Here is a 144,179-nt window from a genome sequence, read left to right as displayed (position 1 = left end):
ATTTTCTCAACTACAGGGTTTCTCAAATACAGGATCAGCAAAAAAGGGGTGCAACCTGCCATTTATTTTATACTCTGCATTCTGCCTCCCACCCTTGATGAATTACCATAGGTCTTTGTGCTTTGTTCTAGAGAACAGAGACCTGCCGCTGCTTCCATGAGTACAGTGCTCCTGCATGCATGAGTGGCAGGTGGGGAAAGGTATTTAAATGTCCCTAACCTTGTCACTTAACTCCCTTCCTTTAGCTTCCTCTCCGTCCCTTAGACACACAAGTTAGGGAGCTGTGATGGACCTAGGCCACAATGAGGCATTTAGCTCTTGTCCTATGGCAGGAGATACGGACAGGGCTGGCCTGCACCTGCCAATACTACATTTTGCACCACATCCTGGATTGTTTAGCTGGCATGTTTAGCTGGCAGGAGGGACAGAGTGCAGCAAGTTCAAGAGGCACACTTTTGCACTTCTTTGCTTGGTTTTGGTAAATGACCCCCATTATATTTAGATATATATATATTTATTTATAATACATAAAAGCCATGAATATCCTGTAAATTATATCCTTATAAACGGTGAGTAGTGATGTCATCAGTTATAAACGGTGAGTTCTGATGTCATTTCTGTCACATGACTCATTGAAATGTGTGTATTATAATAAATAAAGAACCCCCACTTGCAAAATATGAGGATATTAGAAGTTACCTCGGAGTTCAATGACTTATATAAAAACGCTCGGCCTTCGGCCTTGTGTTTTTATATGGTCATGAAACTCCTTGGTAACTTATAATATCCTTATATTTTACAAGAGGGGGTACTTCATTCACTATATATTTCATAGAGCATTATGATCACCATTATATACTAACAACTTTTCACTTATGTTTTAATGTGTCGGTATTCCCTCTGGGTACATTCCAATGAATATATACTACCCAACAGAAGGCAATAAATCAATGTGCAGCACGCCATCCCACCCCATATTATCTGCAATTCAAAACAAAAATGAGATAAAAAATTATGCGAGGAAAATTCCAACTGAGCTGAAAGATTGCTGGGAACGTGAAATAAGAGGGCTGTAATCAACTGCAGATGCACTGCGACTTAGATGCGAACATTTGAAATGCCCACATCACAAACAATAACTTACATATTTAAACACTTGCAGCTGTACCAATGTAAATAGCACCGCACACCACAAACAAAAACAAGCAGAATTCAAGGCCATAGATCGGTTTGTTAACGTGTAACATTTGTAATACATTAACGGGACTGGTTCTATGTGTGATAAGTTATTGCAATGAATAATATGTGGTGTACAAAATGCGTAAATGGAGTAATACCACAGAAAGAAACTGAAATGCCTCTTGTTTACAAGCCCTGATCTAGATTCTGACGTAGTTCACCTCAAACAGATTGTGAAGCTTTGGTCTTATTGTTTTCATTATTTTACTAAATATTACTATATTTTACTTTTTGCCTTCAGGGATCATCTGTATATAAAGAGATAAACTGTCAGGGACATTTTTGGGCATTTTAACTCTATGGGAATTGCTTGAAAACACAAGCACCAAACTTGTCAGGAGATTTGCACCTGAAAACATGCACTGTCCAATAGAATATGTACAATATTCTAAATACAGGCATGGGACCTGTTTTCCGGATAACAGATCTTTCCATAATTTGGATCTCCATACCTTAGGTCTACAAAAAAAACATTTAAGGTGTTATTTATCAAAGGTCGAGTTGTTTTTTTTCCTGAAAAATTTGAGTTTTCAAGGATAGTTTCCTGAAAAACTTGAATTTTCAGGTTAAAAAAAACTAAATTTTTCTAGATTTATTTCCCCCCGAAGCTGAAAGTTGCTTGAATCGGAAAATACTCCATCTAAAACCTGTTTAGGTCATGTAGAAGTCAATGGCAGAGGTCCCTTCAATCATTTGAAGATGTTTGTAGCCTTCATGATGTTCAGGTTTTTTTCTGGGGTTTGTGCTCTAAAACTCGATAAATTCAAGGGATCCAAGTTTTTTTTCCCTCAAAAACTCGATAAATTCAAGTATTTGAGTTTTTCACCCGAATTACACTGATCAAGTTTTTTCATAAATAAGAAAACTTTTGATGAGTTTGTTCAAGGTATAAAAAAACCTCATAAAACCTCACAAACTCGACCTTTGATAAATAGTCCCCTAAATAAACCCAATATATAGGTTTTGCCTACAATACAATTTTATTATATCTTAGTTGGGATAAAGTACAGGTTACAGCTATGGGACCTGTTATCCAGAATGCTTGGGACCTGTGGTTTTACGGATAAAGGTTCTTTTCGTAATTTGGATCTTCATACCTTAAGGCTACTAGAAAATCATATAAACTTTAATTAAACCTATTAGGCTGGTTTTGCTTCCAATAAGGAATAATTAAACCTTAGTTTGGATCAAGTACAAGGTACTGTTTTATTATTATAGAGAAATTATTTTAAAAACTTGGATTATTTGGATAAAATGGAATCTATGGGAGATGGCCTGTCTGTAATACAGATCCAGATAACGGATACTATACCTGAACTGTTATTACATATATAACAGAGAAAAAGGAAAAAAAATATTTGATCAAAATAGAGTCTATGGGAGATGGCTTTCCCTTAATTAGGAATTTTCTGGATAATAGATCCCATGTTTGTAAAGTAGAGTTTTTCTCTTCATTTACTGTATGTCAGCTAACAGTCCATTACACATAGATAGTTAAGTGTTAAGAACAAAATGCCCCCATTAATCTACAATAGTGTATGAAACTCATTTTGCACCCATGGGAAAATAACATCCTTAATTAAAGCGAATGCTGCATTATTCCATTCAATGAACAAAGTTCGTACATAGGCCTCAATGATTTAAATAAGAAATCAGGCAGTACTGGTAAATGTTTTATTTTATCCTATAAATAAAGATTTATTCAAATTCCAAAGATAACTTAAAAATAAGTGAAAATAATTTTTAAAATAATGAGCGCTTTAATTAGCCCGTGACTGTAACAATTTGAACTCAAATCCCATTGATTCTTCTCACTGATTTATCGAAGGTATCATTTTATCACGTATGCATCATATTAAAAGCACAGAGACTTAATATAATAAGACTTTTCTCTTACCTCATTCTCCTAACCCAGGGACAAAACATTCATATGCATGTCAGTGAATATAAATACATATATCTGGCATCATATTGTCCAAAAGAACGGTGGCTAAAACTCTAGCAGAGTCTTTAAAAATATATTTTGCAGCATTCATAAATATAAAGTATGTAGAAAGTACACAGATTGGCAGAAATGGTACCTTATTTATAAGTATTGTTTATCTCCTATTTTCTTTTGCTTAAATTGATTGCAAACTATGGAGACATGGGTTATTATATGCATAGCATATTTCTGCTCAGTCAATTTTTAACTTCTCATATTTGTAAGTACTGTCATATTTATGGCCCTGGCTGAAGCATTTTACACAAAAAGCAAAAGCACCATTTATTAATGTCCACTGGGAATTGTTTTCCCTTAAGGCATTTGATATTTTATAAGACTGACCTTTGTACTTTGGATGCAGTAAATTAAAGTATTAAATGATTACATTGGCATACAGAATTCATGCAAAATATATTGTGTGTCAGCAGAAATAGTCTTTGGTCTGCAACATTTTTACACTGTTACACTGTTTTCTTGGTATTTCTTTTTCTGGTTTTTTTTTTTATTCATCCTCCTTTTAGCACTTGGGAAGCAAAACAAGATGGTGATTGGTGCAGTATGAGCCATGCAGACACAATTTGTGATGTGTTGCATGTCTCTGTGCCCAGTGCATTTCCAAGTGGGAACAATTAGGTTACTGGTTAAATTAAGGAATGTTGGCTTGGAACATAGTATTTGTACCTGGATAGAGAACTGGCTAAAAGATAGACTACAAAGAGTGGTGGTAAATGGAACATTTTCTAATTGGACCAGTGTTGTTAGTGAATGGCTTGGATGATTTTTTGGACAGACAGAATATCAAAGGCTATTGTGATACTAAACTCTATAGTATAGGTATGGGTATATATATAGGTATGTGAAAGTAGGGAGGCTGGGTTCATTTGGAGGGGTTGAACTTGATGGACTTTTTTCAACCCAATTTAACTATGTAATCATCAATTTCAAAGGGAAATTTTTTTTTACCATCAAGCATTCAAACATTTAGGGGGTTATTTACTAAACTCCGAATGCAAAAATCAAGAAAAATTTGTGATTAAAATAGGATTTTTAAAAAATTACAAATTTTTTTGAATTTATTAAACTCCGAGGATGGAAAGGTCTGAATCTGAAAATCTGACATCTCAGACCTGTTGCGGTTGCATATAAATCAATGGGAGAAGTCCCAATGATTTTTTGATGTGCACTTGGTTTCGTGCAATACCCCAGTGTTTTCTGAGTTTTTGGGTGAAAATTCTGAAAAAATTGTGAAATTTGTGAAAATCGGATGAAAAAATCTGAAATAAACCATGAAAATCAGATTTTTTTCCGCAAAGCAAATTTTGGGGAAAATGTAATAATAAAAAAGCATATAAAACCCCAAGTGGCTTTGATCAGAGTTTGTAGCAGAAAATATTGAGATAAATCAGACTTAAAATAAATAAATAACCCCCTTACTATAAGTGTAAAAACCACAAAAAGCACTAATACAAAAAGTTGCCAGGTAAAAGTTGTCAAGCTCTTATAGAAGTCAATGGGAGCTGTGGTGATCCTATTGGACCTTTTTAAATACATTCAGACTTTTAGAAGTTTTCGGATTTTTTTCTTCACTAGGAATTGTAAAAAAATTCTAACTGTTAGAGGTTTTAGAGGTATTAGTATTCTTAGTGCATTATTTTCCATTCATACTTTTTTTATTCAGATCTTTTAATAAATTCCATGACATTCATAGTTTTACGGGGTTACTTACTAAACATCCATGCAAAGTTTTATTATACCCCAAAGCTGCTAAAAGTCTGAATCTGAAAATCCACCATATCAAACCTGCTAAGGTCATGTAGAAGGCAATGGCATATGTGCCTTCTACAACTGGAAGATGTCTTGATCTGCGCTGTGTTTCGTCTGATTATCAAAAAATTTGGAGGAGTTTTCAGGCAATAACCACAAAAAATTAAGCAATTCGGGCATCAAATCTAAAAAATTCCTTTGATTCAAGCTTTTGCTTGATTTTATCAAGTCTCTTCCTGCACCAAATTTTTCATGTTATTTTATTGATAAATAAGTTAAAATGGGAGTTTGGTAGAGCTTGGTTTAATAAAAATGAAATTAATTTGAGTGGCCTTAAGCAGCTCTGGGTCATAATAAATACATTCAAGGTTTTTTTTATCCTAAAAATTTTAGTTTTTAGTAAAACTACCCTTGAAAAATTAAAATTTTTGGGAAAACACAACTCAACCTTTTATAAATAATTCCATAACTGTGTATGTATATATATATATATATATATATATATATATATATATATATATATATATATATATATATATATATATATGTGTGTGTGTGTGTGTATGTTTTATTTTTATCAAATTGATAAAAACCATTGCAACAAAAGTGTTGGCATTAAAAAATGGATTTAGGAAAAGGTTTCTAAGGAGTTGAAGTAGTTTCTTTATGGCCTTTCCTTAGCAAAGGCATCCAGAGAGTCGGTTATGTACATGCTGATTGTGCCAGCAAGGCACTTCCAAGAGGAAAATTTTGTACTGCCAGCTGTTAAGCTCCAAAATCTATTAATTTTAAGTATGGGTGGGACGTGCAATTGTTGAGCAAAGATCACGTTGTTTAAAAATGTGTCTCCAATATATGAAACTCTTATTATCAGAGGAGAGATCAAGGCCCTGCCTGGCACTCACAACGCTTTCTAACTGTTGGCAGACGGGATAGTAAATGCATTATTTATTACAAACAATAAACTTGCAGTAAACTAGTTCCCTGTCCAAAAATATGGATATTTCCAGAGCCCCTTTGCAATAAAACTCTAAAATGTGTCTGCCAAAATGTGAATTGAAAATTCCATTTTTTTTGTGCTTGGTTGTGATGAGAACTTGTTCTCATAAATCTTGGATAAATTAAAGTGAGAATTAAATGCTTTCTTCAGAGAAGCGTGCTCATATATTCGCATTTAGTAATGATATCCTTATTCTTCCCACCGTAAAAACAAATTGTGATGTGCCAAATAGAGTTCTGCCAACTGGAAAGTTGCTTTCAATTGGAGTGAGGCTGCAGGAAAAAAAGACATAGCTATACAACAGTCAAACCTGTTGTAGTGTTGGTGTAAATAAAAGACACTTTAAAGGGATATAATCATCGGAAAACATGTTTTTTTCAAAACGCATCAGTTAATAGTGCTACTCCAGCAGCAGTATTTGTCCCTGCTGATTTTGGTGCATTATTACATAGAACTAGAAGAGCACTCTAAAACCACTGACAGTTTGGCAAATGAGCCCAAGTTAGCCTAAGTTATTTTATCCATTGGGGTTACATAATAAAAGGTGCAAGGTTTCCTACAGGTCTAGTCTCCTACAGCCTCCAATTGGCATTTGCAGGTCACTTGTTTAAAAAAAAATCATCTTTTTGGTTGCAAAGAATTACTGCACCTGCCAAACTTTGTCCCTTTTAATACACATGGCTAACCTTTTTAAGCGTATTTAGCCGCCACTATATCAGTTTTAAAGTGTGTTTGCTCAAATGGCATGCTTAAGATAATGAGGAATTGGGGATAACATTTTCTAAAAATTTTCCCACCATGTGTTAACAGACCAGAATCCCAAGTTCTTTAAGATATTTGTTTTCTTTCCCCATGTAGAATGGCTTTCAGTGCTGGATAAAATCACTGAAAAATATGATAAAAAAAGATTAAGCATATTCTCACTGGTCCATACACGGACCAACAGACAAAGTTGTACATCATGTTAAAGTCTTATCAAACTGAAATGGATGAGCCAGATTACAGGGGAGGGGGGGGCATTTAGCAGCCATTGATTAAAACAGCCCTTTCTGATTTCACTTGTGTGCCTTGTGAGTCATTAATCTGGAAGGCCACATTTTCAAGGCTCCAATATTATAAATGGTAAACTTGGGTCTCTATAAAACCATATTCGCGCACAACAAACATGTTTTCTAAGGATCACAAGAAGATCATATCACATTTAATTTGTGCCTCTGGCTTCTTTTGTATCCAGGTTTTCCAGAAGAGAGAGGATTACTGTTCTGTCCCACCTTACTCCATAGAGGGATTTCATCATTCCTAATGCCTTTAGCAAAGATGCCTCTACTGCAACTGGACATTTTGTTAGTAGATTGTCAGCGCATTTACTAGGATTACCATGTGGCATGCTGATTTTTATCCTCATTCCAGTGGGGAGGAAGGGATGCTTGTTGCATCTTTATATTGTTAAGCCGTTAGTCTGGCCAGAAAAATTCAAAGAGAATAGCATTATTTTTAAGCCAGAGCCCTCTCTGGTTTCTGCCAACTGCATTAGTCACAGGGAAACAAATTACTGTACATCAGATGCTACAAACATGTGTGATTTTAATGTTTCCAACTGGGGGGGGGGGGTTTAAAAGCCCTACTGTGCCTAATGGTCTATAAGAAAACACATACAGAGAACCTTAGGGCTTTAATGGGCTGTACAGATAACCCAGACTGTTTCAGGCTATCTCTAGTACACAGGCGCTGTCTATCTCTTCCATTAGATTATGTTTCTTCATGCTATTCTAATAAACAAATCACTGGTCTGTTGGAATGGATGGAAGTAGAAGGCTATGGAGAGTATCTGTCTGCAAAGTCACTGTCCCCAGTTTAGAATATTCCCCAGTCTGCCATATAGTATTGGTGGAGGAAACATTGTCGCCACACCGGATAAAAAAGCAATGAAAAATAATTGCAGGATTGGTTAATATACATGATTTGGGATTATGACCAGAAGAACATAAATATTTTATCATTGAGAACTGAATGTTTCAGCCAATTTTAAAATCCGCAAACACAAATGTGCATCAGCTGCATCAGGAAGTAAATAGGAAAGAATGAATTTAAAACCTATTATTTCTAAGCATAATGAATGACCAGCGTTAGCATTAGGTGTATTTTTTATTATTCATTTTGCATCCTGATATATATTTAAGTTACAAAGCTGACAGGTTTACTTAGAACAAAGTGGTATTTTATTCCTTGCAAATTCTTTTCGCATTGCAGAGTTTTGCAAATACCCTCTGTTGATACTAAAGCAAAGCCATTTAATGTCCACTCAGAGATAGATCTCTCTTTCTGTTGGTAATTTATGCAGCCCTTCAAATGCCCCCTGACAGGCAGACAGGCTTTTTACACATTTTCACTGCTTTAATGGATATTATATGTTTTTGAACCACCTTTTAGCAAATTTGTCTCATGATTGAATTTAAAAATCTTATGTTGCAAATGTATAACAAATAATATTTAAGCTGCAGCTATTACATATTGTATCTCATGTCCTGCATTATATAGGTATAGGATTCGTTATCCAGAAACCTGTTCACCAGAAAACTCCGAATTATGGGAAGGACATCTCTCATAGGGGCAAATTCACTAAAGTGCGAAGCGCCTAACGCTAGCGCAAATTCACCAGCGTGACGTCATTTCGTTACTTTGCCGATTTACTATGGGTGCTGGCGTATGTTTGCTATCTAAGTGTACCTACTCTAGCGCTACTTCACACCCTTACGCCAGGCGAAGTTGCACTATGACGAAGGGATGTAACTATGGTAATTCACTAACTTGCGCATTTTACTGAACATTACTTCTTGCACCAGACTTGCCTTCACCACCTCAGACCAGGCGAAGTGCAATAGAGTAGATAGGATTGCTTCAAAAAAAGTTGAATTTTTTTTCTAAGTCCCAAAAAACGCTGGTGTCTTTTCTTTTTTTAAGGTTGATAGGCTGAAAAAGATCTTACATTTTTTGGGGTACCCTCCTTCCCCCCTACATTTCCTAACATATGGCACCTAAACTATACAGTGGGCACATGTGTATGGCAATATAACACCTCTATTTTATTTTATGAAGCTTTCGCAGGCTTTTGTAGTGTAATGTATTTGCTGCTACATATACGTCCATTGTACTTTAACTTGGTGCCGTATGCAAATTAGGCATCGCTAGTGTAACTGCCTTTCGCCTCCCTGAGCGCAACTTCGGATTTTAGTGAATTAGCGGTGCCCTGGTGAAGCCTGCGCTAGCGCAACTCCACAGCTTAGTGAATTTGCCCCATAGACTCCAATTTTCTCTAATCCCAATTAAGATATAATTAGGGATGCACCAAATCCACTATTTTGGATTCGGCCAAATCCCCAAACCCTTTGTGAAAGATTCGGCCCAGGGCCGGAACTAAGGGTAGGCAGAGTAGGCACATGCCTAGGGCACAAATCTGAGGGGGCGCCAGGCATGTACCTTTTCTGGCTCCTACCCCCTAGTCTAGTCTCCTCTCTCCTGTCTGAACTGTTCGCCCATGTTGATTTGTGCATGCGCTTCCGGGTCGATTGGCGCATATGCGCCAGCGGTGATTCACACATGCGTGCCAGCGTCGATTCGCACATGCGAGCTGCCCTTCGGTGCCACAGCCAGCCAGGTTGCCTAGGGCGCCTGCTGCCCTGGCCCTGCTATGATTTGGCCGAATACTGAACCAAATCCAAATGTGATTTCCCTCCCTGCTCCTAATTTGCATATGCAGGATTCAAATTCAGTTCGGCCCCGCACAAGGATTAGGCCGAAACCAAATCCTGGCCAAATGCCGAACCAAATCCTGGATTCAGTGCATCCATATACTGTATATAATTAATCCTTATTGAAGTCGAAACAATCCTATTGGATTTCATTCATGTTTTAATGATTTTTTTGTAGTATAAATGTATGGAGATCCAAATGATGAAAGTCATGTTATCCAGAAAACCCCATGTCCCGAGCATTTTGGATAATAGATCTCATAACTAGGGAGAAGGCTTTCTGAAATCCAGGGGATAGTCTAAATCATTATAGAAGTTAACAGTAATGGAAATGTCAATTTATTTTCTCATGTCACATTGTCTTAGATTTTCAATCCTATGTTTCTGAAATTATTTAGACTAAGGGGCCCCTTTTACTAACAATCAAATTAAACCCATGAAAATTTCTAATACAAAACGTTGCTAGGTAAAAGTTGTTGAGGTCCTATAGAAGTCAATGGGAGCTGTGCTGATCCTATTGGACTGTTTTAAATCAATTCAGACTTTTAGAAGTTTTCGTGTTTTTTTCAGCTAGGAATTGTCAGGAAAAAAAAGCGAATTTTTAGATGTATTTGTATTTATTAGCATAATTTTCTGTTCATATTGTAGTTTTAGAGTTTTTTGATTTTAGTTGTGGTTTCAACAAAAACTAAAATCTGACCTTTGATAAATAAGCCTCGCCAACACCAAAAGATAATTTGTAATTGATATTCATTTGTTTATTTATTAATTGAACATGTTTGTTCTCCAGTTCTTTAATTTAGAATACTGTATATGTATTGTCTATTTTCTGGTGGGTTTAATCCTTATGTCCAATGGAGTTTATTCTTAGGTAACAAAATAAGAGGTGTTAATTTTATACATTATTAATTGCTTTATGTTTCTGGTTACTAATTTGTAATCTCCCCATTTGCAGCTAAACAGAGATTTGCAACTTGAGGTGCTCCAGCTGTTGAAGAACTCCAGCTGCCATCCCTCTGCCTTCTAAGCTGGTGGGCAAGCTGCAAATTGCAATTCTGCAACAGCTGGGACTCCACATGTTGCTTGCCTCTGTAAGCAAAGATACTGTTTAATGTGCATGCACTAAACCACTTTCTTAGGGGCCTATCATAAAGCGCATTTCAAGAACATTCCCTATCAGTAAGAAAAGATTAAAGAGAGCTTCTTAAGATTGGTAAGGACTTAAAACAAGCTGGCAAGCTGCACAATTTATTACAACAAAGCACAGGAAAGCTATGAAATAGAGATGTTAGGCGTTTTTTAATGAAGTGATATTATTATGCAAAATTTTCATTTTTAGGAAAAATCTGATATTTTTCTTGGAGTGAGCAGAAAAAAATAAGCTTGGAGCAAAATTAACTATTCTTTGTGAATTTAATTACCATAACAGATTCCCCTGTAGCCCAACCATGAGACCTGCTTGTAAACACTGCAAATTTACATTGGGGGAAGACCTAACTTCAAGCTTAGATTTCATGAAACAGATAATATCGATAATATCTAAAGACTGGCTAGGTGAACAAGGTGATGCATGTATGCCTTACCCAACCTAGTAGCTTGAATTCAGTTGAACATCTCTTGCTCCTTGCAACCGAATCCCTAAAAAAATAGGCTAAAAATGGTGATTTTTGAGGGCTGCATTACAATCTTACATTCATTATATACTATATATTATATGTATATGAATGTTGTATTGTAAAGTCATCACATATTGTTCCCAATAGCTTCTTCCAATGTTACATAAATCTACATGGATTGGCATTTTTTTTTTCATAAACAGGGTGACAGATTGGGGCAAATACTGTGCCTGACACATTGACACATTTCAGACCCTACATGGATTATTTAGGCCCTACAAATGGAAATATTGATGTGGGGGATGTTATACTCTCACCACACACATTGCTTTGAAAGTTGACGGAAAAGTTCTACCTTGGTCTCATCTGTTCAGAAAACATTTTTACCACATTTCAGCAAGGTTATTTCCATGCTTTTTGACAAACTCTAGATTTCTTTGACATGGTTGTTTTTAATCAACGATTTCTTTTGTGCCACCCTCCCATGCAAGTTAGAGTTATGCACAGGTCTGTAAGGCAAAGTCTGCATGCTGTGGTGCTGCTTTTCAACAGGAGCCCTTGTAAATTAGAGGAGGAAAAGATGTTGGAAAATACTGCAAGAGAATATATTTCAGTCTACTAAAAAATGGAGCTTGAAGCAAAGTTCTCTTTAAATAGGACAAGGATCCCAGTCACAAGTCAAGGTAGCAATACTGTGGCTCAAGAACAATACCAGCATTGTCCTTGCATGGCCTAGTGAAGTCCTAGATCTAAATCCAATTGTAAATCTGTGGTACTATTTAAAAAAATAAGTCTGGGTGCCTGCCAAAATATTTTGGATAGTTGATCAGCCAAAAGTGCTGAGTGAAATGGCTCCCATCTGTGGATATGCAGCAGCCAACATAAAACTGGTTCGGGCTCTACTTCCACATAGGATCAGTTTGGATCACTGGATTATTGAAATATGGCTTTTGTTACAACTAAATTGAGAACAAGTATGCTCACCTTGACTGGATCTTAATTGGCAAAAAATTTCAAAAAGGTATGTTATTATAGGGAGCTCAAAGACAAGATACTAAATTTCACGTATAACAAAATGATGTCATTGTAGAGAGATTAAGGACAAATAAATTGGATTCCTCTGATTACTTAGGCTCAATACATTAGGAATGCACCAAGTCCAGGATTTGGGTCCAGATTTGCCCAATTGCCAGTACTATTTGCAAGATTCTGATTTGACCAGCGGAACTGAGTAGGAAACCATAAAGACATGTGATTCCAAAAGATTGGACAAAGAAAAACATTTTATTATACATGATGACATTTTTCAATTTTATTGCAATTCAAATATGTAATTGTTCAAATGTTTTTCAGCATTTGGCCACATCTTTTGTGGAGGATTCAGTATAAAACCGAATCTAAAAATTTATATTGGGTGCATCCCTATAGAAAGTGCAATATATGTAATGGTAGCTCAAGACATCCTGTATACGAAACCTTTAATAGATATTGTAGGAACATGGTTCAGGAACTCTGATTTATACATTGATTCAATGTTGCTCAGGGCTAGAGGGAAAACATATATATCAAGTTAAATACCATTAAATTGGGCCACTTTATTAATGCCACTTTTTATTATTTTGACCTTCTACTAATAATTAGCTTCTATGCGAATGGAATGCAGCACTGTATAAATTCAATCAAATCAGAAACCAGTGACTGTAGATTGTCCTTCTGATTTTAACAGAAGAGCAAATCCTCCAGCACAAGGAAATCATTTTTTTATGGGTATATTATCAAATAGTATTTTTGTCTTAATACTGTCTCCAAAACAGACAAAATCAGGTAAAACACCAATATTTGTAATGCCACAACTAATAAGATATCAAATAAGGTTTATGTGTTGCCCAGAGATTTATAGAAAAAAAATTGCACATTGAATATATGAAAAGAAAAAACGTTATAATGACACTGAAAGAAAGACTTAGACATCTGCAATGCAGGTATTATAAAAACAGGAATTGCTTAGAATGCTTAGCAAAGGATGGAGACTTGACCAAATGGGAGCACCCCTAAAATATATGCTTAAAGATATCTTTAAGATAATAACAAGGAGAAATCATGGTAACCAGAGACTCATAGCTGAGGTCAGTCCCTTCTTCCTACTATTTTTGGCAATAACACCTACTGTGTCCTATAAGCCGCATTATTCCTACTGTTAGTAAAGTGTCATACTGTAGGAGAGGAAAAGAATATAAAATATCCCAAATAAAACAAACTTTTGGCAAAGCCTTTAGATTATCAAGATGCAAGGCATATAAAGTAACTCATTTTAAATGTAACATGTAATGCCTATAATAAATCAAGTGCTACAAGAACTGTTTGTTCAGTGCTACAGTTTGGCATAACATGTAATTGAAACTGATTTTATTTAATCTTCTAAAAAACGTTGTCCTTGTTTCAAGAGTATACAAAAATACAAAAGGCAAAATACAGTTAAAAGAAAACTTCAAAATATGTCTTATTTTGGAGTCTTGTCTGGAAATAGTAGACAAAATACTTACAAAATCAAAATGTTCTCAGTGAATAGTGATGGGCGAATACATTCGCCAGGCATGGATTCGCTGCAAAAAATCTGACGTGGCAAGAAAAATTATTGTCGTGTGTCAAAATTTGGGCACGCATAAAAATTGTTGTCAAAATTATTCGGACGCCCATTGACTTTTCACTGTTTTCGCAAATTATTTGGCGAAGCGAAATGGGACAGATTCGTCCATCAACTTCAGTGAATACATCTTTGTGTGTTTTATGGAAAATCCCAACACAGACAAGAAAATATAACGCTTTTTTTAATATTTACTGCAATATAAAAGACATTTTACTTCTAACATGATTAAAACATAATTTAGACAGATATATATGTCCATGTTGCCAATTTACAAGAGATACAATACATAAAGTAAAACATTATCTGTATTTGAGCAGCTAATTTGTAAATGTAGATTACAGATTGGGGTGGGGGCAGACAAATGAATGCAAAGTATACAATGGTGTTACTAATACTGATACACCTTCACCCTGACAAATAAAAATGAAGCATTTGATTATCCAAAATCCATTACACAAACCAGGTGTGTTAATATTAAGTTGGGTGTCCCTATGACACATTTTATTTTTTGAGAGGACTTTCCACTAGATTTATAGATAATTTTTGTTGGGATATGCTGCAATTCAGCAGCAAAAACATTATTGAGGTTGGGCACTGAATCCTAACTGATGTTTGGTTGGACCCTGGCACGTTTGTATTCAGCCCACAGGCATTCAGTTGAAGTCTTGGCTCTTTGCATGTCAGTCAAGTTGATTCAGTCGCATCTCAGCACATTCATTCTATATGGACCTTACTTTGTGCTTGGTGTATTATTGGGCAGAAACAGTAAATGGCTTTTAACAAAGTGCCCGTTTAAGCACAAAATTGGTTAGGCCTTTTCATATCCAAATAAACTGTATATTATTATACAGCTACAATGCAATATTTGTGATACTGCATGTTGCCTTGTTATATATTTTTTAGTGTAACCCCAGAATAACACATAAAGAGTTCTGATTCTCTCTGGAAGTACCTGGAACAGCAGCACATGTGGGGAAAGGGTGTCCTCTGTAAACCCAAACTGTCTCTTTTTCCAAACTGTTTCTGAAATAAACATCAGCAGAAGATTACTGGGGTATCTGTTGCACACAGATCACCATCTGCAAGGGAAAGCTGTTGTTGGAGTTGCAATTTTGTTGTAAAAAATCTCAACACATAACTCTGGAGCAGTTGAAGTACTTTAAATTACATCTCATCATCTGGTAGTCTGACGGACACGGTGTGAGATAACCCAGGAGTATGCTTCCAACCTGAATGCATAATGGTGATTATAAATTTAAAAAGAAGTTATATTGGTCTAAGACTGTTTTGCATGTTTGGGTTAAAGGAGAACTAAACCCCCCAATAAGAAAAGCCCCTACCTACTACCTTAGAGTCCCTGCTTCCCCCCGCATAGTTGATTAACCCTGAAAGTGCCCCTAATACAGTACTCACGTATTGGTGCAGAGTAAGCGCACCAAAGCTCATGGGCACCATCTTCCGGGTCTTCGGGTCCTCTTTCTTCTTTTCAGCAATTTTCGTCACTTTTGGTGCATGCACAGTTGCTTCGAAGTAGAAGACTGCTCCGACTGTGCATGTGCCAATATGGTGTTCACCTAAGGAAGAATACCGAAGAGTCAGAAATGGCACCCATGAGCTCAGCTGTGCTTACTTTGCACTGATACTTGAGTACTGTGTTACGGGCACTTTCAAGGGTAATCAAATATGCAGGGGGGAAGCAGGGATGGGGACTATCTAGGGTAGTAGGTAGGGGTTTTTCCTATTCGGGGGTTAGTTTTCCTTTAAAAACACTGGGACAACCAATCAGAGGTTGGCTTTTCTCAGCCAGCTACAGGTAGAATAATGAAAGCAAACGTAGTTGACATAGAGTTACTACCCAGGTGTAAATATGTCCAATGTTTATAAATGACCCCTGCTGTTTCCAGCCAAAACAAACCTTATTTGTCAACTCTGTGCTTACTATTGTAGCAACAATTTGGAGAAGTTTCAGCATGATAATTTCCTATCCACCAAGCAAGATCTGTTCAGAGTTTGCTGAGACAGAGCCCCGGCCTCTAACACCCATAGGATATATTGGAAAACCAATTTAAAACCAGGCCCCATTGCCCTATATCATCTTATTGTGAATGAATTGAAGCTAACCCCATCAGCCATGTTCCAACATCTACTGAAAAGCCTTCTCAGAAGAGAAGAAGCTGTTATCAACAGAAGATGGCCAATCTTTATATTAATATCTTGTATTAATACCCTTAGTTTGGGAATGAGATGTTGGATAGGCTGGTGTCTGGATACTTTTTGCCATATGGTATATTTATAACCAAGTTAGGATTTAGAGGGCCCTAGCAGATATTGATATGACCAAGAAGATAATACCAGGCACCATACACAGGGCTGTACAAAACATAGATTTGGGGGGGTTACAATTAAAAAACTGGGGGGGACACCTTTGTAAAAATCCTTAGCTTTTTAATTTTGTAATTTTTTAAAACAGTTGCTTCTAAGCTTTCATTTGGAACATTTAACTTTAAATAGTAGCGATATATATCTCAATAATCAACTATTTATCTGGAGCCTCGTTATTCAAATTAACTACCCAAAAGTATGTGTAATAAGGACATTTTAATTTAACAAAATTCCTCAAATCAAGTGTCTTTGCTACTGGAAATCCAAGATAAAACGGTGTTCTGAATGTTCGGAAGTGAGCTGATTAAAGAAACTGCAACAAGCACAGCAGCAGAGGAAATAGGTTACATCAAACATTTTTATGGCTTTTAATCCTGCTATGTGTAAGATTTGCACAGTTTAAATGATGGAGAGCTTAGCTGTACTTTTACTAGTATTAAACCACACGTATTAAAAAAAATCAAATATGCTTCAAATTGTGCTCTGTTGTCAAATTGTACTAAAACAAAAATAAAATGTATTTTACAGTTGGGTAGGGAAATGTGAAATGCATACAAAGTTGCACTATACCAAGCTGAAAATGGCAGCAGTTATGTTGGAGGGTGTGACAAGTTCAGTTGAAAATACCCTGCACAGATACTCTGTCCCCTGCTAAAATATCCCGATCAATTAACTTTTCTCTGGATCAACAAAAAGCTAAGCAGGAATCTCCACCAAAAAAACATGTTTTGACCAATAAAAGAACATGTATAATTTCATTAAACATTTGCAATGTTTAAAGGGACTGTTCACCTTTAAATTAACTTTTAGTATGACGTTGAAAGTGACACTTTCTGAGACACTTTTTTCTTTTTTTATTATTTGTGTTTTTTTTATTTAATTAATTAGCTTTATACAGCAGCTCTCCAGTTTGCAATTTCAGCAATCTGGTTTCTAGGGTCCAAATTACCCTAGCAACCATTTACTGATTGAAATAAAAGACTTGAAAGGGCCTGAATAGAATGAAGAGTAATAAAAAGTAGCTATAAGCAAAAAAACTAGAAGCCTTACAGAGAATTTGTTTCTTTGATGGGGCCAGTGACCATCATTTGAAAGCTGAAAAGAGCAAAAAAAAAAAAATGAAGGCCAGTTGAATTAGCCCTTTTATAACAAAAGTTAACTTAAAGGGGATCACCCGTTTAATGCTATTTTTAAAGGTGATTTCTATTGATAGCGGCATCTGTCTGGCTATTATATTCACTCCAATGCTAGTTCTGAATACTTAAACAATGTTACAGATGCAGCGTAGAACTGACTTCTGCTACAATGTCTCAAGAGTTAGAGAACAAAAAGTGATAAGCAAATAAATGCAACCACATTTGAAAATAACTTTAAAACCACTAAATGTAGGAGAGCCATATGTTTTATAGGTATTCATATTTTTTGGCGCATTATTTTCTTTTTTTATTCTGATCTTTTAATAAATTCCATGGCCCATTCATAGTTTGTGAGTTTAGTCGTGGTTTCAAGAACCTCTCAAACCACTAAAATCTGACCTTTGATAAATAGGCCTCCACGTACCGTAACCAAATACTTTACTTTACTAATGTAATAATTTCGGCAGGAAATTTTTCCTTCAAAATATTGTGGTGTTTCTTTGTATGTTGTATAAGCTGCTTGTGTGTTTTGGGGTCTAATCCTTTACAAACTATATCTGTATAATTGGAATATCTGCCCTTCATGGATAGCCATATCTGTAGTGATACCAGCCCAGGTCCTCCTTACTGCTAGGCCATACTTCCAGTTGGTTTTTCTATAATGAAGTTATGAATCCCCAGGACAGCTTTGGGAAGCAAAAACTAAGGGCTTTGATACAAAAAGAATTTTGATTACCACTTCATAAGTGACAATAGGAAGCACATTTTTGGATGACAATGATACCTATCCATCAGTGTTTTTTTGTTGCTAGTGGAATTGCCATATAAAACTATTGTACCATATCCCTGAACTAATAAGTGACATATTCAGTGCTTCTTCAGGGCACCCAATGCTAAAATAGCAGGAACTATCTGTTTTAGATTTTAGGGCCATATATCTACTAACACATGTAGCCCCAGCCTACAACTTTCATTCAACAAATACATTGGGAAATGAAAAATGGAAGTAGAGTAACCTTTCAAAGTACTCAGGCCAATAAAGAGATTGTAAGCTCTCGCTCTTGTTTTTCCCTTGTTTGTTAAAGAGGTTGTAATTATATATACAGTACAACATATGTAATTATTGTAAGACCTCATGTTTATTGTAAATTAATGTAAAGTGCTACTTGATGGCACTATATAAATAAATAACGTTGATGATGATAATAAAGAGGTAATATCTGGTTCTGTGGTAAAGTCTTGATGATGTATTGTACCGATGGGTAAAACAAATATTCCCACTTTGTTTTAAGAACCAAATTAGATTACCAGATGTGTGGAATAGAGACTGGTTGTGACTCTGTATATCAGGGATCCCCAACCTTTAGAAGCCGTGAGCAACATTCAGAAGTAAAAGTAGTTGGGGAGCAACACTAGCATGAAAAATGTTCCTGGGTGCCAAAATAAGGGATGTGATTGGCCATTTAGTAGCCCCTATGTGGATTGTCAATCTATATTGAGACTCTGTTTGGCAGTGCACCTGGTTTTTATACAACTAAAACTTGCCTCCAAGCCTGGAATTTAAAAATTAGCACCTGCTTTAAGGCCACTGGGAGCAACATTCAAGGGGTTGGAGAGCAACATGTTGCTCGCGAGCTACTGGTTGGGGATCACTGCTGTATATCCTTATGTGATTGCATATAATTAGTAGTGCCTTGTACAAATATAGAATTAGTTTATGATGTATGGCAATGGATAACAAAGAACTTGCAACAATGAGGAATTTGCAGTAGCAATGGTATTTATAGAAACGAAATGGTATATATATATATATCACAGTCCAGTAAGTATCCACACTCCAAGGCAACCGTTATTTTGGCATATATAGCCGGGGTGCACGGTTAAAAAGAAAGGTTCTTACAAGGACGGAAACGTTGGACATTGGTACAACACAATAAATAATTGAAGTTTTATATAGGAGCGCTGGTTCCTTGAATACGTGGTTTTATATATATATATATATATATATATATATATATATATATATATATATATATATATATATATATATATATATATATATATATATATATATATATATATATACAGTATATATATATATATATATATATATATATATATATATTTATATATATATATATACATATATATAAAATAATACCTATGCACAGAGCTTTATACGGTAGTTATTAAACATTAGTTTGAGGCTGCAGCAGAAGCCATTTTGGTGAAACATTCATAATAAATAGAAATATACATGATGGCATAAGTCTGTCTGTTGACAGAACAGAAAAATGTTTGAAGTCACAAGATAATTGGTAGTCAGATGAATCCTGAATGTATTACTATACATTTACTGGCTTCTTCAGAACATGTGATTCTTTATTAGGTAATATTCTCTCTGCTTCTTTTTCTGGAATCCTTCTCAGTCTGCTGGAAACAAAGCTGGATAGAAAAGCCGTAGGATCACATGTATAATTCTATTAAAAAATATTCAAGGGTGAAAATCTTTGTTTTCAGAGCGAGTTGAGCTGAAGCCAGGGCAAACTACTAAAGTCAGTTGTGCCTTTGAGCTGCCTATAACAGCACCCTTTGGAGACCCATTTCATACAAAATTTGAAGCCTGTGTTTATTGCCCATTAAAGCAACCTTTATTTTATGGCAAATGTTGCAGTAATTGCCTTTTACGAAGAGCACTTTGTAACACACATGCACCATTGAAAGAAAACCACTCTGGTATTGTCTATCGGGACTTAATGGCGCAATTAATTTTACTCCATCTGTTCCTGGGACTTTAAAGGAAAATGGATTTTTTTTAGCGCACTTTAATGAAGAAGATAAAGCGGTCCTGCTGGTGTCCCACAGGCTCAGTGCAGTAAGTTCAGATTATTGCTCAGTCTGTCAGAATGGACTTCTTTCCTTAGCAGGCGCCTCTGCAAGCAGCCAGCTCCGGCCCCTCACAGTGCTATTCCTGATGACATACTGCCAGCCAGCTCCCTCAAAAGCACGATTAATATGTCAGCACAACATGACGAAAGGGCCAGGAGGGTCCTCAGAGACAGAGCTGTGTTCAGTGTGAGTTAATACTTCTCAGCAGTCTTGGGCAAGGCTGCTGTTCTGCGAAAATCCAATGCACACATTTTTGGCCTAGTTAAAAGGAAATAAGTATTTCCTATATTATGATTTGATCCTGACATCTGTTATTTCAGATGGGGTCAAAGATACATTTAAAGTGTAAATAACATATTCAGCGGTAGAGTGGGAATGCTGTATTTCCCACTAAGTTGAAAAAATGTGCTACTTTGAAGTTAAAGATCAAACAACTGCATCGCAGTGTAGCAAAATGGCTATGAAGGAGTTTGTGTACGAGACCAATGCCTAGCGCCTGCCTTTACTATATCTTCATCATATCTGGTATATGTCAGATTTCTGACCCGGCATGATGGGAATGGGGACTCCTGCGCGGAACGAGTTTTTGAAACCTAGACCTGCGTCCCCAGACCTGCAACTCACATTTTTACCCACTTAAACCCGTTATCTGACCCGCAACTGCCTCATCCACAACCCAATCCATAACCCGCTGACCACCATTATACAGCAAGTGCTGTTGCAGCAAACTGGAAGTGCCATCATCAGAAGTGGGCAAGGCAGAACACCATCTAAACATGTTTAAAAGAGTAAAATAAAGATTATATATATATATATATATATATATATATATATATATATATATATATATATATATATATATATATATATAAGCATGACCCAACCCGCATCTATAACTGAAAATCCTACGTGTGTATGTGTGTGTGTATGGGGCAAAGTTAAAACCCTTAAAGGAAAACTATACCCCCCCAAACAATGTAGGTCTCTATAAAAAGATATTGCATAAAACAGGTCATATGTAAAACCCTGCTTCATTTAAATAAACCATTTTCATAATAATATACTTTTCTAGTATTATGTGCCATTGGGTAATCATAAATAGAAAATTGCCATTTTAAAAAACAAGGGCAGCCCCCTTGGATCGTAAGATTCACTGTGCACACAAACATGCCAAACAAACTATACTTGTTAGGTCAAATGAGCCAATTAACAGACAGAGTTCTTTCTTTTGCTTCAACACTTCTTCCTGTTACAGTTAGAGCTGTAGTATTTCTGGTCAGGTGATCTCTGAGGCAGCACAAAATGGTGGCTCAAGGCAAGAGATTTAAAAGGACAATATTTACCAGTTTGGTAAGATTCTTTAATATGTCACTTAATATGATATAAACTATCTGTTGCTTAACTTTTCATTATGGGGGTATCGTTTTCCTTTAAACAAGATCTGGTAGCTGGATCAAGGCTGGATAACAATCAATAAACCATGCAAATTTAATTTATTGCTATCAATCCAGTCACATAAATATAACCACAACATACAGAAGGACTCATTAGCCAGTTGTATCTGAATGTTTTACATTATGAATGTTATAGACCATTAATTATTTGACTGTTCCGGCAAAGACTTAAGTACTCTAGGTACAGTATAATCAAAGTAAGTACAGTGGTCTAAAATACTTGATGGTTAACATTTAATTCTGTTTGAAATATAATAGCAAGAAACCACAAATGTTCCAAGATTTTTTAATGATCAGTCTTCATTTTATGTGAAATGTAAATGAATCTGATTATATGTAGTGATGGGCGAATTTGTCCTGTGAAACGCGAATTTTGATGCTTACGTCAATTTTGACGGCGGTGTTAAAGTCAATGGGCGTCTGAATAATATTGATGCGTGACGGTTTTGAGGCGAGTGACTTCTCCGACGCACGTCCAAATATTTTTGCCTCTGGTCGAATTTTCGTAGCAGTTTTGTGAATTCCAACTTAAATATAATTAATCTTTATTAGAAGCAGAACCAGTTTATTTAATGTTTAAATGATTTTCTAGTAGACTTAAGGTATGAAGAGCCAAATTATGAAAAGATCCACTGTCCGGAAAAGTATAGCACTACACAGGTCTTAAAGAAAAAATGTTAAAAAACTCCAATGTTTCAGTCACTAGTAGTTCCTGACATGCTGGGGTTTTGTATAAATTAGTTTGTTTTTTTTCTTTAAGAGTCTCTTCAGTATACTATAAGACTTATGTCCACTGGCAATAATGGGACAGGTTCAACCACAATCCAGGGTATCATACATTTTCCCCACTTTATGTTAATGCCAAAGTCATTATTGCCCTGCTTATTTAATGCAAGTTTCACATTTTTTGTTGATTTTTTTCTTCTTAGAACACAATAAACATAGCATACATCTGAAAAACTGGAACCAAATTATATGACATAAGGAAATGGCGATTATTCATCAGAATATAATTATCCAAATCAACCAGAGAAATATAAAATAAAAGCATTTGTTTTTATTCAGTGGCTCACTAGATGAATGGTTTATCTGGAGTTGTTGTAGACATGCATATATGGTGTAGTTTATTTCTGTCTCCCTTGAGTGCAAGCTGTTATCTGTGTTTGTATATGTGACACAAGCCTGCAGTGTAAGAGGAGATTTACTGCCACAACCCCTGCTGAGGCCCTATTCTATCCAGCTAGGCAGCAGGTGTGAGATCTTACCATTGTCCTTAATAGTTATTAGTGACTGATAAGAAGAACAAATGTGAGGTCACCTTCTCCTGCTGTGAGGTCAGCGGTTGCAGGATTGAAAGTCTCAAGTGAGCAGATCCTCATATAGTTTCTTTCACACAGTATATGTCCTCCTACTTTTTAAATACCTAATTATCATTTACTGTGGGAGGGTGACTCAGGCTTTGCTAAATTCAAAACATATTTCATACTTAATCAAATGCAATCAAAGTCATTCAGTGGTTTGATATAATGGCACTTGAATAATCAGCACTCAAGATATTGCAGGTTTTTCAACTATTTATAGGATAGAACGAAGCAGAGAAGAAAATTACCAAGAGACGGCAAGTTCAGCTTTCTTATTGTTATTTACATTTTTCCTGAAAAGTATAGAAAGGCAGAGTATTAGAGTGGCCCCTACTGTTTAATCGCTTTTATTCATATTTTACTATAAAAGGGATTTCAGTTTAGGCCCCTGTTCATGATCAAAACATAGCTAAGTAGTTTCTGCCATCTTTGGCAGCTATAATAGACAGATAAAAAGCGTTCCGCTTTTTTTAAAGAATATGGCTGTGAATTTGATAATGCCATGCAATAGCAGTGTAAGCATTCCCACCAAGGATACATGTGAACTCTTCTGTCTTACCTTAAGCCTATAGTGCTTTGGGGTGTTTACCCATTTTAGTAAGTTGAACAATGCCATATATTGCCCCTGTTGCTTCCCATGTTGTTAAATAGCCATTACCCAAAAACAGCAACATAGCTTGTCAGCCAATCGCAGTCTGACAATAAAGGCGAGAATTTGGCCTCTGGGAGGTGACTTTGAAATTAGGTGATATTTTCTCACTGGAATTCCTTAAAATATGACACATACCATTGGATTCAAACAAGAAAACAGTCATATATTACTTGTGTAAAAATAATATAGCACACAAGAGTAAGTCTAGTTGTATTCTACTACAGAAGTAGATATCTGATAACTAAAACTAGTGCAAGGACCCAAGTAGGTTCAGGCTCAGTTTCCTAGGTAAAAAGTCCAACATCCCATAACCAACTCTGGTACTTTAATGCAGTCGGTACTCCACTAATGCCTAAGTTTATATCACTAATGCCGAGTTGTTGGCCAACCAGTATAATAATTCGAGTTTTCCCCTTCAAAATAATTTGAGGTTTAATAAATGGGCCCCTAGATTTATTGAACATGGGATCATATCATACATTTGGATGAATTAACTTTGCTAGAAAACGCATAAAGGCACAAAGGATGACAAGCACCATAATACAATAATTCTATAGCATTAATCTTATAGTAAAAACAAATGTACAGTTTGGGACACATGTGGGTGGCTATTTATAACTAAAGCTGAACTTTATAGAACCTTGATTCAGTTGATTATGGCCCACAAATCATCATAATCCGCTTTACTTAATCATATTGGATTAGTTTTCCATTTTAAAATAAAGGGATTACATTCATGTTAAATTCATAAAAATTTCTACAATGATAGAAACAGACATGGACTTTGCTTTGCAGTTCATTTAACAGTGATGGTTACACATTCCAATTTCAGACTCTGCTGAAAGGTTAAATAAATGCAGTCCATTTCTAAAAAAAAAAATAGTCTCCATTAATGATGGGACATTAGTGTAATTTGATATGTATCATTAGATCTTTTTTTCCTTTAAGACTTTTTTTTTCTACAACTCTCCATAGAATTGACCTCTTGTAAAGAACTATAATGAACGTGATCAGGGTTTCCAAGAAACAGCCTTTACGCTCTGTCTCAAGGTGCACTCCATGTATCAAATCAAATAATATAATCCACAATGGATGTCAAATAAGTACTCCAGGCATTCTCATTGCACTTATGCACATGGTTTTCATGAACTAACAAAGAATTCCTTACAAAAGGCATGACATTTTAACATCAACAGGCAAAACACACTTAAGATGATGCTATTACTGTAAAACTTGCACTTGCTTTATAATATTTATAGGTCAGTGCAGGTTGATATTATTTATTTGGTAAGTGTATTAACTTTATAAATACCTTTGCAAAAATAAAGGGGGTAGGGCAGTTAGATAGTTGGTAACTCAACCATGTCAAGGCTGGGCTCTTGGGATACTTGAATGAAAGTAAAAGGGTTTATTTAGATAATGTAACACAGGGCACCCTCCCAGCTAAGATTAAAAACAGAGCAAAGTCACCCATGGTGTGACTTGATTCATCCTGTTAAGAGGGAGCAGGTGCTGCATCTGTTAGAGCCATACAGTGATCAACCCCCGCAGGGGTCATTTGTAATGTCCTGGCAGTCCTATAACATTTAATTGCTCCACAAGCAATTTTGTGCGTTATCCATTGTGTGATTCATGTACACACAGAGCAGGCCTAATCTTAAAGGCAAAAGGCAATAGTGGGCAATCAATTTTTTAGGCTCTAGCAAATACTGTTGGGTCTCAATATGTAATTAACCCTGTCCAATGCAAGATTAGCTTAACAGATGGAAAGAAAAATGGCAGCAACAAAATATTTACTTGAAACACAGTAAATAAAATTGCAATGTTTTTGAAAAAATATAATTTTATGATAATCCTTTGCCTAAGAGAAATGTTCTGAACATTGAAGTTAAATACCTAACAAAATAAATATATGAGGGTAAGATTTATGCATTTAGGGGCCCATTTACTTAGCTCGAGTGAAGGAATAGAAGAAAAAATACTTCGAATTTCGAATGGTCGAATATGGCTTCTTCGACCTTCGATTACGACTTCGACTTCGAATCGAATGATTCAAATTTAAAATCGTTCGACTATTCGACCATTCGATAGTCGAAGTACTGTCTCTTTAAAAAATACTTCGACCCCCCTACTTCGGCAAATAAAACCTACTGAGGCCAATGTTAGCCTATGGGGAAGGTCCCCATAGGCTTCCTAACAATTTTCTGATCAAAGGAAAATCCTTCGATCGATGGATTAAAATCCTTCGATCGATGGATTAAAATCCTTCGATCGATGGATTAAAATCCTTCGAATCGTTCGATCAAACGATTTTTCCTTTGATCGTTCGATCGTAGGAATTGCGGTAAATCCTTCGACTTCGATATTGGAAGTCGAAGGATTTATATTCGGCAATCGAATATCGAGGGTTAATTAATCTGCCCCTAAATATACAGGTTTATCATTTTATCAAATAAAGTAAAATGGTCTATTTCTTAAACGGTAATAAACTACAGGTTACTGTTTCTATGAGAATAATAATCTTACAAGCCAGATATCCATTACACATTAAGGACTATTTTACTTCCACCTTGTCTGTTCTCCCACTGCTTCATCTCTTGCTATAATGGGTTTTGTAAATAAGTCAAGCCTGTCTTATAGCCTGGACTGACAATCTGTGAAATCTGGCAAAAGCCAGACAAACTGCTATAAGATGCCATAGAAAGTCAGTATATAGTGGGCTAGGTGTTTGGGACTCTGTCTAGTGATGGGTGAATTTGTTCCGTTTCGCATCGGCAAAAATTTTGCGAAACACATTGAAGTCAATGGGCGTCAAAATTATTTTGACGCTCTTCAATTTTGACGTGCGCCTATTTTGCCCAAATGCATTAAAATCAGCGGTTGTCCGAATAATTTTGATGCGCAACAATTTTTATGTGTGTGACTATTCTCCCGAGTGCCAAAATTTTTTGGAGGCGGCGGACATTTTCACCGCCGGCGGATGAAATGCAGAAATTTGCTGAAAATTTGTGCCTGCCGAATTTATTCGCCCATCACTATCTCTATGTATTTGGAATATCAGGACCTATTTTGACAGGACCAGGTTGTGACAAGTCTTGGGACTCATTTTGGTTTTGTCTGTTCCCTTACTTTGTTTCCTGAAATTAATTTATAATTTTAAATCATGTTTTCATGCTCTAATGAATCATAAAGGCTATTAACATCTTCAAATGGTTCAACTGACCTCTGCCATTGACAGGTTTTAGCTGGAGTATTTTTGAATTTGAGCTATTTCTAGCTTCGTGGTATAATAAATGTTGAAAAATTGTCGTTTTTTTTTTTTTTTTAAATTTTTCGGGAAAATCAACTCAACCATTGATAAACCTGTCCATAAATGTTAACTTAGGTCAGTTAATAAATAAACAAATATGTTAATAAAAATATGCCTAGAGTTGAAGAACTCAACCCCCCCAAAAATACAAATTAAATATTAGTATTTCAAGTTAAAGTAATTCCAGACAGAGAATTTGAAAAGGAAATTAACTTCCTCATTCCTATGCCAAAATAATGAAAGCAAACTGAAACCACAGAATATGCAAAGCTCCATACATAATCAATCCAGAGATCACCCCCCCCCCACCGCCTCCCTCCACGCAAAAGATATCAGACACATGTTGGGGACAAAAAGACATAATAGCAAAGCAGGATGCATCTGAGTCACATTAAAGCAAATCCCGGAAGAGTCTACATAGAACAAAACAATAAGGAAACCTAATTCTGCTGCAAGCCATTGGATTTGTGCAACTGAACATTGGAAGAATTATGAAGTCGTTTGCATTACAGTATTAGACGCAGCCCTGTTCCTAATCACTTACTGGAACCTTATTTAGTAGTTAACCTCTATAAAAGATTGTAATCCTGAGCAAAGGCCTGTCACACGCACATTATTTAGAAGCCCTTGTTATTATTTTACTGCCAGTTCTTGACAGCCGAGGAAAAGAGAAAAAGCTTTAATCTTCCCTTGCCTTTATTTTACAGCATAAGAGCTGTATGTAAGATAGATTTGATTAATATGTAACAGAGATGCAATTCTCTGTAAAATGTGCTGTACTTTAGCACCCTGGAAAACAAACTGCATAACAATGGTTTAAATCTCAGTCCATTGTATTATATAGTCACCATAAATAATAGAGAGCAGGCAGATATTGCTGCAGGCTTCATCTACATAACACATCTGAGCTCTCTATAATGTGCTCAACTTGTCATTTTTAGTACAGAAGAGAAGCAATAAAGCTAACAGCTGACTAAAACACATCAGAACTACTTTCACTTCCAGGGTGGCAAATACTCATTAAGTAATCTTAGCTGTGACTTTTCAAACCCATAACTCTTAGAAATGTAAAAAAGTTGCCAGAAAAGATTAAACACATAATCTGTGGCAAAGCCATAAATTCTTTTGTGCACATTTAGAATCTGATCTGCTTTGTTTTGAATGCTGCTATGGAAAAGTGAACATTGGAGCATCAGTTTGTGGGGTTTTTTTTGCCACATTTCTGCAACGTGTCACCACTTAGTAGGTCAAGGGTTTTGTGTGCGTTTAAAAAATCATGGTGAATAAGGGTTTGGATTTTTGAGTAACATGCAACAAACTACAACCTAATTTCTGGTAATTTAAATATTAAAACATTAATGTATGATAACATGGATGGCTTCTACTATCTGATAGGGCAGTGATCCCCAACCAGTAGCTCGTGAGCCACATGTTGCTCACCAACCCCTTGGATGTTGCTCTCAGGGTCCTCAAACCAGGTGCTAATTTTTGAATTCCAGGCTTCGAATTAAGTTTTAATTGCATAAAAACTAAGTATTGTGCCAAGCAGAGCCTCATGCAGGCTGCCAATCCACATAGAGGCTACCATATAGCCAAACACAACCCTTATTTGGCATCCCAAGGAACTTTTTTATGCTTGTATTGCTCCCAAACTCTTTTTACATTTGAATGGGTAAAAAAGGTTGGGGACCCCTGTGATAGGGAGTTCCTGAAACTATGTTTAGGAAACATGACACAAAAGACAGCATGTTCCAGTATATACACTGTGTTATACTGTATATATTAGTCATATGTTCATTCCTTCTTGTGAGATGCTTTTTGGAGTAAGTGACCCTGACATTTTAATCTTCCAGTAGGTCAGTCAACCCACTAGCTGGTTGCTTGGGTCCAATGGACTGCTAAAACTGGAGGGCAGCTGACAAAAAAGCTATATAATTCAAAATCACCAAAAATAAAAAATGAAGACCAGCTGCAATATTGTACTAAAAGGTAATTTAAAGGTTAACTACCTCTTAAAATAAACCAAGAAGGTCCAAAGACAAACATTTTTATATATTTTACCCAGCAGCTTTCTTACTTTATATGAGTGCACAATATACTTTAGAAAGGACTTTGCTGGTTAAGCAAATTAAATATTGGAATAAACCGTAACACTGTCATGGGCTGTGTAATCGAGTCCAACTGTTTCTTTAAACTAGGCTTAGTTTTGAAAAAACAGAAACCATACTTAATTAAGTTTGGCCAGCAAAGTAAAAAAACATTGCTTCTTCACTGCTTCTGTACTTCTTCTGCATAGTAGAGTAGTTACACTGTGTTTTTACTCCTTCAAAGTGCAACTTTAATTGGTAAACACTTGCCTATTTAAATCAACAGCAACTACAAACAAGTGATCTATTACTTGTACAGCTTTATTCCACATTTAAATTGTATTTAAAACCAGTCACAAAATACATTTTTGTTAAATCTTGATGACAAAAATTGATTTTCTCCTGCTGATCAAGATTCGTTTTTTCTTGTCTTCGCATCTGAATTTTTTTTGGAGCCGAGATGCATTCAAATCAATGGGCACATCAGCTTTGCTTGAATGAAAAATTCAGGCTACAAATGTTATAGATAGGAACTCAGCAACATTTGTCATGCATGAGATGCTCTATCAGTGGTCCCCAACCTTTTTCACCCGTGAGCAACATTCAGATGTAAAAAGAGTTGGGGAGCAACACAAGCATAAGCTCCTGGGGGTGCACTGCCACATAAGGGCTGTGATTGGCTATTGGTAGCCCCTATGTGGATTGGCAGCCTACAATACTCTCTGTTTGGCAGTACACCTGGTTTTTATATAACCAAAACTTGCCTCCAAGCCAGTAATTCAAAAATAAGCAGCTGCTTTGTGGCCACTGGGAGCAACATCCATGGGGTTGGGGAGCAACATGTTGCTCACAAGCTACTGGTTGGGGATCACTGCTCTAAGATATATGCACTATATGTATATCGAAAATAATTCCACTTAAGGGGCTGATAACTTTTGTTTTTGCCTTGTTTATGTACAGTTCATATTTACAAATCATATTCTGTGATACTACTATCTGTTCACAGTAACACAGAAAATAATTTTTACTAAATCATATATTGCTAATAGAAAAGACCTGCAACTGCTGGGGGGAGGAGAAGACTGACTGTCTAAGATTCACCTTTAACATGTAAACAACTGTGCAGAGTGGAGTTTACTGTAGACATCAACATCATAGTCATCTGTACAGGTATAGGAGTTGCTAAGATGAAATCCTGGTGTTAATATCAAAGTCTGCAAATGGCTAGATAACCACAAAATAAAAATAGAAAAGTAGAGAATTCATCAAAAGTGTGCTTTGAGCTGGCCAATTTTTCATGGATGTCCTATCTGAAATGACATCCTCTTTAATAACATCTGAACTAAGCCTAAAGGCTTCATAAATGACTAGGCATTGGTCTCTACTGTACTTTACTGTATGGGCCAAATATGATGACCTCACTATGAATATCTAGCTGGGGCTAACTGAGATATCAATTGGGGAGGGCGGAACAACATACATCTGTGGATGATGTCTATGATTAGTGAGTGAGTGAATATGTCCCAAAAATAGGCAAAATGTATTAAAGTCAATGTGTATTTTTTTCTTGTGCCAAAATTCTATGGAGTCAATGGGAATTTTTCTCACAGCAAATCCATGTCTCTCTCATCACTATCTATGATGATCTGGCTGATCGAAATTGTGCAAAGATCTGTACGTTTGCTGGTTTGGTCAGATGAACTGATTATTCTGGGTACAGCCAGCTTTATTCCATTTGAAGGACCTTGGAAAGCTAGAGGAGCCTGAGAAAAAAAGAATAATATCACTTGAACTCAGTTACATTATAACTTTACAAATTGTATGCGAATATATATAATAGTATATGAGAATTGAGGCTGAGGCTATTAGCTGACTATATCTTAACGTATTGTTGTTTTGCATTATTCTTTTTCAACTATTGTTCCTGCATCCCAACAGTCCATTATTCTGTTAAGGTTATCCCTACTACAGTGGAAGAAATGTAATACGAAATAAAAAGAACTCTAAACAATGCAACCTTAAACTTAACAGAGCAAGTGACTACCAAGAAAAGCGCCTTGGTACAAACACTACAAAAAGTCAATTGAATTGATGCCAAACAGTCTGAGAATAATGGAGGCATGAGCAAGTCTGAAACTCCAGGATGAATCAGCAACAGCTTTACAGAGGCTAGGGAAAGCAACCATCTCGTTATATATCCATTAGATATGGCCCTTTAACATGGTTAAATGCTTGGTACAACAAACCAGCATGAACAAAATTCTGTATACTAGTAATGGTGGTTTAATGTTAACATTATCATGCCCAGAAAACAATGATTTACAGTTATCTTAGTACCATTCCATTAATGCACAATGAACGTCCATGATTAAAATCCATTGTAGTATCTGTCTACTCTACCCATCACCTCCAATTAATATGCCTTGACCTTTGTTGATGTTCACACACTGGCATTTGCTGACACCTCTTTCAAAGCAATCACAGTGCAAATTTCAAATCAGATTTACCAAATGATACCAAAGACTTCTACTATACCCACAAGAGAACTAGATAAAATTCCTTGAGGATATATGGCCTTATAGTTAAAATACACAAGGACTATTGCTTTAAATAACTGCAAATTACTTTTGTAATTCTGTATTATCCATGCATTTATGTAATAACATTTCTCTAGCTTATAGAAAATTTGTTTTACAAAAAAAAAATCCGATTTAACAGCTGAAGTGCAAACAAAAATTTATGGGAACTGTATCATAGCTACCGGCGATTCTGAGATGAGGGAGAGCCAATGTGAATCTTTGCTCATCAGCAGCCACTGAAGCCTTTAGAACAGAGCCAGATGGTCTGGTGCAACAGCAGCCTTTCAGAATTAATAAGTGGTTCTCTTGAGGAACGACTCATTCAATGACTGTTCCAAACTGGTTTGTGGTTTGTTTTTTTTCACCTTTCTTTCAGAACATTTTAGTTCATAATGTTAACAAAGCTTAGAAAGATTGTAGGTGCCTCTCAGTCTGCTCACCCAGGTTTTGCTTCTAATAGCGTGGCGTTTAATCTTGAAATTATGGCAACGTGTGTGCGCATTTGGACTATATCATTGCTGCAGTTAATTAACAGTTATTAGCATTAGCGTACTGTGCAGTATTATATGTCACAAATCATCGCTTCTCCCTGTGCAGTTATAGCAATTAAGAACTCCATCACACCTTCTCTATAGTCATTTGGTTCTTTTCCAGGTCTTTTCAAAAGTGGAAATTGCTAATCAAATCATTTCTGCTCTGCGCCTCTGTGTCGTTTATTCCATTCCTAATGATGTGCGACTTTTTTTTTTTTTTTTTGCTTTGGCCGTTAACAGAAGCATCCGTGCGTCCAACCCATTTCACACCATCGTCATGCTTTGGAGAGGCGATAATGAACTTCCAGGAGGATGGGGAGGTTTTTGGTTGTCTGAGAGCAATGCCTTCCCCCTCCTGCTGTTCCAAGATTGAATTTTGTTAACTGTAAAATGCAATGACAGACCCTCACCTCGGCTTGCCAAAGATGAGGCTATTTCATTTTTAGGTTCAAGTCAGAAGTTGGCGTGTCTGCTGTTTGATCAGTTTGTCATGCTTCTAAAAGTCTAAATGATAACTGTTTCACAGGAAAAGGAAATGTACAGATTGCTATCATTAGTTTGTTTATTGCAATTTATTATATTTTTTTCTTGATTTTTTTTGCATATGCAGGGGATTACCAGCAGTGAAGGCTGCATATTTATTTCATCAACTGAAATTAATGTGTCCCATTAAGATTGCTGTAGAGAGCAACGTCAGGCACAATTGTAGTGATACATGGTAAAACATATGCAAAGCATGACCACAAGCCACATGGTGCCACATTTATCACACTGGGATCATGGGAGAGATCTTGATGGAAACATGCATCACTTGGCTCCCAGTAGAGACATGATTACAATAGTAAATATGATTACAGAGATGGTGAATAAACCGCTATTTGTGTTATTTATTATTTAAGATCTTCACATAAAGGTTGAGACAGTTCTGCATATCATCTCCTTATGATTATGCTGAATGTATGCTTGATTCCTTTACTTCCGTACCCAGTTTGCAATAAACTAACTAACTAATTTTACTAACTAAGGAAAATTCTATCTAACTTCTTTGCCCTTCGGACCAGATATCGAACGATTTTAAGCCATCGATCGAAGGATTTTTTTAAAAGGTTAGAAAAGTGCTGGGGAAGGTCCCCATAGGTTAACATTGAACCTCGGTAGGTTTAAACTGCAGAAGTATGTCGTCAAAGTATTTTTTAAAGCGACAGTACTTCGACTATCGAATGGTCGAATAGTCGAACGATTTTTAGTTCAAATCAAAGTCGAAGGTTGTAGTGCCCTATTCGATGGTCGAAGTACACAAAAATTCATTTGAATCCTTCACTCGAGCTTAGTAAATGTGCCCCATACTGTTGCAGCAATAGTTGCTAGATTACCATTAGAAATGAACATACCTCATAAAATCTGCTTCACTGCAACCTTCTAAAACATTTGAAGTGCAAAGACTTTTAGATGAATTTAGTGCTACCTGTGTCTAGCAGGCCGATTTTGCATCCAGGGGATTTGCAAATGACCTACTATGTTTTAAAGAAAGAACTAAATATTTAATGTCTCAGCCTCAAATACATGACACTATAATCTCAGAGGCACATCAACAATGTAAGAGTGAAAAAGCAGAAGATTATATATGTATATTTTAACCTTTTACTTGATATTAAATTATATAAAGCAAATCTTTAGGCCACACAATGTCGATGTCTCTGCGGATTGGATTTCTGGCGAATTTTTGCTAACGACAGTCACTTCAGCCTTTAGTAAATCTGCCCCTTTGTCTTAGGAGTGATGTTGAAGCAGGACAACAACTGAGGCTATACACATATGAAAAACACTAGGAAGAACACTGGCCTCTCCAAAAATAACACAAGGCACATTTCACTTAGGATATATTGAGTATACATTACAGTTGAAAGGAATAAGGGTGGTACTGAGAAATAGATTTGTAGTTCCCTGGAAGGAAACTTATAATGGAAAAAAGAGGTCATACATTTGGAGTAAATTAAAAATTCAAACCTTGTCATTCCCATTTTATATTGAAATATCACTGAATATTACTAATTGTTTATTCTTTCTTTTTAATGACACATTGTTTTTATATTTGCACCATGGGGGAGCTTAGGTGGAACAAAATTTCAATACACATAACAAGTATATTGACAATAAAGTTTCTTGAATCTTTATCCAAAACTGAGTGTCATTTATTAAGTGCTAACTCATTCAGCAAAATTCTCCATTTATGTATAGACAATCCAAAAACAAGTGTACATGTAAAAGTGCAATTTACCCTTTGAGTAGCATCCCTTTCTCACTTAATATCACTAGCTGGCATTATTATATTAGCACATCAAACAGTGTGAATATGTTAATGCAAACCTCAATATAATTATAGTTAGCGATGAGCGAATTTTTTCTCGAGACATGGATTAACTGTGGCAAAAATGTCACAGCAACACAAAAGTTGTGAAGACAAAATTGTTGCCGATACCAAAAAGTGGCCATAAGAAAAAATGCCCCTTGACTTTAATGCATTTGGACTAAAAAGTTGCGGAGACAAAAAAATTACCTTAAAGGAGAACCATTAAATGAACCCCCTCTCTGCTCCCTCCCGCAGAGTCTATTTTAATAAACAGTGCCTCTCACATCAAAGCTGACCTCTACAATCTGAGCTAGAAGGTTCCATCTTCTGAAACTTCTTGTTCTTTTCTGATCATTTCACGACACGGAGCTTGCTGGCGCATGTGCAGTTGAAGGTAATGCCATCTTCAACTGTTCATTTGATGGCTGTGGATGGGGACTTTTGTCGGGGGGGTTTAGTTCTACTTTAATGCATTTGGATAAAAAAGTCACTGAGACAAAAAAGTTGCCAAGACAAAAACAATTGTTGCATGTAAAAAAATGTTGACTATTGAATTCAATGCATTCAATTTTTTCACGGGACAGATTTGCTCATCACTAATTATAGTACATAGTTGCATCATACCATGACCAATCAATTGTCAACTTAATATAAACAAAAATTTTAATACAACCACTTGAAAAAATCTGTTTTAAAATATGTATGACTGGGGCACTGCAGTGCATTGGATAATAATAAGGCTGAGGGTCCAAATGCTGCTAAACATAGGGGCTAGGCCTATGTATGTAATCATCCACGACATCTATTATACTCATTCCCTCATTCCTCATCAACACAAGCACCATAAACATATGTTATAGGGCAAACATCCCCATGTTTCACATGTGGGTATTCTACATGCTCAACACAACTAAATTACTGTTCACCAAACTCAAGCGCCTGATTAATCATATGTAATTACATATCACAACTACATTGCCGTTCACCAAAAGTCCATTGCTTAAATGCACACAGGGCCGAATTTACCCTGATGGTGCCTGGAGGCCGGCATCCTCCGACGTTCTCCGACGCCCCCTCCCTCGCGAAAGATAGCGAGCATGCACATCCTGTCGACTTCATGCTGGAGAACTAGCCATTCGGCGCTAGTGCTCCGGCAAGAGAATTGCTTATGTGGCTAGGTGGCAAGTCGCCCCTTAATTGATGCCGCCCTAGGCCCAGGCCTATGTGGCCTCGCCGCAAATCCGGGCCTGAATGTGCATGTATAGTAAATGTTGTGAGTAATGATGGGGCGATTTTGACTTGTTTCACTTCACAAAAAAATGGTGAAATAGTGAAAATTCATGAAAATTTGCTAAAATGCAATGAAGTCTAATGGCGACAACATTTTTTCCAACCATTGGAGTCTATAGGTGTCCTTTTTTTGGCAAAACTTGTGAAAAATTTGATCATGGGCACAATAGTAAAAACAAAGTCACAATACTATTTGCTAACAAGCTTCATTGGGATTATCAACACACAACTCTCTTTTCCTCCTGATATATGATGATATATGTATATGACCTGTTATCCAGAATGCTCAGGACCTGGGGTTTTCTGGATAATGGATCTTTCCGTAATTTTGATCTTCACACCTGATGTCTACTAGAAAATCATGTAAACATTAAATAAACCCAATAGTCTGGTTTTGCTTCCAGCAAGGATTAATTATATCTCAGTTTGATTAAAGTACAAGTTACTGTTTTATTACAGAGAAAACTCATGTTTAAAAATGTTACTTATTTAGATAACATGTAGTCTATGGGAGATGGCCTTTCTGTAATTCTGAGCTTTCTAGATAATGGGCTTCCAGATAACCAATCCCATACTACCATAATGCTTAGCTGTTTTAAAGAAATAAACACATGCTACTGAATCAATAATATTAAATACATCACTGCAAGCTTAAACATCGCAGGAATATTTTTCAAAGATCACATCAGTATGGAGGGTATCATAAAAAACTATTTACATGAAATATCTTCCTTCACACCATTTGGGTGGCAAAATCTCATAATAGTAATCTAGTTTCTCTTTGTAAATTATTTTATCCCAGTCACCATCCGTGGTAGGGTATTTAACTTGTTCAATTCCCCAAGGTTGTAATCCCACCAGGTTACCTTCCTGTACATTTCAAATATGTCTAGAAGGTGGAGCTCCTATCATCTTTAAAAATTATAGTACTTTCATGTTTAAGAATTTTATCTTCAATTTTACAGATTGTTTTACCAATGTATATTTCAGAGCAAGAACACAATCCATACACAACCCCCCCCTTACATTACAATTAATAAAGTCATGAGTAACTTTCCTTGTACCTCGATAATCAAGACACATCTTTGGCTCTCAACATTGCACTACAAGTTTCACAATTACCATGTGGATATGATCCCTTCATTTTACAATTATCCAGCCATGTTCTGAAGACACTCCTAGGAAATTCACTCCTTAACAAATGATAACTTAGATTGAGGGCCCATTTGTATTATACTGAAGGTTCTGTACTGACCAACATTTGTAAATTATCACTAGTATTTAGAATATTGCAATGGTTTATTTAGAATGGTCATAAAAATATGCCACTGGTTAGTATATAGCAGTGATCCCCAACCAGTAGCTCGTGAGCAACATGTTGCTCTCCAACTCCTTGGATGTTGCTCTCAGTGGCCTCAAAAGAGGTGCTTATTTTTGAATTCCTGGCTTGGAGGCAAGTTTTCGCTGCATAAAAACCAGGTGCACTGCCAAACAGAGCCTCAATGTAGTTTGAGAATCCACATAGGGGCTACTAAATGGACAATCACAGCCCTTATTTGGCACCCAAGGAACATTTTGCATGCTAGTGTTGCTCCCCAACTTCTTTTACTTCTAAATGTTGCTCACGGGTTCAAAAGGTTGGGGATCCCTGGTATATAGTATCAATAAACCCACCAACTCTTTTTTTCTGCTGCTGCCATATAGGAGATACTCTCTGCTTGTGACTTTCTTCCTTTTATAAGCCTCTCTGGTCAATTTTTATGGCATTTCCTCTCCAATAATCTCCCTTCTAAATTTTTTAAACCCACTGTTCAATGCCATTCTCAATGAAGACGTTCCTCCTCATCCAGAATAAGTGTCCCACCGGCACACCCCAAATCTGGTTTGTGGGTGCATATTTTCTGCAATAAAGTTAGTGGAGATAGGCCTAAATATTTCCATTTGAATAACCCCATTCACTATCTTGATTTTAATATATAGAAAAGTCATTTTTGTTTTGCCATAAGTGTAAGTAAAATTTAAATGATATTGATTGACATTTAAACAATTTGATGTAACTCCCCAAGGGAGAAAGTCTACTAAAGCAAGAATTCATCCACAAAATGTAGCCACGACAACTGATAGGCTGCAGGACAGATGTAACCAGTGCCCCCAAGCCCAATGTTAAATCTAAAGAAGAGCTGGAGCAAGCACTGTTGGGACAGACATAAATTGTTATGGGGGGGTGCAAAGAGGCAGGGAGTTCATCTTGCAGCATGAAATTAATAGCAGGTAGGTTTTCCAAGCCATACTAACATACAATCTGGAACTTGTCAGTATTACTTTAAATTGGTGCTTTACAAGCCTTTTAGTAAGACATGTGCCCAACTATAAGCCTACTCTTTTGTTGCACTTAAATTACCCTTAAGATGGCCATGGATGGAAAGATCTGATCATTCAAATCCTCGAACGATCAGACTTCCCCATCTCCCGACCTGCCACTAACCATTTCAATCACATAGATTAGTAAAAGAACAGACCAGCCGATGTTCTGCCCCTAACAGCAACCGTACGAAAGTTATGACAAAAGCTAGTCTCCCACTGAAAATCGTACGATCGGCAAGCCAACAGAAATCTTTTAACCTATCCAAATGACTGTTATCCGCCGGACAAAAAATGTTGGGACTCGCCACACACAGTCCGAAAATCGTACAAATCGAGGATTCGTACGTACAGATCTTTGCGTCTATGGGCAGCTTTAAGGTCAGGTAATTTAGTTAGAATGATTGGGAAACTACTGACTTAAATGTAGAGATTGCCTCATATATTCGAACCCTTTTCTACTAAGACTAAGACGGGCAACCGTGCTGTAAATCAAATCCCTTTGACAAGCTGAGCATTTACATTAAATATATGTGGCACAATAATATATTTCAAAATGTCATCTTAAATAACTATAATCCCATTTCAATTTATTTATGGCACTAGCAATTATGCCTCCTTATTTTATTCACCATTTTTCTATCATGCATTTTCAGAGATTTCTAATACTTTCTATAACATCAGGGTTGCTTTTTAATATTGACAGCAACAGTGGAAGTATAATAAGTTTAAACTCTGCACCATATGGCAAGCACTCTCATTTAGCAGAGATGTTGGGACCCACTGTGAAGTTACAACTGTAAAAAACCAGCAGGCTCTATTTCTCCCTGTACATGCTGTCAGCATTTGTAAACCCCATTATTTTGTCCAAAACACATATCTATTAAGCAACTTGCTTAAATTCCTTTTAAAAATAACTGTTTATACCATTTTTTTAAAAAAAATTTGAATATACCGTTTAGCATTAAAGGAAAATTATAAACTAAGATTTCTTGCCTCCTAAACAAAAGTGTGATAACACTTGCCCATGTTAAAAATATTTTCCATTTTTATTTACAGTAATATTAAAGAGATTAAACACGCATAAGGGCAGAAGGGAGAAATGTCTGTATAGTAGGCTACCTGCTCTGGAGTGGTCCTGGACACCATTTCTGGAAAATAGTTGGAAGTAAAACATTTTATGATAAACTGGTCCAGGTTGTAGGTGGTTCTATCTGTCCCTCTTTGTAGCCACAGTACAGGTTTTGTGATGGTCGAATCATGGCCACCAATGGGCAGTTCTAAGTTTATTGTGGCCAGTGGAAGGGGACAGTGCTTGAGGTTGCCAAGTACAGCATCAGTATAAATTGTTACAGAGCTGTTATTAGCTGGGAAACATATCTCTTAATATTAATCTTTGAGAAAGGCTAGATTGCTAGCCGAAACGTTAGGATTTTTTCATAATAAAAGCACAACTTTTTTGAATCTTAAGACCTGTGTGTGCTCGCCTAATTTTGGACTATTCACCACGTATTCTGCTGTTAGCACCCAGGCACCGTTCACTTTGTTACGTGATGTGCTGGCTACTTTCTGTTCCTTCTTAATATTAATGTGTATACATCACTGAGCAGGTATAGATGCAAAAGCAACTAATTTTAGTTGTATTAGAGCTTTTTGAAACCGCAATGAAACTATATTTCTCTAAAACCACGAATGCCATGATAGTTATTAAAAGATCCAAATATAAAAAAGCACAAATGTAAAAAAAAAACACTGAGCAATTTGAAAAAAGAATAGAATTTCTCTAACCTCTAAAAATGTTTTTTTGAATTTGAGAAAAAAAATCTAAAAACTTCTAACAGTCTGAATGGTTAAAAAAAAAGGTCCAGCACAGCTCCCGTTGACTTCTATGGGACCTGCTTTTACTTGCCATGTTATGTATTAGAGTTTTTGTGGTTTTTACACTGACTATATCTCAAATTTGTGGAAAAAAAGAAATCCGAATTTTAATAAATTGGCCACATAGCGATTTATTAATGTTAGAACTGTAGCTAGAACTATTATTGTGAGCAGTTATTTTCCATAAGCATTTACTGTAAATAGTAGGGTTTTTGTAGCTGTTTGGATCACTTTAATGGGGCTATTTACAAAAACTCAAATTTATCTCATATTTTTGTTAAACCAAGCTCAATGAAACTCCCATCCACGTCTTATTTATCAATAAAATAACTTGAAAAAAGTCAGGTCAGGAAAAAACGGGATAAAATCGAGTGAAAAACAGAATCGTACTAATTTTTCAGATTTGATCCCCAGATCACTTGATTTTTTTGGATTATTGCCCCAAAACCTGAATTTTTCAGATTATCAGACGAAACCCAGTGCCAGGCCCGGACTGAGAATTAAAATAGGCCCTGGCATTTCATGTACACATAGGCCCAATCAGCCCATACAGAGGCCCAAACAGACCCCACCAGCCCACTAAATACTGACTTTCTATGGCACCTTATAGCAGCCCCTCTGGCATTTGCCAGAACCCACAGATGGCCAGTCCGGGCCTGCCCAGTGCAGATCATGATATTTTTAAATTGTAAAAGGGATATCTGTCATTGACTTCTATAGGACTTTGGCAGGTTTTACATGGCATATTTTCAGATTCTGACTTTTTGCAGCTTCGAGGTATAAAAAATGTCGAAAAAATCATTTTTTCCTCTAAAAATTTGAGTAGACCAGAAAAAATTGAAGTTTAGTAAATAACCTCCTAAATGTACTTGGACTGACTGAATGTTTCTAGCAAATCGTTGTAAGACAAAAAAATCTAAAGACCCTTTCATCCTTACAGAGAGATATACAAGTGTTACCCAGACACTGTTAGCAATATAGAAACCTTTACCTGAAAATCAGATGTGTCTATCACATCCAAAAACTGTTTTACAGTCTGATGGAGGAAACAATTTCCTTTGCACTTCCTAGTTCCTATTTTGTCATAGAAGTCTTGCCCTTATCTTTTCTGATGCACTAAATGTGCATGATCACACCAAGGGCGAGACTCCACGGATGATTCCGCCGCGATCCGACGCAATGCGCAAAAACGCAGGCGTCATGTCGGATGCAACGGAAATAAGGTAAGTAATCGTCGGATCGTGTCACATAGTTGATGCAACGCGAAACGACTGTCGGATGCAGACGCTGCACGCTCACACGATCCGACAACAGCATTACTTACCTTGAGTCCGTCGCATCCGTGACGCCTGCGGTTTTGTGCAGCTCGTCGGATCACGGCGGAATCGTCCGTGGAGTCCTGCCCTTAGGGTAGGGCCTTGATGCGATGGGGTGGGCTGTGATGTCAGGGGCGTGGCTATGACGCAGTGTTCATCGATTGTCCAATCGCTGTGTCAATCATGGGGAATCCTGCCTGGTTTTCCTAATTTGGAAAACCTGGCAGGAAGTTTTGACCCGGACAGCCCTTCAAATTACTGGATTGTTCGGGTCAAAACCGGACAGGTGGCAACCCTAATCACACTGCACAGTGGCTGACACTATTACTTGCCAACAGATCCACTGAGTAATAGCTACTGGGGACTGGGCCAAACACAAAAACAAGCCATATTTTCTAATTCATTTCAAAAGGTTTTCTTCTAATTGATTGTGAAAGTTGGATATTACAGTCAACCGTGGGAATTAAAAATAGATTTTACATAGTAATTGCAATGCCCAGGATAGTTCAGTTCAGTGAATAAGTTAACGAATTTCGGGTAGGAGGAGAAAATTGGGGGTAAGAATAGCCAATGTAAAGTAAAGCAGTGAAAACTCTTTCTGTTGCTTTTAAAGGGGTGGTTCAGGTGGTTAGTATTTTGTAGAGTGGCCAATGGCACACATGTAAAAAAATATATTTTTACTTTATGACATTACTGGGTACAACAGGTTTCAAGAACAGAATTCTTTGCACACAGAAATGCCTTGCAGTAGCTATGCTATCAAATGTGCAACAGGGCACAATAGCTTTACCCCAGGACCAGGCGCAAATAGTATGTACATTGGGTGCTAAAGATTATACATAGCTCTTGCACCCAATATTAGTAAAAGGGCTTGTTATGTGCAATATGGAAGCTACACAATATGCCAATATGAAACTACCAGTTCTTTGTCTGGAAATTGTCAAACAGCTGGACATTTACATGGAGGGAATGGGTTGACCATCTTAATCTTATGTCCTGGGGAATAAGATCCCAGTCTCAAAAGAAAATCAATAATTCAGTTCACATTACCATAGAACTGCTGTTCCATTCTTGGGTTATTAAGGGAAATGTTGACAAGGTCTTAAAGAGAATTTGACATTGCCCCTGCCAAGTTGAATGTCATGCAGGGTAAACACTGCAGACACAGGATTCTATTTGACAAATTAGCAAGTGCACCCAAATTAGGCTTGTTCCAACTGTGCAAATTAATTTGCACACAAATCTTGAGAAGAGAGAACAAAGCAGAAAGAGAAAAAAGGCAGAAATATATACACATGCAGAGAAATGCAAGACTTACATAGACTGAAAAAGGCACAGATATATTAAACATAATAAAAGTATTATACAGAGGATGGTCTCATTAATAGGTATATTTCAAGTATTTCCCATTAAAGCATTTTTGCATTAATACATATGTGTTTTGACATTCTACATATGCTGTAAAAGTTTTTTTTCTGTTTTACTTTGTCTGCCTACAGAAACATTAAAATGTAATTTTTCAATGGAATGAGAATCCCTAAAATGAAGGTGGGGCACAGTCACAGTGACCACATGGAAGTGATATAATGTCATTGGGGGTCATTGGGGTTCTAGATGAAATAATTATGACCTTTCCTGGAAAAGATCTTTCCAAGAAAGATTGTTTATTTTAATACATGTGTAGAGCTGAATCTTTAGATATATAGGTAGAAACAATAGAATTCTACCGGTATCTGACAATTTTGCATTAGAAAAATTCACGTGTTTGAATGCCTTCTGAACATACTTTCTGCCAAGACAACATCTCTGTATCAGTAAAAAAAAAAAAAAAAAAAACTTTATTAACAGACTTTTAAAGCAGCAAACAGGCATCATCTTTTAGGGTAGAACTACATGGGTGATTACGGTCCAATCCGACGCTACGCGACGAAACGCTGGCGTCAAGTCGAATGCACTGGAAATAAGGGAAGAAATAGAAATGTTGGATGAAGTCGCAGCTTGCATCCGACACGACACCACTGTCAGACATCTGTCGTGTCGTGTTGGGTGCACGCTACGACTACATCAGAAATTCCTACAACTAATCTTATCTTCGTTGCATCCGACTTGAAGCCAGCGTTTTGTCGTGTGGCGTCCGATCAGACCTAAATCGCCCATGTAGTTCTACCTTTAGACACACCATGTGTCATGACTTAAAGGAGAAGGAAAGTTTAAAACTAAGTAAGCCTTATCAGAAAGGTCCATCTAAATATACCAGTAATCCCCCAAAGTAATGTTGCTCTGAGTCCCCTGTCAAAAGAAACACTGCATTTCTTTCCTTCTATTGTGTACACATGGGCTTCTGTATCAGACTTCCTGCCTTCAGCTTAAACCTCATTGCCCTGGGCAAGAGCATGCTCAGTTTGCTCCTCTCTCCCCCCCCTCCCTTCTCTGCTGTAATCTGAGCCCAGAGCAGGGAGAGACTAAGGCAGGAAGTGATGTCACACCACATTAATGCTGCAGCTCCTATCCTAAACAAATAGAGAGTTTCTAAAGCTTTTTACTCAGGTATGGTAAAGCATTCTACAGAATAAATATAGCATTCTAGCTTGCACTATTGTAGCTAATCTATTGGCAATAAAATGCCTCCGTAGCTTTCCTTCTTCTATAAGTAGTCACCTGACGCGTTTCATTTCTCGTTCTGGCACTTCATCAAAGGTGAAGTCTACACCCATTCTATGCCTTATATAGCAACATCAATTAAAAACAACTAGTTATTAAAAGGAAAAGCACATTTGATATGTCATAAATCCTATTTTCCAAAACAAGTGATATTGTGATCTAACATCATTGAAACATTAATACATTAACAGCAGGTTAGACAGCAGATTTAGAAAAAACAAGAAACTTCCCAATCGTTGTTTAATCCTTAAGGCAAATGTGTTTTAAAAGCAACGATCCAATATTAAAGTGCCTACAAAGGCGCCCAATCAAAATTTTCCAGCCAGCCCGATCGACGAGCCAACCAATATCCAAGCCTTCTGCTGATATCAGTCAGCTCATCTCCCACTATACATGCACCCAATATCGTACAAAACAAAATTTGTACGATATTATTGGAGCGTCTATGGCCACATGTACTGGAGAAATAACACATGTTCACCTGAAGATTGAACAGTAAAGTAAGGAGAAGCCAGTAGGGTATAGATAAAAGCTGATTGGTCAGGGGCAGGCAGTCCAGGTTCTATCTCCCATAGACTCCATTTTAATCAAATAATTCAAATATTTAAAATGATTTTCTTTTTCTCTGTAATAATTAACTAACTAAAATATAAGTAATCCTTAATGATGCAAAATAATCATATTGGGTTTACTTAATGTTTAAATAATTTTTAGTAGACCTAAAGGGGATGTTCATCTTTGAGTTAACTTTCAGTATGCTGTACAGAGTGATATTCTGAGACCATGTTGCAATTGGTTTTCATTTTTTATTATTTATTTTTGAGTTATTTAGCTTTATATTCAACAGCTCTCCATGTTGCTATTTTAGCAATCTGGTTGCTAGGGTTCAAAGTTCCCTAGCAACCATGCACTGATTTGAATAAGAGACTGCAGTATGAATAAGTGAGGGCCTCAATAGAAAGATGAGTAATAAAAAGTAGCAACAACAGTCGCTTTTTGCAGCTTTTCAGATGGGGTCAGTGACCCCCCCCATTTGAAAGTTGGCAAGAGTCAGAAGAAAAAGGCAAATAGTTTAAAAACTATAAAAGGTAAATAATGAAGACCAATTGAAAAGTTGCTTAGAATTGGCTATTCTATAACATATTAAAAGTTAACTGAAAGCTGACCCAACCTTTAAGGTAGTCCCAGGTCCCAAGCATTCTGGATAACAGGTGCCATACCTGCATTGTTATTGCTACTTTTCATTATTTATCTTAATCAGGCCTTCTCCTGTGAAAATTCCATTCCTTCAATCAAATCAATGCCTTGTTGCTAGGGTAATTTGGACACTAGCGACCAGATAGCTTTAGAAATTCTGAACTGGAGACTTGCTGAACAGCTAAATAACTCAAAAACCACAAATAATTAAAAAAAATTAAGCCAACTGCAGACTATCTCAGAATATCATTCTCTATATTATACTACAGGTATGGGAACAGTTATCCGGAAACTCTTTATCCAGAAAGCTCCAAATTACAGAAATAGACTCAATTTTATCCAAATAATCCATATTTTTAAAAATGATTCCCTTTTTCTCTGTAATAATAAAACAGTACCTTGTACAGGTATGGGACCTGTTATCAAGAATGCCGGGGACCTGGGGCTTTCCAGATAACAGATCTTTCCATAATATGGATCTTCATACCATAAGCCTACTAGAAAATCATGTTAGCATTAAATAAACCCAAAAAGCTGGTTGTGCATCCAATAAGGATTAATTATATCTTAGTTGGGATCAAGTACAAGATACTGTTTTGTTATTACAATTATAATGGAGTCTATGGGAGACAGCCTTTCCGTAATTCGGAGCTTTCTGGATAACGGGTTTCTGAATAACGGATCCATACCTGTACTTAATCCAAACTAAGATATAATTAATCCTTATTGGAAGCAAAACCAGCCTATTGTTTTTATTTAATGTTTACATGATTTTCTAGTAGACTATCCCAAGCGTTCTGGATACAAGTGAACCACCTTTCTAAGTGCTATCCAGTGGAATCAGACTCTATATGGATGCCTCATTGGGCACAGTGGTTAGTAAGAAAATGTTAAGAGGCGCTGCTTTAATAAATATGTTGCACAGTTTTTATTATACTTGGGGGCATATTTATCAAGGGTCAAATTTCTAATTGAAAAAACTTCGAAATTCGAATTCAAAAAGACCAACCGAAATTTAGTCAAAGTTTTTTTGGGTCAAAAAAGGTCAATTTTGATCGAATAGGTCCGTATTTGCCCGAATTCGAATCGTTCGAATTGAAGGAATATCGCATTTGATCGAATTTGATTCGAAGTTTTACTATAAAAAAACTTTGATTTTTGAAAGTCCACCAATTGACTCCAAATAGGTTTTAGGAGGTCCCCCATAGGTCGCCGTCTAATTTTTAAAGAGACAGTACATGATATATTTCGATATTCGAATTTATTAATTTTTTTCCAATACGAATTGAATTTGAACTACTCCCTAGTCGAAGTACACAAAAAATGAAAATTGACCTCGACCGTTGATAAATCTGCCCCTTGATGTTCATTTGAAAGACTGTGTTCCTTTACTTAATAATATCCCTATAACCCATGCAGCCCCACAGACAGTTAAGGGTGCGTAATATAATTATGCATTTGAAATGTGTTGCATTCAGGATGTCACTTTAAATTAGACTTGAATAATAGCATCTGCAAACCTCAACTGATCCTTATTAAAAGGAATGGCTATAAATGAAATGTTATCAGCAAATGCATTGATGCTTCTTTCCTTGTTAAAAAAAAAAAGTCGCAAGGGGGGATTTTCAAAGGTAGCCATTAATTCATTACAATAGGGAATGAATTTTCTCTTTGATGATAGGATATAGACAAATCCCAGTGCCTTTGACAGACTATACTTATTTGAGTGCTTTTAGATCACAAGATAATATCTGCCACTGAAAAGTGACTCGGTTGTTTATTATTGAATACATCAGAGAATGTCAGAAAAGGCCTTCTCATTAAAAAGGGCAATGTCGGACTTCCAGGATTCAGCTCCTGAAGCAAAAGAATGCTCTGTCTGACAGCAAACTCACAGCACCTCTCAGCTCATTGGCTGTGGCATGCATTTTCCACCTCAGTTGCTCCTCTCAGTAGGATAACCAGCTCTGCCTTTCTTTTTGACATTTCTGCTAATAATGACTTGAAAAATCATCCACTTCTATTTAAAAAATGTTCCATGAAATAGCAGCCAGTTGTCTCCAGTGTGACAGCCAGCAGCCAATGGAATAACGTGTGCTCAACCACATGAAGCTAACTTCATAAAGCATTGCCCAAGGTGCACTGCAGGACTGCTCGAAATAATTAGCCACTGGAGGTTGAAAACCTATGCTGTAAATCCCATATCCAAGCGTGATGAGACTTTTTAGCTCTTTTCTAGGTGAAAAATGGTACAACTGTGGTTAATTCCCTCCTTGACATTCTAAACTGTGCAGCAGACGTTAACGGGAGTAAGTCCAAGTTACAACTCAGCAGCTTCCTTTATCAAAAGCGACTTCTTTCCAGGATGATTTGGGGAAGTGGAATGAAAACCATTTTCTAAAAGGGTGAATTATTTTGTTAGCCATCATTACAAGCCAGCATTTTGTGCAATGACATTTTTAAAGCACAAAAACGAATATTTGGTTAAGAAACGTGTATGCTATTGTTGTGTTTGATTTTGGTTTTAAATGTAAAGCAGACACATTTATCATCATTTAGTTATGTAGCGCCAACATAATATGTGGTGCTTTTCAAAGACATCATTCACACTGGTCCCACTGGAGCTTACAATCTAATCACAGTCACACACACTTGATTCAATTTGATACAAGAGTCAATTAACTTGCCTGTTTGTTTTTGGAATTGAAAAAAAATACAGATATATGAAGACATTATTCAATCATAATCCTTTTGCTTTTACAAGAATATTTATTACTGCTAGCATATAATGCACAAGGCTCTGCTGGTTTGCCAAACCCAGGAACAATGGGTGGGACAGACTAGCAAACCTAGAATTTCTTTGCAATATGACTTCATCGGGTTCCAAGGGGTACTGACACACAGTTATAGTAATGACAGCAATGTTTTAATAGACCAAGGCTACTTTCCCCAGAGTACTTTTTCTCATCCATTATACAGCAGCTCCAATTTAGCATGCTCAGCAGATGTCCTGCTATTGTAGGATCTTCATCCATGGTGGCCCTAAGGGAGTTTACTCGCAAGGGTAATATAAGAAGATGTCTTACTGGAGATTACAGGGATACAGGGACAATCTCAGAGGATGTCTCGTGGGAGATTAAAGGCAGCATAGGGGTCTTGACAGTCACATAATCAATTCTGTTGCATGCTGTGGATTAGCTGTAAACAGCTTTGTCCAGCTGTAAAGCTCTAGGCCTTTGCTTCTGACTGAGCTTTCCTCTATAGATTCTCTATCCTGGGCATTGTTGCCACCTCCCTCTTGCAGGTTCTTCTCAACCTACCCTTATTCCCAGAGGTCCTCAAAGATTCCCAGCATCCTCCAGGCTGTAGTCTTCCCAAGCCAGTCACATGGCATATGTCATGATGACATCACTAGTGAGCAGGGCTGTCAGATAACCGTCCTGGCTACAAGTGATGTCATCATGACATCATTAGTGCGCACGGCTGTCACATCAGTTAAAGAGATTGCTAGATTTTAGTATTAATACTGTTGTGTATGCCTTATGCATCATGTGAGGTAAGGAAAATGGCACAGTGTTTTGGAATTGTATAGAATGAATAATTGTACAGAATGAATAATAAATTCGGAATTGTACAGAATGAATAATTTATGCATAGAATAAGATATGTTATTATTCTTTTGCATTTATTTCATATAGATCATAAATATTCTATTTTTGGAACTATAGACCTTTCTTCATATATTAATTAATATCTATTACCATATGCTAAGTAATTAAATAGGGGCAGATTTATCAAAGGTTGAAGTGAAAATTTTTTTTTTTTTGAGCTAATTTTTGTGTACTTTCAACTAGGGAATAGTCCAAATTAGATAAGAATTTGAAAACATTTGAAAATTCGAATATCATGTACTGTCTCTTTAAGAATTCGACGTCGATCGTTCACCATCTAAAACCTGCCGAATTGCTGTTTTAGCCTATGGGGAACCTCCTAGAACCCATATGGAGAGGAGTTTGAAAAATCAAAGGTTTTTTTTGGAAAAAGTTCTAATCAAATTCAATCGCTTGCGCTGTTACTTTGATTTCATACAATTTGAATTCGAATGAAAACAGCCTATTCACCTGGAAAAAAACTTAGATTTTTTATTTTTAATAAATTTCAGTTGGTCTTTTTTCATTCGAATTTCAACTTTTTTTAATTCAAAATTCGACCCTTGATAAATCTGCCCCTAAATGTGAGACTTCATTTCATATCGGCCAGTACATGAATGAAGAGGAAAATATATATATTAAATATATATATATATATATATATATATATATATATATATATATATATATATATATATATATATATATATATATATATAAAACACTCTTACCGGATTCAATGGAAGTGGGTGCTTTGATCAAAGGATTAATGATACATTATGACAAATGGATCCACACTCCGCTCGGAGTGCGGATCCATTTGTCATAATATATATATATTACTTTGAGAAAGGCCTCGGAGGAGGCTGAAATGTTAGTCATGCTTTCTACAATAAAACCTTTTTATTTTTACCTAAGACCTGTGAGTGCGGATCCTCTTCTTGTTGGGTATATATATATATATATATATATATATATATATATATATATATATATATATATATATATAAAGATATTACATACTTGATTGGTTTGATGATGTTTTATAGCTTGGACTAACTGCCGCCAAACAATTGCACTTCACAAGCTTTTTTATAGCAGTACTCCTAAGGATTTCTTGTAAATGCTGCACTGTGTATTTTGGTAATCACTAGCCTAAATAAATTCTTAATGACCAGCTATCAAAACAAAACAAGATTCATGGATTTAGATTTACGTTGGCAAGAATCATTTGAAAAGAGCTTCCCTCATTATTGATAGAAACATACAGAGACAATGTTCATTGGATAAAATGAAGACATAGGACCGTATTTATTTGTGTTTATTTATTTATTTTATAAAAACCTCAAACATTAAGACCTATGGTTTCCGAGCAAACAGGATAGGGTCCGTGATTGAAATGAGGCTTGAAAAAATAATTTTTTGTGAAAGGCACAGGCAGCAAGTTTGAGAAGAGAGAAGTGTATGCTCAAAGGTTTGAACATTCAACACAAGCCGCCCACTGTGTCCAATATCTTATCCGAAAATGACTTCTGAAAAGCTTTTTAAGGATTTAGCCATTGTAGCTTACTTCAAATGTGCAGTTAAGCCAAATTAAAAAGTCAGTAAGGCATTTTTTACAGCCAGGGCTACAGAATAAATCTGCTTCTTTTAAAGTCCCAAGGGAGATGCAGGATTTTATTCCAAAAATGTTATCCCCAGAATTATATGTGCATTGTGCTCAGCTATTTCTAATATTCTCAGAAATAATGTTGCTGTAGGCAGGTATGTATCAACATTTGTTCTAGTCTCTCCAGAAATGAATGATCAAAAATTCTGCTGATAAAGTGGTATTGATGAATATTTCATAAAACAACATTCCTCAGACAGATTTATGGTGTATATATGCATGGTGCCTCCAGAGAGATGCACCACACTCCATTGGAATTGATTTCTAATTTGTTACAGTGCTTTGTGGGATTAGGAACAGTTAAAAGGCATTGATGATCTCCAGCAAATACCTCATACATGTTGCTTTTATTGTGTCACCCATGTATCTTGGCCATAATACTAGGGCCAGTCTGAAAACTAGTTTACTAGATGTTGTTTCCTTCTTATGTTGGTTGCTATCCAGTACAATATGCTAAAATATTAGAGATAAGTACTGTTCTCTTTGGGCTATTGCTTTGTCAGGAGATTGTTTTTTATGTTTTTTTGCATGTAGAGAATGGAGTTGCCAGTTTTGGAGTAAAAGTTACTTGTGAGTGTTAAGGGGATAAGGATAAAGACAGATTAGGGACTGGATGGATCCATTAGCAAGTGGACTAGGCCCTAACTAGGTAAGCCACAATATGGGTTTCTTAATATACAAACAATAACACTGGTGGTACTTTGTTAATCCCAGCCTCCATTTTTAATACCAACCTTATAAATGCAGAAACACACACAGGTTCACTGAAAGGGTCTATTGTTATTGTTCTTCTTTGTAATTGCTTATCTGTCAATTAGCCCCTCAACTATTAATCTTAAAATAGCCATAGATGTAGAGATCCACTCGTTTGGCGATGTCGCCAAACCAGCGGATCTCTTCCCGATATGCCCACATTGAAGTGGGCGATATTGGGCTGACCCAATTGTGGGCCCTAGGGCCCAATGATCGCATCATAATGGATCCGATACGGCCGAAACCGACGGGATTTTTTAAACCTGTCCGATCGAGATCTGCCCGACTTTGGGCCAGATATCAATCAGGGAGGCCCGTCGGATGGACCCACATACGGGCCAATAAGCTGCTGACCCGGTCTGTTGGCAGCTTTTTTTGGCCTGTGTATGCCTTTAGAATCTGCTGCCTGCTTGCTAGGAAAAGTATGCCCTATCAACCAGACAGCAGTTTAATAAACCAAAAAAATAAATAAAAACAAATGAAGGCTAATTGCAAATTGTCTTGGAATGCTGCTGCCTACATCACACTTTGGGGCATAATTATAAAGTGGTGTAAAAAACAGCAAAATAGTTTGTCACATATCACCAGGCATCACCATGTAAAAAACAACGTAAAAATTTAATTTAATTTAAAAATTTAATTTTTTAAGTACTTTTTCTTTGAGCAACGGAAATACTTACAAAGGTCTGTAGCACTGTAAAATAACGGCGGAAAATTTGGCGTTCGCATGGTGTAAAAAAGCACGCAGCTTGATAAATTCGCAATTTATTTTACAGTTTTTACACCATTTTTTTCACTTATTTCATTTTACACAGTATAATAGATATGCCCCTTAAAGTTATCTTTAAGGTCAACTACCCTTTTAATAAAGCAATTTGCATTAAAATTAGCATTTTTACTATTACGTGCTGTATTCTTCACATACTGTAATTAGCTTTTACAAACCCTCATGCACATGGTGTATTTTCTTCTCTGATTTTTTTTTTATACTTATATTTTTCCATTAGCGCTGCGGGGTATCCAGAATGCAGTTGAAATGGCTTTAAATTAAGAGCCATCTGCTTCAGCTGACAAAACAGTTGCTAGATGGCTGATTGCTTTCAATGTACTGTAAATCAGAAGTGTGTGTGTTTTTCCCCAAATGGAATAATGTACAAGGCAAGAGCAGCTCTCAATATAACAAAGTAATTGTGTGTGTGTGTGTGGGGGGTTGAATATGTGACATGCAGAACAGAAACATTAGGTTATCATTTTAGAGCAATTATGTAACAAATTGTAACAGTGGGAATGATGGCTGTTGTGTAAAATTAGCAGATGCTATTAAATGATACAATTAGTCAAACTGCAAACAAGACCATAATTGTTTGGTACTGTGGTTATGAGTAACATGGCATCTCCAGATTATCCAGGAGGTACCATACACTTACTAGGCTCCCTGCCAATTCCCATCCCTGCAAATGCCAAAACAATGTGATGTAGGCATCCTTCATTTGCAAACTCTGGCAAAGAGAGTGCATAGTACATCAGACTGGCTTGATTTACAAGCCAAACAATGGCATTTTTACAGCTCAGCAGTTCAGACACAGATCTGCAGTACTTTGTAGTACTTTGGCTAGCTTGAGGGACTCATTCTGTTTATAGAGAATAGCTCAGCAGCACAGGAAAATAAACAACACATTTAAGAAGCCCCCTGAAGGAATAAAAATCACCCTGTAAATATTTAGGTGATACAAGTATGACAACTCTATTTGGTAGTGTATATATTCAGAAATACATATAACTTAATTCCTGCTTGATATCTGGTTGGTCCAAAAACATCTTTCCAATAAATGAATCGTTAAAGAGTCAATGCCAATACCACCCTTTGTGGTCCAGAACGAGACTGCGAGATAAGCGTAATAGGCTATCTGATTAATTCTGACCTCCTCCGATAACTTAATTCTGCAGTCAATGTAAAACATGTTTTGCAAGTTAAATAACCACACGAGCCTCTGAGGTTGTCACCTAATGTTTCCAAGTTGTCGAGCAGATTAAATTGCTCGTTTAACAGTTAACAATAAGTAATGGATTCAGGTCAATATTAACTATGGTCCTGTGTCATTAAGGCAATACTTGGCTTAACAGCTTTGTTGTGTGAATGTACTCTAAGGTTTCAGAAGGCATTTACAACATAAACCTATACAACTAATAAATGGGACTTGATTTTCTTTAACAGCAACATCTTGTGAATTAAAACCCACCTTTACTTAACTGTCAATTGACAATATGTTTTTGTTTTTGTTTGTTTTATTGAATGCTATGTAACTGCAGACATTTATTGGACAACTTTGCTGTTTTTACTGTTAATCAGCCCTGCTGTAGTCAGACACCAGATAAATGCTAAGCATTTTAATTTAGCATACATTGCAAACTCTGTACATGGTCAGTCCAATTCTGGCAAACAGTTTTACAGCATAACAAGTTTTCAGAGTTGTTATTGATTTGTAAATAACCATTTCTGGTGCAAGCATAACATGCTAGTTTCACATGGGATACTTGGTCCTAAACCATATTCCTATAGATGATATTTAATATACATATGTTAAGGGGCACATTTACTTAGGGTCGAATATCGAGGGTTAATTAACCCTCGATATTCGACTGTCGAAGTTAAATCCTTCGAATATCAAAGTCGAAGGATTTAGCGATATTCGATCGATCTAACGATCGAAGGAACGATTAAATCATTCGAATCTAGCGATTTGAACGAAATTCTTTCGATTACAAATTTGTTAGAAAGCCTATGGGGACCTTCCCCATAGGCTAACATAGAGGTTCGGTAGGTTTTAGGTGGCGAAGTAGGGGGTCAAAGTTTTTTATAAAGAGACAGTACTTCGACTATCGAATGATCGAATAGTCGAACGATTTTTAGTTTGAATCGTTCGATTCAAAGTCGAAGTCGAAGGTCGAAGTAGCCAAAAAACACTTCGAAATTCGAAGTTTTTTTTATTCTATTCCTTCACTCGAGTAAATGTGCCCCTAAGTGTCTCTTCATCCTACAGCTTAATGCTGAATTTGGCATATAGTTCATACATTTCTAGGTAGAGGACGTATCTTTGCTATAATTGTATTAATTGTATTTCAGCTCTTTTTTAGTTATTTTTATGTTTATTCAGGAAGGTCATGGATGACTGTGATAGCCTAGGGAGAGACTGTCATTAAAAAGATGCCCCCCCCCCTGCGCAGTGGATGCACATAGACCAATCTGAAAAACAAAGATAAGAAAACAAATGCTAATTTGAACTGTTGGGATACTATTTAATTGACCGAAATAGCAATAGCTCATTTGTTTCTAACCTTGTTAAATATTACAAGGTAGCTCAAATTAATGAGTGAAAACTAGCCTATGAAGAGCTGCTAGCTTTCGCCCTGGCAATTGGCTCCTATATCTGCCTACCTATATTTACATGTTTGCTAAAGACAGATAACAGCAGTTAACATTGGTTATATCAATACTGTTGAACCTTTATTACTTGTGCAGTGGAGCACAGACCCCCATTAAAAGTGCTAGCTTATAAATCATGGCTTGTGCCAAGCATACTTTGTTTCTGTTGTCCTTGTGAGGACATGTACTTAACTTGTTATTTCTGGCACTAAATAGGGTAATAGTAAACTGAAACTAAAGTCACATTCTACTTCCTTATCCCTGTGAGCACGGTTAAAACAAATCATCTGTATAAATAAACTGTTCCCCTAGATGCAGCCTGTTAGGCTTTTAGATAGCAAGCAGCTCATTATACAGAGGATTTTAGTAGATGTTGATCAGGGGTGCTGCACCAATGAGTCAAGTTGAAAAACCCACCTTAGGTGGAAGGCTGCTTTATATTTTCTTTTTTAATGTTAGGTGCCACTGAATAGATACAGTATGTAATGGGTTGCATTTTACTGTTAGGCCATTAGAAAATAACAGTTGGAAAGAACATTGACAGTGCCTATATGTACATTTATTTATTGTGTACATTGCATTATTACTACACTGCCAACAGGTATCACAACATTTGTGTCTTTGTTTTTAAAAATGCCATTGTATCCTTGCTTTTTTAAGGCAGGTTAAAAATTATGTAAAAACAGTCAACACCTTCACACTTTTCAATGACAGAGCCATTAACAGTTCAGTTCTATCAGAAAGAATGAAATGCTGTCTTCACTCCCACCTAGCTCTCCCCCACCATGTTCTGAACACATTTTTCAAACCTGACTCTGTGCAAACATGCTGTTGTGCTGCAAGCATTAAAAGGCAATTTAGTACTCAAAGGATTAAAAGCTCATGTTAAATTGAAGACTACACTTGGCATAAACATTAAAAATTGACAGAACTCCCTGCACATTAACTTCACCAGGACCCCATAATTAGCATTTAAAAGTGAAACATAATTTCCTTACCATGCTAATCTACTACCTACTTATTCATTCATAATGCATTTGTTGGAATACAAATGCAATTTTTTTTACATCATTTCCAGAATATAAAGGGGCATTTTATTTACAGGGAAACAAAGATTTTAGGATTAAATAATTGTACCATTTTCAATGAAAAAATGTATTGAATCTCTAAATGAGAACTAGAAAACAAAAAGATGATGTTCTGCATCCTCATATATTTTGATGCAGAATTTGTAACCTGAAAGTTACTTTATGAAAATCTCTTATTGAATTTGACTGATTTAGTTACCCTGTCCAATACATGGAGAAGAGCCATTAACTGTACATATAAAACACTTGGAAGGGGAGCCTAGATGGGATATTAATAGAGGAATACATGGAACAATAGTCAGTTGAGATTCTGCACCTTGGATCGACCTTCCTTAATGATGTCCACTCTATTGCAGAGAGTGCAACTGCACAAGAAAACTGAATTTCCTATTAAAAAAATATTTGGCTCTTAAAGATACAAGGGGTGGCTTTTTGGTGCCCCATGTAACCTGCTATTCACTGCTACCTGAAACAAGGTTTGCACCATGGCAGAAGCAGCCCTGACAATAGTGTGTATGGTCTTTGTACATGTAGCTATAGCTATTACCATAACTGTTCTTTTATTACCATACATTCTTGTTTGTTTGAATTGTTGTGCCAGGAATTTAATAGACAGATACAATATCAATGGAAAGAGAGGGCAGCCTTGTGTTGTTCCATTAAATAAGGAGAATGGGTCAGAGAATATGCAAGATCCGTTTATCATCGCAAGGAGAAGGATATATTGCTTTGATTTCATTTTGAAGTAGAAGGTCAAATTTAGATTTTTACATGGATTTTTCCTCCAAGTGGACACAGGCAAATGCATTTTAGGCATCTAAAATTACAGCAGCTTGTTTTATTACTTATAGCTGATATCAGTTTTATGATGCACATTGTGCTGTTGTGTATACCTTTTATTAAACCCACCTGATCTGGAGTCACTAGAGTTTGGAAAACCTACTGTGACCTAGTAGCTAGTAGTACAATTTATTCTCTGTTAAGGAGGGCTTTGGAGTGGAAAAGGATGGTCTGATCATGACTTTTGAGTTAACCGTCTAGAGATCCGTTAGAAATAAATCTATGCTGGAGTATGCTCTCAAAGTGTAAACTGTCTAAACCTTTACAAGATCATATAAAAAGCTAGAAGGGCTTCATATTTTCACAATTTAAAAACAATCAGTGCAGTCAAGCCATGTACATTTACTAGAAGTATCCCTGATTGTTCAATCTGTAAAATCCTCTATAATCGTATCCTAAATAGCTGGGTCAGTTGTTTGTCCATGGCCCTTATTCACTAGACTTTTAGAAGTACAGGTTTTTATATTGTTTACTATAGGCTTTTTGTGTCATGTATATTGCAGGGTCACACAGTAGGCTGAAATTGGTATAGATCCTTTCTCCTCCTGTTTACCCTGTGTTTAGACTGCTGACAAGGTGAATAAGTGATCTTAATTTGTGCAGGATTGGTATAATGGCTTTATTCTTCTGGATCCCACCAGTCTTCCGAGATTGTTAGGTTTAAATTGTCTTTGCCTACTTTGGCTTACTTGTTGTTGGAATATGACGTTATAATTTAGAGGTAAGTAGGAGTTTTGAAAATCCTATTGTCGCTTAAAAATCTCAAATGGGGTGTTTAGATCCCAAGGGGTATATTTATCAAGGAGTGAAAACCCCAAAGAAATGAATGGCGGAACTGTGGCTATCTCTAACTTCACTCTTTGATAATATACCCCCTAGCATCAACTGAAAGTCATTTCATGTTGTGATTGTAAGTGGCGACTGATTACAGTTTGAATGAGGTTCCCTTCTCAGATCCAATATCAAATATCTAGCATCTGTATACAGTCAAGATGGTGCTTACAAATGCTTTTAAAAGCCTTTTTAAAGGACCAGTAACATAAAATTTTTTTTTTAAAAAAATTAGTTTCTTTGTAATGATGAAAAACACCAAGACAGTTTTAACTTTTAAATCGAAAGCTTTTATTAAGAAATTACTTACCGACAGGGTGACGAACCATTGTGCGGTGCTCGATTTCTCCTCCCTGCCTTCTATAGTAGATAGCCAGGGAGGAGAAATCGAGTGGCCTCACGATGGATTGTCGCCCTGTCTGTGTTTCTGAAGAGGAGCGCATGCAGGGAATCGGTGAGTAATTTCTTAATAAAAACTTTGCTATTTCAAAGTTAAAACTGTCTTGGTGGGTTTTTTTTCGTTACAAAGAAATTAATTTTAACATTTTTTTTATGTTACTGGTTCTTTAAAGTATAGCATCTTCAGTCTGGTTTGCATCTTTTGACATTAAAAACATCATGCCTATTTACATATTTATTATGCCGTTTAAAAAAAATTCACTGAAAAAGCGTTGTAAAACGCTGTGTAAAATGAATGGCAAATTTATCAAGGTGGGTTTTATTTTACACCATGCAAACTCCAGATTTGCCGCCAATGGACGTCACAAAAAATGCGTAAAAAATGTAATAAATATGCCCCATAGACTACTTACCCAACCTGAAAAGGTTAACACATAGTTAAAGGGTGTTTGTTTAACTTGAATAATAATTTATGCATTTTCCAGGATTCTTTTGCAGACATTTGCTGCCTGCACATAATTTACGCACAAGTAAATACTGGATTTGTGCAACTCTCTTTGATATGCATCGGGATTTGGATGCATAATAGCTAGATAAAAGATGGTTTTTCATTTGTAAAAGATTGAAAGCCTTATGATATCCATTCGCAAGAAGACCAATATTTGTATAGACTTATGTAGGCTAGAGCAGGAACTAATTTGATCATCTGTATCCGTGAAGAACAAGAAAAAACTGGCTATAGTGGCAGGCTTAGGTCTTCATTACTATCTGACATCAAGAAAATATGATGCTACCTAATGATATATTCTTATTTTTGGTGTATATAAAAAAGTTTGTCTTAAGCTGACATAGTCAAAAGGCTTTTGGTATATCAGAACACAGAAGTTTGTCTTTCGGCTCATAGCAAAAAAATGTTTTTTGATTTTGCTTTGGTGTGATTGCACCAGATTGTTAGGATGGTAAGAGGTAGACTGCACTCCCTGGGGCTCCAGTAGTAGATGCCTTAGTGCACAGCACTTGGAGGGACCTGAAGGAAAAGTCACTGGCACACAAGAGTATATGCTTGACAAAGGGATCCAACGCCGAAACGTTGCACTTTCAAATGTTGCAGGGCTTTCCCTGCTAGCACTACTCTCACATGCCAGTGACTTCTCCTTTATACCAAAATGTTGGGAGCCAGAAACTGACCAACTCTGTGGAAAATTGGAATGTGTGTGGCCAGCTTAACTATATATAAGTTAAAGATGTTGCTTCAGCTATGGCAGTGCACATATTTCAGTAACATTAAAGTTAATAGCCTATTAGTAGAATATATATGCTAAAATATTAGTACACAGAAATCTCAGCCTAACTTTTTTATTGTTATTTTTTAATGCACTGAATAAAAGCATTTTCATGGGCCGATATAACCATTACTGCAAGCAGCTGAAGTTGAATTGCTATTCCTCTGCTCATTTATTTGCCTGCACGCTCTTACGGACAGCATAAAGCTCTAGTGCACCGCACGAAATGATTAAAGATGTTTATTTGGATGCACAATTCAAGGCTAGGAATTAGGAATCGGAGGCCTAAGGCAAAAAACATTTTTAACTCACAGACCAGCTGTGAGATATAAAAGGCCTTGCAGTATCTTTGACTGTAGCAGTGGGCCTCAGCAGTCAGTTTCTACTGAATTGTTTCCATTCATCAAGATAACTTACTCGTTTAAAATTATAAATTTCATACATCCTGTGTGAATGAAAGGATGCATATATGTGCTGTTTAAAAAATAATCAAGGCACTGATAGTTTCAGCTCCTGCTGCTAGGCAGAATTCACCTTACTCAGAAGGCCGAAGTCATTGTCGACTTAGGAACACTAAATCCAGACAGTTCTGTACTTTGACATGTCAGTACATGTTTATCCCTGATGTATCAAGGGTTTTTTTAAGCACAAGCTTTCATGACTTACTATAATCCTAATATAGATTTATTAATGCCTTGAGCTAAAATACCCAATAAACCAGAAGCTATGACCCATGGATGGATGGATGCTTATTTTGTTCATTTAAAGGTGACTTATCATGTGATGATCATGTGTGTAAGTGCAAGTAAGACTGCAGGGGATACAGGGTGTGACTTCTGGTGGTTAACAAGGTTAAGTGAGTAGTTCTTCTGAAGGCAGACTACTTCTGGTCAGAGCAAACTCAAACAGCCTGCATAGTGTTGGAATGATTTTGGTGCCTCCAGACACTTATATAATATTGTGCATCCCTGTTCAAAAAGTACATTTAATATGTAACCCTGCATCAGCCAGATATCATTTGAGCCAGCTTTAAATTTCATAGGGTCCGGCAAGTTTGCATTGGTCATTGCATTGTTGGCTAAAAAATCAGATCACCCTGATATAGTCCATCATCTGGGTATCCTGCATGCAAGGCAGAATGTTGAGCCACCTTCATAAAAGTAAGGGGATGTCTTGCCACAGTGAAATAGTATTTTTTCCTCTTAAAGGGGACAGGTAGCATTATTTAAAAGGCGCCTTGGTTCAATCTGAACTAAAAATAATTATTAACTTTAAGACTGACATCTTACCATATATCCTCTTTGTCTGTTAAAAATGAGTTGTGGGTCCTTTTCCAGAAGCACAGTAGGATGTGGGTTGCCAATCACAGCCCTGCATTCGCACAGGCAGGCCCGGACTGGCAGTCTGTGGGTTCTGGCAAATGCCAGAGGGGCTGCTGTAAGGTCCTATAGACAGACACTATTTAGTGGGCTGGTGGATGACTATTTGGGCCTCTGAGTACTTGGAATGCCAGGGCCAAATTTGACTCCCAGTCCAGACCTACCCACAGGAAATGATACACTTTAGCTATCTATCCGGTCGCCTAGCTGTTGATTGGCTGCCATCCTACAGTACAACATGCTGCCAACTCTCATGCACAGATTGGGAAAGCAGCCAGCAGAAAATGGAACAGATGGGCGGCTCTAGTAGGATTTTTAGGGAACATTTCAGTAAGGCAGCCCAAATGCAGTAAAAGCAAACTCCATCTATTTTTAAAGGCAGTGCATCTAATATGTGAGAAAATCTACATGCAGTAATATGTGTAGCAGTTCTACTTAGTATTAATAATAATAGTATTCTGAAGTACCTTAAAGGGATACTGTCATGGGGAAAAAAAAAAAATTTTTCAAAATGAATCAGTTAATAGCTGCTCCAGCAGAATTCTGCACTGAAATCCATTTCTCAAAAGAGCAAACAGATTTTTTTATATTCAATTTTGAAATCTGACATGGGGCTAGACATTTTGTCAATTACCCAGCTGCCCCATGTCATGTGACTTGTGCCTGCACTTCAGGAGAGAAATGCTTTCTGGCAGGCTGCTGTTTTTCCTTCTCAATGTAACTGAATGTGTCTCAGTGGGACATGGGTTTTTACTATTGAGTTTTGTTCTTAGATCTACCAGGCAGCTGTTATCTTGTGTTAGGGAGCTGCTATCTGGTTACCTTCCCATTGTTCTTTTGTTTGGCTGCTGGGGGGGGGAAAGGGAGGGGTGATATCACTCCAACTTGCAGTACAGCAGTAAAGAGTGATTGAAGTTTATCAGAGCACAAGTCACATGACTTGGGGCAGCTGGGAAATTGACAAAATGTCTAGCCCCATGTCAGATTTCAAAATTGAATATAAAAAATCTGTTTGCTCTTTTGAGAAATGGATTTCAGTGCAGAATTAATAGTTAGTGCACTATTAACTAATTCATTTTGAAAAAAATTTTTTTTTTCCCATGACACTATCCCTTTAACATTGGAACATTGTTTTTGACACTTTGCTAAATGCTAATGGAAAACTATGACCCTAACTACTGAAGGTCTCTATAAAAATATATCACATAACACAGACCATATGTAACACATACGTAAAAGTTACATTCTCAAGGTATAGTTTTGCTTTAACTTTGTTATATCTAAGTTATTTAAAGACATTAAACACAAGTTTCAAATAATTGTCAATAACCAGGCCTGCATTTGTGGAAAGGCCAGAATGGCCTGGGCTTGGCAGCAGGATTTTAAGGGCAGCATGCTGTCCAACTTCATCAGATTGGTTCCGAAGCACTGGCAATGTCCCCAGTGCTCCAGACCCAAAGAAGGAAACTTGCACATGCACACTGTGGGCCTTGGAGTGCCCACTATGTAAATCTGGCCCTGTCACTTTTCAGAAGGTTAACTAATACATTGTTTTGCTTGGTTTTACAGCTGCAAAGTACAATGGTAAATGGCTGGTGAATTAGGTTCAGATTAGGGACTTAATTCCTTGCATAAGCAAAAAGAAAAATACTTGCCACAGCACACTCATATTTCTTTACAAAGTGATAAATATTCTATACCACATTTTACATTACATATTTTTAGGAACACTAAATACTTGTCCTTCAATAAAATGAGTATAAAATCATTGTTTAACAGCCTAACAAAGAGAGGCTTTGGTTTCTGTTATTGCTTTTGCCCTATCATATATAAAACATACATGATTCTGTTTTGGTTTTCTGCAATTTGTTAATTCTATGCTTTTTATGTAGCTCTTTGCAAACACATTCACCATAAAAGTATTTTTAGTTTATTTCTCATATTACTTTATAGAGCACATCCTCCATTTTGAGATATCCCTAGAGATTTAATAGGGAATAAAAAAAATTCAGACTCTACACTAAACTTGAAAGACTTTTACCACCAAGTGACCCTAGAGCCCTTGTCATTTGAAAAATGAAAACACAGTTGGGGGCTTGTCCTCCTGCATGCCTCATGGATTACTCTCTGTGGGATATTTCCTCTAGTTCAGACATATTTTTAATACGTTGCCTACAGCTGGATTATTTGATCCAGAAATGAGAGAGCAGCTTTAAGGAAGAAATAATGTCAAGCGTAGGTTGGGGGAAGCTGGGTAAATAGAAGCTGATATGGTCTTGATAGTGCACTTTGCATATTAAAAGTAGAAGATAGAAACAGCAAACAGATTAATTAACTTAGTTTCTTTGTTAAACCAGTTCCACACACAATAAATTAATTTATATGTCATATCTGTATTACCTGAATTGGTTTGCAACTGAGCACAATATATACTGAAAGTTATTTCATTTGAAATCAAAAGGCAAGGGGAATAAACTGATTGTTCATATTGTATTAATACTGCAATTAAAAGGTAATGATAAATAGGAAGCATTTTATATAATGACCAACTGTGTGAACTTATTTCCTATTAATTGGATACTCACCATAAAGCTAAAGGTGACACTTCACAGTCCCTACAAGCCAAATCAGCCTCCCAGATTGGGGCTTTCTATCTGCCTGGCTGATTGATATCTGGTTGAAAATTAACCAGTTATCAGAAAGGTGTAAAAATCCTATGAAACAAGGACTGCATTGGCATTGTTGTCTTTTTCCAACAGGTCTCCATAGGCACTATCATTAGCCCACAGCTAAATTATCAGATAAGTCTGATGTGGCTTTGCACACTGATAGTCAAAGCAGACAAGCAATGATTTCTTTGAAGGCCCCAATAGCCTGAGCCAAGGAGGGCATGTTTTTATGGGTGCCATGCTGCCCTGTCATATTTGTATTTTCTCATTCCTACAAACACCCAGAGTGCTGGGGACTGTTATTTGAATCTCCTGCACCCAGGCCCCAGTGCTGTTGAGAGTAAAGGTGTTGACAAGTGGGAGCTGGAGGTGTATGGCCTTGGGTTGCATCAGGATTGTGTTTGGTAGGCCAAGACTAGCTTAGTTTATGATCATCTTAAAGGAACAGTTCAGTGTAAAAATAAAAACTGGATAAATAGATAGGCTGTGCAAAATAAAATATGTTTCTAATATAGTTAGTTAGCCAAAAATGTAATGTATAAAGGCTGGACTGACTGGAGGTCTAACATAATAGCCAGAACACTACTTCCTGCTTTTCAGCTCTTTAACTCTGAGTTAGTCAGCGTTTTGAAGGGGGGCCACATGGTATATATCTGTTCAGTGAGTTTGCAATTGATTCTCAGCATTCAGCTCAGATTCAAAAGCAACAGATATGACCCATGTGGCCCCCCTCAAGTCTGTGATTGGTTACTGCCTGGTCACCAATCAGTGGAAACCAAGAGCACGAAGTAGTGTTCTGGCTATTATGTTAGACATCCAGCCTTTATACATTACATTTTTGCCTAACTAACTACATTGGAAACATTTTTTTATTTTGCACAGTCTATCTATTTACCTAGTTTTTATTTTTACACTGAACAATTCCTTTAAGGTCACTTTGAAAATCATTCAAACTGTGGCGTAACTGTTAGCTTGTGCTAAGGGTAATGTTTCCTGTGGCACTACAGTCTTTATCAAGAATGTTGTTACGCTGTCAGAATGTTTATGTTATGCATTGATTTAGAACTATAGTGCAAAGGGCATTTTGGCCAAAGCCTTGAAGTTACTCAAAAAAAAAAAAAAAAACAAGTCATCAATAACTGTGAAACTGAGTATATACACGTGTTTTTATATGGTGATTTGTTGATGCTATCTTTCCAAAGATAAGCAGTTGTAAAAAATGTCCAAGTGAGTATGTATTTCTGTGCTGAAATCCACTGCATATGCCTGCACCAGGGACAATACAGTGGCTCCGGGTGCAGGCAAGAAAGAAGGGTCATGCCAATGTAGGGGCTAATTCTTGGCCTGTGTTTTTCTGCAGGCTGAGAATCAGATTCATGTGGCATTAGCCTTATACATATTCATGCTGCCTGCAAAATGCCTGCCATATATACAACAGTGTGACGATGCAGCACCTGGCCCCCACACTAGGGTTGCCACCTGGCCAGTATTTTACCAGCCTGGCCAGTAAAAATGATAGTTAAGCCCAATATTATTAATAGGGAAAAAAGATAAAAGATAAATATAAAGGAACAAAAATCTTCAGAGGGGCCCGGTGCTCAACAACCTACCCACCATCCTCTTCCTGCCCCTCCCCACCTCCTCCCAGTCCGCTCTGCAGATGCAGCGAGGCAGCGAGCATCATTGCACCCTATACAACAATGCAATCATACAAGCTTCACATTGATAGAGAATTGACATTTATGTCAACTCTAAAAGGCAACATCTAAATGTTACTGTTGATATATATACCAGTACAGGATTCTTCTGCACTAGGGCTAGTTAGAAATAATAAGTTCAAAGGACATATCCCAAGTGGACATTTTGCACCTTGTACTTTGTTGTCAACAAGGCTCAGTAGGGATATTTAGAATAACAGTTTTCATGTACTCAAAACCCTTAATCCGATTACAATAGAAAGATTCTGCTTAAGGTTTCCAAGGTATTTTACCATTAGATTTCCTAATATTTTTCCTTTACCATCCCCCAAATTTGCTAAGGAAGATGATTGACAGATTAATATATGTCTAGCTACGTGTCTTAGAAATCAAAAGGAAGGTGCTGTCAGAATCACTTGTCAGAAAATGAGATTAGGTGCACTTGTCATTTGCTGAGGATTGCAGTCTTTCTGAGATAAGGTTGCATTTAATGAGTGTAAAAAGCCTCCTTGTAAAAAATAAAAAAAAGGTGGGAGGGGGATTTGAGGGAGGAAAAGAATTATCATTTTTTTCCTGGTGTCAGCCGAGTGCTTTATCATCTAAGTTGATATCGTGGCACCCTGGTAGCCACTGATAATGGCTCCCTGGACTATTGCACCACTTCTGTATCTTTACAGCTTCAAATGTGATGACTTGTTACCTACTTTTAACTGTTTGGGGGATTAAAGGCAGTAATCCCAAAGGGATCAAGGCAAAGTATAAGCAAAACTGAACAAACCTGCTGAAGACAGATATTTTGAGATGCCCTGTAATAAAAACAATAATTTTAACAATGGATTAACAGCAGCACTTAGCCCATAGATAGAGCTAATGAGGCTCAAATCAATACTATTTTAGACAGCGCATTTAGTGAATGTGCTACTGCTGGCCTTTGCATGAATCATTAAAGGCAAATTTGTTCATCTTTAATTTCTTTATCCCTCCAAATTTACCTATTTTACCCTTTAGGGTAAGGCCACACTGGGCGTTTTGGGGATATGTGATCGCCTGGCGACCAATCTCCCCAAATGCTTTTCCTCACTCTGCGCCGGCTAAAATGAAAAAACGCTGACGCTAATCACATGCGGAGGTTCGTTTTCCAAAGTCGGCCGAAGTTAGGCATTAGCTTAACTCTGTGTGCCTGCACCCAGGCTTGTGCAGTGGCTTAAGATGCTGATTTTTGGCCTGTGTTTATCCACAGGCAAGGATCAATGTGCTGTGGCTTTAACCTTACTCTTCATTTCTTTTTCATTAACATTTTTTATACTCCTTCGACTTATGAGCCTCAGGGAGATTAGTTCCAGCACTTGTGTTTGTTATAAATTGAATTTACACACATTGGAAATTAAGGCTAAAGCCACATGGCGCTCTGGTTTCTGCATTAACAGGCACTGCCTCAGAAATGCTTGGGTAGGTATTTTTGTGCCAAAATCTGCTCTATGTGTCTACTTACAGGCCATAGTAGTACCTGTAACTGAGACTAGAATGAGTGAACAGTTTGTCTGTAGGCCGAGAAACAGCCCAGTGTGACCATAGGCTAAACGTTGTGCCCACCTTTACTATAAGCAGTCCCTGTAAGGCAGTGATCTCCAACCAGTAGCTCATGAGCAACATGTTGCTCTCCAACCCTTTAGATGGGCTCAAAGCAGATGCTTATTTTTAAATTCCTGGCTTGTAGGCAAGTTCTCCAATGCCAAACAGAGCCTTAATGTAGGTTGACAATCCACATAGGGGGTGCAAAATGGCCAATCACAACACTTATTTGGCACCCAATAAAAATTTTTATGTTAGTGTTGCTCCCCAACTCCTTTTACTTTTGAATGTTGCTCACAGGTTCTAAAGGTTGGGGATCCCTGCTATAGGGTTAATCCAACCAAGGGCTGGGCTTGTAACAGGAGCGGAAGACACCCGTATTGTTATTATAAGTTGTAGTAGTAGTATTAACTCATATTTATAAAACACCAACATATTCTGCAGTGTTGTACAATAAATGGATTTATACATTAAACATCCAAGAAAACTAACCAATACAAGAGGTAAAGAAAGCTCTTCCCAAAAATAAGCATAGTGTCACTTGCCAGCAGAGAAACTCAAGTGGTTAGGCTCAGGGATATAGAGATCATTTTAGGAATGGGGATTAGTTCACCTGTAAATGGGTACTACCTTGGTTTATAACAAATACTCTGCCTGTGCACAATACCTTCTAGAGAAGTAATTACCTGAAGTATTTGTGAAGTGATTGTATATTGTACTGTAAAGTAACATTACAAGGCTGTATCAGATTTAGCAAACACAGTGTTCATTATTTGTTTTAAGAACTACTTTCATTCCAGTTATTGAGAGATCTGTTCTGTGTGTGTGAAGTCTGTGTGAAGAGCATGATTCACTCTTCCTCCATCCAACAGGGGGCCACCCAGTAAGCCCTGCCTGAAAAAAGTGTCCCTTGTAATGAATGATTTATTGGCAGGGAATTGCAAATTGCCAAGTCTGAGTTGGGTAAGACTAAGGAGGTCCTTCTAATTGCCAAAAGGTGATCCATCTTCAAAATAGTATTACATCTATCTGCAAATGGAAGAGAACGGATGGAAAGCATATGAGGGACAACACACAATATGGCTGCCTTTCAAGTGATTTGATAATTTATACACTGCAACTTCTTTTCACTTCCTCTTCTGCTTATACACCCTGTACAGGCCAAAATGGTTCATTGCCAGATTAAATTTTCAGACCTGCTTGATTTCCAAACTAACCAATGTCCATAGTATATAGATATCAGTTGAGATTAGTGGGCACGCATCATACTAGATAATAATACTAGATATTATTGGCATGTTTATTGTCAGATTTAGACTGCCAAGAAAATGAAAAGGACAGATCAAAGGCTACTAGAGGCAAGGATAAGGCATGGCTCTTTAAATTGTATATTAATTTCTAGGTAAATGGGTGGTTCGCCTTTAAGGTTACTTTTGGTATGTCATTGAATGGCCAATTCTAAACAACTTTTCACTTGGTTTTCATTGTTTATTTTTTTATAGTTTTAGAATTATTTGCCTTTTTCTTCTGACTCTTTGCAGCTTTCAAATGGGCGTCGCTGACCCCTTCTAAAAAAGATGATGCTCTGTAAGGCTACAAATGTATAGTTATTGCTAATTTGTATTACTCATCTTTCTATTCAGGCCCTCTCCTATTCATATTCCAGTCTCTTGTTTAAATCAATTCATGATTGCTAGGGTAATTTGGACCCTAGCTACCCGTTTGCTTAAAATGCAAATTGAGCTGCAGAGTAAAAATCGAAATAAATTAAAAACCTTAAAGGGATACTGTCATGGGAAAAAAATTTTTTTTCAAAATGAATCAGTTAATAGTGCTGCTCCAGCAGAATTCTGCACTGAAATCCATTTCTCAAAAGAGCAAACAGATTTTTTTATATTCAATTTTGAAATCTTACATGGGGCTAGACATTTTGTCAATTTCCCAGCTGCCCCTGGTCATGTGACTTGTGCCTGCACTTTAGGAGAGAAATGCTTTCTGGCAGGCTGCTGTTTTTCCTTCTCAATGTAACTGAATGTGTCTCAGTGGGACGTGGGTTTTTACTATTGAGTGTTGTTCTTAGATCTATCAGGCAGCTGTTATCTTGTGTTAGGGAGCTGCTATCTGGTTACCTTCCCATTGTTCTTTTGTTTGGCTGCTGGGGGGAAAAGGAAGGGGGGGTGATATCACTCCAACTTGCAGTACAGCAGTAAAGAGTGATTGAAGTTTATCAGAGCACAAGTCACATGACTTTGGGCAGCTGGGAAATTGACAATATGTCTAGCCCCATGTCAGATTTCAAAATTGAATATAAAAAAATCTGTTTGCTCTTTTGAGAAATGGATTTCAGTGCAGAATTCTGCTGGAGCAGCACTATTAACTGATTCATTTTGGAAAAAACATTTTTCCCATGACAGTATCCCTTTAAATAATAACATTTGAAAACCATTTGCAAATTATCTCAGAATATCACTCTATACATAATACTAAAAGTTATCTCAAAGGTGAACAACCCCTTTTTAGTCCTGTCTATATAAGACCCCCCTTTACCCCAGTTCTGAGCCTCAGCTTGTGCATTGATGAGCACTGATGTCTAAACTGGTATTCCTGTCTCTCACTGCTCCCAGACAAGTGTAATAGTGCTTATACTCCATATTTCCATCCTGTAAATACATAAGGATTAGTTTATTCAAATAATTCATGTTGTAGTAGTACCTGAATGGTTCTATCTTTTTCCTACATTGTTTAGTAACCTATATATAATGAATCTTGTATGAGTTTTGCCATGGTCTCGTGGGTAACTTGTATGGCCCAGTGTTGCTCTTCTCTGTAAGAGATAATTTGCTTATCTTGTCATAATGTTTACTAACATTGGAGATAAATATCTGGAGAGATTTCTGGAGATGTTGCCCATGGCAACCAACCAGCAATTAGATTTAAACAACAAAGTATAAGTTAGAAAACAAAAGCAAATGGGCAATATCTCCAGAAATCTCTCCAGATATTTATCTTTAATGTTAGTAAACATGCCAGCAACTAGGTCTCAAAAAAAGGAAAATTTGGATAGCACACTCCATATAAAAAACAAGTTTTATTAGCCAAAAACAAAGTTGCATAATCAAAGCATTTGTCCAATGTGTTTTGACCGGAAACCGGTCTTCATCAGGGGAACAAAGTGAGAAAATAAATAAAAAGGCTGAACAAACTTAGTGTCAAGATCAGTTTTATACCTGTCTTTCTCTGTGTTACATGGTCGAAATGTGTCGGCAAATGCTTTGATTATGTAACTTTGTTTTTGGCTAATAAAACGTGTTTTTTTTATATGGAGTGTGCTATCCAGTTTTTAATTTTTCAGTATTTGAAAACTTTAATGGCAGCCTCTTGTTGGATGAGCAAACCTCACATTAGTTGTTATTAAAAAGAGTGTGTGCCTTCTATTTTTTTTTTTGTAGCTATCTATCCACCTATTGTTGCATATCCTTGTATTCCGGCTTTGGTACCTGGTGCCAAGGTCTACATAAAATATATACATATATATTAAAAGGCACCGAAAGCAAATTGATGCAGTCTTCTAATCACTTCATTATCAGCAAACGTAGTTGGCAAAGATTAAGTTTATGTACTCTGAAGATAAAATGTGACACCAGTGTAGAGATTCATAATTACATACTTCACACAATTCTTTTTTTTTCCTTGTAGACCAACAATCACCATACTATGCTCAGTTAAAAAAAATATTATTATAGTTTGAAACATAGCTGACAGTCAAATTTAAGAATTTCATCAAATGTCTTGATTAAATACAGTGATAATAACAACCCTGGAGCTTGTTCTTGCGGCAGTGTGGATGATAACATTCTTTAAGGTTCTTTCTTTCATGCATTATTGCTACTGGTTTACAGCTGTAACAACAGCAGGCCTATTGTCTGGAAACAGACCCATGCAGTCTCTATTCTTTATGTAAAAGTTAAGGAAAAAGAAACAAATGCCTTTGGACGTAATGAAAACACAACAACTAAAACTTTGGAATTTCTTGCTATTGATATTTCTGTATATGTGAAATGTAAAATTGTATCATTGGGGCTATTGTATATTAGCATCTATTTAATATATGTTTTGTAAACTTTCTGTTATTTATCATTTACTTATCTGCCAGTGGACAAAAAACTTGCTACTTTTATCATCCAGACAACTGTGCAGTATGTCATTATTTTGCTATCTATGCAGAGAAAGTGCTGCCTTCAAACTGGGGGGGAGGGTGCTGAACAGGGACATTTTTGGACATCATCACTGGCTGAGCCATTTAAAGGTGACCATACACTAACTGGCCTTACTGTTGTCAGCCCTTGGTCCTTTATGATTGGATATTGGATAGGCCCATGACAGTCATTGACAGTGAAAGTATGGAGAAGCTCAAACTCACTCACTTTAACGTTTTTGAGCAGTGCCAACATCACACCACATTTCATTTAGGTTATATAGAAAAGAAAGGAGGGTTAGAGCACCTCTGAACTAAAATACAATTCATACAGTACTTTTCCTGCCAATGGTTCATTAAAATGGCTTAAATTCTGCTTATTTCAGATATATCCGGTTTCAGTTCCTGAAGCAAAACTTGTACTAGTGCACTGCTCTCAATTCTAATTTTTGGTTCTGGCAATCAGGTTGACACAGCATTATAGCAAAATGAAGACTGGAAAAGTATAATTGAAGAACAGGTGTCCCTCATAATTCTATGTTCCACTGAGGATCCCTGTGAAATCAAAGTTGTAGGTCATGAAAAAATATTCTCAAATGGCCAAGGAAATAACTATGCATATATATACAGTGTATATATCTATACCCATTGCAGTACATATAAAGGGACCATATAGTATACAGTAGATGATATGGCTTCTTTGATCTTCAGCCATCATATCGTTTATGACACTTCTTCAGTTTTCATCTTTATGCTATATCATCCTGTCAGAACCAAGAATTAGAGTGCAAAGAGTTGTGGGGACTGGGAGCAATCTTCAGAGCTAAGTGTGAACGTGTATTTTGCACTTTGCACCTGCTACATTTTTCTAATGTAAGGGAATACAAACAACATTTCAAAATATAAGGCTACAGTTATAACTAATCAGGGTGTACAAGACTCACTTTTTGAAGGATTCTTAACTGTTCAACTTAACATAACCAGAACATGAGTTTACAGCTGATGTTCCAGGATACAATATATTTTAAAAAAATCAAAATTGTTTTAGTCTTTATTTTATTCTTGCCCCTCCCTCTTTCTCTCTACAATATTGTAACAAATGAACATTCCTCTCCCATGGGTCTCTAGTTACACCACTTTTCATGTGCTTATGCATAAATAAAATATTTAAAATTATATGAAATATAACATTACCATTATAATCTCATTACTTGAGCACAACAACCTGGGAAATTAAAGGCAGCAACAATTTTGTTTATGCTGCAGCAAAGATTCTGTATTAAAAGGGTTTTAGATTCATGGGAGAAGATGGTAAATCTTTCCTTTTGCAAAGTACTGGTAAGACGCCACTTCACTGCAGTGCAGAAAGCTGGTAATACACACTCATTTGAAGAGGTGGTGAGCTAGAAAAGTTAATCTGATCATTTGGCCTCTGTTATAATCATCTGATCTTTTACTGTGCTCAGGCATCAGAATAGGACTACATCCATAGCCAAATATGGTCCTTGCATTTTGGTCCCATAAATGGTCAATAAGATGTTAGCTATGAAGTTGCCAAACAATATAAGCCTACGTATGGCCACCTTAAACAATTAAAGTGTATGAGATTTATTAATCTGGCTATATTTGTACTAATAATATCATATGACACACAGTTTAGAAAGATTATTGGTACCAATGCCGACCTATATCCATGTACTTTAGATATTGGTTGGTTAATGGATTGGGCAGATTTGTACTGTCATCTGCCAATGCATGTAAGTCCAGTTCATGGTGCATCGGCAGATAAGAAAGTGAAAAGGAGCAACAGCTCTTCTTCACTTTCTGATCTGCTGTTCTTTTATGGTCTTTGCATGAAAGATCAAAACAATATGATAGCTGCCACACCATGGCCTTTTGTACACTCTCCATCTGCTCAGCTTATGGCTTAATCAAGTGGAGGGTGTACCAAATTGGCCCCACCTTTATAGTTTAAAGACAGGCCGACCCGGTTACATTGCTTCGACTGGAGTAGATAAACTTTAAAGGTGTAAAGTATGAACACTGTGTATACATATATAAAGGGACCAAGCATACAATAGGCATGGAAAGGGTTGTATATAGTAAATTTGTGGAGTTCTGCCTTTGAAGCAGTTGGGTGCTTTCTTAGGAAGTGAGAAAATACAAGGCTACTTTTATAACTAATCAGGGTGTACAAGACTCACTTTTTGAAGGATTCTTAACTGTTCAACTTAACATAACCAGAACACTTAAACATGAGTTTACAGCTCTGGTAATGCATGTTTTACAATTTTTCTCAAATTTAAATAAACTAATTCAGATGTGTATTTATTTGGTATTCAGTCTAAATGTTTGTGGAGGAATCGGTATTCAACAGAATCAAAGCCTTTGGTGCATCCCTGTATGTGTATATAATTTTATTTATGTAACACTCCTAGCATAGACATCACTGTACAATTTTATAATGTAGAATAGTACACACGGGGAGGACAAGTATTATAATAATTGCAGTGTGCTTAGATATACAGCTGCCCCATTGAGCTTACAGTCTAATTAGTGTTTGTTCTTAATGGATTAGCCTGATAAGAATTCAGCTACATGCCAAAGTGTCCCAAATTAAATGTGGGGCCCCTAATCACACCAGATTTTTTAATCCTGCAATCTCTGCATCCATGTATGTGCTTGCTTCTGGGCAATGTAGCCATATGCTAATTACTGTCTGCTTCTGTCTCAGCAGAGAAAGATTTTTTTTTCCTCAAGTGATTACTATATCCCTTTAATGTTTCATGATCCAGTCAAAGTATGTTTCATTAAATGTATTAGTACTTGTGTAAGTATAGGATTTATTATCCAAAAACAAATTATGCAGAAATGTACTGTTATTTCCTATAGTGTCCTATTTAAATAATCAGTTCTTTATTTTTGACTGATTTGGTTTTTTTTCTGCAATGATAATACAGCACTTTATGCATGACATTTACCAAGCTGGTATAAGTCCATGTTGCTGCAGAAGCAACCCTGTTGAGCTTTTTAATGTTTACATGTTTTAGTAGCATTCAGCCAAGGTGGAAAAGCCCACGATTAACATATCTCATACCTGCAATTGGTCTATATCTGTGCTTGACCCCTACCTCTTATTTGTCAAACATACAATACACTATTTTGGCTCCTCAAAGACGCTGAAAATTTTGTAAAGAAAACCAATTTGTTGGAGCTAGAAAATGCTTTGGTAAGTAGGACAATAATACTCGATTCAAACCCCTTTTTTAGAAAAACAAAACATGAATAAATCTAAAGTGATATACATTTAATTCATGTGATGCACATTTAACAGAAGAAAGATGGTACAGTGTGGTGCCACTGTTTTCCATGGTTCATTGTGTAGGTCAAGTGCTCCAGCTCCAATTTTGTTGCTTCTGCAGAAACATCAGACCCAACAGATAGATGATATGATCACTTACCACCCAGGGAGTGGTGTGGTTTCTGAGCTCATGTAGTTCTCAAAAGCTATTTCATCACCTGTCTGGGACCCATGATCCTAGCCATACACACTGACATTCCAGACATACAGTAAATAAATGTTCCACATCCTTTAATGAGCTATTTCTGTACCAAAGGGGTATGAAGGCCTTTAGAACATGAATGATTATTGGTATGGACCTACTATGCAGTGCATTTATTTTACATCTTATTTATAACATTCGGGGTAGACAAATTGATACATCATGGGGGAGACAGAAGACTGATTTGCCAAGGTCTTGAACCCCTACAATTGCCTTACTAGGCCATCTAACTCCTGTGCCAATGCTTGGTGACATCATCTGACTCAATTAATTACATGGAAGTGATTTGCCTGGCATGGGAGTGGAACAAGTGCCTGAAGGATTTTGAGAGCCCAGAGAACATCTGGGAAGGAAAGAAGACCTGGAAGAAGTTTGGCCTTGATGAACATCTTGGTGGCTATGATATATTTACCAGGTTTTGTGTAACTGAAAATGACAACAAAAGTTTAAAAACATGTGGGTGCCAGTTGCACCCACAAGTTACCATTCTAAAATCCTGTCTCAGTGCATACGTATGAAATACTCCAACTTGATCAATATGACTTAAAATGTGCAGGGTGTTATGTAATACTGTGCATCATAATAATTATTGTATTGTATGTACTATGTCTAGTGGCAATGGTGGCTGCAAGCTGAAATGTCCAAGGCTAGCCATTTTATGTGTTCTGTTGGGCATAATCTAGGTTTATTTGAGGTTCCCTATAGCTATAAATATGGCCATCCATCTGCCTCCATATTCAGTAACACCCCTCGTCAAATATAAGCCAGCAGGTATTGTGCATTAGCATTTCAGGTTTACATTTTTGTGAAATGTTTGGTTTGATTTTCCTATTGACATGTGACATGTGTTAGGTGCAGATTTGCCATTTATTTTTTCACACAATGCTACATTCTCTCCTGGCGCGCTAACCTAATTGTATGTGCCACAAAATTTGCTCCTGTTTTGTAAATAATGAAAGCAAAAGTTGCCTAGGAATTCATGGGGGGTGTCTACAGTGTATTTATGATCAATGAATATGCGGAGCACAAAACTGCTCACTCTGTGCTACATGCTCAGCGTCGGACTGGGATGCCAGGGGCCCACCAGAAAGCCTTAGACCTTGGGCCCACCAGACAACCTTAGACAGTGGAACTTTCCAAACTATTATTCCTTCTCTACTCAATCAACTTCTTTATTCTCCTACTCTTTTATAGTATAATACTTAGAATATTCTCCCATTATTAAGCATTTTTCTTCATAAAGAAATAGGGAATGACCATGAAAAAGGCCAAATGTTTAGAAGCAAGAGGCCCATTAACACCTGGGCCCATCGGGAGTTTTCCTGGTATCCAGGTGGGCCGGTCTGACACTGTACATGCTAAATCCCACTTGGCGTTAGCACTGAGAGAGTGGCGAGAAGCCACGAAACGCGTTAAGCATGGGTTCCATTTGTTTTATGATTGCTTTTGATAGGTAGATTAAAAGCTATTTTTTATGCAGCATTCACTACTGTGCTCTGTGGACTATTTTTCTCTGCAAGTTCTGTAGTGTGCAGCATCACAAAGGGTGTCATGCTGGGCAGGGCTGGTCCTATCAAATGTGAGGCCCAATTGGGACCATGTTGGCGGGGCCCCTAGAGTTGGGGGCAGGCCAGGCAGCATCATGTGCTGGGGGAAATATTACCTGTGCTGCCCTCTGGTGCGGGGCCCCCAGAGGTGCGGGGCCCAATTGGTCCCAATTGGTCCAATAGGCCTAAGGCCGGCCCTGATGCTGGGATTCAACTGGTGTTGTTGGGATGCGTTTATAGTCACAAAACATGCAAAAGGAGCTACCCTGATGCTTGAACACTTTGCATCTGTTTCCAACACTGCGCTTGGCTGTTTAGGCAAAATAGAAAAGCGGGCAGACATTGATACATGTACCCAGAGTAGTGTTGGCATGTGACCTCGGGACATTCAGTTGGGGCAGGCCAATGTGTGTCCAAATGGTTAGACAGTCTCATTTCAGCCCCATGGCATTGAATTTACAATCTAATTTTGGTGTCAGTGGCAGCCACAGAGACGGGGCCTTGGCCAAGGTTACAAGTATAGCTCTTCACACTGGCACCACATCCCTATAAAAACAGTGTATTTTCTATTGCAGCCTTTATTTACTGGAAGTCAAATCAATAGGTAGTCATAACGGTACCATATAATAGTACAGTAAGGAGCAAGAAATAGAAGAGATGCGTGTGGATTGAGTGGGTTTAGCTTATTATAGAAGTGTATTTTTATTTAAAGCCCGGAGAGCAGGAAGAAAGGTCAGAAAATGGGAAAGCGGCAGAGGAAAGGTGGCTAAATGATTGTCAGGTTGATGCAGGAAATAAGAGGAGTGGCTGACTCAGCCTGTGGGATGTCCCCAGCAGTTGGAATGCAGTCTCTGAATAAGGCACTTGTATTCAGCCTGGAAATCCAGAGAAACACACACACAGTCTGTGTCTCTCACACGGTGGCGAGCCAGAGAAAGAAGCCAGTGTGAGTGACTGTGAGTGACTATGTGAGTGACTGCTGCTGCTGCTGCTGATTCGCGGGGGCCATTACTGTACAAGGAACAGGAGCCGAGCGCCACTTCTACACACGAGTCTTCTCTCTCCTCCTGTCCGTTTGCTCTGAGGATTTTTGTTCTAACATTTATAATAAGAGAGAAATAAATCCCAAACTGCCCACGTTTCTTACTCTATGAAAGCTTATTGGATTTGAACCCGGGAGGAGGAGGATGGATACTATTTGGATGGAGCTGAAAGCCTTGTGTAAAGCAAAAGAGAAGAAGCTGGTGTCGGGGCAGCAGGGGAGACGTTATTGAAGTGACAGAGAGAGAGAGAGAGAGAGAACACACAGAGGAGTCGCACAGGGGGTGTCCCGGGATTGTGCGGAGCTGTAGGGTGAAGGAGCAGCGCTCGGGGCTGAGGCTGTGTGTGTGTCGGAGGAGGAGCAGCAGGCAGGGGAGGGGTGGAAGCTGCTGTTGCCGTCTGTCTGCTTCAAGGGGAATCGGGCTGGCGGGTAGGATCTGCCTTGGTGCACATGGTTTTCTTTGTCCTCCTCCTGCCGCCGTAGCTTTCATTCTCTTCTGCCTCCGCGCATCCCTTTAACCCTTGGACGAGGGATAATTGCAGCAGGAGCCCCTTGTTGCTTTACTCCTTTATCATTGCCGGTTCATATCTATCCGCTCCTTTATTCTCACTTTGGGATGTCTGGATTGCTTCTCCATGGATGGGAGACACCGACGTGCTTCCCTGGATTACTGTGAAGCTCCGGTCACATCGCGCTAAACTCCCGGGACCTACACCGACTCCAGCAGGTACAGTATCACCATGTGCCCCTTACTTTTCCTATGGACCCTCACTCCCCGCTCTTTAGCCATTTGAGCCTTTTATTAATGCTGCTCCCACCATTCTCCCTTTACGTTAAATATAGGCTCCCCTGTGTTATTATTGCTGCCCCTGCAGCCCCTATATGCCTTTATACACCTATATGCCTTTATACCTATATATGCCTTTATACCCCGTCTCTTGATTCTGTGGGGTCGCGGTTAAGTAAAGGGCATCGGGGGTGAAAGAGGCACATGTATTCCTGTTTGTACAATGAAGTGACAAATAGAAATGAATGGAGCTCTCACATCAGCAACCCCTTCCTTGGGTGTATTGGGTCATTAATTGGGAGATGACCAAAAGGAGATGATAAAAGGCACAGCGATATCAGTGTAATATATAGGCAAAGTGTTTATTATAATGTTCTTATTTAACCCCCCCCCCTATTTAAATGTAATGGTTGCTGCCACGTCCTTGTGTGGGTTCGCATTGTCATGCACTTCCCGGAAAACAATATGTTCAGATTTCCTTTGATCTGGCTCCCAAATGGGCTGCAGGCAAGTCTGTACAGAGGCAGCTGCCCTCCTCATCATCAGCATGGGGCCCCCACTGGCTATTTTTAGCCACTCATTGCTTGCCCCATATGGACTGGCCACTGTGTCTGCAAATGGAGCCCCACAACAGCAAAAGCCTGCCTACACAATGTCTACACGGTGCAAAAAAAAGGCAACTTGCAATGAACACAATAGACAAATAAACATAAACGATCCCCCGGTCTATAATGATCCTTTATCTGCCAACCCAGGCAACACACTAAAGTGAATAGGCACAGACAGATCTACAAGATTTATTGTATAAACACAGGCATAAATGTGTGTATAAATAATATATATATATATATATATATATATGTATATATATATTTATGTCAATGGTTATAGATATGCTTACCATTTATGTTATTTTTAAGCATATGTTGTTAAGAGCATTATTGCAGTCCAGTGTTTTTTTTTTTTTGTTGGCGCTAATTCTGTGATGATGTGGATTTATCATACTAGTAGCGACTTATTGTAATCTCTAAATCCACGAATGAGCCCCCTTCTGTATGCCACTGATTTCTACGTGGACAGACTTGTCGACGGTTGATTATTGGTTCCTACAAAGTGGCCCGATTGGTGTTTTGCGGTAAATCTCTTACAGTGATTTTGATTAAAAGTTCCGGAAGAACAATGCTGATTGATATGAGGCTGCCCTATTCCCTGATTGCTTTAAAGGAGCCTCATTTTGGCTATATGAATTTGCGATAGTTAATGTTGTCATTAATAACAACTGACAGCAAGAGAATAGTTACAATCAGTTTAACAACGGGGATTTAAATAGGCATGGGCCGCCGAAAGGATGAAGAGGAGAATAAGAAAATCCCTGGCATTTCATAAAAATGAAAGATAAAGCTCTTTAAAGAGCTATATTCAATTCAATTGCTCTACAAACATTTAAGAACGAATTAAGATGTTTGTCATTATTATTCATTATTATTATTCCATGGTTGTCGTTTTCCAGACTTGACTCAAAATCATCATCTCTTAAGATGTTTATCACAGTGCCTTTATGAAAGATGTGCAATCGATTCATTTTAATTTAAGGATACCTCATTACTAATATTTTTTCTATATCTTTCTCTTTGTGTGCAGGTCTGTGTATACATAATTTATATAATATTTGCATTATATTGACATGTCATTTGCTCTAAAATGTACAATACATGTATGACATATATAAATATATATATACAGAATAATGGTTTAAAGGTTTTGCCATTGCAGTTATTTGATGTGGAACAAAGTTTGACATTTCTTAAGCTTGGATACCCTGAATATTTGTAAAAAAAATATTGTAATTATAAGAGATTGTAGGATCCATTTGTTCAAGGGGGAAAATTATAATTTCTCGCTAGTGGAAAACACACTTGAACCTGAAAAAAATATATTGTTCACGAGTTTAAAAAAATTGTGAAACGTGAGGTGAGCGTAATTAGAAATTTGGCTAGACTGACAGCAATAATTTATATTACTTTAGTGTTTATACATTTTATACATATTGATACATTGTAGGAGAATATATCTTTTTACTGCTTTACTGAAGATGCACCACAGCATTGTTTACAATTAGTGTGGATTTTCTTCTTTTCTGTTAACTGAACTTTGGTTTGTATGCTGGTTGAAAATCTAAAAATGGGTAAATTTGCAGAGTTGGTAAGAGAATGTCTAATATGTGCATTGTGTGTCAGGAACTGATTGTAGTCTATGAATGTAAAGAAGGTCAAAGTGTGATTGAAGGAGAAGCTTGTTCACTGATTCACTTGCCCAAATATTTGTTAAGCCATATTAGAAAATGTTCCAAGTACTCTCACCCATTGCCGTTTTGTCTCTTATGTTTATATTTGTATTCAGCTCTTAATGCCAGTACACATGTCAAAGCCAAATTGGGCAACTGCTTTCATGCTAATGCTGTTTAATGTGTGGCTGAATTGATATATTGACATGATGTCTTGGAACAGCAGTTTCCAGCACACATTGGTGGTTTTTGCCATAGTCAAGTGGATTTGTGATTTTTTTTTTTTTTAGATCTTCTGATACTGGAAGACGCCACACAAGAGCATCATTTCTCTTTGTTGCTTAAGAAAGGCTGATTATAAAACCACCTTCCATCTTCCAAGTCTATATGTATACATCTTTTTCTAGGATGTTTGGGCTGTAGATACCAGCATCACATTTTCATAATCTGTCTGCTGTCACAGGCTAGGACTTTGTGGCTCGGCCACTGATCTCTAAGCTCTAAAGAGCACAACAAATCAATAATTTTGATAAAACCCCAAGTCACCATGTAACTGAGAGGTGAGAATGCTTACTCTGACAAGTGAACCTGCTTGTTCACTTGATCGAAACCCTGACCAGACCTGATTGCAAATGCATAAAAGGATACAGGTGTATGTGCATGGGGCATAAACCGAAAGGATATATGAAACAGAAATAAAATCATTTTATGATAAATATTCCTGTGCCTGGGATTTTCAACTCATTACTTTCAAGCTGTCAATTTATCTGAAGACATGCTGGGAATTGTAGTTCAGTCGGAAGCTGGAAGTGTAAGGGTCGAATATAGCATAGACCAAATGCAGTAGCAGGCCAATAAGTGTATAAAGCAATGACATGCAGTCTTTATTTCTGTCCCCCTTAGCCAGCAGATCTTACCCTTGCATAGTAAATCAGCCTGAATATTTGTTGCAGACAATTATAAACAATGTAACCAGTGTTGCCTCTCTACAATGAAAATAAATGAATAATACATTTCTTATTCAAAGGAAACTTTAAGTCATTGCTGCTGGTACAGGTTGTGGAGATACACATTAACATTTAAGTACACATTAACATTTTCTTTCCATAGATTTAAGACCTTCTTCATGTTCTGTTCTTCTTCATGTTCATGTACTGTTGTGTTATGCCTGGATATATTAGGGAAAGGTGTCTGTTAAAAAAAATGAAGCAGAAATATGCTAAGCCAAGAAGGACAAAGTGATTAAAATAATGTATCTATGAAACCACAACATCACTGCACTTCTTCAGCTGGATCATATTTGGTAACACAGCAAATCAAGTGCATGAGCTGGAATACAGCATTCGGTTTATCACAAAAATGTCCCCTTTTCAGGCGAGTTGCTGTAGGAAATCTACAGCTCAATAGCACCACCCTGTGGATTTTGTTCTTTTTGTGAATAAAGCATGCAAGATAAATTAGAGGGGGCATCTTGCTTTTCCTTGATAAAGTCTTTATATCACAGAGTGCCCTACAAATGACAAATCCGTGGGCTAAATATGGGTTTGATTAGCTTATATGTAGAATCATATGTTTTGATATAATCTCTCTGGTAAATTTCCAGGTAGCTTAGAAATATCACATGCCCTGATATAAAATAATTATTGATGCATTTATGTTTCTTTCTAGGTTTCGGATACCAGTTCAGAGAAATTATTTCACACCATCTCAAACAATGGTAAGGCCATTGGCACCCTTTATTTATTCTTGTAATTCTAATTGTCTAAACGATACCTGCTTAAGCTAAGTTCTTCGCATAAATCGTTGGCTGTTCTTCACAGTTTTTGGTCTCTTCAAATGCTGTGAGCATTATCACTTAAGTTTGCTGTATGTTTGAAAGACCAGGGGAAAAAAAGCATTTAAAAGCAGAAATAATTACCAGATTGTAGGAGACCCAAAGCATTGGTTAGGAGGGGGGTTAAGCTTGAGGGCAGGTTAGTTTGAGATTTGGGAAGAATATCATTGCTCACTTAGAATCCCAGCTTGATGGTCAGTTCTGGTCATATTTAGGGTGAACACTAAAAAGTTATCAATAATTATAGCCATATTTTCATATTGATGTAACTTTGTTTTCTGTTAAGGGGTCCTGGCATTAACAGAAAAAGACAGAAAACTTTATTAGACTATGTTAAGAAATATTCACTGCCTTTTCTCAATTGAGGGATATCAAACTTACTAGTTGTCATTCTTCCAGCATCCACACATACACTACAAAAGCCTCCCACTATACTTCACAAAACATTGATTCTTTGTGTGATTATTTTAGACAAAATTACAGTTGCCCTGAAAATAAATCTCCTTTTAGTTTCACTTGTGTCTGTGCTGAGCACTAGAATAAGATAGATTAAGTGTTCTCTCCACCTGGCCAATTTAGATTTTATTTCCTGCAAATGTATTAACCATTCAGAAGAGACAATTGAAATAATCCCTTTTAAATCCAGCATTTCCTATGGAGTTAATTTACTAAGAACTTTTGCTTGTGTATATGAGGTTTCAGTGGAATAACTGATTGTAGATTGTGGAGAAATCTTGGAAGTGTTTTCATTTTGATATATTTTAAGTCTTAATGCTTCATACTTAAGTCTTCATGTTGAATAATGATGGGATTCCTGGCATAAAAAAACTTGCTTCAGTGAAAAATGCTGCATTTCCTCACCAGTCTTAGGCCCTACTCCGCATCTATAGTTGGCCAAGGACACTGCAACAAGCAAGTTTGTTATGTGTGGGGATCTTTCATCACCATCAGCCTCACAATTTTATTGAAGTTTTATTGGAGTTTGTTACTAAGGACCAAAAACCCTATGTAAACGATAGGGTGCAATTCTGTGTGGGTCCGGTGATCTGTTGCACACAATCTGATAATTTGACCAAAAACTTTAAAAATAGATCAGGAATCAGTCTCTGGTTGACTCCATTCAGAAATATTTTTTTTTTCTGCAGCTTATGGTAGGGATTGCATTACCTAAACATAAGTCCCTAGGCTATTAAATGGAATATAATCCTTTTTTGTAGTAATTTTAATTGCCGAAAACTCAGACAATAGGTGGAAAACTAAATGTATTGCATCGGTGCACTAATGGATACATGAGGGACAAATTGTGTGACAAAGCAATGCAGATAATATAATATGATTAAATGTTTGTATTGTTGTGTCATTCATTACAATTTTTAATATTATTTGCTTGAAAATGTCAGCGAAATAAGTGTCAAGTGGGCAGCCCATAATCACTTGTAACTCAATCATGATTGCCTTATTAGGGAAACAGAAAACAATAAAGGAATATTAAGGACAGTCTTTACTAAGCATAAGAATAGTGACCAGTCAATCAACATTCCTGCCTGACAGCCTTATTTGTGGTTGATTGACTGAAGGGCTCATCTTCATGAAACACTTTTTACTTGTTTTGAAAAAGAAGTTGTCGTCTTGTTCCTTTGTTTTTTTCACAAACACATTTCCTATATTCGTATTTGTGTGTGTTTGCATGGTATGATTTGTTGCATTTATTTGGCTCTGAATAAGCATCCTTGACAGCAAGCCTTTCTTTTGAGGTGCACTTCTGATGTGATTTAGTTCCGTTGAAAGGATTAAGGTGTCTTTGTGTTGTCCAAAATCAACATCGGCACTTTAGAGCTTGGCTTGGGAATCCGCACACAAATAAGCTCTGTAGTAAATGGTAGATTATTCTTTTTGGCATGATTTCCATTAAAATGGATCCATTCTTTGCTTCTTGTGAGATTCCACTTCTGGCCTTATGCTAATTCTTCTGGGCGAGTCGAATGAGGGAAGAAGTCAGTGCATACCCAGGTGCTGAAAAAAATAAATACTAGGCTAACCGGTATTTTGCAATTGAAAAGCCATAAGGACTTTTTTCATGGGGATTAATTCTCTATACTTGAATTTTAAAATGGCTTGAAAGGAGATCTACTGTATTCTTACAGTGACAATATATATCTAAAAACAGGTGCTAGATCTGTTGCGTGTCCAATATGTATGCATACAAAGCAAGTTGATCTTTGGTAACAATGCCTTTAGTGATTGGCTGGATAGCTAGTTGACGGCGTTGTCACGAAGCTGTCAGATTGATGAACATCATGTTTAAATTCTTACACAAAGCTTGTCTGCCCATGTTGAAAAGTCAGGACTTTCCGCATTATGTAGTGTTACTTGCCAAGAGCAAGGAAAATGCTGAAAGGAAGGTCAATTTTCTCCTCTGTGAACCATATCTTTATTCTTAAGAGCCCCAATTCACATAGCAGTCTGAATGTACAAGGCTTGCTAATGGCATTTAGGCATCAATATCCAATTAGAACAATACATTATGTATGATTAATGAGATTTCCTAGATTAGTAGTTTAACACTCTTTAATCCCAAGAAATCTGTAGACTAGATAATTGTTGTATCAGCATTTCCTAATGTATTCTTCTAATCTTTATGTGAATCCATACAACACATATGCATGACTGTTTAGACCAGCAGCTAGCTACGAATATTATTTTAAGCGCTCAAACACACCATCAAGCTCACTATATTGTTCAGTAGTATAAGTGGCACATACAGTGGTGTGAAAAACTATTTGCCCCCTTCCTGATTTCTTATTCTTTTGCATGTTTGTCACACTTAAATGTTTCTGCTCATCAAAAACCGTTAACTATTAGTCAAAGATAACATAATTGAACACAAAATGCAGTTTTTAAATGAAGGTTTACGTTATTAAGGGAGAAAAAAAACTCCAAATCTACATGGGCCTGTGTGAAAAAGTGATTGCCCCCCTTGTTAAAAAATAACTTAACTGTGGTTTATCACACCTGAGTTCAATTTCAAAGGTTATAAAGCCATTTCTAAAGCTTTGGGACTCCAGCGAACCACAGTGAGAGACATTATCCACAAATGGCAAAAACATGGAACAGTGGTGAACCTTCCCAGGAGTGGCCGGCCGACCAAAATTACCCCAAGAGCGCAGAGACAACTCATCCGAGAGGCCACAAAAGACCCCAGGACAACATCTAAAGAACTGCAGGCCTCACTTGCCTCAATTAAGGTCAGTGTTCACGACTCCACCATAAGAAAGAGACTGGGCAAAAACGGCCTGCATGGCAGATTTCCAAGACGCAAACCACTTTTAAGCAAATAGAACATTAAGGCTCGTCTCAATTTTGCTAAAAAACATCTCAATGATTGCCAAGACTTTTGGGAAAATACCTTGTGGACCGACGAGACAAAAGTTGAACTTTTTGGAAGGTGCGCGTCCCGTTACATCTGGCGTAAAAGTAACACAGCATTTCAGAAAAAGAACATCATACCAACAGTAAAATATGGTGGTGGTAGTGTGATGGTCTGGGGTTGTTTTGCTGCTTCAGGACCTGGAAGACTTGCTGTGATAGATGGAACCATGAATTCTACTGTCTACCAAAAAATCCTGAAGGAGAATGTCCGGCCATCTGTTCGTCAACTCAAGCTGAAGCGATCTTGGGTGCTGCAGCAGGACAATGGCCCAAAACACACCAGCAAATCCACCTCTGAATGGCTGAAGAAAAACAAAATGAAGACTTTGGAGTGGCCTAGTCAAAGTCCTGACCTGAATCCTATTGAGATGTTGTGGCATGACCTTAAAAAGGCGGTTCATGCTAGAAAACCCTCAAATAAAGCTGAATTACAACAATTCTGCAAAGATGAGTGGGCCAAAATTCCTCCAGAGCGCTGTAAAAGACTCGTTGCAAGTTATCGCAAACGCTTGATTGCAGTTATTGCTGCTAAGGGTGGCCCAACCAGTTATTAGGTTCAGGGGGCAATTACTTTTTCACACAGGTTTGGATTTCTTTTCTCCCTAAATAATAAAAACCCTCATTTAAAAACTGCATTTTGTGTTTACTTGTGTTATCTTTGACTAATAGTTAAATGTGTTTGATGATCAGAAACATTTTGTGTGACAAACATACAAAAGAATAAGAAATCAGGAAGGGGGCAAATAGTTTTTCACACCACTGTACCTTTTATTGTAACGAACAGAATTTTATGTTGTGCAAGAGCATGTCTGTGCACAGCCTTTTTACTTTAAATAGGAATTAACAAAGGCCAGAACTGTGTTGTGCTTCTGTTCCATAGAAGGAGAGAGAGAGAGAGAGAGAGAGATGCAATTGTCCTTTTTTTTTGTAAAAAAATAACTATGCTGTTTACCTTTCTTGTGCTCTGGTTCAAAGACTGTTCATGAGTAACATCTTAAACAAGGTGTGTTAACGACTTCCTCAGGTCTGTAAAAAAAAATGGCACATAAAATTAAATTTTTCTGTATTTCATTCCTTTTTTTTATAATTAGGGGGCATTACAGGGTACATATTGAGATATAAGGAAGCCACTAAGGCGATATTGCATTGAAAACAATCTGTAAAATTCATAATATGTATTTGTATGTATGTTTATAGCAGATAGACGTCTTGCATTGAGGTACTTCTTTGTAGTCTAACATTTGGTTTCTTCTACTCTTGCTCGTACCAAGGTCAGGGAAACATGGAAGTAACAACACAAATCACCCTACTATAGCTGCAAATAAGCATGCAGCTTAATCTTGCTTAAAATGCTGGGCCAGCTATCCACTGCTTTGAATATTTTTAGTGGGGCACCCAGTAGACTTAAGCTAATATTGTCAGCCTCAGCTAGGTTGAGCTAAGATGATTGCAAGCTTTTGTAGCAATAGACCATGCATCATTTTAGGCATACCCTGCTGTTTTTCAATAGTAGCAATAACGGTGATGCCCAGATGGGTACATGGGTTCATTGCCATGCATTATTCATTCCACCAGGAGCTCATATTCCATAGAAAGATTAGCCAGTATATCTGGCCTGCTCCTTATTCATTGGAACTAGGACAGATCTGCTGGGGTTTTACATGTATTGGGAACTATGCAATTGCGAGATTCTGTTGGTTAGATGGTATATTAGATGCCCTGCGACATGCACTAAGTTTATCGTTACTTACAAAACTCCTTATATACACACAGCTCCCAAAGAGCTGGATTTAGTAACTTTGGTGACTTTATGTCAGCAGTAAGCCTCTGCATCTTTACAGAATAAAAATAAATCAGTTTTTTATTACCTCAAGAAAGTATATTTTTAAGAGGAATTATATAAATTCTGAGCATTTCTGAATTAATAGATTTATTCTGACAATCACTAAAGCTTTAGGATTGTATCACTCTTGTTAAACCGAGAATTTTTATCACTGTAATATCCCTTTCCTTTGAAAATATGTTTATCTAAAAATATTTATTTTTTTTGTTCTTTACAATCTGGATTCTTCAGCAGTTACCATTCCAATTAACTAACAATTATTTAACATTAACAGTAATTACAGACGCCAGTTAAGCGCCTACAGATGTCAACTGTTAGCTTTGTACCTAATCACTCAATGAAATGGAGAAAGTTCAACAAACATCCAATTAGCCAAGCAATTAGTATGAGTTAAGAAAGAACATGCTATCATGTGTGAGCTGATTCAATTTATTTTATTTTGGCAGTAAAGCACACAGTTACAGACAAGCAGTAATAAGTTGTACAGATAAGATAAAGCCGTATTGTCCTGCTGTTTACACAAGACTTCTCATTTTTTTAATCTTTAAACTAGGCAAATATGCTTTACTGCTTAGGTCTTCAGCTTTATAAAAGGTAATTGTGTTAGCTGATTTAAAACTGTGCTTTCGGGAGCAGGGTCCAAGTGTAACGGGGAGGGATTTTAGTGCAGATAAGGCTTTGTGGTATGACAATAAATTGTATGTATTACTGAATGTTCTAGCTTCCTGCAAAACATGGAATTGTATTTTTCTGGGGTTTTACGGATAACATATCTGTCTGTACTTTGGATCTTCATACCTTAAGTCCAGTAGAAAATCATGTAAACATTAAATAAACCCAACAGGCTGGTTATGCTTCCAATTAGGATTAATTATATTTAAGATTGGATCAGGTACAGGGTACTTTTTATTATTACAGAGAAAAAATGTAGATGTAGATTTGTTTCAGTGTATAGTGCCTACATTCATCCAACTTACACACTCCCAGTCAGTTGTTGAGTGACTGCCTGAGAATTCCTGTTTGAGGAAGGTGTGTTGGCGCTTAAAGAAGCTGTTTAAATGCTTAGTACAAACTTTTTGTGAAAGATAGCAGGACTTGGAGAGCAAGTGAATTGTTTTCAAGGGCTCTTTGGCCTTGAGAGTATGTACTAATTGACTGATTGCAGGAAGTGCACATATTTGGATTTCTTCAAGTGTCCATTGAAAAGCCAGTTCTTGCTTATCTCCCATATTGCACCTGTTGTGTCTCAGACACTTTGACTTTTTTTACCAGAGCAATGATTAAACTTTAATTGCGTTAATTATTTTATGTACTGCCTGAGATGCTCGCATTTCATGTTTAAAGCCTATTAAGTGAACCATCTCACTCTATCTCAGTATTTATCTATTTGCACAGTGATCATTTTATGTTAATATTTAGGTATCCTTTCTTTAATGAAGTAGTTCAGTGCCGTGTAAATATTTTACCACTTAGTGATATGTTGGCATTCAGATCTAAGATTAAAACAAACACTGCTATTTCTTTTCAAGTCTAGGGCAAGCAGGCAGCTACAGACAAGATTTCAAAAGCTTTTTTAAAGCCATTAATTGTCAATCTTGTTTTATATTGAAGTGGGTGCCAACTATGGAGGGTCTGTTTGGCATCCCATTTTTCCTCTCTTAGCAAACGATTAATCCCAGAGGATATGGCATTCTCTAGCCATCAACATCTTGTCAAATAAGAATAGGGGGCTGGTTCTACTCAGGTTACTTATTCTCTAAGGGCACAGTCTCCTTGGAAACAGGCACCAGAGGAACATTCAATGAAGAGTGACTAGCCTATTGACGATTAACAGGAGAAGATCTGTATATTCTGTATCTTGGTACCAGGACTGCTAGAGGGACAGGGTCACAAAATTAGACAATGTAAAGCATGGATTAAAGTAGCCTTCTACTGCTCCTGGTGTATGTGCTGAGAACCTTTCTGCTGACCACTTTTTTGACCATAGCAGATTTAAACATAAGCATCAGTGCTCTTTATCTTGTCAAATTTGATGGGGAAACAATCCTGTTCTATTTTCTGCTGCTACTCCAAAATGTGATTTGTAACCATTTTACCACAACCAATTAAAGCAACAGGTCAATAAAACAGACCATTATTTAGGATTACATTTAATGCTATGAAATTATTTTCATTTGTCAAAACTGGATCTGCATGAATGCTTACAGGAATCAAGTATGCATTTTATGTGTTACAATTCTCAGAACTTTAGCGGCATTATTTTCTGCTGAAGGAAATAGAATTTTCATTTAATCACAACATTAGTTACCATTTGGATCTCAATCTGTTATGAGAGATCAAGAAAAGGAAAAAACAACTTTTCAGAGTATATGTTGTGTGAAAGAGAAATGTATTCATAATTAATAGCATATGTCTATATGTTTTAAAGGGTGTGCACTGTGCAAGCCCCTACAACAGAAAATGCTTGAATAGATATTTTTGCATTTTTTAAAAGATGTTATTTGGTTACTTAGGCAACAACATCCTTGGCCTGTACCTAATAGAGGTCTCTTCTGCTAGCAGCCCAGGGCTTAAGAATGTGCAGGCAGCTTCTCCAATGAAAAGACGCTCTGCCTGACAGGCATTTTTGGGCTATGCTGACAGCCGCAGGGAATAAGCTGCTTCCCTCAAGACCAGTCTTGCCTCCTTCTTGCTTTTTATGTCCATTAGCCAGCATGGACTTTGGGAAAGCCTTCTTTTTAAGAGATAAATTAAGTTAGAGTAATGGACCAAGAATAGTAGTGGACCAATAGAAGGATATGCCAAATGGCTTCTTATTGGAAGTCACCAAAGTATTTGCCTAACCTCTAAGTTGCTGGCACAAAAGCACTGGGTGGCACTTCCATTGCATTTACTTCAATAATCTTATCGGAGAGATTAAATTTCACTTTAACATTATTCTGTCTTTTAATTAGGAAGTTTGTTTTGGCAAACAGTATGTTTCATACTAAAATAGCATGGCTCATGCAAACTGGAAATGTCTGTTTGTGTTTATCTCTTTTCTGTGCCTCTCATTCTCATGAATTGTCCCGTGTGGTTATGTCTATAAATGCACCTTTGGATGTGTGTGCATAGGAAATTACTTAGGAAATAGCTCTCCTGTTTTCAAAGACATAAATTATATTAATTGTTAAGTTGTGCTCTCTGGTGGCTTATTTGGCATATTTACATAGGGGAAAAGTCCCAATAGGAGCTCTGCCATGTTTCATAATGCCATACGTTGTGAAATGACATACATGCCCTGCTTGTGATTTATAGCAAAAGTTTTTTTTCTGCTACAAATTCATAAAAAATCCTTCTGGTGTCAGAATGTTGGCTGATATGTTGTGTATTGTCAGGGTATTTAGTGACCTCTGAACCAGCAAACAGATAATGGAGATCTCATAAATTATTTGGTAGTTGGAAGCACTGCAGATACAGGAGGATGGAGTAGTTCTTATGTCTGATTACCTAGTGAAGTAGCAGTTGGATAAGAAAGATTCCAACATACTCCCAACCCTAATCCTCTGTTTATATGGGATAGACTGATTTAGCTAAAAAAATAATAAATCATTTATAGCTATTTCATAAAATGTATTTTTCTTCATTTTCATTTAATATAATTTTTTCCACCTAGACTTATACAGGTACACTCTTTAAAAAGAGCAATTTCATCTGCCATCCCATAAATATTTGTTGTCAATATTTGTAGAGAGACTTTTATGATTTGCTAACTTTTCTGGCTCCCGCTATAGTCCTGAATAAGAGACTTGAGTTTTTTTGCAGAAAATAGCATGCCATTTCTTAAGCTGTCATTGCTATGTGTCACTGCTCTCTGCTGTTCAAAGATTTGCTCTGACGTTCACTAGTCACCACTCTGACTGTTATTGTGGCAGACTCCTTGCACACACCAATTTCTGGCAGCTGCTGTATGCTTTTGGGTTTGTTTAGCCCAATTATTTGCCTGTCAGTCAGAAGGCTGGGTGTTAAGCAGATATTGTTGAGGTATTTTTGTCCCACTGAGCTGCCATAATCTAATGAGGCCCTCAGGTAAATGCCTATCTTGTCAGCTAGGTGCTAAGAAGATGTGCCGTTAGAAGTTTGGGTTGCAATTAAATTGTTTGAATAAGATAAGATACATGACTAAGTAAATTGAAGGGCAGATTAACCATGTAAAATGTCAGACGAAGAGCAGGGTGTCTCGTGCATTTACAGAGTAGTATAAAATAAGCATAGCTGTTGGGTAAAGCATTATTTTCTGCTACTTGCAAGATCATTTGTCCACTAGTAAATCTATAGACTATATACCTTTCTGAATTGCTAGTCTTATTTTTACAAATACATTGGTTTCTTTAAAATGATCACTATTAGTTTTTGATCTGACAAAGTAAGACAGCAAATAATCAAAATTCTACAACAATTATATGTTTTTTGCCAGGTGATTGCTACTTCTTTTAATATGCTGCAAAATGGCTTAATTATGCTGTTTCAGTAGACTTCTCTTATAAGGGCTGTGTTTGACACTAGAGAGCAGTTGAATAGACTGTACAGCCTTTGGAAAATGAAATGTTAATTTTCAGTTAATGTTCTTTAAATAAACAGTAGAGAATTAGACTGAGATTACAGTTTATGGTGTACCTGCCCAGGCTTTCAGTGTATGGGTGGAGATGACTCTATTATAGCTCTCAAGATGGTGAATGCACTACTTTTGGAGCTTTATTGGGTTCTTACTTAAGTTTACCATACATGTAATGATCATGGGCTGATTTAATCTATTTTGGTCCCCAGGCCCCGCATACTTTAACACTTTAACACTGCTCTTGGACCCCCACATCAACCCCTGCTCCACCCAAACAACTACCCTGTTCCCACACCCTCTCCACCCAGGCCAATCCCCTTCCACCAATACCAGGCCACTAGGAATTTTAGGGCCTGGATATGCCTTATGGGGATACACCACTGGAACCAAAAAAATTGTTTTATAAATTTTAGTACATGTATTTTTTTAGGCTGTATATGCAGAAATTATCTGTTAATATTAAAAAAGTGTTCTTTTAAAAACTGGCTTGGGGAACTTGGTGGGTCAGAATAAGTACACATTGTGTATTTCTAAGCAAAATACTTTGTACACTAATATATGTTGTTTGCACTATACTAAAAGGTTCTTTAATATGCCACTTAATATGATGTAAATTATCTGTTGCTAAAGAATTCATTTTGAGAGGGGGTAAAGTTTTCCTTTAATGAATCACATGCAAGTTGCAATGCACAGTTTTAGAACTGAAGGTAGCTAGGATCATGTAAGGGTGCAAGAACCTTTTGTGAATTTGGCATCTATTCTAGTCCTTCACTCTTTTCCCTATGTTTATAAATGAGCCTTAAGATGTTTTCCTAATATTTTATCTTCTGTTATCTATGTTGTCACCCACTGTATTATAGGTATGCAATTATTTACAATTCTTGGGACCTGGTGTTTTCCAGATAAATGGTCTTTTGATATTGTGAAATGCTATTTTTTATAGCTAGTAAAAAAAGGATTTTGTTATCTATTTAAAAAGGAAATTATGGAAGGCTTCATTGCTGTATTTTAGAGCTTTCATGATAAGTGTGCATATAAGGGAATTATGTTGAGATGGTTTTACATTGGTAAATTGCAAAAAAGGCTTCCATAGGAACAGAAAAAATAAAGTATTATCTGCAGTAAACTAGACAGAGAAGTAAATTATATTAGCAAATAATAGGAAATTTGCATATGTAGGTAAATGGAGTAGGATATCATATTCAAGAGAAAGTTAATTATTGACTACTGAATGTATGGGTGTAATCTAATACTTTTCTCTCTTTGTGAGGCCTAGTGGATTTCTGCTCCACCTCTACATATCTTTTTAGCACCTCACAAAACAAAGAAATATTGACAAACCGCCACCAGTCAGATGTTCTATAGTAGACATTCCCATGGGAAAATACAACACAAGAAAGATAAGCTAAAATAAAGAAGCATTTGGCATAATTTCCCATCAGACTGTAAAGAACACTTGCAGGTTCAGCAAATATCACTAAACAATGTTAATGAGGTTTTATCTGGGAAAGGCTTTTTATGATAAAAAGAACCTGCCAGTTTGTTTTTGTATCTGCTACATCAATGAAGTTCACATCCACAATAGAAGGCGTGCATTCAAAATGGCTATAGTCAGAGATAAACCAGAGGACTCTGAAATCACTGTAAAGAGCCTTACAGTCTGTGAAATGGATACGGGTAAGTTGACGAGTTACTTGATGGAAATATATATGTATTTCCCAATATATATTTCTTAAAAATTCCTTTAGGTCTGCAAAATCATGATGGAACATGTGGTGGAAGAGACCAAAATAGGATTTTCAAATCAATACAGACACTGCCTTTGATCCTTAGCAGATAGATTTCATGGCAGTGTTAATGGTGTCAAATAGTGACAAAATCCTTGCAGGTCAATTGCTTAAAACTAAGTAATGCCTAGATGCAAGGGAATTAAATAAACATTGGCTTAATGCTCATCACATCAATCATGCAATCTTTTCATTGGCATAAAGCTGGCCAGAGATGTAAAGATTTTTAAAAGATCCGATCGTCATTGTGAGACCACGATTATCTCGAAATGATCGTACGAATTGTCCATCAACTAAAAAGACCAATTTGCCAGGAAATCAAAGGGTAGCTGCCTGCTTGGCCCTGCAAACATAGATAGATTGCACTGGGACCGATAAAGATTTTTTAACCTGGCGATCAATTTCCTGACAGATGTCGGCCGAAAAATCGTTAGATGTACGATCGTTCGAATCCCACTAACTTCATGATAATTTAGAAGGATTGGTCGGACTTCGGTAAAATCGGTTGTTCGGCAAGAAAAATCTTTGCGTCTATGGGGAGCTTAAGGAATGAACTTTGCATCTTCTGGAGAGCAAAGTGTTTGTACAAATAAAAAACTGTTCACATTTTTTTTCTTTGTAACCAATATTATAGTACTGTAAAGGTTCTCAAAGTCTTTTCATTAAAATGCAAGATTTGGGAGTTGGTAGGAGCAAGGTGGGGCCACTGAAGAGAAATAGAAGTTTCCATTGCTGTCGTTGACCAGACTGAATTATAGCAATAGCACTGAACACTACATTACAGTGAATGGAGTTTAGCTAAGACCACAACATGCCCAACAGCCAGAATGCAGCTCTTCCATCATATACTGAAGCTAACTTCTGCCCAAATTGGGAAATGTGCCCCATGGCAATTTGTGCTGAATACAGTAGATGTTTAGTCTTTACACTAAAAGCCACCACTTTAAAGGTTTCATATATTTTTGCAGCCTTAAATGGTATGTCAACCATCATCAACTGTTCTTAGTTCTGTATTTAATTTGTCATCCATATTATGGATTATTTTGGGCCCATTCAACCCATTTAAACAGACGCCCACAAGTAAACAGATACTGTATGTTTTGACAATCCAACCGAGCTAAAATAGTCTAGTAATAAGCTGGAAAATGTGTTTATTATGTTAGCTATTAAGGTTAAAATCCTACAGAACTACCATTAGATTTTTGTACAATATTGATAATCTGAAATTATGTAAAGAGAATAATTCTGTTGTTTCTGAGTAGCAGGTGGGAGGATAGGAAATGAAATTATCTGCAGCCATGTCTGTTTTCTTTCCCTTTGCTATACATTTGGGCCATTGCAGGCCCATTAGCAGGACCATTGATTTGTGTGTGGCAGTTTGAGATAAGTGTGTATTGATAGCACAGTTCAATACAGTGGCTGTTGATTTGTCAGATATCATGATGTGTTGGCAGTTTAACTGTAAGGGCACACGCTAAGATTTGGTGAGATTTAGTAGCACGGACAATTTGGCTCTTCTTCGGGCGACTAATCTCCCCGAAAAGCCTTCCCAATGGCCACAATCTAAATTGCCGGCAAGATGGCACTCAGAGCACTTTGTGTTTCGAGTGCCATTAAAAATTAAAGGTGTATTTATAAAGAGCTGTTGTTTTCCATAGTATTAAATTAGTACCTTGCATCACAATAGCAGAAAAATAGTACATTAAAAAGATGTGCCATTTGTAAAGGTGTACATTTTTTTATTCCAGGCTAGCGCTTTAAACTATGTTAGGATGCACCAAAAATTGTGGTGTAAACAGCACTGGCACCAAGTTCTTTTCAACATAATTTTACACTTTGCTACACATCGTCATAAAATAATTATGTAGCATTATAAATACAAGGGATTATACTAACTGTAAATGGTGGCACTAATGTGGTGACCTGTTACTTATTTCAGTGCCATTTTTTATATATATCTTTAAAAACATGCACCTAGATATATTTTCTTTTTGCATAATTCACAGTTTATTTCTAGTCAAAATATAGCCAAATCCCAGGAGAAAATTTCCTGATGGCAGACTGCTGGTCACTTGGTGTTTTCTTTTCCTAGGCTTGTGGCTAACAAACGCACATTACAGTATTAAAATTCAAACTGATTCATCAACTTTTACTTACAGCAGATTGTTTTCTTTAACAATCCACCATGATTAAAAACTGTTTTACATTTCCCAAAGGAGCCCAAGCTACTCCCGCAGCTGCCATTTCCCTATAAAAATGAACATGAAAGATAAATTTAGCCTGACCCAGGGGCAGGATTAACAGCCTGTGATGTGTCACATCAGAGTGTAAGGGGATGCTTTTAAGGCCTCTGTCATCTGTTATGACAACAAAGACTGAAAAAAATCTTAAATCCGAGTAGAAAACATTCCAGTCTGTTTTACTAGGAGATTAGAAAACTGAATGGCGGGATTAACTCTTTGGTTCTCAAGCTAGGATGCAGTTGTACGTACAGGTACATTCTCTGGCTTCATGTGTGGGATCTTTTATCTGGAAACCTGATATTCACAAAGCTCAGAATTACGGGAAGGTTGTTTTCCAATAGAATCCATTTTAAGCAAATAATATTTTTTAGTGCTTTCCTTTAATAATAAACCAGTACTTACAAACTAAGCTACATACATTCAGTTTATTCTAACCTTGCTTGTGAAAACCGAGTATGCCATGTGAGGATTCCATTTCCTTTCACTTTTATAAACCGTTGGTTGACTTGTTCCCTGATCCTACATCATACACATGGTTCATTCACAGTACGGGGGACATATTGCTCACTGAGGGGTTTTTCATGTCAAAAACCTGTTGTTTCTTTGATAAAGGCCCTACAAAGTCCCACCGAGATTGTGTAGCAAGTCCAAGTAAATATTTCTCTGTAGATTTATCTAATGTTTTATTGAAAAAGTGTCTGAAATATCTGTAAGGTGTCTAGAGACAAACCTTTTAGGGTAAGGTCACACTGGGCGTTTCGGGGAGATTTAGTCGCCTGGCGACTAATCGCCTCGTCTTTGCGGCGACCAATCTCCCGAATGCCTTCCCTCACTCTTGCGCTGGCTAAAATTAAAAATCGCCGGCGCAAAGCACACGCGGCGATTCGTTTTCCAAAGTCGTCCAAAGTTGCCTCACGAGGAAACGTCTGGCGACTTCGGAAAACAAATCGCCCAAATCTCCCCGAAACGTCCAGCGTGACCTTACCCTTAGAACACTGTGCATTTGTTTACAAAATTTGCTATTTTAAAATAAAACATAAACAGTTGCAGTTCAAGTGGCTTGAAAGCCCTAAAGTCTGTCTGGTAAAACAGGTGGAGTAAATCACAGATGTTCACACTTGTCTGTCCCCCTTGGCCTATAGAAAAGAGTGATTTCTAAAAAAAAAAACACATTCAAAAACATCAATTCAATAAGCCTGTAATATGAATTAATTAATTCATAGGCATAAATGCATGTTAAGAGAAAAGAGAATTAACAACTATTCAGACAACAAGGGGAAATACCTACATTCTGCTGAAAAAGAGACACATTTGGTCACATTATACTTTACAAACATGCAAAAGCCGACAAACATTTGCGCCAGTCCTAAACTAAATTTAAAGCGATGTATCCACATATGTGCTCCACTTTTTTTTTTAAAAGCATTTATACCACCTTATATCTTTGTAGTGCTAAAAAAGTTGAATTGTGTGTGTATATATATATATAGTATATATAGTAGCTGCACACACACTAAGGGCAATGGTACACACAAAGGGGCAAATTCACGAAGCGGCTAAAATATGCTATTGACGCCTTTGCCGCACTTCACCAGGCGAAGTTTCGCCAGGGTGCCGCTAATTCACTAAAATCCGAAGTTGCCTCAGGGAGGTGAAAGGTAGCGAAGTTGCGCTAGCGTTAATTCGTCAAGCAAAGCAAAGTTACGCTAGCGATGCCTAATTTGCAAACAGCGCCAAGTTAAAGTACAATGGACGTATATGTAGCAGCAAATATATTACACTACACAAGCCTGGGAAAGCTTCACAAAATGAAATAACGTTGTTATTTTGCCCTATACATGTGCCCACTGTATAGTTTAGGTGCCATATGTTAGGAAATGTAGGGGGGAAGGAGGGTACCCCAAAAAATGTACAATCTTTTTCCACAATTTTTTGAACTGTTAAAGCACAGGGGAAAACATGTCCGAAACTATCCCCACTGACTTGTTCTTGAATTGCTTTTGTCAGCTCACAAATGAAGCAGTCCATGTTTATAGGCAAGACCTGAAATTGCCATTTTTGCCATACCACTGTGTTGTGAAAATGTTTAGGCAAATCATTTGTGTATATATATATAAACACAGTATATATATATATATATATATATATATATATATATATATATATATATATATATATATATATATATATATATATATATATATAATATATATATCTATTCTGTAGATGTGTGCATAGCCACACCTCCTTTCTGGTTAGTATGGAGTAGTATTCTTTGGATTTGTTGTGCTAAATGTTAAGGTAGAGATGTGTACTTTCTTATTTTTCCCCATATTGAATTGCTAAACATGTCATTAAAGCTCAGGAGTTGGGTAATGAGATTACCTTGCTTTTATAAACTGAATCCTGTGTGGATGTTTATGTGGATTTCAGGTCATTGACATAAACCAAACATTGTCTAGGCATTGTCAACCTTAGTAACTGGATCCTTGTTTGAAAATCTGAGAGATATCAAATTCCCTCTAAAACCTGCTGGTTGTTTTAGCTGCTTTACCGTCCTAAGGAAACTATCTGATGTGCCTGTCTGTGACACTTTTACAGCTTGTTTTCCGTAGAGTAAATGATTGCTAGACAAGGATTTATTAGCGGTTGCGCTACACGAGGCAATTAGAGCAATTAGATAGTAAATGGAAAGGATTTGGATTGGTATCAGACACTCTTCCATTCACTCTTTATGCGTGCTTGGGACTCATTCCATGCATGCAAACAACACAAGCTGAAACATTATTGTTGGGAGGAACAAAAGAAAATGTATATGTGTGTATATATATAGATATATACACACATGAGAAAGGCCTCGGTGGAGGCCGAAACGTTAGTCTCGCATACAACAATAATTTTTTTTTTATATTTATATAAGACCTGTGAGTGCGGATCTTCTGTGCTAATTATATAGATATATATAGATATATATAGTTGTGTCATTAAATGGTTGAGAAATTGAGTTCTTTCTAGTTTCATGGTTGTTGACTGATGTGTCCATCTCCTTTTGTCATTTCTGACTTATATGCTCACAGATCGTGAAAACTTTATATAAACAGGCCTTGTTGCCACCATTGGTAATTTCTATTATGTATATTATGTTAGTTGTTACTTTTTGACTGGACATTATGTAAGTAAAAATGGTGTTCACCCATTGGTGCACATAGGGTTTGATTTTAAGATGCCCCTCTTTTCCTTACATTTTACGAGTAGTGTTTTTATCTTCCACAAATATAACAAGCTAAATATTAGACAGTAAAGGTTTGTTACATTATTTTTATGACTACATGGATTTGCTTGCTAATGCTGATTATCAGGGTGTTCAGTAATCATAAATGAAACACCTACTTCAAATAAGATAAGCAGACTGTTTCATCATATCACAAGTTGGCAAGCAGTTTTATCACAAAAGAAAGAAATGATTTATTACTCAGATGAGATAACTTTCTTTTAACCCCAAGGCAGCATTTAAAAAAAAAAAAAAAGCTTTCAGATTAAAAAATATATATAAAAAATATTGCCATTATGTAGAAAACACACACATGCATACACACACACATACATGAACAAAAGGGGCTTTAGTTAAACAACAGTAACAAAATTCTTATTTTATTGGTCAATTTAAAAATAATTGGAAAACACCTAGAAGTGCTCTTCGTTGTTGCGTACTGCAGCAAAATGAAGAGCATTTGGAGGTTCTTGCTATTTGGAGGTTCTTGCTGTTATCCATTGAAAACCTATCGGCAGTACTGAACATCAAACATCCAACTGGTAGACTGAACTGCTCTAATTGGTAATACAGTTTATTTTACCAAGCCATCTGGCAACAGCATCATTAGCATGAGGTAAGGGCTTTAATCACTAAACTTCTCTGCCAGTTGAAGCCTAATTCTTCTCTTATTCATTTTTTGGTAGCTTGACCCTCACTAGAGTTACTAGGTGGTTGAAAGATGGAAGCTCACTTTATCTTCTGCCTCAAACTAAATAACTATTCCAATGGTTTGCTAAGTGCCTTGCTTGAGTCCAGAAAATAAAGTGTACTCCATTTTTACTTGAGATAGAGTGACAATAGGTTTTTGGATCCGGTCCAATTAAAATAGGACGCTTAATTGTGAATGATGCTATTCTGACTCTGTTCACACTCTGTGCACTTTAAACATGACTGAAAATAAGCCAAATAAGTGGTGTTTTTCACAAACAAATCATTTGCCAAATTCAATTTAGATTATGTTGAACATTTTTGCTTTTTGATTTAAGGTTTTGGCATGTGAGAAAACAATTGTGAGCAGTGTATATCTAGAAGGCATTCATATGGAAGAATATTATTAGATGTATGAAATCATCATAATTGCATGTTAAGTGCAGTCAAGGCTATTTGTTGTCAAGTGAAACGCATAAATAATGACTGATGAGTTACTTTTATAACATTAGATACCTAAGAAAACAAAGTCCTGTCCTGAGGCAGATCTAAGCCTTATGACAAAGTGAGAGGTGTGCTGCAAGGCATTCTGGTAGATATGTCAGATCAAGCTGATGCTGCACTGATTGAGCCAAGTCAGTTATAAAATGCTTCAGGCGACAAAACCGATCAAGCAAGCAAAGCTCTAAGCTGGGGGAAGTGAAGGTTGTTGGAGAGAGAGAAGAAAGGAGGGGTGATATACTATGTTTTGTTACCTGATAGAAAAAGAGGACTGAAATAACCTTACAAAGAAGTTTTTGCCACTGTGTCTTCTACGCAAGAGTGTTTCACCTATCTTGGGCAGCTGTACCAATTTTAGATTTAGTTTATTTATGTAATCTAGGTAGCAAATAAAATATAATAAGGGGGCCTGTCACCCTAAGAAATTATTCCAGATTCAATGTTATTGTTTATTTACTTAAACTTTATAATTTATTTAATTTTGTTTTCTTCTTTTTTTTGGAAAACACACATTTTGTGGAGACAAAATCTCATGTATGCACCAGAACCTGATGCAGATGCCCATTCACAGGCTACACTTATATAGACAGTGAGGAGGGTAGGGGTGTGTGTCGGAGGTCAGTGACATCAAGGAAGTGCAGAAAAGCAAGTAAAAATGGCTGCTGTGCCTGAGGCATAGAGACCAGGAAGGCAATATATGATTGGCAACTGAGATTTTAAATGCATTTATAACACATATGGAAGTTTAAATAAAATTAAAACTAATTTAAAATATAAATATATTCAAAATGACTCCTGTTTTACAGATTTTTTATGTCTGGATGACAGGTCGCTTTAATGAAGCAGCTGCTAGTTTGCTACGTATTGCTACACTATAATTAAGCCCCAGTATGGCACCGTGAAAATAAGGGCTATTTCATTAAAAAGTAAATAGAGCTATTTGCTAAAGTGTAGCATTTTCTTGGCCTAGTTCCATATGAGGATCAGGATGTTTTCATCTTTTGCTGCTCTCTCTGAGGCTAACCCGCATACGGTGGGAAGTTAAAGTTGAATGGATGTTTAAGTTGCAGCAAATACATTTACATTACACAAGCCCAGGGATGCTTAATAAAAGAAAATGGAGTTGTTATATTACCCTACACATGAGCCTAGTGTATAGTTTATGTGCCATATGTTAGAAAATGTAGGGGGAAGCGGGTTACCCCCAAAAAAATTTACACTCTTTTGCAGCCTATCACCCTGAAAAAAAGGAAAAGACGCCACCATTTAGCTAAATTTTGAGGAAGTCCTGCACTTCTCCTGGTCTGAGGTGGCGAAGGCAAGTCTGGCGCAAGAGGTAACATTCAGTAAAATCGGCATCTTAGTGAATTTGTGCCGTTACGTCCCTTCGCCAGAGCACAACTTCGCCTGGCGATTGAGTGCGAATGAGCACCAGCGTCAATCTCTTTCACTAGCAAAGTTATGCCTGCACCCATTAGAAAATCGGCAAAGTTCCAAGATGAAGTCACGCTGGTGAATTTTCGCCAGCATTAGTCACTTCGCCTTTTAGTAAATTTGCCTCTAAGTGTGCTATCCTTTCTAGAGAGCTATACATTTGGAATAATCTAACTGGAGTGCTGGTGATAGAACATTTACTTATTCTCACTTTAATGTGGGTAGAACTTGTTTTTTTATTGCATGTCCATTGCATACACCAAGCTTTACCCAGTGAGTTAACATAATAGAAGGATATAGTCAATTAAGACCGTTTTTCATAACATAAAATGCGGTTATTTGGTTGAACACCTGGTTGTAACTTAAGAACACAAGCAATTATATTGCAGTAACATTGCATCATCTCACTATCAACAATAATAGTTCAAGTATTACCTTGAGAAGATGTAGTCACAGTGCAAACAAGGCATATTGCCATCTGGCTGGATTTGTAGTCTGTTTGCTTTTAATTATTCTATCACCTTTCCATTTTATCATAAACATTAATTGCCAAAGTGCAGGGACATACAGAGGAATATAGGCTCTCCCTCCTTTAAAAATGTACAGTGTATACAGAGGGGGATATAATATGAATGCAATAGTGAATGAATCCCAGGAACAGAGCAATAAGGACAAAAGGGGGCATAATGCAAAAAATCTCTGGTACGATTTGTATGTTTCTGGACCCTTTACTGATTATTTACAGTTAAATGGAGCTGCTGTCTACTTGTGTTTTGAAATGCTCCTTAAATCATCATCATTTATTTATATAGTACAAGCAAGATACGCAACTCTAGATTAAGAGGTTTTACAATAATTTAACAAACATAAGTTACTGTATAAAAATAGGATCAAAAAGCTCTGCAGACAAGAGTTTATAATCTAAAGGGTCTAGGGAATTTTTTTGGCACAGCTATTACTGAAGTTATGACTTTATGTTTCCTGTAGGGAGCAAGCATGGTTAGCACTAGGGATGGGTGAAATGTTTTGCCAGGATTCCAGGAAAAACCACCCATAGGGGGTTTTGTAGTAAAACATACTAAGTTTGCCCAGGAGCAGTAACCCATAGCAATCAACAGGAAGCATTTACTGGTCACCTGTTTAAAAGCAAACATCTTATCGGTTGCTACTGGTTACTGCCCCTCGGCAAAATTAGCACCTTTTATTACAAATGGGGGATAGACAAAAACACCCATTGACTTGCCAGTTTAGACTTACTTCTTAAGCTGGCCATAGACGCAAAGATTCGTTCATTGGAATCCTCGAACGATCGGACTTCCCCATCTCCCGACCTGCCACTAACTTTCAGTTTAAATAGAATAGTAAAAGAACAGATCAGGTGATGTTCTGCCCCTAACAGCATTGTACGAAAGTTTAAGTCCGACAAAGCTGGTGACAGTCTCCCACTGAAAATTGTCAGATTGGCAATACATGCAGAGATTATCGGCAGTCGACAGAAATCTTTTAACCTGGCAGATTGACCAAGTGACCGATCTCCGTCCGAAAATCGCACCAATCGAGGATTCGTAACGATTGGATCTTTGCAACTATGGCCAGCTTTTCTCTAATAGTGTCTCCTTCCCCAACAAAAAAAGGGGAAAGCAAAATCAAAGACAGCTACAAATAGCAGATAACAGTGCTGTTGAGTCTACAGCAAAATAAATGATAACCTTGCGAGAAAATAGGTTTTGGTATTTATTCACGCCTGGTCCTTTAAATTGGTAAAGAAGACTTACCGCTAAAGTTTGAATCTGGAACCAATTGAATGTGGTATGTTTTTGCATTCTTTCAACAAGGTTTCTAGCAAAGTTGAATGAGGGTAAACAGCCTGTGGTAATAAATCTACAAAGAAAATAAATGTATTGACTGCAGTAAACAACTTAAAAAATAGTTCAAGAAAAACAAAGTTCTAAAGTGGAAAATAAACAGTATTTATAAGTAGGGTATGTGTTTTGTTTTGCAAATCTTTTGTAATCCATAGTGGCATAAATTACTCTGCATGGTTCTAATTAAACATTTGCCTTTAGTTGCAAACGAGGGGCAATGAGAAAAGGGACCTTAAAAAAACAGGCACCATTTTATAAATCTGTAACTGGTCTGTATAATGTCTAATTAACCTGACTCTAGCTTTAGAATTATTTCATTCATTTCTTTCAAGCTTGTCTTCAAACATACAGGGGAGATGTTTATTTTGTCATAACAGAGAATGTTTTAGTATTATACAGCTGTTGGCATTACCCTTCATAAACCATCCATCTGTGAGCAGTTTATTGATCTGCCTTTGAAGTAAAGTTTTATGACCGCTTTATTACCTAATTAGCCTAAAATGAAATTGAAATTGTGAAAAACAGCATAGGCAGACATTGAAAGTTATTTAAATATTCATGTTTATGTATCAGCAGTGACCTACTGAGTACCAAGTCAATCTCAGGGCAGTTAAAACATCTACTCATTATGCATTAAAAGGAAATGAAATAAGCAGCTGCATAATGTAATAGAGCTATGTGTTCTAAAATATGCATTTAGTTGGCTAATTCCGGATTAGTTCAGTCATTTGCCTGAACCCTGAGAGTGCCACAAGCACTTTAACTAGTTAAAGGTATGGCAATTTTTAAACCAAAAACATGTGTTTAATGCTTTTTTTCCTGCTGAGCTTAAAAAACTCTAGCGGTGGGGATTATTGTAGGAAATTAAGCATGCTTCTAAAGAGGTTAATGAAGTGCTTTTCACAGCATTAACTTTGATGAAGCCCTTAATGGTTTGTTTGGAAACCAATGAAATAGTAGGGGTACTAAAATAAAATGTAAGGGGAACATAGAGTTGCCTCACGGTTGCCTCCCAAATGGCTATTATTAAATTTAGGCAGTCCTAATTTGTTTACCACGGTGGGGGTGTCACGGATTATATATGGGCATGGCCCAAGTCAATTAGAGGCATGCTCTAATTTATAAATCATGAATGCTGTGAGGTATGTGTCAAAACGTATGCAAGATTTTTTTGAGCAGAGTCATATAATTGTTTGTATGCCAATTTCCAGCTGTCTTAAAGAGACACTTTTCTTTAAAATGCTAGGCATTTTTAACCAATAGTTATTTTTCATCCAGTAGCATTCTAATTTTAAAGATTTCTACTCTAGCCCAGAGATTTGTAATGCCGCATTTTTGCCCTCCCTAGTTCCATTGAAATACTGGGAGCAGTAGCAGTACAACAGTTGAATGAATTTTTTTTAAATAAAATGTTTGATGTTGCAGAACTTTAGTTCTCAGGGCAAGTGGCTGTGCAACAGCTATAGTACTGAACGTTCCCTAACCTTGCCCTAACCCTCTCTTCATCAATTATTTCTTACTAGGCAGAAAACAGATACTAGTGATGTGGAAATCCATAATACTAAGGACAGATCAGATTAAAAGCGGGAAAGAATATATATAATAATATTTTTTTCCTAAAACAAGTGTAACATTATAGATATTTTTTTTTTCTCTGTTAAATAAATAAAGTGGCAGTCACCTAAGGGTTTCAGGACATTGCAATTTGTTCAATTTAATAAGGTGCATAGTGGATTTGGGTTACCATCAGATAAATATTCCATTAGAAGCCCAATGCATCTGGCAGTGCAAAGTACCTTATTACCAGTGTAACCATTACATAGCCACAGGATACCATGCCGACATGCGTTCTTATTCAGACATTTAAGCTATAATAGCAATATAATTCATCTCCAGAGCTGTGGCTTGAATTGTTATTGTAAAGTAAAAGCATTTCCTAAATAAGGAATATGATTTAGAAAAAACATGGAACATTTAAATGCAAGCAAAGTGGCTAGATTCTCCTTAAATTACACACTAACAAAACCACAGCTTTATTTTTTTTAGAAAGCTAAACTACTTTGCTCAATATAATATAGAGCTTCACCTCAATTTAATTCATATGTTCTGTTGTAGCAGGAAACAACTTATTAAAGGTAGCCTTTTTTTTGGTCATTTTTAATTTAGAACTGGGCTGTCAAGTGGAAGCCCCAAGAAAGAATATAGTCTTTCAGAATATCTTTTGGCCCAGCACCCTCTCAAGTGCTCCAAGTGATTTATTGCTGTGACAATACTACATTAATATGTGACTTAAAATTAGTAAAGTGGTATAATTGATAGTCCCACTTTGTATGCACTCCTTGTTATCAAGATTGCTACACTAGAGCATTGCTACAGTTTTCATTTTGCATCTATAACTAAATGCCCTGATTGTTGTTGTTGGTGTGTATAGGAAACTTATAGCAGGCATAAAGAATAAAGTACAGCAGAGAATAGTCTATATAATGTATATAATATATAGTTTAATAACAAAAAAGTTATAGCTAAGCAGCATATGATTGATTGATACCTCTTATATAGAGGACAGAATTGCAATGTGTAAAGCTTAAATAAGTATGTTTCCTTTATCTCAAACTAAAGCTGGTTGAAGGAATGAAAGAACACTTTCAATTTCTCAAAATATTTCTAGCAAAAAACTCCATACAAAGTGTTGTGGTTTTGCTTATATTTCTAAAATCAGCCCAGGGCCATACAGGTGATACTACTGCTTTGTTTGAATTTATAGTCAATATAATGGAATGCAAAATATTGTCCTTTAAATGTTTATACTTTGCAGGATCTAGCAGATATGCTAATCTAATGTTTGCAAGGACATGGCCAATGATTGAATGCGATTCATCTTAATTTCCTAAATTCCCTGCAGAGTATATTAACTCATAAGATCAGAGAAGTACAGCTCTTGAGTATTGTTAAAACCAAAAAATGGTTTAAAACAAATGGGATTCAAGTCATTTGTATGAATCTTGGATCAGACCATCGGGGATTAGAATCGTTCTTCATAATGTTGTCTGACAGAGTAAAGTTAAACTAGCCACAATCTTGGTGTGTTGTGTGTTGGGTGTGATGTGCATCACCTTCACTTGCTTATACATAATTAAAGACTATAGCATGTAAGTTTTCTGTTTAGAATCCTCATTATGTTATGTCTCATAGTAAAAGAAAATCATAGTTGCATATTGAATTCTGTATTTTTTTTTTACTGGTTAACTTAACTTCGTTCTATAGTATGTAAAAAACCAAACATAAAAGTTCAAAGAAGCTTGTTTGCTTCTAACCTTTACTTTCAGGCTCCTATATCTTTCCTTTATTATGTATATACAGCTATAAAATCTGAAAGACCATTTGACAGTATGTACATTGAGGTGAAAGGAGAAGCTTAACACAGGAAAATGCATGCATAGTGTTGCGTTACTGAACTTTACCTTTTGGTTTGATTGATATCTACATAACATTTGTGGCAGCTATTGACTAAATCTGCATCCTTTGGCCTCTGTATGGGATCCAAATCATTGCCTTTCTAAAAGATCTGATAGGGCCACTTTCAGTTATTGTTTAAGCCAGATAAAAAATCCTTTAAACGAGAGACAAATTACACTGTAAATGCAGTGCACTATTAGTGGCTCTGTTTGGGCTTCCAAAGCGATCCAGTTGTTGACTAGAGATTCAGATTAGCCCAAATGCCCGTTCTTTAGTAAACCTGCCGATAATCTACTGTAACTCCTTATCAAGAACGGATCCGTTTAGGAGAAGTCATCCTTAATTGCTTGGCAATTTCATACCTTCAATACAGCAACATTTACATGACTGATCATTATTATTATGTACATATGGACTTGCTCACACAGCTTAGTGAGCAGAACACACCTAAAAAGTAATAATTCACACTGTTTATTGCCCATTATTCTACTTGACTAACAGGTTTCCAAGTCACAACAGGCAATACTCATTCTGCTCTGCTTTTTTTCCCTAATGGGTGCTCTATGTAACAACGTTCTTTTAAACAAAACATAGATTAATGAGATCTGTCTGCACTTTATCAAAATAAATTCTCCATTCATGCATTCAAGAATGCCAGTTGGAAGCTGGCCTGCTACATTTGAAACCACTTAGCTAACTTCTTTTTTTTTTAATGTTGTTATTGTAATCTCACTCTTTACCAAAAATAGGGAGTGACATTTTGGAATTTACCTCACTGCCATGAGTCACCATCAGATAGACAAATGCCTTTAATCAATTGCCAAATGGAGATTGCAGATAGAAAATGGCAATTAGGAAAGTGTGCTTGTAACTGGTCAGAGCGGAATACTCCGTTGTTCCAAGCCTGACGGTTCTTAGTAAAAAGAGCCTTGTTTATTCTGTTGCCTGTAGAGAGTAATTGCAGATGTGCATCGTGATCCAACTGCATATTAAGCCACAAAATCTCTAGGTTATCTTAAAAACCTTGGCTTCGTCTTCCAGGTCTACTTTAGCTCTTTGTATTCCAGGTCTTCGTTAGCTCTTTCTCTTCTGTTTCTGTGCAGACATCAGAAAGTGTTTTGGTTCTTTTGCAAGATTAAGAGCTTCCTTTGGCAACATGACAAGGAGGAAATTTAAGAAACAAGAGTATTTAAGTAAAAGCTAATCTGTCTTTTGTATAATGTAGATGGATTAGACCATTACATTCTACATGCCTGGCAGGTTTATGTCATTCAGGGTGCTGAGGAAGAAACATTCAGATAACACCTTTCTGCTATTAACCCTTTATGGGGCCCCAACGAAAAGTAGAAGTTAATTGTGCCTGAATCCTTTTACGTTTGTATCACCTATTTGTCTCTCTCAGGCAGTAGTCCTGTGTGCAATACGGAATGGTTTTAAGTCCGTTACTTATATTTGTCATATTCTGATTGGACATGGGAGTTACTGAATGTGCATTCAATTTACAGTTATTGTGCTGCCTTAATCATTTAAGGCTAATATATAGCCTTACTAAGGGGCAATATTTGACTAAAAACACTGGGCATTCCAAGAAGTCCATTGCAGGGCTACACTAAAGGTGGACATAAAGGTTACAATTGCGATCTTTCCAGGAAAGATCGTTAGTTTCAATGCACATGTGTAGAGCTGAATCATCAGATATACACATAGAAACAATAGAATTCTACCTGTATCTGACAATTCAGCACTAACAATGTCCGATGTTCCTTGATGTGCCTTCAAAGACCGCCTAAATTTTATGGCCAGTCCGATCGACGAGGCGAATAATATCCAAGTCTTCTTTTGGTCAGCTCATCTACCACCATACACACACCGAATTGTTTCGTACAATATTATCGGTGCATCTATGGTCACATTTAGTCCCTTGCAGTTGGATACTATACCAGAGTCTTGTGTGCTCTTGTGTGAAATATGGGGTTTGTGTCCTCTGTATACCCAAACACCTGTTTTGCTGCTTCTTTTTCATCTTTTACTTTATCTTCTTTTTTAACAGATTAAAGATACATGGTATGGACAGTGTTCGCACTGTAGAATACATGGTTGTTTTCCTACCTATTTAGGTTAGACATTTTCTGTAGCATATTGCATTGGTGTCTGAGGGCTCTGTTATATGCGTAATTTCACAACAAATTTACTGTGCAGGTGGTGGCCTCCTTGGAAGAATCCTGTGAAGAGCATGCTGCGCTGTTACCTGTTAAACTAATGCCATGTTTCCACACAGTTAAACTACTGAATTCTCCAAGGGTTAAAAGAGCAAATCTTTCAGCAGCTGATAAAATTGATGTAAATGTTCTCTAAACCTCATTATAAACTCCTGCTGTTTTGCATTAGCTGAGACAGTTATTCGTCATTATACTTTTATACTGTGTGCTGGGTTATAATAAATGTCTAGTGGAAAAAAAATATAAAAATATAAATATCTATAAAACATGTAGTTTAAAAACAAGTTATTTGGTCTCTGGTCTGATAATGTCAGTTTGCAAACCCTATAAAATAATTTAGTGAAACTGTAAGAGCAGACAATTTATTTTAAAGAATGTACATAAATACTTTCTCTTATGTAACAAGGGACTCTGAGTTTATCTATAAATGTCATTGCTTTTGGCAAACATAAATAAATAAATAAATTACTAACAGTTCACCAGCAGCTATATGTCAGATGGTCAGAATTTCTTATTTCAGCCACTTACTGATCCACTGGTACTATCTGGGAGGATGCCATAAATATCGGCATTACTCTTGAGGCCTACCGGCTGAGTCTTAAGTTGGCCATAGACGCAAAGATTTGATCGTACGAATCAAGAATTCGTACGATATTCGGACCGTGAGTCCCGACATTTTTCATCCGGCGGAGATCGACGTTTGGTCGATCGGACAGGTTAGAAAATTTCTGTCGGCTGCCGATAATATCTCTGCGTGTATTGCCGATCGTACGATTTTCAGTGGGAGACTGTCACTAGCTTTGGTTGGACATAGATATCTTACGATTGCTGTCAGGGGCAGAACATTGCTGATCTGTTCTTTAACGAATCTGACTGGTATGACTTTGATCTGAATGGTTAGTGGTGGGTCGGGAGATGGGAAAGTCCAATCCTACGATGATTCGTACGATCGGATCTTTGCATCTATGGCCAGCTTTAGAGCCTAATGCAGTTGCACATACATATACCAGCACACCTAGCCTCTCGAAGGATATTAGTCTGGTCCGGTGCTCAGTAAAAAGGGGTCGGCATTTGGGCAAGGAAGAAAATTACATTAAGTCTTGAGGGCTGGTAATTTTCTTCCTTACAGATCCTAGGACATTATGACTTTTTTTTTGCAATGGGGCCACCCATTTGTTAGCCATACTACTGAGCTTTTTGGATAACAAGTTTCCTGATTATTGACTAGTAAGGTTATATTGAGCATGGTATGGCTTTTGATAGGTTAGCTTGCCGTGTAAAGGAATTGTGGAGGCGATTTTTATTTTCACAGGCTTTGTAAAACAAAGGAAATTCAACTTTTATACTATTCTATGTTCTGCTTCAATCGACTTAGTTAAAATGTACATTCCTTTTCCTGCATCTATGATTTTGTTAGAACACATTATTTTCCAGAAATAATAAGCTTTTTATAAAGCACTTTTACCTCTCCATGGTCTCAGTAAATCGAGAAGACCAATTCTGCAACCTTCCTGATTATAATTAATGTTTCCACACTATGACATGTTCATGATGCCATTTCTTTGAACTTTGCCAAGACCCAGTTCTCCCTTAAAAAGTGGAAATTAATTGTGACTTGGATAAACAGTGAGTTTGGCTACATTTATTTTTTTTTAGTTTCAATTGACTGGGTAGAAGCAGAAATTGGAATTCTGGATTGTGTTTATTTTAATTAAATTGTAAAATGAAACATAGGGAAGATTGTGCTTTTCAGAGGCGTTAAATAACAGAGACTAATGGCAGGACCTGGACTTGTGCAGGAATAGGTCTAGACATAATTGTCATAAACAATTGAATAGGCTGCCGAGTAAACTTCTAATTTTGAAATTTAAATTTTTTGGCTTTTTTAATTTTGTCATTAAGACATTGCTATAATTCAAGAGGGTGAGGTGGTGGTTTAGATGAATATATCATCTAAACTTATAACCTCGGCATGCACTACTCACACTCCTCATACTTAGTGTCTCAGAAATGATAGAACTATATTCATTTATTAGGTCTGTCTAGAACAACCAAGCATGTGCTATCATCATATCTTGTAGGGGTGATCAAAACAACATGGGTGTCTGCCCATGTTGAACATATCTGCACATTTGATATGAAAACGGTGGATGCAAGGTGCCTCTGATTTCTTAGTCAATGTGCTGTTGCTTTAAAAGAGCTTGGGTTACAAATCTGTTAGCAAACTGATATCTTTATTAATAATACTGAACATGGCAATATATGCAGTTGACTGGGTTCCTTTTGCTTATTGTTCTACACACCATCAAGTACAATTTTTTAGTGATAGAAATCAGCCTGTAGCCTTTACTCCTGTATGAAAGCAAACATCTGATTGGGAGCCAGTTACTGGATTTAAAGCAAATTTACACCTCTGATAATATATTTATTTTAACTGTTCTCAGCAGAGACAAGCATTATACATATTAATTTGTATGTGTATTTTATTGTAGTTGTGCTTGCATATAGTTAAATAGCCCCATATCATAACATTTCAGAAAAAGATATATTTGAGTGTATTTTTACTTAAATTTTAACTAGTTATCATTAGTTGAAAGTTTATTAAGCATAGGCTGTGCGAGCGTCAGCTTTAATGCATGTTTACCAACACAACTGATCTCGAGGAGCACATTCTCATTCTAAATTAAATTCCAAATGAACAAGGACTTTGAAGAGGCGCATATTGTTCAGGCCCTTTATTAACATTAAATGTCAGCATATTAATTTCCCTGCCTCGAGCCTCGGTGTTGGGAACACTGCCAGCCTATTTAATAACAAAGAAAGTCTGCTTTAATAAATACTCACAGCACAGTTACAGCTCAAAACAAAGTACTTTCCAATTGCAAAGCTGACAGCAAATTATAGTTGTTAAATGAATAGTTTAAGAAATCATAGAAAATGTATCTGTGCTAAAATGAATAGGATTCACGTGTTATCTGGCGAGTGTCAAGTGTTTTTTATTCTTGCATAAGTGATGTACACCTAATAAATAAACTGCACACTATTGGTCCTATGCACCATAAGTTATGGTCCCTCAGTACAGCTCAATGCAGTCTGGGACTGTTCTCTTTGTAGTCAGAGCTGTAATATGGGAAATATTTCATTGCATTACCTCTAACAAAACAAGTGAATATGGATGTAAAGCTTTATGCTCTAAGCAGTGCAGAAAAAGCAAAATCTCTTCAATGTCTCCCATATTGGCGACGCTTGTGCCTGCCGTCGCAATGGTCAACACAATGGCTTCCACAATTGCTGCCTAGGGTTCGGATTCTTGTTCTTGGCCTGCAATTTTCAGCAGGCTCCGATCAGCCCCTTATGACATCAGCCTAAGCGCTAAGGAGATAAGGACAATTCTTATTCTGGCTCATCGTCAAAGGCAGTGATATAAAGATAAGTTCCTCCCTCCCTACATTGCAACCCATTCTCTTGTGAATAGTGAATAATGTAGACCTCATTATGAAGGGGAATTCACTTTCCATCTAACTGGAGTTATTCTGGCAATGAAATGTCTCCCTGATTTTTTGTAAAATGGGTCCATGACCAATGTTCTATTTGAAACACATGGGGGTAAATTTACTTACCTCCGAAATTGCACCAGCGACGACTTTGCTGACATCACAACACTTCGCCAGGCGTAAATTCGACAGGACAACGCTAATTCACTAAAATCTGTTGTGTCCTAGCATTGCGCTAGCATTGCCTAATTAGCATACGGCTGGAAGTTAAAGTTGAATGGACGTATATGTTGCAGCCAATACATTACACTACACAAGCCCAAGAAACATAATAAAATAAACTAAAGTTGTCATATTGCCCTACACATGTGCCCACTGTACAGTTTATATGCCATATGTTAGGAAATGTAGGAGGGAAGCCGGGTACCCCCCAAAAAAATTATGATCTTTTGCAGCCTATCACCCTGTAAAAAATAAAAGACGCCAGCGTTTTTTGGGACTTAGAAAATTTTTAACTATTTTTTGACCAAGTCCTATCTACTCTATTGCACGCCTGGTCTGAGCTAGCGAAGGCAAGTCTGGCGCAAGAGGTAACGTTCAGTCAAATCTCAGTCTTAATGAATTAGCGTAGTTTCGTTTGTTCGCCAGAACGAAAACTTCGCCTGGCGTTAGGGTGCGAATTACTGCCAGAGTCTTCGCTAGCGAAGTTACGCCAGTGCCCATTAGTAAATGAAGTTACAAAATGATGTCATGCTGGCGAATTTAGGATTGCCCCTGGGCATAACTCACTGGGGTTTCACTCTTGGAGACAGTTGGGAGGAACATTTATTAAAGACATTATTGACTGTTGGTTTGAAAATGCTTTCATGTGTTTGTTTTTAACCCAGTTTTACTGTTCTGATGGACTTTATCACAAATTTCTCTCTATTGACTAATGTCACCACGTATTTGTAATATGTCACAGTAGATGTTTAAACAAAGGTCCGTAAATCAAAAGCAAAAATAACATTTGCTTAGTATATAAATGTGCGTAGTATATAAATGTTCAGCCCCCAACTGCTTGTAAGGCAGCATAGCCTTCAAGCATGCCCATTCACTGGCGTTCTAATTACATGCTCTGTCAAGTGACTGCTAAGCCTGTCTCTAACACACAGATATGAAGATACCTATTGTTGTCGCATAACGACAGAAGATTATGTGGTTTCCCCCTCCCCACCCCCAATTTTTCAAACAAGCTTATCATTACCATATTTTCTTTTTATGGAGATTAGGAAAACTGACAAATTAAATCCCACGAGACTCCACTTATGCACAGAATGCATTCATTCAGAAAGCCCTAGAGTCTTAATTAAGGCTAGGATATATATTTCATTATTCTTTACCTGTGTAAGCAGATTTAGATATAACCCATTGGGACGGTAAGAAAGGAGCTTTGGGAACGCAAAGGCTTCTTTTTGTATTAGGTTTTAGACATTCTCTTAATATTTGCTGTTATTTGATGGAAAGTATTTTGTTTCCATCCTTTGAAACAAAGCTGTTCTCCAACTTTCACAAATGAATACATTTAATTTGTGGTTCTTTCTTTTATAAGCCCAATATAGCCTGTGTGAGTTAATGATATGAGCTGAGGAAACACAATTTTCATGGACAGCTATGACAGCAGGAGGAAGTGACAGTGTTTTCCCTCAGGTGATGATAATATAGTTGGTTTCAGTTATTTTAAGCGATATGTGGTCTGTCCTAATGATAGAGCCATAGTTAGCTGAAGAAAGGGAAAAATCAGGTTTTAGCAAGTCGTATTGCGTTTTTGCTTAAATACAAGTAGATTAATTTGCCTCAATGGGAAAGTACCAGAGAACTACATTTTGTTTTATAGAATTAAAGGTAACTGGTTTTATGTGAGCATTTTCTTCATAGAATTTGTCGGTGTACAGTTTGTTATAGGTCTAGTATTATATAGCTATAAATCAGTGCATAGCAGTTGCTGTTCTTTTTAAATGTAATGGGTTTCTAAACGTGGACAAATTTTGGACATTTTTATTATGCAGAACTCAAAGGGATACTGTTTGTACAGTCTTCTTAAAGGAAAGCTTTTCTACCAAAAAGAATACTTAAGCAGCAGATATTTTATACCATGTTAAGTGGCATATTAAATAATCTTACCAAACTGGAATATATATTTAAGTAAATATTGCCCTTTTACATTGAACCACCATTTTGGGATGTGTGCTACCACAGTGATCACCTGACCAGAAATAATGCAATTCTAACTGTAACAGGAAGAGGCGTGGAAGGAAAAGACAGACCATTTATTGGCTCATGTAACCTAACATGTATGTGTACCCTTGGTTTGTTTGTGTGCACCATGAATTGTAGCATCCCAGGGGGCGGACATTTTTTCTTAAAATGGCTTATTTTCTATTTAGGATTACCCACTGGCACACACTACTAAAAAAGTTTATTATTATGAAAATGGATTAATTACATGAAGCGGGATTTTACATATGATGGTTTAATGCAATATATATTTATTAGAAACCATTAGGCTATTTGGGTTGCATTTGCAATGGTGAAAGCATTGTTACAAAGTGACACATGAAGCTGCAGCAAATGCTTTATATTTGGCTTCTGAGTAATGCATGTTTGGGAAACCATGCTTTCCATTATTTATATACTTGGAAATGATGTTGAAATACGCAACAAGTAATTTAGTTGTTTTGGAATATTCCTGCGCATGTATTCTGTGGAGACACTTCTGTTGCATGTAGCAATTTCTGTCATGGCTTGGTTGGCCTGCCATTGAATTAAATGGAGATTGACTGTTATCAGTAGATTGGTGATTGAAGTTTTTCTGCCAGTGGAAATGCACCGCTGGATAACACATTACATGTACTATTTGCCTTAGACTGAATTTTGGCAAATGCATTTTGCTTATGTAACAGTGGCTGAAATCTCTTGGCTGTGAGCTACGACATACATTCATGTGTTCATTTCCTGTTCAGCTCAATTTTCAAGTATGGTTGTTTGTCATTGGCAGCCCATGGCATTGTTGCTTCTGCCTAAAGAGCGACACAGAGTGCAAAGATTCTTTTCTACATCAAGATTTTTTAAAAATAGTACATTATGCATTCTCATGGGGCAACAAACAAAAAGAACTCTAAAAAAAACAAAGCTAACCACGTAGGAACGAAGGAGCATGAATGTGCCATATATATGGATTTTTGTACATAAGTTGGTTCATTGTAGGTCTGAGAAATTTGCATAAAGACGTATTTTCTTGTGCAATTGTAGTCACCCATCTTGTTTATGGTTTTTTTTTTTCATTCTGTACCTTTCATGGTGCATGTACAGTATGTACTTTTCATGGTTTATGACTGGTATAGTGGCTGTATGATTTGTTTATTTAACATGTTGTTAAGATGATTAATGAGCCTCTGTACATTAATTTTGAACTTTCAGTCTATATTTGTCTATAGTATTAAAGATCAATGTTATTTGTACCTTGCTTTGTTTTCTCTAAGTTCTATATAGGTCAGGTGCAGAATTGCATAATGTGCAGTTTCAGCATCATTGATCCCTATGTTTTTACTGGCTGTTTGGTCATTTCTTTCTGAGTGTCTCTCTCCTATAGAACCATAATCACTGTCTACTTTCAAAAGGTTTAAAGGGGTCAAAGTCTTTAAAGCCTCACCAGTCAAATATAGCAAAAAGTGGAACTATGAAGTCATAGGGGTAGATTCACTAAAGTGCGAATTGGCTGACAATAGCGACAATTTAGCAGAAATCCAATCCGCAGGGGCATTGCCAATTTACTGACAGGCATAGAGGAAAATTTGCAGTCATTACCCTGCAAATTCACTAAGATGTAAATTTTACTGAACGTTTCACCAGAGTTTACTTCGCCACCTCACTCCAAGCGGATTGATAAAACAAGGCTACATCTTCCTCAATCTTATGTCAGTGACATCATATCCTGTATGCCGGAAATTCATTAAAGTTGTAAAAAAACTATGGCGACTTTTCTTTTTTTTTAAACGGGATTGCTTTCAAAAGTACGAACTATTAAAGAAGTTTGTGTTAACCTTTTTTCCCAGACATTTGAGGGGCATGACACATTTGTTTTAGGGTGGGCGCGAAGTGTGGCAAAGTGGTCGCTGGCGAGAATTCGACCTTTAGTGAATCTGCCCCATAGTATTTGCAGGAACAATTGTGACAGCATATGTGTTACCTTGTATCAAGCTTTCTTCTACTGGTTTAGCAATATGTATAGTCATCCTTTAAGCTATGTACAATTGATTAAAAAGATAATAAAATATCCTTATTTCAACTATTTGTTTTTTCTAGATACAGAGCTGGGTGTCAGGTTACTGACAACACATGGCAACAAAAATGCAACAGGTCAAGTTGTGCCAAAAGTGTCAGGTTTAGAAAGGAGTCAAGAGAAGAGCCAAGACAGCAACAAGGAGCTGCAGCTTGATGTTTTAGTATCGAAGGAACCAAGCCTGCCATCTTTGCCTGTTGTCCAGGCTGATTTGGAATCCCAGCCTAACCTAGCTTCTCCTGGAGCCAGATTAGCTACTTACACGGAGATACCTTTACAGACGCAGTCTGAGTTTCCTCATGTTACTCTAGATCACGAAGCACCACCTAAACTACCGGTTCAGAAGGCACCAAAACCTCAGTCGCTGTCCCAGACCCCAGTTCTCCCTAGCCCCCCAACAGTGCAACCACGCCCTCCATCCCAGAATTTGCCTCAGTCTTTGTGCAGTTACAACAGCAGCAGCTTAAGTGTAAACAGTTTAAGGTGGGCTGAAATGTTTTTTGTTCAATAAACCTACATTATTCACAGCAATTTTAGAAATGCATGTTTTTATGGTAATATGAATTTAGAGAAGTGAACCCTGTCGAAATGCGTGCAGAAATCTCACTGTACATCTCTAACACCTGAAAAAATATTATGCTTAGAACCATTTTTTAAGTGAATGAACCATGGTAAACATTTCTCAGACAAGATTAATACATAATTATTTTGACATACCTCTGAAACTGATATATGATATGTAGCAAGCAACAGGGACAGAATAAATCAGCTATGTAAACCACTTTTTATTTGCAAATTGCTGTAAAAAAAGTAATTTCGCCTTAAAGAGTGGAAAAAATGATGACCACATTGTGCCTATTTACTATAGCTGTTATCACTTGTTCCTTTCTTGCATATTTGTGGTTTAAACAATACAAAGACTAATCAAGCATACAGCAGTGGAATTTTAAGTCATTAATTTTACAAATCCTTATTGACAGAGCACGTTATGATGGTGGAATTAAAACTGTTTGTCTTAGAATAATAGGCTGGAAAACTGTCAGGTGTGGTTTCTACGTCTGTTTGAATTCCACTAATGCGTGACATTTTTTGAAAGATATATAACTGTACTGATATAGGTCAAGCCTGTAGAATGTAAGCAAGAGAGATCACAGATTTATAATGACACGTAAGAACAGTGCCACATATTCTTTTTTCCGTGCACCTTCCATTTGGAAAGAAATTTGTAAATATAAGGCATATCTGTTTTACTGAGAAATTATCAAAATGATCACTATTTATTTAAAAAATCTGATTGTACACAAAGTTGTCCCTTAGTATATAAGCAGCAATATTTGATTCAAAGGCTGTTTTATTCAGCAAAGACCCACCATGCATTTATTGTTTTAAAAATCTATGACATGTCAGTGTAATAAATATAATAATTACATGTTAAACTTTTTCCACCAACAGTTGGTGTATTAGTAGAGGCAGTTTGACAAATTGCAGTTCGGGCACCTAATAGAGTTGTTCAAACTTCTGAATGTCTTAATTTACTAAGACTTATGATTTTGAAAAGGGAACTAAATTATTTGTGATATTTTTTCCACAGCAGCAGCAGAAGCAGCACACCAGCAAAAAGTCAAGCACCCTCTTCACTTCTGGGTCATCATCCTTCAACATCACCATATCCTCTGTCCTTACAAAACCACAGTCCATTGCATAGGTTTACACCCACTCTCCAACCTCCTGCTCACCAGCACCACCCAAATATGTTTGCCCCACCCTCTGCTTTACCTCCTCCACCACCACTCACTTCAGGGGCACTACAGGTTCCAGGACATCCTGCTAGCAGCACTTACTCAGGTATAAAACAGATTAATTGTATATTGCACTTATGCAGCCATCACATTTGTAAAAAAATAAATGCTCTTTAGTTATTAGGGGTCAGTGCAGAATGCAAATTTCAAGCTGCAATACACAGGCCGTTTTGAAATGATCTGATTATCTGTCATATCTGTTCCAATGTTTCTATCAACATGGCTAGGCAAATCACTGAGGTGAAAAGGAGGATCTGTTACTGACATATACATTTTTAGGTAGAGTGGATTTTCAGTCTGAACTATATACTGTAACTATATACCTGATGCAGCCAAACTTTAGGTACTTGCTGGACTAACAAGATATTTGTGAAAAAAGCAACAATAAAAGTAATTATTAAAATACATTGTAAGGGAAAGCATTGTTTGGTTTTATGAAATTTGATGATGTCTGCATAATATCTGTAAAGGAGCTGGCCTGGTGGTTAAATGACTTGCCTTTAATGTTAGATGAAACCTCCCTTCTAGCCAGATGAATGGCTGCATTATACACCTTCCACTGGATAGGGCAAGCGGTAAGAACAGGGTTCCATTGTGGCTAGTGTCCACTCCCTCAACTTTCGCAGGAGATGATGAGCTTCCCCCTGGCCACCCATCTTGAATAGAAAGCTGCTGAATGCAGGCAGCACTCTTTTCAAGGGGGAAACTGTAGGTCTCTGTGCACTGAAACAAAGTGTAGACACTTGCAGGTATACAGCAACAAAGGAACACATTGTACAAAGTGCAAAATATAGCCAACTATGGCACACCGCATCCCTTGCTGTAAATGAGCCCCTTTGTCTCATTGTAAAAAGAAATGCCATCTAAATAACTCCCCATATTGTTATCTTTTGTCATGCTGTAAGCCTTTATGTCAGTCATGGCCCATAAACATATTTATATCCTCAGTTTGCCCAAATGCTCCACATCACGTTTTTATTTAGTTTTTGGTACTCATAACTGGTTCACCAAATGGAAAACGTTAGATTAGAACACTGTTGAGCCAGTATGCAATTTTATTCCTCCTTGTTACCAGGAGCCCTTGCCAATAATAATGTTTATTTATTTCAGAGCAAGACCTTCTCAGACAAGAGCTGAATACACGCTTTTTGGCTTCTCAGAGTGCCGACCGTGGTGCATCGTTAGGCCCACCTCCATATCTGAGGACTGAGTTTCACCAGCACCAACATCAACACCAGCACACGCATCAGCATACACACCAGCACACCTTTACGCCTTTCCCACACGCCATCCCACCTACTGCAATTATGCCGACTCCAGCACCACCCATGGTGCGTACCCCAGCCAGAAATGTGAGGATAAGTAGAACACAACTCTTTTATTATTTCAAATTTGGTTGGAGCCCAAATAAGGGCTTCTTTATTAATTAATGTGTATTATTTCATGTGTTATTTTTTTTTAAACACCATATTCATATTATTCAAGGATTATTTTATAATCTGTAAAAAATATGATAGGATTTTGTAAAGGTAAAGACAATAAATATGCGTGATATCCCAGTTACAAGTTGTAGTCATTGGGACAGAAGTCATATCTTTATTGTCTTGGAACTAAGGTATCTTAATGGTCATAAAGCAGCTCTTTGGCAACACCATTTTAGCACTGTGTAAAACCCAAATTCTTTTATAATTATGTGTTGGTGTTAATTTCACTGCAAAGGGCTGTCCCACAGTAACATTTTATACAGAACTAAAATGGTGTTGACAGAGAACTGATTTAATGGACAGTTGAAATCCACAATGATTAACTAGAACTGATGGATGAGTTTAACTGCTCTGTAGACAAGATAATTTTAATTTGGATGTTTAGCACCCAGTCTTCTTTATTGCTGCATGGAGAAAAAGAATATTATTGATGAAACCTAGTCAGTAAAACAATATAGCTTTAAAAGTATGTAAACAAATTGCTGAGTTAGTTAACATTTATGAAGGTGCAGTATGCAGGATTGTCTGCAAGGGCTCAAACATAAATTTGTTATATATGAATGACGTCAATGTTGAAAAAAATTAGTGGTACATTAATGGCTAGAGTTACCAACTTTGATGTTAAAAAATACTGCCTATTTTCATATTTCTTCCCTAATACTGGCATCAAGCATAATTTTTAACACCCAGCCACGAGCCATCAAAATGCCAGCCAGGTGGGAACACTGCCAATAGATTTACTGTATAATGAGTGCAAGCAAAGGGAGTGCCTGGGACCCTACCTAGATTAAACAAGGAGAAATTCATTTTTCACAACATTTGCTCTGCCTGAATTAGAATTCATTTAGTTACTGTCTTAGTATAGTGGTCCAAAGATAAACCCCCAAAGCACCTAAAGTATTTTGGCCATTGGATTAAAATGGGTGTGTTTGCATTAAACAAGAATACTAATAAGAATACTTGCATTTGGAAATTGACCAGACATACCAGATTTAATTTCTAAGGGACAGAAAATGACACCAACACCAAGGGGCACATTTACTTAGCTCGAGTGAAGGATTAGGAGGAAAAATACTTCGACCATCGAATTGGCTACTTCGACCTTCGACTACGACTTCGAATCAAATGATTCAAACTAAAAATCGGTCGACTATTCTATCATTCAATAGTCGAAGTACTGTCTCTTTAAAAAAAACTTTGACCACCTAAAACCTACCGAGCACTAATGTTAGCCTATGGGGAACGTCCCCATAGGCTTTCTAGGCAATTTGTGATCGAAGGAAAATCGTTCGATCGATTGATTAAAATCCTTCAATTCGTTTTCCTTTGATCGCTCGATCAAACGAATTGCGGTAAATTCTCGACTTCGACTACTTTTCCACGTAGTTTGCCAAATATCCAGCTTACCAAATATTTGAGGACCATACACATTAAAATGATTAAAAATCCATTTCATTGCCTTCAGAAAGTCCTGGGGACAGTAAAAAATCCTTTGGATTGTTGCTTCTGCTTCATGGGAATTGTGTTTTGTCTTAGAACAGAACACAAATTATTTGTTTAGTTTAGAAGTCTTGAAGTTTTCCATTCTGCTGATTGTGCTACTAGGAGATTAATTCCTTTTAAAGCTGCCATCTTGTAAACATTGTAGTGTTTCTCAGTGTCAGTATTGTTGGCAGACGTGAGAAGCAGGTTTCCAAAGCTATAAAGGCAGGCCCCAGAGACTTTCGAGCAAAGCATAAAACCTATGCTAAGCTTATAAGCCTTGCACAGGTTACCACAGCTACATTTTACTTAGATCTCCATTGCTAGATTTTAAGCAGACTGGTGGATTTAAAGGGCCAGTATAAATGTAATTGCCTGTATGTCTTCTGCTTGAGCCGGAAACCAATGCAACAAACCTGTGATCCATTTAGTCTCTTTGATTTATAAAATTACATATTAAAGCACATTTCTGACTTGGGTCTTGTGGGAATATAATTACAGCATTGTAAAAATAACAGTCCATTGCCAAACAAAACACTAATCATTTGCAAAACTTGAATTTTTCATTCTTTCTTTTCACCTAGAACTGTCCGACCTTCCACAAGTGTGCATTTCCTCACCTTGTGAATAGCCCTGTCCTTAGGTTTATGAATCAGGAACGCCAGTAGTCACTGGATTATTATAATTAAAGCACTGTATGTGTGTATATATATGTATGTATATATATGTGTGAGTGTGGGCATTATCGGCACTCACCACTCACATAGTCACTTGCTGGGTGCTATCCAAAAATATTCAAAGCAGTCCATGAAAGCACTCACAGAGGTCACCATCCAATGTGTATGAAAAAATCATTTATTGGTGCATGGTGTATAAACGCGTTTCGGCTCACCTGGAGCCTGACGACTTTGATACACCATGCACCAATAAATGATTTTTAGATACACATTGGATGGTGACCGCTGTGAGTGCTTTCATGGACTGCTTTTTTTATATATATATATATATATATATATATATATATATATATATATATATATATATATATATATATATATATATATAGTGAATAAAGTACCCCCTTTTGTAAAATATAGGGATATTATAAGTTACAGAGGAGTTTCATGACCATATAAAAACACGAGGCCGAAGGCCGAGTGTTTTTATACAGGTCATGGAACTCCGAGGTAACTTCTAATATCCTCATATTTTACAACTGGGGGTACTTTATTTATTATAATACACAAATTTCAATGAGTCATGTGACAGAAATGACATCAGAACTCACCGTTTATAACTGATGACATCAGAACTCACCGTTTATAAGGATATAATTTACAGGATATTCATGGCTTTTGTGTATTATATATATATATATATATATATATATATATATTATTTCAACAACAAGTTTGTCACATAAAGGGCCAAACATCACATTGGCTCTCCATATTACAATAGATATATGTCACTTTTGGACAATGTGTGTGTGTATATATATATATATATACAGTATATAAGAGCCATACTTTAATTCCAGCCTTTGTAACAAGGTATTGGGACTTATGCACCAGTGCCCATATACTGCCTATAACAACGTAATAGGTCGAAAGTATATGAGCCCAATATAATTTTATTTTCCCTTTACCAGAGTTTCTTTTGTTCTCCACCAGTGAGCAGATTGTGATAAAAGAGATGCTTACTTCGAAATCTAATCATATATTTCTTTATGGAATACCCCTTGGGTGACTGCGTCTGACTCAGTTCAGTATTATTACGCTATAGTAGGAAAAAAATGTATTTATAGGGATCATCTTTTATCGTAAAAGTAAAATACATAGCTGCTATAAAAATGTCTTTGTGTGCACAACATTCATAGGCAAGTTTTATTCACATCATAAAACCATCAGGATGAATTGATAATAGATTCAGTGTTCGCTTGGTAGAGGTTAAACTTTGTGGTTGCTAACAATGAACTGTATGTGGTCCTGCAGTTTGTGTTGTAGGTTGTTCAACAATGTGATCAAAGTGTGGCCTTTATGAGTGCCTTACAGAGACTCGGTAATAACTATTTGCTTAAATCCCTTTGCAGTTTGACAAATACCCTACCAAAGTTGACCCCTTCTACCGCCACAGTGTGAGTTTAAAACCGCTCCATGCAATGTTGGCTTATTGCTTGTCTGTAGCATGCTGCAAACATCACTCCTCAATAACCCGCCAAAGTTTCAATGCATTGCTTAATCGTTTGTCTTTGAATTCTCATTCTTTTGTCTGGCTTCAGCATAGGCAATTTAGACTATATATATATATATATATATATATATATATATATATATATATATATATATATATATATATATATATATATATGTTCATGTAATTTGTTTCAGCTTTAGAGGTTATGTCCTGTTTTTAATAAAAAAAAAATGTGTCAGTGCTCATAAACTTTACCACAAGTCAAGATGATGTACGATTTGTCAGCTAGTTATTTTAAATAGTGATCTCATGGGGGTTAAAAATTCCTCTTAAAATCAGTTTATGTTTTTGGTACTGAAAGATAATTTAAGATGGCCAAGATTTACAATGGTACTTTATTTCATTATGCTTTTTGTAAGGGAGCTACCAAAGACATTGCATTATACAAGCTTTATTTTTGCATAATGCATTTATGTTTCAAAATATATCCAAGAAAGTAAATGGACATCATTACATTGTTCATGAATCTCTAACTTACATTACCACAGTGTACATTGTACAGTATGTTGTGATAAACAAACTGGTTTGGAACCATAGAAATGAAAACACGATTAAAACATGTTACGCATAACAGCAGAACTAGAGTCCTAGGAATGGGGACTTGATATATAGATATCCACCACAAAAAAGCGCAATTTCTCTTATTTGACCCTTCATTGCTCTAAATGGTAATCACCTGCATCCCTTTCATTTTGGAGTCCACCAGCAGGTTTCAGGTTACCATTCATTTAGTCAATGGACATAAGTATTTTTTCACTATTCATGAGATGTAGAAATAGGAATATACAATGGCTAAAAGAGTTTTCAAAACAGCAACATTTTCTTCTCTTAATACAACACTATTTGTGTATAGAGATGGGGGTATGTGAGTGTCTTATATAGTTATTTAGATTTGTCTATGTAAATATAAAATAAATATCAAACCTAGGCACCAAATTTGACACCACCTGGAATGAGGTATCTAACTATTAATGCAAGTTTATTTAGCTGATTTTCACGCACAAGAATCACTGAAAATGATTTCAAGGTTAAACAAGGACTCTTAAGACTTCTAAATTCTCAGGTTAAGATTGATGGTAAATAACTATGGGCTCCTCCAATCATATGTCTGAATAATTGAAAATATAGATTAAAATGAATAAAATACAAAGAAACATGAATGCAATGGAAATATTCAGGTCTAGCAAGAACACTGGTTATACATAGCCAGTTGCTGAAAGGTCCTACAAACTCATCACATTGGTTAAAGTGAAGAAATTGCCTGGCATTTCGGCAAGGCACTGATCCAAAGCATACCCCAAAAATCAACCCTGAAGGTCTTGAAAGACTTTCATGGTCCCCAGACTTTAATTGTTGATTTCACTTAGATTTGATAATAATATGTAATATTTTTCATACTAAGAAATATGTGTGGAAACCTCTCACTTTTAAAGAGACCTAGGAGTAAGTTCTCTTCAAGGAGAAAAATTCTAAACACAAAGACAGAAAAACTTTTTCCCGGCCACAAAAATATTTGGAAGCTTTTATGTTGTCCAGAGAAGGCCTCCAAACAAGACATACCTGCCAAACATTTGTACATGCTATATTAAATATGTTCTCAGTCTATTAAAATCCTTAGTAATTTACACTGGGCTTTTCTAGAAAATGCAGTGGAGGTTTTGTAAACATCTTTCCACCTTGCAATATATAAACTACAAAATGTGAACACACATAATATTACTTCCATGGTTCAGCATTACATGGCAACAGACAGGTTAAAGATCTATCCAGGGATGATTAATTTTTCTTTTTTTTTTCGTTATTTTTAATTTTTTTCTTGGACAATGTTTTCCAAGATATGCTTTTTGGAAGTACTAATTTCTGCATTATATAAGTTAAAGTATAATATGGAGACTGACTTCCAGCTTTGCTATTTCCGTGCCAGCTGTAAAAGCTATAACTCTTACTCTACACACTTAAGAGGCAGTTTGGGAGGCGTGCATTGGTAATATGTGTGAGGAGGCATGCTATCCCAAGCTTAACATTACTTTGCAATTTTTACTGCTGCTTGGAGTCTACACTGCAGGCTTAAAATTGCTCCCAGTAAAGCACATGAACTCCGTTTGAATCTCAGAATAGACTCTCCTTGTGGCCATTACCTTGTTTTTGCTTAGCTTGAAGATTTTACTGTGTTCTAGCGAGAGAAGCCAGGGAACCGGTAATTTATTAAAGAGGATTGCATGAAAACAACATGTTTTCTTATAACATGGCAAGGGTTTCTGAAAAGAAGTAATCGATGAATAACATTTGAAAAGTACAATTCCCTTGTATTCCTATTTTTAATTGAGCACATTGTAGTAAGCACGAGCATTTTTATGTGACGTTTTAATGTAGGGATGCACCAAATCCAGGATTTGGTCTTTTTCAGCAGGATTCGGATTCATCTGAATCCTCATGCCTGTCTGAACCAAATCCTAATTTGCATATGCAAATTATGGGCAAGAAGAAAAATCAAGTAACTTTTTGTCACAAAACAAGGAAGTAAAAATGTTTTTTCCACTTTTTCCCTTCCTGTCACTAATTTGCATATGCAAATTAGAATTCAGATTTGGTTCGTGTTGGGCCAAATTTTTCGTGAAGGATTCTGGGATTCGGCCGAATCCCAAATAGTGGATTAGGTGCATCCCCAAATTCTACACACATTTTTGAATCTGGCATTAGTGCCCTGATGATTTATTTTACAGTGACATTATGATTTCTCTGGAAGAGAGACCATTTTATATTTTACACCATTTGATACTTTAGATATTATTATGACTGGTTCTATCAATTCTGGCAGGTTTTTGAGGAGTTTGGGGGTGGCCTCAGCTTGTCTAAGAACTCCTTGACATGACATCATTTATAATGAGCCCAGTAGAGCCCGTTGCGGGGTAGACACAGTACTGCAACACAGAGAATCATCCTATCAATCACATATCCATTTCCTTTGAAGGCAGACCATACCCTAACAGCTTGAATACTTTGGCATACTTTTCCCAGTGTTTCCTGAGAGTGAGACCGCGCAACTACTTCTGCAGATTAAATGGCCCTTAGATTGGCATTAACAGTGACAGAAAAACCGCTAAAATAGACTAATGAAGTCATAATTGTGCATATTCTTTAATTTCTTACCAAACACCATTAAACCTTTAACAAAGTAATTGAGTTTTAATGGAGTGAAATCCTGGCTCTCTTTAAGCTTTATTTTTTAATTAGCTTGCTATTTCCCTTGGTATTATTTGGCTTAAACATCCACTCTGTTTTGTTGTGCGCTAATTCTGAAAGCCACTTAGGCAATAAGACCAATTGAATAATTCATATTTACAAAATCACCTTTTATTTTAGAATAATGGAATTCATCAAGGGTATCATTTCTCTTCTAATTGATGTTGAATGTCTTTAAAGTTTTCCTGTTTACATATACATGAATCTGGCTTCATTTCTGTGAACGCACAATCCCCGAATTCGACATGCATCAATGTTTGCTTGCTATTTAGCTGCTCATCTGTATTTGTGTACCAATGCTTTTCTTAGAAGCTTCTTATTTAGGCTAAGATACAACTTTCTTAATTATTTTTTTTATGTCTTTGCAGTTATTTCACTCATATCCTCCAGCTGTTTCTGGAATTCCTCCCATGATTCCTCCAAATGGTCCATTCGGCTCACTTCAAGGGGCATTTCAGCCTAAGGTAGGTACTGGATGTACATTATGCTGCCACTTTTTCCATATGACATTATTAATAGATTTATGGGGTAATACAATAACTGCTTCAGGTGTAGTAACCCTTAGCCACCAATTGGACGGTTATAGAACATGCTCTCTGATTCCAAAGCAAATATCTGATTGCTTGGTGTGGGTTACTGACCTTGCACAAAGTTACACCCATACAGTAATACTAGAAAACATTATGACACCCGATTTCAGCTTGAACATAATTATGCATACAATTATTGCCTTAGCAATCAGACCTAGAAGAAGTTAACTCACTCAAAACACAGCTATTACATTAGTCATGCACATTCGCTATACATGTGATTGAAAGAAAAAACATTACCTAAGGTTTGGGAGCAGGAGATTAAAAATAAATTCCACCGGGCCTTTGTGTTATATAACTGATTTAGTTACTCTGTCACCATTGTTGCACTAATGAAAGAACCTGTACAGATGCTGTCTTTCTTCTTTCGCTGGTGTTCAATACATTTTTAAACACCCTCTCTTGTTTTTATTTCAACTATACCTCCCTGTTCTTGTTTGTTATCTTTCCTCCACGCCATCTTAACATGAATGGCTGTTTATTAAAAGACATTCATGCATTTTCTAAAAGCTTCTTGTCTGAATGGTCAGGCATTCTTTTGGGGAAATGGTTTTGCCTTTTAAAATATTTATAACTTTTCTTTTGTGCTATAGATTTTTTTTTACCTTGCAAACAGTTTTTTTTTACACACACAAGTACTCTATTTTTATTTCATTTTCAGAAAAAAAGGAAGCTTTTTGTGGTAATTTTTAAAAGAAGTAAAATTGCAAATGGGTTTGGAATGCTGTATAAGGCTGTTTACTAATTGGCCAACAATGGCAACCAAAGCTTCAGTTTCTAGTCTTGATTGCAGCGTAATTATGAATATATGAATATATATATATATACATAAAGTAGTGGTACAGTAGACAGGTTGGTCATTTTCTCTATCCACTTAGATTGTGGCGGTCATATAAACCATTGCTTCATTTGCAATTAGTAAGAAAACAAAATGGACTGTTTGCACATAAGGAATATGTTGCAATAGCGCTGAGTTTGCATTTGTGCATAATTGCCAGTATATTGCAGCATTCAGTCTCAAGAGACACATCAGTTCAATGGATAACTTTGTGGTCTTGCTAAGAATCCATTTGAAATTCCATCTGTGTTAGGGATGGGAGCTTTTCTCATTATCAGTATGCCCAGAGGAATATTTTTTTGTCTAGGACATTCAGCCTATTGACACTTGAAATAAAGGATTGTACATCTACACTGCTATTTAACCTTAAGAGCGGTAACATAAAACTTACTGCAACCTACTAAATAGATAACCAGGGCTTTCAGTTACAACTTAAAAGGTTGACAAAAGGGTGAACAGAGAAACAATTCATGTTAATATTGCCCCTCATTTCTACTGCCATAACTGATAATGTTTAGTTTCACTTATCAAAGAAAGTCACAGACCATTAGGCCGGAACTGTCTGAATATGAAAAAAAAAAATAACTGCCAGGAAAGGGCCAAATCAAGGAATAAAGATGAAGAGACATGAAGTATCATGTGGGGGGAATATTTGTCTTTTCTAGTTAACATCAGCTGTTGTCTCTTTCTTAGACTTCCAATCCTATTGATGTCGCAGCCAGACCTGGAACTGTCCCACACACGCTCCTGCAAAAGGACCCCAGGGTAAGCAGAAGGCAGATATTCAAAGCGGAATGTCACCATTATGTCAACATGTTTATTGAGGGAGATGTGTCCTTATAAAAAGAAGTCAGTCATCCTAACGCCTTGTGTACTCAGGGCCTCCATTTGACCATTTATTAATTCTAATACCAAAAATGTACCCAAAAAAATAAAAAAGTGTAAGCATGACAGTCTGTTGTAAACATAATCAATAGATTTAGATTATACTGTGAATTTCATTGGATTAATAGTGCCACAGAGATTCAGCAGATGGGAAAATTGACCTGTTAAGAATCAAGCAGATAATTTTCACATATCTAATTAGTGCCCATCAGTATCAGCTCTGTACCAGGAGTGATTAGTGTAATGTGTCTTACAGAATTTGAGTCCTTTAGGTCTTTGACCAGATAGATGATAACAATCTCTATTTATTCAATTTTTTTTCAAAATACAAACCTTGTCATATTATTGCTTTAGATTTTATCACTACTGAATACAAAGTCAGAATAAGCAATCAGGGAACAGAATCAGCACTGTCCATTCCATATGCAAACACTCCTAACCTAGGTAAAATCTGTTGATTGTCATTTCCTTTCAAGGGAAAATACACCTCATTAAGATCCTCAGAGCTCAACAAACATGAAATATATTAAGATTGTGAATAACATAAGCGCTACTGTATTTAGTATGCAAAAGGCAAACTCTGTCTGTCCCCAAATCCTTTTTGTCTGCTATTGGCCCACTCTGCGTGTTGCTTTCTGACACACACAATAATCCCGTGTGGCGCATGAGTGGAAAGAGTTTGTGCATGAAATGCAGTATTTGTTGTTGTTGTAACGATACAGGCCTGTATTCCCAAAGCTGCTGTATTATTGAGTGTGCTGATGAAATATTGATGTAATTGGTGGACTGGAGGCTCTTGATTTTCAAGCCTGAGCTGTGTAAACAAGGGCATGCTTTTAAAGCCTTTAACTTTATGCACATTAAAAATAAGTTACACGCCCCATATATATAATGCTTTTTTTTGTTTGTTTGTTTTTACTGAATTGAAAAATACATTGGAGTTTTTTTTTTAAATTCACAAAGAAAATAAATTATTTTCAGTTGATTTTAATAATTTTAAAGATGTCAAGGCAACCCTGGATTTGTGTCATATTTAGAATGCATTTTCCACAACACGTACATTATTATGTGTAGTTTAGTGCAAAAGAAGACACCCATGCACCATCCTATGGTGGGTGTACTCCAGCATGAATACATATTCATCTTGTTGAGTCAGGGCTCATCAAGACACCTTAGAGGACCCTTCTGTACACTTCAGTTTTTATTCCCTATAAAAAAAAATAGAAGGATGAATAAAGAAATTTAAAAAATTTGCTTAAAATGGAAGGAAGGAAGAACAGAGAGAGAGAAATAGTAAGAGGAAAGAAGAGCTGTGAAGAGACAATGCAAGATAGAAATAAAAGGGAAAAACAAGGTTTGGTGGTCTAATATTTCTGACACAGTTGGGTTAGGAGGCGAGCAGAGCAAAGTGAGGACAAATTAAAGTGACTGATTTGCCAGCACAGGAACAATTACAATGGGCATTTAAAGAGCGTAGAAGAGAGATTTACAGAACACCAAATCAAGTCTATGCTTACACTAGTATATTCTAAATATTCCATAAAACATTTTTGGTTTGCAAATGAAGAGATATTTATAATATTGCAGTTGATGTGGCCAAATGGTTCTAAACTAAGTGGTTGTATTTTATTCGAATATTTTATTTTTTCCATTTTACTCCCTGGACTATGGTTGCCTGCTTGCAGCCAACTAATTAGTATTTTGTCTCAAACAAGCCAGCCTTGTCTTGTCTGATGCGTAGAACAGTTGATGCCTATTAAAATAATTTTTCTGTATCAAAACAGCAGCTGGCAAATGCTGGCAATGTTGCGTTGCCATTTTAGTCCATGCCAAAAGTTTCCACTGAATGTTTTAGAAGCAACTGGCACTGTTTAGGAAAACAAATAAATGGATGAAAATGAGGTGGGGCAGTTTTCTAACAGGAAAGGGCAAAAGGTAAAGCAGCACTGTTATTAGCAGCTGGGAGACAATGGGTGTTGATGTTTAACACCGAAGGTCTTGAGTTGGGCTCTGCTATGTTTTAATATAAACTGGGTATGCTGGAGCCATATTAGTAGAAGAATGCTTCCAGAAACGTCAAGATATTTCTCTACATGCTCAATAGGTTGTCAGATTTAATGGGGCATTGTCACAAGAGGAGCTAAGATTGGCTCTTACTCTACACAATTTGACTAATTATTCTCTCAAAGGTCTTCATTTAAAAGTAAAATCCTAACATCTTAATTTCTCTTCATTATGAACCAATAACCATTTGTTAATTAAAGCAATTGTCTGAGTGACAGGCATGTAACCAAGTTGTCATTTTCTCTTCACAGTTGACAGATCCTTTCAGGCCCATGTTGCGGGTGAGTTTTTTTCTTTTTCTTTTTTTTTTTAAACAATTCTTGACATGTCAAAGCGAAAAAAAAAGTAGAGAACACATAGTAGTACTCATCAACTGAGCTAGCCATATTCATTATCAAGGCTTATTTTGTGCATAAGAGAGTTGATTGCTGCTATATATATATATATATATATATATATATATATATATATATATATATATATATATATATATATATATATATATATATATATATATATATATATATATATTGGCCACCCTAACATTTAGCATTAAAATAATTGGACATTATTGGTGAAAACAAATATGTGGTAAGTCAAATATGAATGATGCTTATTAGCTAGAAGACCAGTTGTAGTATGTATTGTTTAATACTTTTCACTAAAAGATTGCTGAACAATTTTTTGTATGGGGTCAGTTTTCCACAGGCACATACTGTGAGCAGTTTGACATACAGCTAAAAATAAAACAGAACCCTCAGTAATTTGATCTGACAAAGTATGTTATCTTTATTTAAAATGTCTGAATGCGTTAAGTGTACACAGCAGTCTCCTGAGTGCATTCATTTATTTGTGCTTTGTACAGACTGAAAACCAATTTAATTTGCCTAAACCAGGGACCTTCAACTTGAGGTTTCACAGCTGTTGTCAATTTGGCCATTCACATTCACTGGCTGTCAGGGGATGCTGGGATTTTTAGTTTAGCCACAGGTCAGCCTTCCCTGACCTAAACACATATCTGCTGTAGGTCTGTTCAAAATAAACACCGTAATATCTATCTTTTTTTTCCCCTTTTTTAGTTATTTTTCTTTCATGATGATGGATCTTTGATATCTTTGTTTACTGTTGCACTTTTTCCCCTTCAGAAACCTGGGAAATGGTGTGCCATGCATGTTCACATCGCCTGGCAAATATATCATCACCAACAAAAAGTAAAGGTATGTTTTGTACATCTTTATACATCATTAGAACAGGACAAGACTGAATATCTAATATGGGAGAAACCACATTCTGCTTGAATACACAATTTTAAATCCAGACAAACTATGAGTAAACATATGTTTAATCTACTTCAAGAAATTTCAAGGGCTATTTCTTTAATTCTCGTAATAATAAATATGCTACATAGTACTGTGCTACTATATGCACCTTTCCAGGATCTCCTATATTCTAGACTTATTCTAAAATTCTATTTCTAGTTCTATTATTATTATTGCTTTTCTTCCCTCACAACATATCAGGGCTCATTTACAATGCCCCATGCAGTGTGTTGTTTGCACTTTGTCCACTGCGTGGGGCATTGTCCAAGTAGCTGCAGACCTCTGCGCTCTGATTCAGAGCTCATAGACCTGGGGACTGTGCCTAGAATACTGCCTGCATTATGCAATGCTTAATTCAAATGAGGTGGGTGGTGGGGCATGTAGGCGTTCCACCTGTACACAAGGTACAGAGCAGCAGACCTCATTGGGGCCCTGTCCATACTACCTGGTCTAAGGCAGGTATTAAGGAGAGGGCTGGGATGATTTCCTGATTGTTCTGAGTGTCTTGTTGTAGAGCTTAACTCAATGTTGTTACACAATGATTGCTAAGTCTTGCAGTGGTGACATAGCATTACTTATGATGCTCCTGGGAAATGCATAGTGAATAGTGCCTGCAGCCTTCTAGCAGGTGGTAATGCTCAGTGGGAAAACGAAGGAGCTAGCATTAGTCTCAGCTGAATTTCACACATCTCTCTGGCCCCATAAGGATCAATTCCGTGTCTAATTCATGGGCTAAATCAGACAAGTCATGTCATTTGGCTCCCAGCCCAACTATTGGATCCCTTGGGAGGACCATGTCCATAGCCCATCCCAGTCCTCACTTGACAGAAATTCTCTGCCATATATATAGAGAGAGAGAGAGAGAGAGAGAGAGAGAGAGAGAGAGAGAGAGAGAGAGAGAGAGAGAGAGAGACTTGAAGGTCCCCAGGTGCGACCAAAACATTGAATTAAGATGTAAATCTCTTGAAAATAAAAATCAAATTTTCTTCACCTTAATACAGTGAGTGCTGATCCTTCTTACTCTGTCTATGAATTTTGTGCACCACGGACAACATAACAATTTGAGTGCTGGTACTGTGGGACAACATTTATATGAACCTTAAGACTTTAATGACATGGGTACCCTGGAATTACCACCAGCCTGTACATGGGTATATGTTGTATCAATAGGTGCTACTGATTTGCAGAAAAACTTGGCCATTGACATTCTGCAAATCTTGGCCCAACTCATGAGGGATGCATGAAACACACACTCTAATTAGTATATTAAGTTTTAATTTGAGATAATTCAAAGGAAGCAAATGTATTGCAGCATTTTGATTCAGCCCAGTTGATTTGAATTTTAGGAACTTACCCGTATTGCATTTCTTTTGCTTTTACTCTGGGAAATTGTTTTGCTTTATGTTCCATCACACAGTACCACAATGCTAGATGTTTTTTTATTGTAGCAAAGAGGATTTTCCCTAAGAGACCATGGTTACCCAAATGAGAAAAACCATTAAAAAAACTTAATCCGCACAGGAGTAAATAGACTCAATTTACCACTATCATGTATTCCCTAAAGTGATGGAAGCAAGATATCTAAATCTAAGTTTAGTCATTTAAATAAACACAGTTTTTCAAATGACTCCTAACTATTACTGGGGCTTTATACTTAATATCACTGTGAGTCGTATTTGTTACTGAGCAGTGCCATGTAAAGGACAACTAAAGCTTGACAAAGACTTAGTCTAGACATGCTAGTCCTTAGGTTGGGCTTTTGCTTTCCCCAAGGCCCCCACATACCTTTAGCTGATTCGTATCTCTGGGTTTGTAGCAGTCACATGCACTTAGAAACCAACACAATATGCAGTGTATACACAATATAAACTACACAATGATTAGTAGATTAGTTGGTTTGTTTGTAGCCCAATGCGTAACTAACTCGGCTGGCTTTGAGATAGAATGTCTCTAAATCTAAACATTTCTGAACACAATACACAGTTGTAAAATCAGACCAATATATTTTCTTCATAGTATGAAGATTAATTATCAAGCTGACAACTGGTGTATGCACATGTATACGTTACTACCGTTTTAATTTCCTGTATGGTTTCTCTAGTATACTTAATTGCTGTATGAATAATAATATTACTGTCCTGTCACTTCTGATAACATCAGATTTCTGGAAAAATGTAATTTCAATTATAGCATACACAGAGATCAGCTCTGCAATTCCAAGTTGTGAATGTGGCATTTTGCATGGTCTATGAAGTCTCTTATTTCTCAAGTGCCATGAGGGAATTCTAAGTTTGTGCATGTTTTCCATTTTAGAAACAGATGCAGACAGACCCACACAAGCTGGATTTTGGCCTCAAGCCTGAGTTTCTGAGTAGGCCTCCAGGCCCCAGCCTCTTTGGTGCGATCCATCCCCATCCACATGACTTGGCACGCCCTTCAACGCTCTTCTCTGCTGCCGGTAGGTAGAAGCAACCTAGAAGTCATTGTGCCTAGTAGGGACTGAACGCCTTGAACCTCAAGATGCTTCCTAAACAGTCGCTTATGTTTAATAAAAATATCAAATTAATTTGATTTTCAATTAAGCTTGATCTACTATTCCAGGCAGCAAAAAAACAAACAAATTTTACAAGAATTAAACAATAACTGGTCATCGATTTCGTTGAGTACAAACAGACCATGATAATTTAAGTGCTTTTGTTTATAAAGGTAGAATTTGTCCAGAAAAATAAAGGACCAGAACCATCAAATTATTGTAAATTTTCTTTGCATGAAAAGAATGTACATCGATCAACATTGCTAACTGCATTCTTTTACACCTTCCAAAGCAAACCTTACACGTTACTGAAGTTTCTCATGTATTTCTGTTGAAGAAATATAAAAAACATAAAATCCTCTTCTCTTTTCTATATACCTTTTATTATCTGGTAACACACCCACTATTGGTCCTTTCCTTCAGCTCAGCTATTGTCCTGTGCATTTCTGTCAGTGGTGCCAAATGCAAAACCCTTTTTGATTATCTCTTTGATACCTCTAGAAATCCATTTAAGCAGCATTCTGTGCCCTTGCTTTTTTATCCTGGTGTTTTACTACGTCTCTTCTTTTTTGTATTGTAAGCACTTTAGTGCAGAAATGCCATGGATTCTTGGCACGTCTGTTACTTTTTGAACCCTGTTGAGTGAATTATCTATCTGATGTCTTTACACAGCCCTATGTACAATAAAAAAAAAAATTCAATAGCAATACATAATTAAATGCCTTTCAGTTATTCCTTTTTTTTCTGTGGAGTACAGACGCCTTTCCCTTTAGAATGCAGATATGCTGGTGCAAATGGGCAATAAACACCTCCAACATGAGCCAGATACATGGGGATTGTGTTTTGCCTTATTGATTTAATTTAAAGGAACAGTAATATCAAAAAAGTTTTTTAAGGCAATAAAAATATAATGCAGTGTTGCCCTGCACTGGTAAAACTGCCATGTTTGCTTCAGAAACACTACTATTGTTTATACAAATAAGCTTTTGTGTAGCAATGGGGGCAGCCATTCAAAGGAGAAAAGGCTCAGTTTACAGATCAGATAGCAGATAAGCTCTGTAGAACATAATGGTGTTATCTGTTATCCACTATTTAACCTGTGCCAGCAGCTTGTTTATATAAACTATAATAGTATAGCAAACAGATCAGATTTATTTTCATGACTTTAAAACACTTTCATTTTTTGGTGCTACCGTTCCTTTAAAAAAGTACAAATGGTTCTCTGTTTTGCTCTTGTCTTTACTCTTCCCCCTTATTCAGATAATTAGGTTTTAAAAGACAAGAAAACCCATATTAACTGTGGGATGACAATGTGTTAGCCCCCCCCCCCGATTCAAATTGCTACCCAATGTTGTCCCTTTAATATATTATCTCAATACTATCTCGGTATCTTAATATAGATGTTCCTTTCCCTAGAGCAAACATAAATATATACCTTAGTATTAATGATCTATGCTGCTACAGTTAACTGCACTTTGGGGCACAAGTAATTCTAACCATGTGACATTAGATTCTATGGCAGTAATGTAAATGGCCTTCATTTTAATTGTTCAGTACTGTTTAGCGATGTTACTTTCAGAAAAGCATGCAAAGGGTACACAAACAAAGTTGTAATTAATATCATTTTGTTACTACAGTTTTTGAATTTCTCTTGTTGTAGGTGGCGCACACCCTGCAGCTGCTCCATTTGGTCCACCACCTCATCACGGCAATTTCCTCAACCCATCAGCTCACCTTGGTAAGTAATGATAAAGAATATTGGGGATGCACCAAATCGAATCCTAATTTGCTTATACAAATTAGGGGTGGGAAGGGGAAACCATTTTTTACTTCCTTGTTTTGTGACTTAGTCACGTGATTTTCCTCCCCACCCCTAATTTGCATATGCAAATTAGGATTCGGTTCGGCCGTGCAGAAGGATTCAGCCGAACCCGAATCCTGCTGAAAAAGGCAGAATCCTGGATTCGGTGCATCCCTAAAGAATATTATATATTGGAATTGTCCAAGTCACAAATGACTTGAAAGGCGTTTTACATAGCCTTTGGCAAGTTGTATGGCCATAAACCACCCTGGATTTCACAGCTTTAGAAGTACATGCACAGATTTCCATATTACCAGATTTTACATTTAAATATGCATTAGTTAACTTTGTAAAAATAGTACATTTATTGCCAAATCTATGACTGCTACTCTGTGACTATACCAGTAAGTCATAAGAATAACAGGAGAAAGTAATGCATGATATAATAGGTCACTCATACTATTAGAAGGAAAATGATTTAGTCTACCTCCTGGATGTTCATAGAGTATTCAAAAGCCACCTGTCACCCTAAAATAGTTTCCCCCACCTACAAAGTGAAAGTGTATTTCATTTTTAAACCGTTCTCTAAACAAGTCTACTAAAACATTTATCCCCATTGTCTAAACAATGCTGTTTTTATGTCTAAATGAATCTTTTTTTGTTTCATATTTTTTTTTTAAATAGAACCGTTTAACCGTCCAGCCACATTTACTGGTCTGGCTTCTGTTGGTGGAAGTGCCTTTGGTGGACTAGGAAACCCCTCAGTTAGTAAGTATATTCTTTTGCTTTTTCATAACTGTAAAGAATATATAGATAGATAGATAGATAGATAGATAGATAGATAGATAGATAGATAGATAGATAGATAGATGATAGATAGATATTTATATATAGAGATATATATATTTTTTTAAGCAGTACTGGTGTATAATGTCATCTGTGTCTGTTGGGGATGCCTAATCCAAAGAAAGAAAATAAAGCAGTTTCAGAATAGATGGATAATTTCAAATAACCAAACAAAGGTGTTATGTTTATACAAAAGCTGCACCTAGTGTAACTTACAAATACATTAATTTCCCCCTTTCTTAGCACAGTTAATCAAAAAATCATATTATCAAATGTGGCAGATTTGGACCTGTGGGTGGCACTGCTGCTTTATTTATATACATGAGCAGATACATAATCTGCCGACAGATCAAGTCGGCAGTTTATTGGGCAGTGTATGTGCCCTCAGACGGGAAGTCGGCCAGATATCGATCAGGCAGGTTTAAAAATCCCATCGGATCTTGGACTGCATTGGTTCGTTGATGAGGTCCTCAATCTGACCACCCATAGTTTCCTCTTTGTGATCCGATGGGCATATTAAGGAGTATGGGCAGCTTTGGACATAATTTTCCCACAGCATCTTGGTTCAAAGGAGTGCTTGTTGATCTTACCCTCTACTTGTATATAATATGTAATTTATTTTATACCAGTTTGCAATTTTTTCAGTAAAGAATATAAAAGTATGTACCTTACTTTGTAAATGTAAGATGTCCTTTTGATGTTAGCACTGCCAGTAGAAAGCTTTTGTCTAATGCTTTATGTATTGCCTTTTCTAGCATCCAACTCAATGTTTAGCCATAAGGATGGGCCTAACATGCAGGGCTTTAACAACCCTCATGAACAATGGAATCGGTTGCATCGAACTCCACCTTCATTTCCTACCCCACCACCATGGCTTAAACCTGGGGAGTCTGAACGAAGTTCCTCTGTAGCATCCCATGATCGAGATGCAGACAAAAGAGATACAGCAACTAAGGAAGATAAAGAAAGGTGTGTAAGGTACTGTCTCATGTTTTTCTTACTTAAATGTACATTGTATGTATGTAGAAGAGTTAAATCGTCTGTATTGGCAGACCAGTGTTTTTATATTCATATATTTGAGGTGGCAATACTGCTCTAGGACAAATGCACTAGACATCTGAATAATTTGTTCTCACTGCGATTAGCACAGATTGAGGTGACATTAATCTTAGTCCCTGGATTTTGGCAGTTAATCAGATTAAAATTTTAATGCACAATGACAGCTATTGGACACAGTAATCCCTACCAATGCAATCAGTACTCCTGAGCTCCCGGGAGTATTTTGACTGGTCTAAGCAGCAGCTTTGTACAACCACTTTTATTTTCATATTGACGTAAATATTGTACTAATATATAATTTACTTTATCTTTCCTAGGGAAAATATTGAGAAGAGACATTCAAGTCATCCTTCTCCAGCACCTGTTAATCAGGTGAATTCTACAGGACATAACCGCAGTTTATCAGAACAAAACAGAAATCATTTAAACAATGATGTTCGGGAGAAAGAGAAGCCAAAGGAAAGAGAAAGAGAGCACTCTGATTCATGGAAAGAAGCAAATATTGAGGAACACAAAACAAAAGACAACCATATTTCAGAGAAAGATAGTCTTGTTCATGAAAGTAGAACAATAGATGAAGCAAAGCAGTTAAATAGGGTACCTTCACCTTATGTCAGACCTCCTACCATGGAAAATACTAGGCCTAACAGTAATTCTAATCGAGAGACTGAGAGAAAGACTGAGTCATATGACACTCAAAAGAAAAGCAATGATGTAAAAGTAAAGGAAGAACGAAAAGAAGAGCATGATATAGTTATCCCTGATGGACCTCAGATTCACAGGATCGCTGAACAACCTCCACCAATATCTACATCAAATGTCCATCCAAGTCATTTAGCATCTCTACCCATGGCTGTGGGAATGGCTGGGATGCATCCAATGAACAGCATTGGTGGTCTAGATAGGACTCGCATGATGAATCCTTTTATGGGTATAAGTCCTATACCTGGCGGGGAAAGGTTCCCATACCCATCCTTTCATTGGGATCCTATGCGAGATCAATTGAGAGACCCTTATAGAGGCCTTGATATTCACAGGAGGGATCCACTGGGGAGAGACTTTTTACTGAGGAATGATCCACTTCATCGTTTAACCACACCCCGATTTTATGAAACTGAAAGATCATTCAGGGATAGAGAGCCTCACGATTACAATCACCACCATCATCATTTTTCTGTTGATCCACGTAGGGAGCATGAGCGTGCAAGCCATTTGGAAGAAAGAGAGCGATTACATATGCTTCGAGAGGACTATGAGCATGCCCGTCTTCATGCAGTTCACCCAGCTGTTTTGGATGGTCATCTTCCTCATCCAAGCTTAATAACTCCTGGACTTCCTGGTATGCACTATTCCAGGGTCAGCCCTAACACAGGACATCAAAATGGACTCTTAAATAAGACTCCCCCAACAGCAGCATTAAGTGCACCTCCGCCACTTATTTCTACTTTGGGAGGAAGACCAGGTTCTCCCAGAAGGACTACTCCATTATCAACAGACATCAGAGACAGACCCCCTTCGCACACACTCAAAGACATTGAAGCACGATAGAGATGGCGTAAACGGACTTGGCACAAATAAATGGACAAATAGCCTGATTAAGCAGCGAAGAGCTTAATATTTAATCATTGTAACTATGTAAAGTCTACAAGAGCAATGGTTTTCAATCTTTTGTATATTATATGTGGAAGACTTTCAGATCTTTTAGCTAATTCAAATGTTTGTTTCTTTAATTGTTTTCTTTTGTTAATGTAAAGCATTGAGTTGGAACAGAGAAAAAATAATTCATGTTAACCATTGGACTTCTTGGACAATATTGAAAGGACATGTAAATATATATAAATATATAAAAAGGAGATTTGCTTCATTGGTTAATGGATCATATATGCAAAAGGGTAGAATGAAAGCTTTACTGTGTATAGTTGTAAATAGACTTAATGAAATAATGTATTACAAAAATACCATACTTAAACTCTTCAGTCTGCAACCTTACTCTTAAAACACAGACTGCGTATACTGTGTTTCCTATATTGTTAGAGACAACTTAACCCCTCAGCTATGCAATTATTGTGGAGGCTTACCACAAAAGCCTTTCAAACACAAAAAAGGAGCATTTACAACATATACACACAAACTGAAGTCATATTTTCCACAAGAGAATCATTAGCGTAACAATGTTTTCTTTCTGTCATCTATTACGGATTATAGTCACAACCCAGAAATACTGGTTATAAACGAGAGTGTTTGCACCTCCCATAATTTAAAACACAATAGTATATAGTCTGCTACAGATACCAGAATGTTCTTAGGTATTCAATATTTAGAGTCATAGGAAACGGGAGATGACAAGACCTTACCGTCACAGCATTCTTGACCAGTAAGAAACATTTTTTTTGCCTGTAGTACAGTGATGTACAGTGCATTATATTAAGGTCAGAAGAGCTGCTGCTAGTGAAAGTCATCCTGGACACTTGCAGTCAGTGTCTCTCTTTTCCTAATCCATGTCTGAGACTAGATTAGTGTTCCACTTCAATATAAGAGTTGGGGACTACAGCTGCTGTTGAGCAGATGATAGCAATGTTGGAAGTGTTAGTCAACAGCAGATGGATATCTGCCAGTTGCCAATTCCTGGTCTATGGAACTAGGGAAGATTTGACTTTATCTGAAGAATGCCATTCACATTTGGTTTCCTGGACTGTAAAATATATGTATTAAATAAACATAGTCCATTGGTCTTCTAGTGTATTAAAGTGATATCTTAAGTTGTTATCCTGTTTTGAAAAAAAATGAATACATCTCCCAACAGTTGTTTCTAATAAGCAGAGATCTATTTTAGTAGTCAACTGAAGGATTAGTTGTGAGCTTCAGATTTTGTGAACTCCAGATGTTGTGCAGTGTTTTTTTAAGGAACAAACCCTCCCACAAGATTATGTACACTGGAACAGTAGTGGTAGCTTTCAGTATTGTAAAGAGATTGTTATATACAAACCTTTTTGCTGTTTATCCTGTATGTAATAAATTCCTTTTTAGAACATATGTAAAGAGGAAAAAAAAGGAAACTGAAAAGGAAAAAAAAAATAAACGAGAAGAGACTCGATCTTCAGCATGTTCCTCATCAGCGAAGACTTGTGTTATGTAAATTGTGCCATGTTATTAAAAAATGTGAACTAAGCTTCCAGGTGGTTCTTTGTGTGGAGTGCCCAACTTTATTTAACGATGGACTGCAATGTCTGTAGCACCACTGATTTGGCCTCCCTAACTGAATTATTCATACTTCAGATCAGGAGGACCTGCTTGACATTGTCTGCATCTGCTGCTTTAGAATATGTTGCATTCATTTAATTAGGAAGTGCAGGCAGGGAAGGGTATTTTAACCAACATAATTCTACTTTAGAGCAAAGTGCGTCATGTCCAATAGACCTTATGGCTTTCCACAGTGAGAGAATTATGTATTTTAACTCTAGATCAATGCTAAAGGGATGGCTACCTCTTTACCATCTTTCTAATAGGAAGGCACTATTGTCCAAGCGAATAGCCTACGTGAGGTAGAGCATAATGCTGCCTGCCTGTATCCATTTCCAGAATTTTGACATCCCTAAACTTTCTCTTGGGTGCCATAGTCCTTAAGGTACATTTCTTCTAATGTAACCAAATGTCATACATCAACATTTTCTTTATAGTTATACCCTTAAAGGACATGTAAAACCTACATTTTCCTACCATGTATATAACTTGAGCATATCTTCCCCACCAAGCCACATCATTTGTACTGCATTTGTATGTATATTTTTATTTGTATAGCGCTCCTTAAGGGCAAAGCACTGCACAGCAAAACAATAAATTAGTAGTAACAAACAAGGTTTCACTTAATAGGTAACAATAAGTGCATTATTAGAAATAGAATTCCCATTAATATAAAATATAATAAAAATCCAGATTCAGTGTCAAGGAGACAAAAGGATGGAGGACCCTTCCTGTGGGGCTTACAGTCTAAATGGAAGGGTAATTTATGGACGCAATTCGGAGAGGTATTAAAGCACTATAGGTTACAGTGGGTGACACTGTCACATAATTGCCAATTCCCAGTTCAGGTGTTATCCAGGTGCTCCCAGAGGTAGTGTTTGAGTTTCATTTTAAAAACATTGAAGAAGAATTCTCTCCTGAGAGATTTAGGAATGGCATTCCAAATATAAGGACCTGCAAGAGAGAAGGGTTTGACACAGGAAACAGCAGTAGTAGTGGGGGGTACAACCAAGCGTTTGCTCTGAGAGGAGCGGAGGTTTTGGCCAGGAACATATAGAGAGTTTATAAGTTATTCTTTGTTTTATAGGAAGCCATGATAAGGACTTCAGCAGCGGAGGGACCTGTACTCTTTTGGATGAGAGGAGAAAAATTCTGGTAGCAGTGTTTAATACAGACTGTAGAGAGGAGAGATGGGAGTTAGGGAGGCCAGTTAGTAGAATGTTACAGTAATCTAGTTGGGATAAGATGAGGGCATGCAAGAGCATTTTGGCCATAGCAGGTGAAAGGAAGGGATGAATTTTGGCAATATTGCATAAGAAAAAGTGACAGGTTTTGACTGTGGTGTTAATATGATCAGAGAAGGAGAGAGAGGAGTCAAAGATTACTCCCAGACAGTGTGCTGAGTTGACAGGATTAATGAGCATGCCATCAATAGAGATAGTAAAAAGGGGTGTAGGACCAGGCTTAGGTGGAAATATGATTAGTTCAGTTTTTGTTTGAGGTGATGCTGGTTCATCGAATTTGAGATAGCTAGGAGGCAGTTAGGTGTCAAAGTCAGAAAGGAAGGCAGCAGAGGAGGAGGCTGAAGGGGTCTGTAAATGACAGCTACACATTCAGAAAGAGAGTGGAAAATCTGAAGGGCATTCACC

General features: G+C 36.9%; 1 protein-coding gene across 1 annotated transcript; it reads left to right on the top strand.

Annotated features, from left to right (window-relative positions):
* The first annotated feature begins 81,777 nt into the window (after positions 1 to 81,777).
* Positions 81,778 to 142,458, top strand: LOC108708344 (autism susceptibility gene 2 protein). The gene is made up of 14 exons (XM_041582264.1): positions 81,778 to 81,824; positions 117,115 to 117,574; positions 118,683 to 118,936; positions 120,001 to 120,242; positions 123,949 to 123,993; positions 127,724 to 127,819; positions 129,477 to 129,548; positions 131,984 to 132,013; positions 132,878 to 132,949; positions 135,365 to 135,509; positions 137,245 to 137,322; positions 138,070 to 138,153; positions 138,987 to 139,200; positions 139,608 to 142,458. Exons 3-14 carry the CDS (start codon positions 118,843 to 118,845, stop codon positions 140,836 to 140,838), a joined length of 2,403 nt encoding a protein of 800 aa, XP_041438198.1. The 5' UTR covers positions 81,778 to 81,824; positions 117,115 to 117,574; positions 118,683 to 118,842; the 3' UTR covers positions 140,839 to 142,458.
* Positions 142,459 to 144,179: the final 1,721 nt, after the last annotated feature.

The sequence above is a fragment of the Xenopus laevis genome, chromosome 2L, assembly GCF_017654675.1.
Source record: "Xenopus laevis strain J_2021 chromosome 2L, Xenopus_laevis_v10.1, whole genome shotgun sequence".
Taxonomy (NCBI): Eukaryota; Metazoa; Chordata; class Amphibia; order Anura; family Pipidae; genus Xenopus; species Xenopus laevis.
This window is presented reverse-complemented; position numbering and strand designations above follow the sequence as displayed.

Excerpts from the sequence above, each read along its gene's own strand:
- LOC108708344 (XM_041582264.1), top strand. The coding sequence starts at position 118,843 with ATGTTTGCCCCACCCTCTGCTTTACCTCCTCCACCACCACTCACTTCA. Across the intron at positions 120,243-123,948 it reads TGCGTACCCCAGCCAGAAAT|TTTGACAAATACCCTACCAA; the intron begins GTGAGGATAAGT and ends ATCCCTTTGCAG. Across the intron at positions 137,323-138,069 it reads CAACCCATCAGCTCACCTTG|AACCGTTTAACCGTCCAGCC; the intron begins GTAAGTAATGAT and ends TTTTTTAAATAG.